The 102,354-nt window shown below is 37.1% G+C and overlaps 5 protein-coding genes across 9 annotated transcripts; all 5 read left to right on the forward strand.

Moving 5' to 3' along the window:
* The first annotated feature begins 5,372 nt into the window (after positions 1 to 5,372).
* Positions 5,373 to 31,900, forward strand: itgb3a (integrin beta 3a). Of its 4 annotated transcripts, XM_058769010.1 has the most exons (17): positions 5,373 to 5,441; positions 6,486 to 6,618; positions 10,434 to 10,496; positions 23,356 to 23,441; positions 23,560 to 23,761; positions 24,172 to 24,424; positions 24,532 to 24,694; positions 24,906 to 25,067; positions 25,259 to 25,354; positions 25,466 to 25,555; positions 25,738 to 25,872; positions 26,501 to 26,930; positions 28,300 to 28,522; positions 29,564 to 29,661; positions 30,349 to 30,468; positions 30,684 to 30,850; positions 31,108 to 31,900. In XM_058769010.1, exons 5-17 carry the CDS (start codon positions 23,662 to 23,664, stop codon positions 31,171 to 31,173), a joined length of 2,103 nt encoding a protein of 700 aa, XP_058624993.1. In that variant the 5' UTR covers positions 5,373 to 5,441; positions 6,486 to 6,618; positions 10,434 to 10,496; positions 23,356 to 23,441; positions 23,560 to 23,661; the 3' UTR covers positions 31,174 to 31,900. The 4 variants fall into 4 exon arrangements, with proteins under 4 accessions (XP_058624993.1, XP_058624995.1, XP_058624994.1 ...); XM_058769012.1 differs by lacking the exon at positions 10,434 to 10,496; XM_058769011.1 differs by lacking the exon at positions 6,486 to 6,618 and having other exon boundaries at positions 5,417 to 5,441.
* Positions 18,552 to 20,364, forward strand: rprml (reprimo-like). The gene has a single exon (XM_058769067.1). It carries the CDS (start codon positions 18,787 to 18,789, stop codon positions 19,183 to 19,185), a length of 399 nt encoding a protein of 132 aa, XP_058625050.1. The 5' UTR covers positions 18,552 to 18,786; the 3' UTR covers positions 19,186 to 20,364.
* A 3,116-nt stretch (positions 31,901 to 35,016) lies between the features above and the next one.
* Positions 35,017 to 43,825, forward strand: mettl2a (methyltransferase 2A, methylcytidine). The gene is made up of 9 exons (XM_058769045.1): positions 35,017 to 35,225; positions 35,716 to 35,804; positions 36,153 to 36,379; positions 36,660 to 36,709; positions 36,797 to 36,857; positions 36,950 to 37,089; positions 40,594 to 40,700; positions 42,990 to 43,055; positions 43,228 to 43,825. The coding sequence occupies exons 1-9, from the start codon at positions 35,068 to 35,070 to the stop codon at positions 43,374 to 43,376; spliced, it is 1,047 nt and encodes a 348-aa protein (XP_058625028.1). The 5' UTR covers positions 35,017 to 35,067; the 3' UTR covers positions 43,377 to 43,825.
* Positions 43,826 to 45,730: 1,905 nt separating this feature from the next.
* tlk2 (tousled-like kinase 2) lies at positions 45,731 to 62,716 on the forward strand. The gene is made up of 20 exons (XM_058769017.1): positions 45,731 to 45,813; positions 48,396 to 48,467; positions 49,935 to 50,001; positions 50,122 to 50,165; positions 50,290 to 50,388; positions 51,937 to 52,044; positions 52,141 to 52,233; positions 52,659 to 52,769; positions 52,938 to 53,074; positions 56,690 to 56,842; positions 56,927 to 56,993; positions 57,094 to 57,191; positions 57,341 to 57,422; positions 57,657 to 57,748; positions 58,237 to 58,326; positions 58,544 to 58,713; positions 58,835 to 58,970; positions 59,111 to 59,222; positions 59,329 to 59,436; positions 61,256 to 62,716. The coding sequence occupies exons 1-20, from the start codon at positions 45,733 to 45,735 to the stop codon at positions 61,427 to 61,429; spliced, it is 2,094 nt and encodes a 697-aa protein (XP_058625000.1). The 5' UTR covers positions 45,731 to 45,732; the 3' UTR covers positions 61,430 to 62,716.
* A 6,900-nt stretch (positions 62,717 to 69,616) lies between these two features.
* On the forward strand, positions 69,617 to 101,806 carry mrc2 (mannose receptor, C type 2). Of its 2 annotated transcripts, none has more exons than XM_058768999.1 (28): positions 69,617 to 70,008; positions 76,205 to 76,639; positions 81,073 to 81,246; positions 81,405 to 81,569; positions 81,748 to 81,861; positions 82,588 to 82,731; positions 83,020 to 83,211; positions 83,480 to 83,634; positions 84,625 to 84,729; positions 87,640 to 87,755; positions 87,871 to 88,019; positions 88,148 to 88,362; positions 89,618 to 89,760; positions 90,004 to 90,091; positions 92,908 to 93,070; positions 93,196 to 93,359; positions 93,833 to 94,001; positions 94,205 to 94,347; positions 94,959 to 95,073; positions 95,340 to 95,497; positions 95,717 to 95,825; positions 95,920 to 96,158; positions 96,233 to 96,398; positions 97,224 to 97,373; positions 97,506 to 97,625; positions 97,720 to 97,899; positions 98,574 to 98,603; positions 98,728 to 101,806. In XM_058768999.1, the coding sequence occupies exons 1-28, from the start codon at positions 69,888 to 69,890 to the stop codon at positions 98,946 to 98,948; spliced, it is 4,443 nt and encodes a 1,480-aa protein (XP_058624982.1). In that variant the 5' UTR covers positions 69,617 to 69,887; the 3' UTR covers positions 98,949 to 101,806. The 2 variants fall into 2 exon arrangements, with proteins under 2 accessions (XP_058624982.1, XP_058624983.1); XM_058769000.1 differs by having other exon boundaries at positions 98,577 to 98,603.
* Positions 101,807 to 102,354: the final 548 nt, after the last annotated feature.

The raw sequence follows: 102,354 nt of genomic DNA on the forward strand, positions 1-102,354 counted from the left end.
GCAAGTACGATGTCAGACACTGTAATATGCTCTGGTCCGCTCCTGCTTACCGTGGTGATGAGATTCATAGCAGACTGTCGTCACTTAATGGCTGGATGTCTAAGTGGTGCCCGCAAAATAACATAGGCTTTATAGACAATTGGAAGAATTTTTGGGGCAGACCTGACCTGTTGAAAAGAGATGGTGTTCATCCCTCCTGGGTGGTGCCGCTCTTCTCTCTAGAAATATGGCACATAGTCTTAGAGTTTGTACTTGACTAACTGGAGCCCAGGTCAGGAAGCAGACAGACTGGCTAAACCGATCGTCTGCTAGCCGCCTCATGTCACCAAAGGCAGTTAACTCTCAGCACATAGAATCTTTTTCATCTAGATATCACGCTATAGAGACTGTGTCTGTTCCCGAACTAGAAAATACAGAAAACATCCAAACCAAAGTAATAGTAACAATTTAATTGATGTTCAACAAATAAAAACGATATAATACAGATAAACACATGATAAAGCTTGGCTTATTGAATATTAGATCCCTTTCTTCAAAAGCACTTTTTGTAAATGATATGTTCACTGACCATAAACTAGATGTGCTTTGTCTGACAGAAACCTGGCTAAAACAAGATGATTACATTACTTTAAACGAGTCTACACCCCAAGATTACTGTTACAAACATGAACCGCGTCCAAAAGGTAAAGGGGAGGTGTTGCTACAATTTATAGAAATATTTTCAGTATCTCTCAGAGGTTGGGTTTCAAGTATAATTGCTCAAGTAATGGTGCTTCATATAACGTTATCCAAAGAAACAAGTGTTAATGATAAATCCCTGTGATGTTTGTACTGGCTACTGTATACAGGCCACCAGGGCACCATACAGACTTTATTAAAGAATTTTCTGATCTTCTATCGGAGTTAGTGCTGACTGCAGATAAAGTCCTAATCGTTGGTGATTTTAATATCCATGTTGATAATGAAAGAGATTTGTTGGGATCAGCATTTATAGACATTCTAAACTCTATTGGTGTTAAACAACACGTGTCAGGACCTACTCATTGTCGAAATCATACTCTAGATTTAATACTGTCACATGGAATTGATGTCAGTGGCGTTGAAATTTTGCAGCAGAGCGATGATATCTCAGATCATTATCTAGTCTCCTGTATATTCCATATAGCTAAAGCTGTAAAGCCAACTTCTTGTTACAAATATGGTAGAACCATCACTTCTACCACAAAAGACTGCTTTATAAATAATCTTCCTGACTTATCTCAGTTCCTCAGCATATCCAATAGCTCAGAACAACTTGATGATGTAACAGGAACTATGGACTCTCTCTTTTCTAGCACTTTAGATGCGGTTGCTCCTTTACGCTTAAGGAAGATTAAGGATAAGAGTCCAACACCGTGGTATAATGAGCACACCGCGCCCTAAAGAGAGCAGCCCGGAAAATGGAGCGCAGCTGGAGGAAAACTAAATTAGAGGTATTTCGTTTAGCTTGGCGGAAAGTACCCTATCCTACAGAAAAGCATTAAAACTGCTAGATCTGATTACTTTTCGTCTCTTCTAGAAGAAAACAAACATAACCCTCGGTATTTATTCAATACAGTAACTAAATTAACGAAAAATCAAGCATCAACAGGTGTTGGCATTTCCCAAGAGCATAGCAGTAATGACTTTATGAACTACTTCACTTCCAAGATCGATACTATCAGAGATAAAATTGTATCCTTGCAGCCGTCAGCTACAGTATCGCATCAGATAGCGCACTATAGATCCCCTGAGGAACAATTTCATTCATTCTCTACTGTGGGAGAGGAAGAATTGTATAAACTTGTTAAATCATCTAAACCAACAACATGTATGTTAGACCCGATTCCATCTAAACTACTAAAAGAGCTGCTTCCAGAAGTCATAGATCCTCTTTTGGCTATTATTAATTCATCATTGTCATTAGGATATGTCCCCAAAACCTTCAAATTGGCTGTTATTAAGCCTCTCATTAAAAAACCACAACTTGACCCCAAAGATCTAGTTAATTACAGACCGATCTCAAATCTCCCTTTTCTGTCAAAGATACTAGAAAAGGTAGTATCCTCACAATTATATTCCTTCCTAGAGAAAAATGATATCTGTGAGGAATTCCAGTCAGGATTTAGATCGTATCATAGTACTGAGACTGCTCTCATTAGAGTTACAAATGACCTGCTTCTATCATCTGATCGTGGTTGTATCTCTTTATTAGTTCTACTGGATCTTAGCGCTGCGTTCGACACTATCGACCACAACATTCTTTTGAATAGACTACAAAACTTTGTTGGCATTAGTGGAAGTGCCTTAGCATGGTTCAAATCGTACTTATCTGACCGCCATCAGTTCGTAGCAGTGAATGAAGAGGTATCATATCGATCACAAGTGCAGTATGGAGTACCTCAAGGCTCAGTACTAGGGCCGTTACTTTTCACGCTTTATATGTTACCCTTGGGAGATATTATCAGGAGACATGGTGTTAGCTTTCACTGTTATGCTGATGATACTCAGCTCTATATTTCTTCGCGGCCCGGTGAAACACACCAAATTGAGAAACTAACGGAATGCATAGTCGATATAAAAACTGGATGACAAATAATTTTTACTGCTAAATTCTGAAAAACAGAGGTGTTAATTATCGGACCTAAAACCCCACATGTAATAACCTAGAACATTATCTAACACTTGACGGCTGCTCTGTCAATTCTTCTTCATCAGTCAGGAACCTAGGTGTGCTGTTCGATAGCAATCTGTCATTTGAAAGCCATGTTTCTAGCATCTGTAAAACTGCATTTTTCATCTCAAAAGCATATCTAAATTGCGACCAATGCTCTCAACGTCAAATGCAGAAATGTTAATTCATGCGTTTATGACCTCAAGGTTAGACTATTGTAATGCTTTATTGGTGGTTGTTCTGCACGCTTGATCAACAAACTACAGTTGGTCCAAAATGCAGCAGCTAGAGTCCTTACTAGAACCAGGAAATATGACCATATTAGCCCGGTTCTGTCAACACTGCACTGGCTCCCTATCAAGCATCGGATAGATTTTAAAATCTTGTTAATTACTTATAAAGCCCTGAATGGTTTAGCTCCTCAGTACTTGAGCGAGCTCTTATCGCATTATAGTCCTCCACGTCCGCTGCGTTCTCAAAACTCTGGCCGTTTGATAATACCTAGAATATCAAAATCGACTGCGGGCGGCAGATCCTTTTCCTATTTAGCACCCAAACTCTGGAACAGTCTACCTAACACTGTTCGGGAGGCAGACACACTCTGTCAGTTTAAATCTAGATTAAAGACCCATCTCTTTAGCCTGGCTTACACATAACGCATTAATACGCTTCTATTATTCAAATCCGTTAAAGGATTGTTAGGCTGCATTAATTAGATCAACCGGAACCGAACACTCCCCATAACACACGATGTACTCGTTACATCGTCAGTTGAATGGCATCTACGCTAATATTTGTTTGTTTCTTTCCTAGTCTGTTTCTCAGTCCGTATCCGATCAGATGGTGGATCAGCACCAAGAGATGATGTCTACAGCCCTGATCGTCAGCGGAGACCAGGACACCCAGATGACCCCCAGAGATATATCCCCAGATATATCAACCAAAAATAACAAAATAACTAAAATATAATAAAATACCTAACTACATAATACTACTATTGTTAGAAATTGCAACAAAATTAAAATAGAAATATAAACTTTTGAACTGCGGGTTTCGTCTGGTCAGAGGAGAACTGGCCCCGACTGAGCCTGGTTTCTCCCAAGGTTTTTTCTCCATTCTGTCACAGAGGGAGTTTTGGTTCCTTGCCGCTGTCGCCTCTGGCTTGCTCAGTTGGGGACACTTAATTTCTAGCGATTATCGCCGATTTGATTGCACAGCTACTATTTAAACTAAACTGAGCTAGACAATGACATCTCTGAATTCAATAATGAAATGCCTTTAACTGAAAATTGAGTGTTTAATCTTATCATTATACATTACTGACACTCTATCCTCCAATTTGATACTGTTAAGTGCTTTGACACAATCTGCATTGTAAAAGCGCTATATAAATAAAGGTGACTTGACTTGACTTAGGACATGCTTATAAAAAACTGTATGGTCACATTGCAACAGGTATTTAAACAAATGAAATCGCCGACAGTAATGAATACTCTCAGCAAAGGTTCTTTTTTAAAAGCATGCTGAACTATATCAAAGTTTTTTTGTGTTTCATTATAAACATATTGATGACCCCAGAATCTAATCAATATCAAAAAAGAAACACATATTTACCCATTTGAAAGTGTTTACAACAAACTGTCATCATCATAACAGAACCATATCTCTAAAATTATTTTTTTTTTTAAAAAAGAGGATGAGAGGGATGATGGAGAGAGCGAGAGCAAGGGAAAATGAGAGGAGGTTTACTGAGCCTCCATCAATCAGAGAAACAATAAAGGGGGTATGGGACAAATCCAGGCTCGCTGCTGCTCGTGTAATTACTGATCCAGTCCTGATATTCAGACACTCTGACGTATACAGCAGGATAGATGCCACAATTACCAGAAATAAAGACTACAACCCCAGACTCAATCCACACGGAGCCCTGCTTAGTGACCAGTGGACTTCCAGCGTCTCCCTGCAAAAACAAAGACTTTATATTTACGCCTCTTCAGTAACAGAGGAGATGCAGTAATGGAGACACAGAAGACTGAGACAACAGTTCTAGTCTCAGTTTTGTAGAGAAAAACTGGATAAACAGTGCCTGATCAAGTGAATGACTAATAGTTTACCACACATGGGGCTTTCTCTCCTTCATGTAAAAATCCAGCACATATCACATATATGGTATTGTATGCTTATGGAATTAAATAATATTTGTTAGAGCAAATACATTTACAGAATTCTAATCACTTACAATGGATATTAGTGCTTTGAAGTACCCAAAATATCCACTAGGTGACACTATGTAATTGTTTTGACAAAATGAAAATCTGTCATTATTTAACCTCACGTCATTTCAATATGACTTTTTTTCTTCCGTGGAAGGCAAGAGGAGAAATGAATTGAATTGGAATTGAAAAAATAAATAAATAAAAAAGTCACGCTTTTAACAGGTACTTACATCACAAGAATTTGGGTAATTACACAAATTACAAATTAAATAAATTATAAATTACACATTAATAACCCGTTTAATCCCACCGGTCACAATAGTGACCGTAAAAAGTTTTTCATTGGTAAAGCTTTAAAAAAATTACTGACTGATGTTTTAGTGCAAATATGGAAAAAATAAAGGGTCTCAATTAAATATGTACAGTTTCACATGTTTAGTGCAAATTGTCACATGACCAGAGCAGTTTACTTCCTGTTTGCACCTTGAGAAGATGATGGATGCATCAAAGCTCCAAAACGAAAGGCTAGTAAAGTATGTTAACATAAAGATATGACAAAGATTTTTGGTGCACAATGTCTTTAAGGTGTCTAGTATTAACATATGAATTCACAAATATTCAGTTTTGTTGAGTGTGGTCACAGAATGAGTAAACATGTTGATGGTCACAATAGTGACCGGTGGGATAACAGTGAACTTAGGTATACAATATAAATCACATTACAGTTGTTAGTGAAAATTGCAATAAAATGTTGCAATGACAAAATATTGCACTAAATTAAAACTTCAAATGTAAGAAATAAGTTACAATATTGATGTTGTAATACTGGTAGCACTAATATAAAAAACAATATATGTTACAAAAAAGTAACAATTTTGAAATATGTTGATGGTTGTATTTTTTGTCTTTTATCTCAGTAGTCTATTCCTATCAATGTTGTATAAGGGTTTTAATAGTAACCCTAGAATGTGATCAAACAGTTTAAAGTAGCTGGGCTAAGATATATAATGATTTTTATGACTGCAGAAATATGTTAATTCAGTACAAACATTATCCCACCGGTCACAATTATGACCAACCATAAAACACAATTTTTCATACATTTTCCAACAAAAAAATAAAATAATAATAATTATTATTGATTTCAAAGGGTTACTAATGACACATCATTTGGATATTTTCATGTCTGGGAAAAAAATTGGGATTAAATGGGTTAACTGCATCACAATGAAGCAAAGTAATAGCAAACTAATTAAAATGCATGCCTGTCATCACTTATGTTTTTGATTCAGGGCTGTTAGGAACTCACCCAATTAGGCATTGTACAGCACACTTCTGTGGTAAAGCAGCTGTAAATGCAGTGTGTTTGTGAGTGCACTGGTGTGTGTATATCCATTGTTAAAAATAATAATAATAATAAAATAAGAAAGCTGTGGTCAAAGCAAAGATGAGTAAGTATGTGGCAGCCCTTGCTCTTTGGTGTTCATGATTTAAAGGAATATTTCACCCATAAATAAAAATATGTTTCAAATTTTCTCAGGTCATCTAAGATGTAAACCAGTTTGTTTCTTCATCAGAACAGATATCACAGGATCCTCTGCAGTGAATGGGTGCCGTCAGAATCCAAACATCTGATCAAAAAATCCACAAGTAATCCACACGACTCCAGTCTATCAGTTAACATCTTGTGAAGTGCAACGCTGGATGTTTGTAAGAAACAAATTTATCAAGATGTTTCTAACTTCAAGCCATTGCCTGAAAGCTAATTTTCAGCAACTTTTCAATTTTTGGGTCAAATATTCCTTTGAATTCACGCATAACAGAAGAAAACCATTCAAATGATTTATGATAGGAGAATCAGTCTCCCAACTGTTTCAAAGTGTAATTGGATTAATGAAGTAGAAATAGTTCAGAATCTGAAAATCTTTTTATTTCCAGGTTTAAATTTGATCTTGAATCCCTGATTGTCAGACTTTTGGACCCATTGTATAGGGGCCAGTCAATGAAAGAGTGAGTGCTTTGTGGCAAGCAGCAGCAAACTTTTGGAGGCATGCGTGAGAGTTTAATGAAAGTGCTGCATATTCCCTTCAGTGTGCTCCCACTCTCCTATTCTCTCACTCATTTCAATGCTTCTCTCCCACAACGATCACACCCACCCCACAGTAACACCTCAAACACTGTAATTAATCAAGATGCATGCCTTAATCAGGAGGAAGAGCGGCTATTTTTAAAAGCCCTGTCACTGTGGGGGCATTGAGAAACAAGATGAGAGAAAGAGAGGGAGGAAAAACAAGACAGATTCATTTATTATGAGTGCATTTGGCTCTAAGATATCAAGTTAAACATTTAGCTCAATGTCTTCCGTCTGAGCTGCTTATGTCTTCGCACTTACTCTATTAAATCTGTTCAATTCTGGATGAGGAAAAAAAAATCAATGACAGGTGGTGATAAGAGGAATTTAGATACATGAGCCTTCCGCTTCTAAAAGAGTCTTTTCTCTCTCTTTGTCTTGCTCTTTATCTCATTTCATGATATCTCCATAGAGACAATCCCAATCACAAACTCAAGTGCCTCAAGTTAAAGCAGCATTTTTTTAAAGCTGGTTTTGCAGTATAGTTGTTTTTAACCTGCAATTGTTACCTTAAAGAGCTATTTTTGATGCCTTGATCCCCTGATTCCTTTTGTAGCCTAATGTTTTGTTACCATTTTGTCAATGCAAAAATAATAGGTCTACAGTATTTAAAGTTTAAATGTTTGATTTCAGTTGAATTTCAATTGTTTCGATGCTATCAGCAGCCACTAACTCATGTTGTAAAACACATTTGGTTCAGCACAAACTATGGTTTTTACTGTATTTTTATTAAATGTAATCTAGGGTGTAATATCTTTCACCCTGCATAGCTTGAACACATTTTTGCCAAAAATGAAACTTTTGACATCCACAGCAAAAGATAGGGTCAGTGTGGTTTATGGTCCCTTCTAAACCAGTGTTATTTTAGTATTATTTATATACAATTACAGTATTTATGTATATTTTGAATTAGCTTTTCTTTTATTTGTGTACTTTTCGTTTTATTTTGAGTTTAGATTTAATATTTTTATGTGCTTTTGTCATTTTTACTATTTTTAAATGAATTTTTTATTTATTTTTTATTTCAGTTTGAGTTTTAGTGATAATATTTAATGCTTTATCTTATTTAAGTTAGCTGCCAAGGCAACATTTCTAATTTTCATTTCTAAGATTTTAAGATCTTAAGATCTAATCTAAAATGATTTTTAATAAAATTATTTTGGTGCATGCATTTTCTTTTTTTGCAGTTTGTCGGTTGACTTTGACCCTGTCTGAACAGACTGTGACTCATTTTTGGATCACAACCCACCAGTTGAGATCTATCGCCTTAAGATACCTCATCCTCCTTGCACAAATGTATCAATGATTTATTGATATTAAGACATTAAGAAGTAATGCATCATTTAGTAAGTGCCAGGCGTCCCAGCAGGATCTTGTGTTAGAGACTGATGGCAACTTTAATCACTATAAGACTACGTTAGTATTTAGTGTCAGTCTGTTTAACTCAACACTAGACAGTTTGACCGTGTATTATGATAGATCAGTGCAAGTCAGTAACAGTGAATGACATGGCATTAAACATTAAATGTTATTTACAGTCTTGTTTATAAAGCTTTAGATTCATGCCAAAATTAACTACTTATATGGATGTTATCTGTAAACTAAATAGCATAATAACTACCATTATTCACTCGCTCGCTGCTGAGATCAGTGCTGAAGTCTAAGCAGATTTATGTATTATAATAGAAGATGACTAGCCATCATCCACTTAATGTCAGTGACTTTTTGACACAGACATCTCTCTTTCTCTCTCACACACACACACACACCCTGCGGCATGTGCCCAACTATATGGCCATTATCTCTTTTGGTTGCTATGGTAACCCTAACCTGAGATTGCAGGCTTTAGGTGGTGATGACACTGTGTGTGTGTGTGTGTGTGTGTGGCGCTTATATGTTGGCTTTGGAATATTGAGTTTATTTGCAGTTACTATTTTGAAAAAGTAATGATGTCACTCGTGTGCCTTCAAACTGAGACAACCCACACGCTTAGCATGCATAAACATAAAAATGACACACACACGATCCACTATCATAATATCAGTTTCGTCCAATACAGACTGCCGTTAGTGCCGTTTTCACACAAACACACGCTTGTTAAAGCAGTCGGTTGTGGCTGACATTGATGTCCATGTTCTCTTCTCTTCTTTGTAAAGTCCAGAACTGAAAATACATGCTTTGTCTTGTGCAGATATGATCAATCTTGGTTGATTTATTGGGAATAACAAGCACTTAATTAATCCATGACTCTATTTCACGTCCTTTCACCTCCGTTTGAGCATCGTGTTCCAAGTTGGGAAGCTACTGTAAATCTGCTGATGTTTTTTTTGGCTGGTTGTCTCACATTTAGTTCTGCTGAACTGATGTTGGCCTCCATATTTTCTCCTTCACTTTTGCTTCCTAAGACATCAGGTCCCAGTGAAGAAGAAAACCAATTTAAATTGCCCCCAGGAACTGGAAGTCCTTATGAATTAGTTCATTTTTGTAAGCTCACTGTCTTCCATTGCCTGCTTAGAGAGACTTTGCTGTGCCTGACAGAGAGTATTCAGAGTACTCGAATGATGGAGTCACTCTCTGTGACTGGTTTTCAGAGGTTCAGTCTTGGATGGACTGAAAGTGACCTTTATGGTCTTGGATATGCCTACAGTTCCCTTCCAGCACATGCTGGAAGCTTCATTATATGTTCTGTTGTTCTGGTGGATCACTGACACAATATGGCTCAAGTGCGTAATATGGCTCAAATGTTAATGAATTCTTGAGGTTAAGCATATCCAGGGTTACTTAGCAGCAATGATGAACTGATGAAGAGCATTTGGCTTGCCTAAATTGCCCCACTATCTTCAAGGAGCCCATTAGTCCTGATTCTTTGAGGGCTCAAATTAGAGAAGTAAAACTCTCTTCTGTAGCCTGTTAGCCATGTTAAATGTCTTTGACTGTTCTATAGCATGAAGATTATATATCACATTATATAGTCTGTGAATGCTTTTTCATTCTTGCATACTTTTTTTCAGTTGAAAGGCCCTGGAATCCTATTAAAGCAATTTTCCAATCCATACAAGAGAGTCTTACAAATCACTTTTAAAACATTGCAGCTCTTTTTACATAAAATTGTTGTAGCAGGAGGATAGCGGCTTTATGCGCAGAAAAATACTCAGCTAGAAAGTAGAGTTTGGTTATTAGATCAAATGCAACTTGCTGGTAAGATGCTTTGATGCTGAAGAAACAGAATGAATTAGATGTCTTGCATACAGAGTCAATTTGGTTTCATTTATGGAGGTTGGAAGGGTTTTCAGAGTGTCTGTAGGGCAAGACACCAAAGCCATCTCCAATCATCCTCTCAATTCATACAAATTAATATACTCTGATTCAAGTCTTCTCTCTTTTTACATTACAGTATACAGTATTGCTGCAAAACAGCATGAATAAAGAGACACTGCAAAGGAGAAGGAAAAAAAAGGTAAATTTTAACTGTACATTTTTTGCTGTTTTATAAACTGTTGTGTTTATATATAAATTTTACTTTATTTTTAGATAGATATATTATTACAAAAAATAACTTATTTTAGTAGAAATGTTCAATAACTTTTTGTAGCCAAGACCTTGAGGTGAAAAGTGCCACTATTGAAAAGTTAGGGGTCAGTATTTATTTTTTGGTTGAAAGAATTTCAAACTTTTTTCAGCAAGGATGCATTCAATTGATCAGATGTGCTCACAGAGATATTTACAACCTTACAAAAGATTTATATTTCATATAAATGCTGTTCTTTTGAACTTTCAGTTCATGAAAGAATCTTGAAAAAACTGTAATACGGTTTCCACACTTTTCAACATATAAAATATATTAATAATACATGTTTCTTGAGCAGCAAATCAGCATATTAGAATGTTTTCTGAAGGATCCTGTGACACTGAAGACTGGAGTAATGATGCTGAAAATTCAGCTTTGCCATAACAGGAATAAATTACATTTTAAAAGTATTACAATCGAAAACAATATTAAAACAATATTTCTGTTTTACAGTATTTTTGATCAGATAAATGCAGCCTTGGTGAGCATAAGACACTTCTTTCAAAACATCAAATAATCTTACTTTATCTTATCGACCCCAAATTTCAAACAGTAGTATTCACTAGAGTAAATAGTGTGACAACTACACCAGTCTCTCCTACTGTATTATAAAGTAATCATTCAACCTTTTTCTGGCTGAGCCACATACCTGTATCAGACAGAACAGCCCCTATCATGAGATCTCAATAATTCTCTGATGAAGGATAGAGGTTGGGAGAAATAATAAGAGAAAAAAAGGTAGACCGATGGGGCCTGATTAGATCAATGCTAAAGAAGCCGCAGATACCACTGGACCCTGTGACTTTGTCACCCCATCCCTTCTGTGTCTCTCTATTTTTTTCTCTCCCCCCTCTCTGGCCTGTTGCTTAGTTACTGCCTAGTGTGCTGGAATTGTGTTTAAGAGAGAGGTAGAGGGGTAAGCCACAGTACACAGGCTTGATCTGCACCATTGTGTGCGCACAGATGTTTGTGTTTCAGTTCTCCTGACAATACTTCCCCAATAATCTCCATTATTCACCTGTGACTCCACTTTCATTCATGCACTTTGTGTTTAGAAAGAAATGGCTAATAGATTGCCGGAGCTCCAGACCCGATCCGGGGGTCAGCACAGGCTAATAACACATAATGCGTGTTTGTATTGAGCTCTGCTGGAGAAACTGATCTTTGACCACATGAAGCGAGTTTGTGCGATGTGTTCTCCTGGAAGAGGGCTGATAGGAGACAAAAAAGAAGCTGGAACAATTAATGCAGAAGGTAGAGGGCTGGTGTTAGTGTGTGTGTGTGTGTGTGTGTGCGCTTGTGCAGAGCAAGTCTGAACTCTGCAGTAAAAGGTCTCCTCACAGAGTGAGTCTGTCTTAATTAAAGTATCATTATCTGCTGATCTCGCTGATACACGCTGCATGGATGGAGAATCTAATTCTACTTGCTCTGAGAGTATGTTTTTTATTATCATCATTATTATTATTGTTATAAATGAAGCCAGTAATGCCAAGTCTTTCACACAAACTCAAATAAAGTCAGAAACAGCACAGCACCATGCTGCGAGACCTCTCTGGGTCCTCTGGTTAGTGCTAGACTGCTAATGTACTCGCTGGGAGAGCTCAACGAAGTGCCATTTAGATAGAGAGGAGGTTTGAACCCCCCGCAGACAACAAACAGTTGTAACGATGCGGCAAAGGAAGGTTAAACCTTTGTTTTCTTCAGAATCAACTGCAATAATTATACTAAAAAACGAATTGAGAACAGTACGTCCTGTTTAACCGTGCATATTTGTGAGCATGTTTGTGCATGTGCGATTCTTCTTTTTGCATTGCTAAACTTCATCACTTTCTGTGTGCAAGCGTATGAGCAGTAGGAAAAGGGAGTGAAGCCTACTTGGTTGCTAGGGGACATCTTTGCTTAAATTTTGTTGCTAGGCTGCCAATTCCCTCAGTTAAGTGGAAACATCTCCCCACTTTTCTGACCGTTCACCCTGCAACCCTCTCTGTCTCTATCCATGCGTCTCATTCCTTTCCTATCCTGGACTGTTTTTCCATCCAAAATAACCAACCATCTGTCACTATGCATAAAGGTTGCCTGTTGCTATGGAGTGTGAAGATCCATCACTATCTAAATATGTGAAATCCAGTACTTCAGTGATATGCTGGACTCATAGCAGTGTTACATTAGTCTGTGTGTCTCAGGATGATGAGTAATTGTGCCTTGTGAACTGCAAGAGAAAGCACAAAGGAAGTTAGTAATGTGTGAAGTCCAGTGAAACCGTGTGGGAGATATGCAGCATGTAGATTTACGCTCTTAAGCTTCTTTCATATTAATCCATGCAATAAAAGATGAAAAGCACAAGACAAGCACACAGAAAACATGGCACTGCAGTCTTATTTATAGCCGCAACTGGGCTAATTGTATTCTAAACAATAATCTAATTTGACCACATCATAATGCTGAAGGGTTTGGGGATTAAAGTCTTTCTGTAAGTGACCTTTGCGCAAATTAATTAAACACTTTTGTCAAACCAGCAAATCATTATTTTTACAGCAGGCTGCCTGACAGGTAGAAAACAGACATTTGCTTGAAAGAAGAATAATCCTATAATCCTGTTATTATATTTCAGTGCCTCAATTAATTAAAATAGGCTTTTTCTCTCTTTTTGGCAAAGAAAGTGAAGAATCAATAGTGTGTGCAGAACGGTTCGACTTTCACAGAAAAGTTTGCTCTGGTTTTATCGACACTTTCTTCGTTTCTTAATTTATCCCCGTCTCTTCTCTCCCACGGTTTTCTCTGTCAGTGTGACATTTGCCAGCCACCACACACGCACACACGCCCGCCGCCCGCGCGCTCTCAACAAACTCGCCTGGCAGCATCTCATGCGCTGTCCTCACTTTTTCAAATTATTGTCACAGTTTCACTGGAGAATACTGTACTCTGTGTAAATCAATGTTTGTTTCATAATTTTTGTGATATTTGGAGCTGCACTGGCCTTGTCTCTCGAGAAACCAGATGTCAGTTTAATCTTCTCAGACCCTAATTATGTTCAAATAGTTTTTTATATTTTATCCTACCATGCTTTATTTCTGCTCTAAATGCAATCACACACACACAAAAATTTGATTTGTGCTTGTCTACACAGTAAAAATCAATCAGTGTTGTCCAGTGCTGTGTTGGACCGCACTTATATTCACTGTATGGTCAAAATAATACTTATTTTGTTTTCTGCAGAAAAAGAAAGTCATACAGATTTTGAATGTCATAAGGGTGGGCAAATAATTTAGTTTTAAGTGAACTATCCCTTTAAGATGTACAGTGGGGCAAAAAAGTATTTAGTCAGCCACCAATTGTGCAAGTTCTCCCACTTAAAAAGATGAGAGAGGCCTGTAATTTTCATCATAGGTATACCTCAACTATGAGAGACAAAATGAGAAAATAAAATCCAGAAAATCATATTGTAGGATTTTTAAAGAATTCATTGGTAAATTCCTCTGTAAAATAAGTATTTAGTCACCTACAAACAAGCAAGATTTCTGGCTCTCACAGACCTGTAACTTCTTCTTTAAGAGGCTCCTCTGTCCTCCACTCGTTACCTGTATTAATGGCATCTGTTTGAACTTGTTATCAGTATAAAAGACACCTGTCCACAACCTCAAACAGTCCAACTCCAAACTCCACCATGGCCAAGACCAAAGAGCTGTCAAAGGACACCAGAAACAAAATTGTAGACCTGCAGTGCCAAACGTGTCCCCCTGCTTAAGCCAGTACATGTCCGGGCCCGTCTGAAGTTTGCTAGAGAGCATTTGGATGATCATATGGTCAGATGAAACCAAAATAGAACTTTTTGGTAAAAACTCAACTTGTCGTGTTTGGAGGAGAAAGAATGCTGAGTTGCATCCAAAGAACACCATACCTACTGTGAAGCATGGGGGTGGAAACATCATGCTTTGGGGCTGTTTTTCTGCAAAGGGACCAGGACGACTGATCCGTGTAAACGAAAGAATGAATGGGGCCATGTATCGTGAGATTTTGAGTGAAAACCTCCTTCCATCAGCAAGGGCATTGAAGATGAAACGTGGCTGGGTCTTTCAGCATGACAATGATCCCAAACACACTGCCCGGGCAACGAAGGAGTGGCTTCGTAAGAAGCATTTCAAGGTCCTGGAGTGGCCTAGCCAGTCTCCAGATCTCAACCACATCAAAAAGTTGAAAGTCCGTGTTGCCCAGCAACAGCCCCAAAACATTACTGCTCTAGAGGAGATCTGCATGGAGGAATGGGCCAAAATACCAGCAACAGTGTGTGAAAACCTTGTGAAGACTTACAGAAAACGTTTGACCTCTGTCATTGCCAACAAAGGGTATATAACAAAGTATTGAGATGAAATTTTGTTATTGACCAAATACTTATTTTCCACCATAATTTGCAAATAAATTCTTTAAAAATCCTACAATGTGATTTTCTGGATTTTGTTTTCTCATTTTGTCTCTCATAGTTGAGGTATACCTATGATGAAAATTACAGGCCTCTCTCATCTTTTTAAGTGGGAGAACTTGCACAATTGCTGGCTGACTAAATACTTTTTTGCCCCACTGTACACTGCAAAGCTAATATACATTTCTGGTTTGATTTGACAGTTAAAAATAGCTTTTGATGTTGTAAAGTTACAACCCGAATTCCGGAAATGTTGGGACGTTTTTTAAATTTGAATAAAATGAAAGCTAAAAGACTTTCAAATCACATGAGCCAATATTTTATTTACAATAGAACATAGAGAACATAACAAATGTTTAAACTGAGAAATTTTACACTTTTATCCACTAAATGTGCTCATTTCAAATTTAATGCCTGCTACAGGTCTCAAAAAAGTTGGCACGAGGGCAACAAAGAGCTGAAAAAGCAAGAAATTTAAAAAAGATTCCGCTGGGAGAACATCTAGCAACTAATTGAGTTAATTGACATCAGGTCTATAACATGATTAGCAATAAAAGGGATGTCTTAGAGAGGCAGAGCCTCTCAGAAGTAAAGATGGGCAGAGGCTCTTCAATCTGTGAAAGAGTGTGTAAAAAGATTGTGGAATACTTTAAAAACAACGTTCCTCAACGTCAAATTGCAAAGACTTTGCAAATCTCATCATCTACAAGTCAAGTCACCTTTATTTATATAGCGCTTTTAACAATACAGATTTTGTCAAAGCACTTAACAGTATCAAATTAGAGGATAGAGTGTCAGTAATGTATAATGATAAGATTAAACACTCAATTTTAAATTTTCAGTTAAAGGCATTTCATTATTGAATTCAGAGATGTCATTGTCTAGCTCAGTTTAGTTTAAATATTATCTGTGCAATCAAATCGGCGATAATCGCTAGAAATTAAGTGTACAGTGCATAACATCATCAAAAGATTCAGAGAAACTGGAAAAATCTCGCATAAGGGACAAGGCCAAAGACCTATGTTGGATGCCCGTGGTCTTCGGGCCCTCAGACGACACTGCATCACTCATCGGCATGATTCTGTCATTGACATTAATAAATGGGCCCAGGAATACGTTCAGAAACCACTGTGGATAAACACAATCCGCCATGCCATCTGCAGATGCCAACTAAAGCTCTATCATGCAAAAAGGAAGCCATATGTGAACATGGTCCAGAAGCGCTGTTCAAGACTCATTTAAAATGGACTGTTTCAAAGCAGAAAAGAGTTCTATGGTCAGACGAGTCCAAATTTGACATTCTTGTTGGAAATCACGGACGCTGTGTCCTCTGGGCTAAAGAGGAGGGAGTCCTTTCAGCATGTCATCAGTGCTCAGTTCAAAAGCCAGTATCTCTGATGGTATGGGGTGCATAAGTGCATACGGTATGGGCAGCTTGCATGTTTTGGAAGGCACTATGAATGCTGAAAGGTATATAAAGGTTTTAGAGCAACATATGCTCCATTCCAGACGACGTGTATTTCAGCAGGACAATGCAAAAGCACATACTGCAGCTATTACAACAGCATGGCTTCATAGTAGAAGAGTCCGGGTGCTGAAGTGGCCTGCTTGCAGTCCAGATCTTTCACCTATAGAGAACATTTGGAGCATCATTAAACGATACTACACCATGGTAAACATGCCCCCGTCCCAACTTTTTTGAGACCTGTAGCAGGCATCAAATTTGAAATGAGCTCATTTTGTGCATAAAATTGTAAAAATTTCTCAGTTTAAACATTTGTTATGTTATTTATGTTCTATTGTGAATAAAATATTGGCTCATGTGATTTGAAATTCTTTTAGTTTTCATTTTATTCAAATTTTAAAAACTTCCCAACATTCTTGAATTCGGGTTGTAATATGAAATAAACATTAAGTAAATATATTCTGCAATATTTCATTATATTTTGATTAAACCAGCTAATATAGACGTTATATGAAGCTATTTTAGGTGACATAGCAAAATATTCTTACAGTGACAGCATACCACTTTTGCATAAATTGAGACCCACCATCTATCACAATGAAAATCATTTTAAACTAAGTGTATGTCTTGTATAAGACATTTAACTCAACAGTATGATATTGACTTGTTATGCTATTATTACCGCTGTATTATTAGCATTATTTTGGTAGCTTTATGAGTACTTTAACCATACTGTATCACATTTACTACATGAATTTCTAAGGCATCTAAATTATCAACACAATCAAAACTGCTGAAAAAACTGTTGTATTTAATCTCCTACATGCCTTCTGTCATCTGATCGAATTTATAATTTTTTAACAAATAAAAGGCCTTGCTGTAGTATACGTGTTTTTGCTGTGAAATTTGTACTGATTTTAAAATCATGTTAAAATATGAGTATCAAAATCTCTCAATTATCATAGTATTGCATTGCATTGCCCCCCACGATAAAAACTACAGAGCTTTATTCTTAAAAGTAAGCATTCAGATATAATCTTAAGACATATTATTTGGAGATATACAGTGTGTGCAGAATTATTAGGCAAGTTGATATTCTGGTCATATTTTTTTTCCAAGAACATTTTACCAATTCCAAACCACATCAATCTTAATAACTACTATTGATTTTGTATTTAATCATTTCTAAGTGATATATAATTGTCCACACACTGTAGAGTGAAATCTGATATGTTCATGCATTTTATGTAAGTAGTCTGCTATACTGTTATAAATATCAGAATTGTATCTATAAATATCATCAAATTGCATAAGTTTGCTTATTTTGGGCCTCTGAATAAACTCATGCTATGTGAGCCATAAAAGCTGGATGCATTATGTAGGCCTATATACTCACCAAGAAACTATGCAGTTTAAAAAAAAATTATTTAACAATTTTTTGTCTAAAGGTTTAAGACACACTTTACAATGTGTCATTTATTAACATTAGTTAATGTATTAACTAACATGAATATACAATGAACAATGCATTTATTAATCTTTGTTAATGTTAATGAAAATACAGTTGTTCATTGCTTATTCAGTGCATTAACTTATGTTAACAAACACAACTTGTGATTTTAATAATGCATTATTGTTCATTTTTAGTTCATGTTTACTAATGTTGTTAACTATGAACCTTATTTTAAAGTGTTACCAAAAAATCTTACTATTATTTCAAATGTATGCCATGCTTCAGTTCCAAAGTTTTTGTGCACTTGGCTTCACTTCAGAAATGCTACAAAAAGCGATGTCCTCTGATAAAAAAACGCTGGTTCTGAATAGGTCAAGATGAGTTTGAAAGTCTTCCAAAAGCACTTCACTCAAAAAAAATTGCATCCCGCTCAAGGCGTGAGCTTCTGGTGATTTGGATTGACATTTTTGACTACTGGATCAAATCCCATTGATGAGAACATCCTCTCGAGCTCTGCTGACAGAGAACGGTCTCCCTGGCGACATGCAGGCTGGTGGCGCGCGCTCTCTCTCCCGGCCCCCACCTCCTTCACATGGACCAGGCGAATAAACGAAACCTGCGCGCAGCTCTCAGCTGAGCTGCATTTGGTTTGGAAGTGCTTTGGGCGCTGATCGTGCTTGTAAAGTCTTCTTATTGACTGAGAACGCAATAGAACCAAGCACCTTTTTATCCAAGTTGCGTGTAAACTGGTGGTATGAACATCACAAAAGATTTTAGGAGATACTTTTATTAGTTTCCCTCCTCATGAAACTTGACTCAACAGGCAGTTGCAGAAAGTGAGTTGATGCCCAAGAGGCTCGACTGTCGTCAGCTCCAGTGCTCCGCGTCTCCGCTCAGGATGAACGGAACGTTTTTTAACCACACGGTGTTTACGCACGGCGTTTTGCTCAACCGCAGTCAAGAACTGGCGGGGACACTAGTTGATTGCTGCACGGGGAACGGGAGCGAGGTGACCGCAAACGACGGCGGCGGGTCTTTAGTTCTCGCTCAGGACGAGCGCAAGATGTTCGTTACGCGCGTGGTGCAGATCGCGGTGCTGTGCGTTCTTTCGCTCACGGTGATGTTCGGGATCTTCTTTCTCGGTTGCAACCTTATGATCAAGTCCGAAAGTATGATCAACTTCCTGGTCAAGGACCGGAGACCATCCAAAGACGTGGAGGCGGTGATGATCGGACTGAGTTAGCCGCGGCCGGGTGTCACCTGTAACCGGCTGCAGGTCCGAGTGACACCTCAGACTGGGAGCCACGGAGATATGCAACTTAACATTTTCACTCCCTTTGTGTTCTGAAAAGAAAAGGCGTTGTGGATGGACTGAAGCAAAGATGGCATATACAGCTGCACGTTTACGAAATGAGAATGTATTTATTCATGTTTACGTAGCTTTTTGTATTTGAGGTCATTTTTGCTTGTGATTTTTTACAGTGAAGTGTTTACACGTTTTTACCTCAGAAAAAAAAATCAAAGTATGTATTTATTGCATTATGTTTGTTAAAGTTATTATACGCTACCTTACAAATTACTAGACGAAATTAACCATGGTTTTATTGTAGTTAAAGTTAGTAACCATGGTTTTTTTGGCGAATTGATTACCATTTGTATAATAATGGTATAATGGGGGGGGGTTTAGTAAAAGACGTAAAGGCGTAGCCTATTTGCTGCAACTGTAGTACTTTTCACACTTTTAATAACAAAGTGATAAACGACAACTTATGCTTTTTCGACGGACCCGCGCACAAAACTGGTCTTAATTGAAAGCGCGTAAGCAACGTGTTGTCATGGTAACTTCCCTTTGCAAGCGAAATGTAGCGACGTTAAAATAAACGCTCTAACTTTAATTATCACTGAAAAACCTGTTGAAACCTATACATGCTTGCATGAAAAAAATTTACATTTACTAAGACCCTGCCAGTCTTTTGTTTTGACTCCCTTTTGGTGAGGTGAGGTGGGGTGGGGGGTCCAAGCCTTATTATTCGAGATACTCTGATTTCCTCAAACCCACCATCATGGTTTGTACTAGACAATCACTTCCAAAAGCATGTTGTTTTGTGAACGGTGACTTTTGCACCTTGAATTGCTGGTGTTTTGAATTTGAAGATGTCAAAATGTATTTTTCTTCAAGGTTAACTTGTGGCCGAGAGCACGTGAGGGGGGGAGATGTTCATCTGGTGGGGCACTTGCACGTTTTCAAAGACTCCTTCCCCAATCACACCGGCTGATGTCTCTCCCTCTGCATGCACGGCGCTCGGTGTGGCAGGCACTTTCTACGTAAAAACCTCAATGCTGCATGGAGTATTTTGTAAACTGTATTGACTTGCAAACTTGAAGTTGTGCAGCATGCTTTGAATAAAATTGTTAAAACATTGCATTGCATTTGTTTATCTTTAAAGGTCAGACGTTCAGTTCAGAACAGAAATAGTTGGCCAATTCTGGCAAATTTTAAAACAGTCAATAAAAAGGTTGCATACATCGGCCTCTATAATATATTATGGTATAACATATCTTGCATATTTGCGTCTACATGCATCATCTTCAGTAAGTTTTTGTTTTTCAGTGATGCACTGTTATCTGTGGAAATCCTTAATTATGAACTGAACACGGTCGGGCATTAAGAGAACTATGATTTAAAAAAAGTAGCATGAAAAATAAGTTTAAATTTAAGAAGTCAGAGGAAAAAAAATAATATTTTTTAGGATTTCATAAAATTTTCCTTTTTCATTCAGTTTTCCTGCACTCTCAGAAATAAAGGTACAAAAGCTGTCACTGGGGCGGTACCTTTTCAAAAGGTACACTTTTGTAGCTATTAAGTTCAAATATGTACACTTTAAGTACTAATGTGTATCTTTAAGGTACCAAAATGGACCTTTTAGGTACAAACATGTACTTTTTGAAGAGGTACCGCCCCAGTGACAGCTTTTGTACCTTTATTTCTGAGAGTGTGAGGTAGAAGCATAGCATAGGCTATGTGTAACTGATGAATCTGTTTGCACTACAAAATACATACAAAATGTAGGTATTTTATACATTAAATTGCAGCAAAAGACCTTCGCTTGAGCGAGTTGTGGAGGATGCAACTTCAACGTCCAGAGAAGGGCTATGTTTAGACAGAGTCAAAAGTAATAATTATGTGGTGCCTAATTTTTCCTTTTGACTCTCTTTAAAGCAAATAATAAGGCTTACTCACTCAGCTTTGATGAGAAAAATGAGAAAAAATATTCTTTGATCATAACTTATTTAAAACAATAATAATCATGCTGCATGCAAAACGCATCTCACATCTAAGACTTGCTTTGCTGTTTCTTAACGCCTTTCACAAGAGATGTAAACAAGTCAAACTATATAGTCACTATATAAATATAATCAAATTTTTGTGTAGTGATCATTTTACACATTTCCATTTTAAAGATTAGTCTTAACTGCTCTCTTATTAATTTGGCTTAATATACACACACAGATACAGGTATCATGAGGCCCACATAACGATTGATACACAACGTTAAACATTGTAAATATAAAGCAGTATCTACAACTGTTTAACAAGGAAAGGTGAAGGATGGAAAACAGGAAGGGGGAAATGTGAGAAAGGCATGTAGCGTTATATTTCTGTAGAGGACATCTGAGTATGGTCTCAGACTTCTGTCTCCTGCTCAGCCCTGAGATGTGATTTTTACTGCCCTCTTATCCTTTCCTCCATTTCCACTTCTTTTAATGGACTGTAAAAATGGAGATAAGTAGAGAGATGAAAAGAGGGAGATTCACAGAGCTAACCTGTTTCATAGAATATTAAATTGTACAAGCAGTGAATCAGCTTTGCAGTGTCAGTGCTGGATGCTTCTATAAAATAATTGGCCAAATAAAAAAATCAGGAGCATGCACACATGAATTAATGCACAAATTGAAAACATCTGTATGATTCTTTCTTTATTTTTTGACTATTTTCCCTCTTACGTATATTTTTGTCATTTTTGAAGTGTGAATTTGATTTTTGCATTGCGGCTTTATTTTTAAACACAGTATACAACTCTTTTACATATTTTATTATACATACTACACTTTTTTTATTTTATTTTTTAAATGCCTCCATTTACTGTTTTATTGGAAATGTTTTGAGCTAAAAATTATGCAAGGACTTGATTTTCAGTCAAATTCTCATCTCATGCAGGAGTAAAATGCAATTGCTGTGAATGCAGTAAGCATATGGAGGTGAATGTTTGAAATGCCTTTCTACAGCATTAATATGACCACTAGATGGTACCAAACACCTGGTTCAACTTTAATATAAATATAAGCTTAATAAATGGTTGAATAAATAAAACAAACAAATGGAATACACATTGAAAAATAAACTATATGGCCTAAATAATAGTAAATTCCCAACATTTAATAGGCTGTTTTGCTAAAAATGATGATTTATTCTGATGATTCTCTGTGAGGCAGTGACTTGTGTGAAAACAGTGGAAGCCGTTGAATAAAAGAACTTATTGAATACCATACTGTGCCTTTATCTGTATGTGCACGTAAAATGTAGGAGCCCCAAGCTGTCATTCGGTGTTCATTTGTTGAGTCTTGACTTTCCTGTGGTTACACATTTCCTTGCGTCTTGATGAAACAGATTGCGTTTGTGAAATGCTGAAACACATTAGGTCATCCGTCCTTACATGTCTAGGAATGGCAGTTTCCACTCCCAGTTTGTACATCAGAGAATCAGAGTGAAAACAGAGCTGCTAAGGCAGGGGGCCTGCAGTAGTTTGGATCTATTAAAATGGGACTGAATTTGATAGAAGTTTGGGTGCCAGTTTTACTTCTAGTTTCCATAGCTGCGGGTAAGTTTGCCTTTTGTTATTGTTTGTTTAGTTAATGACTCAAAAATGAGAAGAATGTGTGTGTGCTGCTGCTGCAAACATTTTTTATTATTATTTCCTGCATTTGACTACTCTGTAGCTTGAGATGCTGTAAAAATAGAAACTTTATATTAGGTGGCCTTAACTATTATGTGCTTACATTTAAATTAATCATTTGATACAATGCACTTATTGTGTACATACATGTTTTTATATTGTACTTATATTTTGAATAATGCCTGCATGTAATTACATCTGTAATTAACTTCTGTAATTACATTTATAATTACACTGTTGACCCATCCCTTACACTTACCCATACCACCAAACCTGTCCCTAACCTTACCCGTATCCCACCTCAACAGCAGCAGGAGTGTTTTGCAATACAATATGATCACAATAAGTACATTGTATTTATTTTTTGATGTAAGTACATAGTAGTTAAAGCCGCCTAATATAAAGTAGGACCGAAATTTGAAGTGTGTATATGAATTTAACGATGGTCTTGTTTTTAGGCTCTAACATTTGCACTTCCAAAGGAGTGAGTACCTGTAAAGAATGTTTGTCGATACATCCGACCTGTGCCTGGTGCGCTCAGGAGGTAAAAAAACAAAATTCCATCCACATACAGTATATGACTAAACACTCCTGCATAGACAAAGAAATGGCTGCTTGAAATGCTTCCCTCGGATTGTTATCAATGTATGTTTATCTGTCAGATCTTTGGAAAGGGAGGCTCGAGTTTGTCCCGTTGTGATCTCAGAGACAGTCTCATTCAGTCTGGTTGTGGCGTGAAGTTTATTGAGTTTCCAGTAAGCAGCATGAGGATATTAGAGGACGTACCCTTGAGCGACAAGGCAGGGGGTTCAGATGATATCACTCAGATCCAACCACAAAAAATCCACCTGACCCTCAGGCCAGGTATGCTATTACAAACCATTATATTTCACAAACTATATTTACCAGTGCAATCCAATTACATATTTCTCATTGCACAGTTTAGCAAAAATTCCTTTTCTTTTCTTTAATATATAATAATATATAATATTTTTTTTACCTCTATTTTTTTTTTTTTTTTGCAGCATGTTATTACTTGTTTAAAATTTTTGAATTTATGAACACATAAGAGTAGGAAAAGTCATGAAGTTTTAAAGCTGAAATTGAAATGTTAAGTGTTGCTTGAGCTAGCAAAAGAGCCTTGGGGTCTCTCTGACAGATCTTGTTCTCAAAAAAAATCCATGTTCATTTCTGCCAAAAGAAATCAAAAAGCTGAGTTTTGTCTTCAAATTTAGAAAGTTCTAACCCTTTCTTCTGCCACATTTCTCTTCAAGACGATTCAAAGAAATTCACAGTCACTGTGAAGCAAGCAGCTGATTACCCAGTGGACCTGTACTACCTGATGGATATGACCAATACAATGAAGGACGACCTGCAGAAGCTTTATACACTGGGCAATGGTCTGGCCAGTGCTTTACGGGGTGTCACCAGTAATCTGCGCATGGGATTTGGAGCTTTTGTAGACAAACCGCTCTCACCTTACATGTACATTTACCCTGAAGAAGTCATCCAGAATCCTTGTTATAAGTAAGCCATTACTAATTCATTTCACACATGACAAAAACACACGGCAAACAGAGTGAGTGACTAAGTTTAGTGATTTCTGTCTCCCTGCTGTGTTCTGACTGCTGTAGGTTTCCTGAACCCTGCCCACCGCAGTTCGGCTATCGTAACGTACTGTCTCTGACGGAGCAGGTAGAGCGCTTCACAGAGGAAGTGAAGAAGCAGAAAGTGTCCAGAAACAGAGATGCCCCTGAGGGTGGATTTGATGCTATCATGCAAGCAGTAGTATGCAAGGTGATACAAAATGCACAGACAAAGAGAAACCCACAAACAATCTGAGTTAAGCTGTTCTGTTAATAGTCAATTGAATTTTGAGCTAAATTTACATTATTTATTGGGGGAAAAAGTCATATGACATTAACCTTAGGATATTCCAGAGGGAACATTTGCCTTTTGGGTTAGTTCTCTTTACCTTTGTGTATGACCTCCTTTCTCTTTCTTCCAGGACAAAATTGGATGGAGGCCTGATGCATCTCATTTGCTGATCTTCACAAGTGATGACCGAAGTCACTTGGCTTTGGATGCCAGGCTGGCTGGAATCGTCCAGCCCCATGATGGAGAGTGCCATATCAACCACAACAATGAATATGACAAGTCCACTATACTGGTCAGCCAAACATATATTGGGCAAATCTCTCTCTCTCTTAAGCAGCACTGTTGTTTTCAACATAGCTAATAATAGGAAATGTTTTTGGAGAAGCAAATTAACATATTGTAATTATTTCTGAAGGATAATGTGACAGATTTACCATCAGATGGCTAATTTGGCAATACATTGATTTTTATGTGTATTTGTAGGACTATCCTTCACTTGGTATGATCACGGACAAATTATCTGAGAATAACATCAACCTCATCTTTGCTGTAACCAGTTCTATGGTGCAACTATATCGCGTGAGTTTCTATATTTTTGTCAAACACATATGTACAATATGTCTCTGTCTGTAACATGCAGACATTCATATATGTTTATGGGGTGCTGTCTTTTTTCCTGTATTCTCACAGAACTACAGTGAACTGATTCCTGGCTCTGCGGTCGGAACGCTCTCTAGAGACTCTGGAAACGTTGTGCAGCTCATTCTGGATGCATATGCGGTAAGCCACTTTGCCAGGAATTAATACAGCCTTTGAGTTGTGAGAACTTGTTGGTTAGGTGGACTGCGTTTGCTTTTTTAATTTGAGATATTTGACCATTTCAGTCCAGTAGGGCTTAAACTCAAATAAAGAGAGAATTCCGAGAGGCTGACCTTTGATCTCTGCGCCATTTGTTTTTGTAGAAGATCAGGTCTAAGGTTGAGCTGGAGCTGCTGGGTGTGCCGGATGAGTTATCTCTGTTCATCAACGCAACATGCCTGGGTGGAGAGGTCATTGCTGGCGTCAAGTCTTGCGCTGGACTCAAAATTGGAGATATGGTCAGCACCTAGTGTATACACTAGAAGAAATTATTTTTGCTTATTGTTCAGTTTACGCAATTAAAACAAGCTACAGCAACACAATTGCTGAACATTTTATCACAATTTTATTGTGTTCAGTCTACTTATATATATATATATATATATATATATATATATATATATATATATATATATATATAAAACTTAAAAACCTCTTGCAGCAATTACAGCAGCACATCTCTCTGGCATAGTGTCAGTATATTTCCTAAGAACATAAACACTGATGTGATCCCATGCCTTCTGCAACTCTTTGAATGTACAATAGATCTGTCCAGTTTATTTTCCAACTCGACCCAAATTTGCTCGATGGGGTTGAGGTCCGGACTTTGAGGGGGCCAGTCCATAATTTTCAATGATCCAGCAGATTCCTTCTGTCGCAGATAGTTTCGGCAATAGTTAGTTTTATGGATATTCTAATGGCCAATTCAACAAAAACAACTGAAACCTCTTAAATATGCCAAGTGTTCTAGTCATTTTAGTCATCACTGTACATTGCATTCCATCTATACATTTTATCAGTTTGTGTATTCTCTGGGAATCGAACCCATGACCTTTTTTATCTTTCTGTTACATTACTCTTCCATAGGTTTCATTTAGCATTGAGGCAAAACTTCACAGCTGCCCCAAAGAGAAGAGCCGGACCTTCATGGTGAAGCCAATGGGCTTTAAAGACACCCTCCAGGTGACTGTGGACTTTGCTTGTGAATGTAACTGTCAGCAGTCCTCCGTGCCCGCCAGCCCATCCTGTCACCATGGGAACGGTACCCTGGAGTGTGGCGTGTGCCTGTGCGACCCGGGCCGACTGGGCTCTCGCTGTGAGTGCGCCGAGGGTGAATATAAACCCACCCAACAAGACAGATGCAGCCCTGACCCAGCAGCGCCAGTTTGTAGTGGGCGCGGAGACTGTGTGTGCAGCCAGTGTGCCTGTCGCTCCAGTAATTTTGGGAAGGTTTGGGGCCCGTACTGTGAATGTGATGACTTCAGCTGCCTCCGTTCCAAAGGACAAATATGTTCAGGTGAGGGTAGACATGCCTTGACTCATCGTATCAGAAAAAACAGTGCTACATTAAATGTTGCGTTGTGTGTTTGTGAGGATTACACACAGCTTTTTGTTCTTGCCTCATAACATGGACAGTGTTTCACCTTATTAGGCAATTGGATCCAGATTTACAGCCAAACAGCAGTCTGACTCAGATGTGATCTTCAGTTTTGCATGTCTGTGCACATTACCTGCTTAGCCTGAAGCTTGAGCTCAGTTGCTCATGTCTTATTCTCTCTTCAGTTAAACAGCAAGTCGAATGCGTAAAATTATATATTAGTTTGAAAAGTGAAATTTCAGTAGAATGTGGAATATGTATTTCTGTTTAACTGCCTTGTGAAAATTGTTTTCTTACACAATATCTTATTATCTTGGAGTTGGTGGGTGGGTGTTTAAGCTACAGCAAGAATCAGAGACAGCAAGTATAGCCCCTGGGTATAAATAACATAAAACATACACACAGTAAAACACACACACACACACACACAAACAAACAAACAAAAACAAAAACACAGTAGAAAAAATGGTTTGAAATCCTCTGGTTATGCTGTATTCTGTGTGTTGAAATGAATGTGTTTGCTTGGGAAATGTTTTAGTTTAATTCTTTGTTGCTTTAGTAACAAACATTAAGTGAGCATTACGTAACACCATGTTGTATTTCATCAGTTGTTTTTCGCAATTCATCAGATGGAAAAATTGTTAAGTATGTATTTTCATTCACTACTGTTGAAACATTTCGGGTCAGTAAGATTTTTTAAAGAAGCATATACTTTAATTAGCATGGATGGACACATTAAATTAACAAGAAGTAACAGTAAAAACATTTATTATGTTACAAAAATTTAAATACTTAAAATAAATGCTGTTTTTGAAACATTATATTCATCAGAGAATAATAAAAACATGTCATATTCTCCACAAAAATATTAAACAGCATAATTGTTTTCAACAAGGATCATGTGATACTGAACACTGTAATTGCTGCTAAAAATTCAGCTTTGCTGAAGATTTTACGAATGTTTACTAGCCTTCATTTTGTGCCAAATCTTTTCCTCCTCTAGCTGGCATCTCTCAAATTTATTTTTCCATGATGCATATTTGCAAAGGTTAACAGTGAACTTAAATTCTGGTCACACAAAGCTATTGTGTGAATGGAGAAGTTGTGGGATATAGAAGTTTTGTATCTGTAGTAATTATAAACAGTTGCATTGCAAGAACTGTGTGGTAGTTCTTCAAAAGTTCATCCTTCTATGAAATTTTTTAAATGCTAATTTTGGCTGAACTTCATGAACCATATTTTCCAATAGGTCATCAACAGCTATACATTTGTTTGATGTCTCCTTCAGGTAATGGCGAGTGCAACTGTGGCACCTGTCACTGTAGCCCTGGATGGTCCGGCGAGAGCTGTGACTGTTCGACCCGCACAGACGCCTGCATGGGGAGCGGAGGAATGCTGTGTAGTGGCCGTGGCCACTGTGTGTGTGGCGTCTGTGAGTGCACACAGCTAGGAGCCTATGGATCAACCTGTGAGAAGTGTCCCACCTGCCCAGACGCCTGCACAATCAAAAAGTGAGTGTGTGTTTTTCTGTGTTGGTGAGAATGAAATATCTATCTGTCTGTCTGTCTGTCTGTCTCTGTCTGTCTGTCTGTCTTATCGGTCGGTCTATCTATCTATCTATCTATCTATCTATCTATCTATCTATCTATCTATCTATCTATCTATCTATCTATCTATCTATCTATCTATCTATCTGTCTGTCTGTCTGTCTGTCTGTCTATCTATCTATCTATCTATCTATCTATCTATCTATCTATCTATCTATCTATCTATCTATCTATCTATCTGTCTGTCTGTCTGTCTGTCTGTCTGTCTGTCTGTCTGTCTGTCTGTCTGTCTGTCTGTCTGTCTGTCTGTCTGTCTGTCTGTCTGTCTGTCTTATCGGTCGGTCTGTCTGTCTCTCTGTCTGTCTTATCGGTCGGTCGGTCGGTCTGTCTGTCTGTCTGTCTCTGTCTGTCTATCTATCTATCTATCTATCTATCTATCTGTCTGTCTGTCTGTCTGTCTGTCTGTCTGTCTGTCTGTCTTATCGGTCTGTCTGTCTGTCTGTCTGTCTTATCGGTCGGTCGGTCGGTCTGTCTGTCTGTCTTATCGGTCTGTCTGTCTGTCTCTGTCTCTGTCTCTGTCTCTGTCTCTGTCTATCTGTCTATCTGTCTGTCTGTCTGTCTTGTCTTGTCTTGTCTGTCTTATCGGTCGGTCGGTCTGTCTGTCTGTCTTGTCTGTCTGTCTCTCTGTCTTGTCTTGTCTTGTCTTGTCTTGTCTTGTCTTGTCTTGTCTTGTCTTGTCTTGTCTTGTCTTGTCTGCCTGTCTGTCTGTCTGTCTGTCTCTCTGTCTTGTCTTGTCTTGTCTTGTCTTGTCTTGTCTTGTCTGTCTGTCTGTCTGTCTCTCTGTCTCTCTGTCTGTCTGTCTCTGTCTGTCTTGTCTTGTCTTGTCTTGTCTTGTCTTGTCTGTCTGTCTGTCTGTCTGTCTGTCTGTACAGCGAGAGAGAATGTATGTTTAGGTGCTTTTTCATTTTTTAAGTGTTTAAAGTGGATTTATGTGTGTTTTTGCAGGGAGTGTGTGGAGTGTAAACATTATAAGAGAGGGGATCTGTATGAGAAGAACTGCAATCACGTCTGCAGAGATGAGATTGTGCTGGTGGATGAGCTGGGTAATCTCTACCTCTGACCAATCCATAATACATATCTCCCATCTGCAGTAGCCTATATAAATCCTTTTTAGGGTATACAGTACCGTTTACATTTTTGGGGTGGTACTTTTTTGATGTTTTTAAAAGATATCTCCTATGCATTTATTTGATCAAAAATACAGTAAAAACTGTAGTGCTATAAACTTATTTCTATTTGAATATGTTATTGAATATTGAATATTGTAATTGAATATTGTAATTTATTCCTGTGGTGGTAAAGCTGAATTTTCAGCATCATTACTCCAGTCTTCAGTGACACATGATCCTTCAGAAGCCCAAGAAACGTTTCTTATTATTATCGATGCTGAAAACAGTTGTGATGAAATGTTTTAAGGATTATTATATGATCTTTTGTAACATTATTAATGTTACTATTACCACATAAAACATAAATCCAACCCCACACTTTTGAATGGAAGTGTATATTTCTAATCTATACAATCTGTACATCTTCTAAATGCAGAATAATACATCTCCAGGCAACAGACACATCTTAAATCTAATCTACAGTGCATATTTGCAGTATAACCATTATTTACCAAAGGTTCATTTATTTATGAATATACACTATGTGACTATAGTTCTTCATGCAGTGTATTGTGTTCAGTTGTTGTTCTAGCTGAGTTAATTATCATCTGTTCTCTCCAGTCTTTCATGAGAAGAACTCGGTGAACTGCAGCTACAAGGATGAGGACGACTGCGTTCAGAACTTCCAGTATTATGAGGATGCCAGTGGAAAATCCTTCCTCTATCTTGTTAAAGAACCAGGTGAGAGGAGAGATGGGGCACAGAGACAACGTGTGACATGTAGCTGTCAAACATGGCTCATGCTGATAAACTCTCTGTGTCTGTGTGAGAGACGGGTAGATACTGGCTGTACTTCTGTTACAGTTAGTAGATACTGAAGAGATCGATTCAAATGGAAACTGAATGTAGAATATGAACTTTTCTTTAAGAATCAATCTTTTGTCATTGCTGATCAGATTGCCCTAAGGGTCCTGATGCCTTGGTGGTCTCTCTTTCGGTCACCGGTGCAATCCTGCTGCTGGGACTGGCTGCCCTCTTGGTGTGGAAGCTTCTGGTCAGCATTCATGACCGTCATGAATTTGCCAAGTTTCAGGAGGAAAAAGCCAGGGCTAAGTGGGAAGCGGTAAGACTTACTTTCAGACTATTTGTGTGGTGCTTAACCAACCACATCCTGTTAAGCATTTTTACTATTAGTCTTACTTCCTCTCAAACTGTTCAGCATGCACAGTCTAACCATTTTAATCTAAGCTTTAATATAAGCAAAATGACTCAGAATTACAGAGGTCCTATGTGATATGATTTTGGTCAACATTCAGTGTTTTTATTACTAATACTTATGAGGTTTGCAGGTCATTAATGAAAATCTCCCTCATCTTTTAGGCTAATAATCCACTCTACAAAGGAGCCACCAGCACCTTCCAAAACGTAGCATATCGTGGCAGTTAAGAATGACACCACCTCTGCTCCACCTCTGCATAATATTTTTTGAAATATTATTAGAGAATAAAAAAAAAAAAACACTACTGTTCAAATATTTGGGGTCAGTATGTGTTTTATATACTTTTATTTTAAATATTTAAATTAAAATTACAAAATGTCCCTTTTTTTTTGGAGGCAGCCTTGGTAAGCATAAGCATAAGAGACTTCTTCTTTCAAAAACATAGAAAATTTTTCTGACCCAAAACGTTTGAACAGCAGTGTATATTTTGGCCAATGAAACCTATTTTTACCTGTTATTTCTCTATTGTTGTAATGTAAATATTGTAATAATAAGAATATTCTTTAATTTTATAAGATGAGAAATGCAGAGCAGGATTAATAGGAGTGACAGTTATAGTTACAGTGTAAACATGTTCAATGAGACTTCAGTTACAATTTTTAATAATTCATTTTTTTTAATAAGTAAATTTTTCCACTTACAGCACTGTTATTTTTACATTTTCATTTTCCTGATGATATAACTATTTAATAACAACAACAACAACAACAGTAAATGTTCTTTTATATGTGTTACACATAAAGTTTTTATTTAATTTTATTCATTATGAAACTTGACAATGCTGTTATGCTGTTATGGGACTGGTGTGACTTTAAAAATGTTCTGTTCTTACTGTACATTCCTTTGCACTGCTGGTATTCACTTGCTGCATTTTAAAGTATTTTTAAACTTGCATTTTTGTGTTATCATTTTATTTAAGGTGATGTGTGTAACTTTTCCCAGTGTTAAAATTCTTTCTTATATCCGCTCATTAATGTACACAGACAAAAATGTAATATCACTCACTGTGGCTATTAAAACATTCCTCAGTTTGGCTAAGCATCCCAAACAAAACCAGAGACGTGACTGTCGGTTTGGATTGTTTTAGGGAAACCCTTCTGAAAACAGTAATTATTATTGATTCAGACTAGTTTTTAAAGTAATTAAAGCTTTAACTTGGTGACCTGTGTACAGTGTGTTGTATTGAAATACTTTTAAATGATCATAAGGGGTGTGGCCAAAAAACAACAACAACAAAAAAAAAAAAACTTATCTTCAACAACATTTTTAAAGGACTGTTTTGCTATTTCCTGTTCTCTATCTGCAACGTGAAAAAAAACAAGTGGAGGGACATACTACTAAATCAATTCCTACAAATCAGATATTACCTTTCCCAATGACAATTTTTGAATAAATCCCATTTCTTTGAGTCATAAAGAAACAGGTATGTGAAATTCTGGAATGCATGCGACTCATCAGATATCTCTTTGTAGAAATAGTGACAGATTCTACTTCCAGTTTGTTTATCTGTCTAACTTTTGCACTTGCCAGAAGATTGAGTGACTGTGAAGATTGTCTGTCGATCCATCTGACCTGTGCCTGGTCCTTTCAGGAGGTAATAAACTCAAACAAACACACCTGTAAGTGACTCACAGGAAATATGCTTGTGTAAGACACAGCTGTGGTTTGACATCAAATATGCTTCAGACGTAAAGGTATTAATAAGCTTATTTGTGTGTGTCTGTCAGATCTTCAGGCCATCTGCCTCTGCCTAGCAAATGCAAATCATGGTTCACAGCTCTGACATATGCTGAAGGCTTCAGGAGGAAGTTAGATTTGTTATCCCATGCCTCTGCTAGGTTAGTGTGAAGGAAGTACTTAAGCTGAGTCATAAATATCTTGTCTTGGGTATGACTTGACCACATAAGGGAATGCAATCGTAGAAATAGATCTAACTTAGATGTTACATATGTTTCTAGCCTATTTTGGTAGTGCTATTACAAAATATCTGCACTCTTTGCATGGATGTAACAGCCGTTATAACAGCCAACAGCCATAAAGCCTAAATAATAATGATGTGTAAATTTTAAACTACTCTTTGATAATTAAAAAGTGTCTCTTTGGAGTTTACAGAGGATCTTCTAGATGGGAGTAACCGTGCATGAGGCAACAATAGCACACACTTTATCTGTGACTCGTACAAACAGGTGGTGAGAAAAAGCATTTCACAACCAAGACACAAATTACATCTTGTGCAACTGAAACCAGCAGCTCCTAATTACAGGGAAGCTGGTTTCTTCGAGAAACCACAACTGTTCCTACACTCAGCTGTTCTTCTGTGAGAGTCTGGTCATAACTGTAAGTCAAAACACCAGTGAATCCTCTGCAGTGAATGGATGCCATCAGAATGAGAGTTCAAAACATCACATAAAAACATAATAATCCACAAGACTCCAGTCCACCAGTTAATGTCTAGTGAAGTGAAAAAGCTGCCCTGCTGAAAAAAAAAAAAAAACAGTATATGCTGGTTAGGTATGTTTTGAAGCACGGCAGCTTGTTTGAGCTGGTTTAAGATGGTCATGTGCTGGTCCTAAGCAACTAGCTCCTGCTCAGGACCAGCTTAAATGCAGTGTGCAGCATCCACTTGGATGATGTGACGGCAGCCACAGTACAACGGCGCCAGTGCGCTCACCACACACCAGCTACAGGTGGAGAGGAGAGAGTGATAGAGCCAATTCAGTGAATGGGGATTATTGGGAGGCCATGATGGAATAAGGGCCAGTGGAGGGAATGTGGCCAGGACACCGGGTTACACCTCTACTCTTTACGAGAAGTGCCATGGGATTTTGTAACACTTTTTGTTGCTTGCAGGCTTAGTTTGACACATTCTTGAATATACACTGCAGCTGCCTCTGAAACTTTTGTTGCCATAGACACGAGACATGCACTTGCTTCTGGAGTTTCGCTGAACTCTTCTGGAACTGTTGTTTCCATGGCAGCAGGAGGTTCTCTGGTGCTGTGGTGCTGTCTTAAAATGTATTAATAGCTCTGTTGGGTGTGTATGTGTATATATATATATTTATACTGTATATATATATATATATATATATATATATATATATATACATGTGTGTGTGTGTGTGTGTGTGTGTGTGTGTGAGATGCCATCTAGGAAACCCCAACACATGGTTGCAGCATTTGATATCTTGATGTTCATTTCCTGTGAATTAATAGCATTTAATTCTGTAAATGGTCATATGGGAAATTCCTGTTGAGCTCTGTCATTTTATTTCTATAAAAGTGTATAGGCCTACCAAACTTTCAGAAATACATTCTGGTCAAACTCGGGCACTTATAAGTTTTCTTAGTTATAGTTTGATTATATGCACAATGGAAAATAAAAAAGATACCCAACATGAAATGTAAACATCACAAAATTATATATGAAATTATATAAATATGAAATTAAATGAATCTGTGAAATGGATGCCAGTTAAAACAATTTTCCCAAGAAAACATGCTTTGTTTGAAAAATGTTGATTAGAGTAAGAAAAATATAGAAACATCTGGAATTTATTAATAAATTAGGCTACTAGAAGCCAGTTGTTAGATGCTAATGGTACCACTGAAACCAGAAATGGCAAAAATATTTTAAGTTTACCCCATAACTCAACTTAATTGTGGTATTGTGAAAAATGTTATTATTATATTAATAATACATAATAATGTTTATCAGTTCATAATATAATATATGAACAAATAAATAATTAGTTCATATATGATTCTGTATTTTAAATGTTATGAGTTTTGTTATTCAGTATATTATATCATACAATATTAAGATTTTTACTTCATTTTCATGAACACGATGGTTATGCTTATGTTTTATGCCATATATTTTGTTATTTTTTTTAGTTCCCCCTGTGCGTCACCGTTAAAGTAAATAAAAGTTAAAAAAAAACCCGTCTCTTCGGAGTGAACATGTCTGAGAATGGTCGATAGGTGGCGATATTTCCTGTCTCCAGCTGAACTGGGCGGAGACACTGACGCTGAACGGCCATGTGCATCCGGTTCGCGTGATCATGGCGGCTCCTGCTGTTGCTGCTGGACCTTCCTCCGCAAAAAACATGCCAGAAACTGCTGATGGACCCACAGAGAGTTCCGCCGAGGCCCAGAAACGACCGCAGTTCGGCACTCGCTTCCTCACAGACCCGCGGCAGGTGTTTCAGCACAACGCCTGGTGTGTTATTAGACTGGCTGTCTGCCTCATTCACTCACTCCTGACACTTTCTGACCATGCTGTCAGCTTGCCACTCACTTTGTCTGGACATTTCTATAGGATTATCAGGGTTTTTAAAGCCTTATAAGGTGTTTCCAAGCTAAATTCACCAAGTAGCTATTAGCCTAAGTAACACCAGAGGAGGAAATGCGTGTGTAGTATAGAAATAACAGGCTGTCTTAAAATTACGAGTTTGATTTTGATTGATATGTTTGTTTGTTTTTTTTTTAATTTAAAAATAATTAAAATTTAAAAATTATATATTGTGGAGTGATTTAATTAAAGTGCTATATATTTACTTGAGTGTCAGAGTGCAGACTATATAGAAGAATGGCATAAAGCATTGATTAGTTGTAGCTTCTGTATGTGATATATAACAGAACTGTGCTGCTGTAGTTAATCAGCATATAATTGTTAAATTATATTTGTGATTGTGTAACCCCTCCGGTAGGGATAATGTGGAGTGGTCAGCAGAACAGGAGGAGGCTGCACAGAAAAAGGTGCAGGAAAACAGTCAACCTCTCCCAGAAGAAAAACAAGGTTCATCCATCAACTGCCTACATTTGCTTTATAGTAAAAATGTAATGATGTGTACGTACATACAATTAAATTAAGCTATAAATAGACAGTTGTTCTTGATGAAACTCTGTATGCAGTGTTAGTTTATTATTATTTATGTACTATTACTATTTTAAATGAGCCTTTATTTGTATACTTTCGCTATTCATTTTAATTTGATGTGCTTTTGACATTCTCTGTTTAGTTTATTTTTGATTCAGTTTTAGTTCAGTAGATCGCCTACTTGCTTACAAAGGCATGCTGTTTAAATTCTTGCAGGTAAAATTTTTGGGGGGTGCTAAATATTCTCTTTGTTTGTATCTCCGTCAGAAGAGTTTGACAACAGGGCCAATGAGTACTGGAACGATTTCTACACCATTCATGAGAACCGCTTCTTCAAGGATCGTCATTGGCTGTTTACAGAGTTTCCTGAGCTGGCCCCTCAACAAAAGCCTTCACAAGACTCTGAGGAGAATCTGTTAAATGGTGAAGATGGTCCCTCGACTCACACTGACACTGAATTTCCTGGAGCCTCTGCATCCTATCGCATCCTGGAGGTGATTTTATTTTATTTTTTTAAATACGGTAGAAACATTTAAAAGGATTGTTCACCCAAAAATGCTGTTATATTATTTACTTGCCCTCATTTTCATTCTGGCATCGACCACAAAAGGAGATATTTTTGAAGAACGTGAAATACACTGAAAGTGAAATGTGATCAGTGGCATGTGTTCACTTTAATTAAACACTTGATGAAAATGAAAGCCTTGTCAGTAGCAATCCCCAGCCTCTGAATATGCTCATTCTCTCATGTGTGTGTGTTTTGGGGGTCTTTAGGTGGGCTGTGGAGTAGGCAATACAGTCTTTCCCATCCTAAAAACAAACAAGTGAGTCCAGATATAAACCAAGCAGACCTGTCCACAGTGTTTGCCACTCACATAGGTGAAATAACTTATTTTACGTTTGCTTTACAGTGACCCAGGACTCTTTGTTTACTGTTGTGATTTTTCCAGCACAGCTGTTGACCTTGTCAAAGTAAGTGACAGCAAGCTTCATTATCTTTGTATTAATTAAGAAATCTGCATTCTGCATGTATAGCTGATCTTTATGCATGTTTTTTTTGACAGTCAAATCCTGAATATTACCCGTCACGCTGCCATGCGTTCGTCCATGATATGAGTGATGCATCTGCAGAGTATCCAATACCAGACCACAATCTGGACGTCATTGTCCTCATATTTGTGCTGTCCGCACTGCATCCTCAGAAGTGAGTGTTAATGACACTGTGGGTGAGCAGTGATGCATAAAATCAAGCACGTAACCTTTAAAAGAGTGCTTCTCAACTAAAAGGACTTTCCCAGTAAGTCATAAATGATTAAATTTAGTTATACTAATATAATCTTAATTAAAATGGTAAAAAATCAAAAACATAAACTGACATATTTTTCAGTGTACTTTTATTACAACGCAAACACCAGAAGCAGTGGTCGACCGAAATATGACACTTTTCAAATATTGTCATCGGTTGATAAGTTTTTCTGTTTGGTCGATGTGTTTGAGGCAGGACTTTTATTATGACTGCACAGTTCTATTTAATAGGGATAGACGTCTGTCAGATAATTAGATAGAATGTTAAACAAGGGAATTAAAAGGTATACAAAAAAGTATTGTAACGATTGCTTTTATATCATTAGTAATACTACAGCAAACATAATGCTTTCTCGTTAACCATCAGCATCCAACAAATACGCATTCATTTAAACAGATCTTTGAATGTCTAATAACCATTTAATTTCACAAACCTTGCAGACTTAGTTAAATCTAGGTGTGAGATCTTGTGAAGTGTGCATTTGTATCCTGCATGACGTCGGTCCGTGCGAACTGAACGCAAAATGAGTGTCACCTTGACATTATTTAATTAAAAAAAATTAAATATTCTCAATGCACACAAACTTCCCAGATTACTGAGATGCCTGTTGGTTACAGTGTTTACTACTTTTTTTATTTATTTATATATATATATATATATATTTAAATATTTCTTTAATTGTGAAAAGTACTGTAATATGATTAGAGAATCAAGTAGTTGTCATCTAAAGTAAAAGTCTATTTATTTTACACATTTATAATTTTAAAATTATTTCAAATTTCTTAAATATTAATTATGATAAATAAAAATGAGATATATCGGCTTTATATCGGCCATCGGCCACCCTGCTCTCTGAAGCCCTAAACACACTGCATGATTTTCGGCTGTCCCAGACGAAAGATTGGCATCGTGAAACAATCGTGTCGATTTCTGTGTTCGTGGCTCCTAATCGGTGCTCTTATGTCGCACAGTGAGAGAGGTTCAAAGACCGTTGTCATGGTCTTGTGATCAAAGATAGACTAAAATACAACATGAAATCAACGTGATATGGCGATAAAACATAAAACTGCTTACCTCGAGCTCTTATCCCTTCCACTTTTTTTCAGCACACACAAAAACTACAACTGCTAAAGTGTGATTTATCACGCTTTTTGTTTACCACTAGCGCATGCTGATGACGTTTTATTCTTCTATAGTAACGTGCATCGTATCGTACGAATCAATAGGTGTCATCATCATACACTCTACACACACGTCGTAGCCAAGTTTGTTAGATCCATGTCGCACAGTGTGACATACAGTGATCTTATAGGATTGCTAAAATCGTGCATTGTGTTTTGGGCTGAAGATATCGGCATCGGCAGTCAAAAAAACAATATCGGATGACGACTAACCAGAAGTGCGTATCAGCTTGAGAAGGAAGATATTTAAATATCATCTTGGACAAAAGGAAGCTTTGGAGTCAAAATAATGAAAATCACTGTTTTAAAGCGATCAAAACTGGTGGTAGGCGTAGGGGTGTGCGATTATTTTTATATATATATCATCTGCAATATTTGTTGTTTTAACGTTGTGCGATTCGACATTATCGATTATTTTGCAAAAACCATTCAAAAGACCCCCCAGAGTACACGCATATATTATGTGAAGTCTAGATTAGTGTCCATATGCATTTAGAGTGCATTGCATGATTCAGTCTATTAAAATGCATTTAGAATGATCACAAATTCAAGACTGGGGGGCAGAAAATGTATATATTTATACCACTTCATATAGCCTAATTTATCATTTTCACATGAAGAATGCTGTTTTTCTCCAAAAATTACCATGATAATAAACAAGAAGTTAATTAAGAGACTAATGTTTTAGAAACCATATTTTCTGTTTTTTGCACGATTTCGAATACAATAATTCCAAACACAGCTACAGCTTTGTTTTGCATCTATAAGCAAATGACGGTGTTTTGTTCCTGAATGAATCAACCGTTTAAATGATTCGATTCAATCGCAATGACTCGCTTATTAACAGTGACTTACTGCCACTTACTTTAATTTCACATTAAAACTATCTTTTATTATTTAAATGATTTTTTTCAACGTTTTATGTTTAATACATCAAAACATTATTTATGCATATATAATTGCAGGTTAAATACATTCATGTCCTGCATTAAACAGGGTGTAAACGCATCTTAAATGACACTTTCCTCTGCATTGCAAAGATGAATTTTGTTGATACTGATTTCATTTGCTTGGTAACAGCCCAAGTCTTATTATTCTATGTTATGATTAAATGTAAGAATTTGACTCAAAAGATAATGTATACTTTTAGAAAAAGCCCATAAAATGTAAAAATCAGTTTAAACTTATTGGAAAAGATGAATTTCTATCAGTGTGAACTGACCACCACAAGGAATATGAAGAATATCAAAAACTTTAGGAGTCAGCTGTCTACAGTAGTCCTTAAGGTACCAGCACAATAACACACTCAACAAAATTTCGTCTAATTATCGTTATCGATAAAATCCCAGAAAATATTGAGATATTATTTTGTCAATATCACACACCCCTAGGCAGACGTTATGTAATCTTGATTGGTCAGTCAAGCATTCCTTTGTTATTCTGTTCAAATATTTTTGCTTAGTGACCATTAAGGCCCATTTACAGACAGTAGCTGTAAATATAACTTTAATGATAAAGATATTAGCCTCCACAAAGCAAATGATAATGTTCTGTTTATTATGAGCACGACCTGAATGAATGAATGAATGAATGAAGCATTTATATAGCGCTTTATTGTGTATTGCTATACACCCAAAGCGCTTTACAATCATATAGGGGGTCTCTCCTCAACCACCAGACCAGCAGTTTTGTCATCTAACACTTTAAATGCTTGAGGTCTTTAAAGTTAGGTGGATTCTGATTGGCTGTCAGTGTTTTTATTGTTAATCAACTGGAAAAGAAAAATGTTCTGAAAGTGATTCCAACGATATTGTTCTTCTGTGTTATCATTATAGCTGTAATTTGGACTTCACTATTATCAAATAATTAGAATAAAATTTTATTTTTTCGTTTGAATTTAATTTAAATTTAATTCAGTTTTTTATTCATTTTAATCTTTATTGTTATTGTTGCAGTTTGAAAAGACTTTCCTACACTGCTGTAATAATTTCATGTCTCTCATATCAATCTTACTTCTTGAAAATTTTTAACTCAAGCAGCTATTTCATGTCTATTTATTCAAAATGTAAGCATATAAATGTAGGGTAATGTATAGTACATTTTCACAAAAATGTACTATACATTACAAGTAATCTGTCTGCATTATCCCTTGTATATTATTATCCGCTCTCTTGATGTTGACTACTAACAATCTATTCACTTCTTAATTTGTCTCTTTCAGGATGCAGAACTGTATTAATAGATTAGCACGACTTCTAAAACCTGGAGGAGTGTTGTTATTGAGAGACTATGGCCGCTATGACATGGCACAGCTTCGTTTCAAAAAAGGTAGATGATACATCCATGTGAAAAGTCTGTCTTTCAAGAAAATCTGTAGGTTATGTCTGGATTGCAGTTGGTTGTCTTGCATTGTGTTTGAAACACTTGAAAATGCACTTAAAAGTGTCTTTTTACATATTTTGCAGACCAAAATGTCAGTATCGCATTTTTAATCTCATAATACAGTGATTTTTATCACGCCAAACTTTGGAGGAGTTCATTTGTAAGATGGACCCAGAGAAACTTTAACAATTGTTATCACAAGTACTTTAGGGATTTTCGCATCCAAAATAAAAGTTTGTGCACACACAAAATTTATATATATATATATATATATATATATACATACACACACACACACACAGGTGCTGGTCATATAATTAGAATATCATCAAAAGTTGATTTATTTCACTAATTCCATTCAAAAAGTGAAACTTGTATATTATATTCATTCATTACACACAGACTGATATATTTCAAATGTTTATTTCTTTTAATTTTGATGATTAGAGCTTACAGCTCATTCAAGTCAAAAATCAGTATCTCAAAATATTAGAATATTTACATTTGAGTTTGAATAAATGACCATCCCTACAGTATAAATTCGGGTATCTCTTGTTCTTTGAAACCACAATAATGGGGAAGACTGCTGACTTGGCAATGATCCAGAAGACGAACATTGACACCTCCACAAAGAGGGTAAGTCACAGAAGGTCATTACTGAAAGGTGTGGCTGTTTACAGAGTGCTGTATCAAAGCATATTAAATGCAAAGTTGACTGGAAGGAAGAATTTGGGTAGGAAAAGGTGCACAAGTAACAGGGATGACCGCAAGCTTGAGAATACAGTCAAGCAAAGCTGATTCAAACACTTGGGAGAGCTTCACAAGGAGAGAACTGAAGCTGGAGTCAGTGCATCAAGAGTCACCACACTCAGACGTCTTCAGGAAAAGGGCTACCAAGCCACTTCTGAACCAGAGACAACGTCAGAAGCATCTTACCTGGGCTGTGGAGAAAAAGAACTGGACTGTTGCTCAGTGGTCCAAAGTCCTCTTTTCAGATGAAAGTAAATTTTACATTTCATTTGGAAATCAAGGTCCCAGAGTCTGAAGGAAGAGTGGAGAGGCACAGAATCCATGTTGCTTGAAGTCCAGTGTGAAGTTTCCACAGTCAGTGATGATTTGGGCTGCCATGTCATCTGCTGGTGTTGGTCCACTGTGTTTTCTGAAGTCCACAGTCAACGCAGCCGTATACCAGGAAATTTTAGAGCACTTCATGCTTCCTTCTGTTGACAAGCTTTATGGAGATGCTGATTTCATTTTCCAGCAGGACTTGGCACCTGCCCACACTGCCAAAGGTACCAAAAGCTGGTTCAATGACCATAGTGTTACTGTGCTTGATTGGCCAGCAAACTCGCCTGACCTGAACCCCATAGAGAATCTGTGGGTATTGTCAAGAGGAAGATGAGAGACACCAGACCCAACAATGCAGATGAGCTGAAGGCCACTATCAGAGCAACCTGGGCTCTCATAACACCTGAGCAGTGCCACAGACTGATCGACTCCATGCCACGCCGCATTGCTGCAGTAATTCAGGCAAAAGGATCCCCAACTAAGTATTGAGTGCTGTACATGCTCATACTTTTCATTTTCATACTTTTCAGTTGGCCAAGATTTCTAAAAATCCTTTCTTTGTATTGGTCTTAAGTAATATTCTAATATTTTGAGATACTGATTTTTGACTTTCATGAGCTGTAAGCTCTAATCAACAAAATTAAAAGAAATAAACATTTGAAATATATCAGTCTGTGTGTAATGAATGAATATAATATACAAGTTTCACTTTTTGAATGGAATTAGTGAAATCAACTTTTTGATGATATTCTAATTATATGACCAGCACCTGTATATACGTACTTATATTTATTTATATTTACATTCTATATAAATGTAAATTTTTGTATGTAAATGCAACATTTTTCTTAAGTATATACATGCATGTGTGTTCATATACACATAATAAATATACACAGTACACACACATATTTCATGTGTGCACAAACTTTTATTTTGGATGTGATTACTCAAGATTAATCATTTGACAGCTCTAAAGTACAGTGGGGAAAAAAAGGTCTAATAATCAAAGTTTTTTCATTAAATTTATTAAAATGTTTGTATTTATTGTATTGTTTGTTTGTTTAATGTTTAATCTCTTATCTGCCATGAAATAGCCTGTGAAGCTGATATGGCAATAATCTTAAATACAACAAAAACCTAATTGCTTGTTCTATTCTAAATCAGGCAGGTGCTTGTCTGAAAATTTCTACGTTAGAGGGGATGGAACACGTGTCTACTTTTTTACACAAGGTAAATGCATGTTTAGACTTGCATTGTACACTTATGTAATAAAAACGCTATTTGATGAGTACACTTTGGTTGAACTATGTGTCATGAAAAAGTAATTACGAAATAATACTAAATTAAAAGGATGCCACATATTTGCAGGGTTTCTTGTCTGAATTTTGTAATTTTCCTCTAGATGAGCTGCATGATCTGTTCTCCAAGGCCGGCCTGGAGAAGGTGCAGAACATGGTGGACCGGCGCCTACAGGTGAACAGAGGAAAGCAGCTGACAATGTACAGAGTCTGGGTACAGTGCAAGTATCGCAAGGTCCTGGCGCCCACTTAGAATCAAGACTGCTTATTTGGAGAGAACATCTGAGCTGAACCATAGGAATATTGGGCTTTGGTTGTTTTAAAGATGATGGACAGGTCACAACAACATGGAGGCTTGCAGTGCTGACACACGTGATTGAACATGCTGAACGCCCTGACCTGTATGAGACGCAATCTTATGCAGCCTACTTGGGAATGTTGACAGAGGACAAGATTTCCCATGATGCACCTGAGGACTTCAAACTTTCTTTATATCACACTGAGTGATGTTTTTAAGGACTTTTTTAAAACTTACAAATAAACTACAGGATGTGTTAAAACAAAGCCTCTCTCTGTTTTCTCCTTTATCAGCTACAAAGCTAATATATGGCTCTTTAATGAATTATTATTGTTAATTTTGGGATCACAAAATAAAACTTAATTTCAGTATATATGGAAATAAATCAAATGTGAACTTCCACATTTTTTTAGTCATCATTCTATTTTATTAAAAGTGACTCGCGCTTGATTGTAGTAAATACATTTTCATTGTACGTTTATTTACATTTTGCGCATGCTTTGATATATGGTACCAGCAGAGGTAATAATCATTTCTGTCCTTCTAAGCAATCACAATAATACAGGACAATTTGTGTCACTGTATGCTTTTTTTCTTTCCAGGTTTTATAGGCTTTATTTCATAATATTTGACTGCAAATGCTGTGCAAAAAACTCATCCACAGTATAGTTGGCAATATTTTATTTAATAAAGCTGCATGTGCACTCCTTTAAACCCTATAATAAAAACACAGATAAATTATTTAATTGACTTTTCCTTTCATTGATAAGTGTTTGTTAGTGGAAATGGGCGTGGTTGAAAGGTAGAAATGTCTTGCACAATCTCACGAGAAAATTTGAGATTTACCGATTATTGTTTACATTGCAAAAAATGAGAACCGAACCGAATCGATTCTGATTTCGCTAATCAGATTTGGAAAAGGATTTTTTTCATCTACATCAACTAATCTTCGTAAAAGGAGATTTTGGGGTGGAACGGAATTTAAAGAGCCGATTTATCATTCCAGGACTTGATCCCGGTTCGGTGCTGACCCAGAGCTGCGAAGACAAACGAGAAACAAAATATCTCAAAACAAGACAGCAGTTAACTAACTTCGAAGCGAATCGCGTTATTTTGGATAGGAAATCGTTAGGTGCGGATCTGCAGCGAGGTACCACATGCCTCACATCTAATAGTAAATAGATATCGCAGAAGGCCAGCGGAGAAAGGCGGGTTCCGGAGATCAAGGCCTCGGAGGTCTCGCAGTCCTCGGACTACGGTAGGACGCGGAGCTGGCGTCCCCTAGCGACACAGCAGGCACCGAGCGCAGGCGAGGGTCGGGGATTCGGCTGAGGCCTAGCGCTGAGATGTCGGGCTGAGACGGGAAGGGCGAGACGGGAGACCAGAGGAGGAGAACGGTCGAAGAAAAGAGATCAAATAAATCGGCAAGAGGGAGAAAAGGCCCCGATAAAACAGGTACAAAGACAAATGTGGCAGTTTAAGGAGGCTAGCAGAAGAATTTGCAGGGCAGTGTAGAAACGACAGACAATAGAAGCAAAACCCAGGGGTAAAGAGATACTGAGACGGTATTTAGATGCAGTTTCTTTTGTTTTGATCCTTTGTGAACCTTTCGTCCTTTAAAATGTTGCTTCGTCCGATTTTCTGTAAGTTATCCGTTATTTCAATCAATCGCATACATCTAATGATGGAGCCAGAATGATAACTTATTAACCAGTCCAGTTCATCATGAAATCCTAAAATAATATGCTGGAACAAGCGATTAACGTTACAGATTCCACTGAATAGGGGGTTTAAATCATGTTGGACGTGCAACGGATGAGATTTAACTAACACAAATCGGTGGTTGCTCTAACGTTGTGTAGTTTGGTGGGTTAGTTTGGAAGTATATAGAATTGTTCAGGTAACACTGTGCATGTATGTTTTTCTTAATTTCTCCTCAGCCACTTTCTCAGATCCTATTAACCATAGTGTGTGATTTTTGCACTGATTGCAGTTGAAACAAGTCTGATTAAAAATCAATGTTTCTTATGCACTGCAGGTCATGTGTTGCATGTGGTTTGACATGAATTGATCTTGCATGATCATGGTGTTTTTCTCGTAGGTTGTCTATAGGATATGGCTTCAGGTGGGAGTGAGTTTATGACTGAATGAGTGGTGGTAGGGAGGCTGAGTCATGAATCCCAGAATGCTCTCGAAAACATGTATTGGGGACACATGACTCACATGTCACACACATTACTGTCCCATCAATCTGTCAGCATCACTATGGCTACATAATGTCATGCACACTCTCTTCCTCTCTCTCGCAGCCATGATGGAGGAATTGCACAGCTTGGATCCTCGCAGGCAGGAGCTTCTGGAGGCCCGTTTCACCGGAGTCGGAGTTGCCAAGGTCTGTCTGGTCTCAAACTGATATATTTCTGCCCCCATTTCTATTTGTTTATGATAATCTGTCATTCCTGCACATACATTCTCGCATTAGACCTCATCCATTGGTATGTCGTCTTCACTCATTCATGTGTTTATCTAGGCCCTGGGCCTGTCTGCTTTCATGCATTAAGTTACATGTTAAGTTCATTTTTTTCCCTCCTGCTTTTGCCCAGTTGTCTGAATCAACCTGTTGTTGCTCTCATTTTCCACGAAAGCTCATGCTTGTCATTACAATTAGTCTAAGAAGGACAGCTTTTTGGACAAAAAAAAAGAAGAGGAGATTTAGCTGCAGGGTTAAGGCAGTGTTCCATATAATGTTGCAACTAAATAAATTTTTCATGGAAAGATTGCAAACGGAATTAAATTGATCACTTATTTAAAAAAAACCCAAAAATAAAGTTTCGGTAGTTACATTTGTTGAATAATTGGGTTGGTAATTGAATTGGGTGTACTTTTCTCAGCCGATAAATGAATGCGAAACGGTTCTTTGGCAACAACTGAAATACCTCTTGGTATTTCAGCCCAAAAAGCACACAATATTTATTCACTGTAAATTGCATCCACACAGCTAACAAGTTTACCTGTTGTAGCTTATCCATATTGTGTGCATGAAATAGACACATGCAATTGTAGAAACTCTAATAAATGTCATTAGCTACATTCCCACGCACCCAAACAATCTGTTAGTAATCGGATTGATGGCTCCGTCAGATTGAAAATCCTTAATGTAAACACCTCAATCAATGTGATTGAGATTGATCTGAATGGAGTTACGATTGAATTGAAATGGGTGGTGTAGACCTGAAATAACCTTTGTTTACGTACTGCTTTTTACTTCTTACTGTACTAATACGCATGTTTATTAACGGCTTATGAACTGGTCAGTGGAGGAGACTGAATATTTGCTTAAAAACTTTTGACATTTCTCAGCTTTCCTTTTAGGCATTTAATCAAGGTGAAAATGATAATTATACTCACAGATGCTCTGGTGACGTTATAGCAGTGGCTTTCTCCGGTTATGAAGGACGTGACTGGGGCACTGTGCAAGCTCTGAAGTTTTGCTCAAAATATAATAATATATAGCATGAATGCTCACGTAAACAAATATGTGTGTAATATTTAGAATTCACAAAAATTGGTGCATCATGTATACATGCCTACCGTTCAGTTTTGGTTCTCGAAAGCTACTTCAACTTAAACCAAACATTTTTTTTTTGGCTCTTATGGCCGAATGCTTTTGGTTGCCAGAATTTCAGTGCATCACTAGTCTGAAAAGCATCTATTGTTTGCAAGCATTATAGAAAACACTGTTTTACATCTACTAAATCAAACATTTAAAAAGATTTCTAAATGCTCTAAAAAATACAGTGTCCAGATGAGAACATTCACATCAAATAGATGTCTCTGCTATTAACGTGTTTGTCTCCATTTTCCTATTGGATAAGTCATTTAAGTGTTGGAAAACTCCAGAAAGACCCTAGATATCTATGAGCATTTGCAGTATGTGTCTTTGAGGAAATGTTTTGGATCACTTCCGAGCACAAGGACAATGATTTGTCAGTTTTTCAGTGTTAGATGATGTTCATTGGCAAGAGAGTCCACTCCAATATGGGATGTTTTTAGGAGGTCCTTTTACTCTGCATCCGTTTGGTTTGATCTGAGAAATTTTAACCACTGAATTGATTGAAAGAACCATCAGTAGGTGAGCAGCACGGGTGCGTTTATCATTGTGTTATTGGATTGTGGAGGGTTTTAGCCTGACATGACCAGCATCGGTCACTCTTTCTCTCTGAATCTCATTGCATGTTTAGCTCAGAGCAGGACGGCTTTATTTATACAAGGCGTTATTTGAGTTACCAAAGGCTTATTAATAACATGCATATCAAACTGAGATAAGGAACTGAATCAAAAACTGTTGTGCGCACACATGCAACCTTTTCTCACAGAACTAGAGCTACATTTGTTGGTGTTTTTTGTTAATTTCTTCACCCAGACCATGAAACCCTTTTCAGTTTTAGATAATTAGGCTAATTCACCTCTAGGTCAACATACAAAGAGGAGAGAGAATTAGAGGCAGAATTAGGAAGGAATTAGTGTTTGAAATCGGAAAGAGAGACTGACAGACATCACATTGATTGGGGAAAGTTGCAATCTGTGAACTTCCCTTTTTTTTTTTTTTTTGTGCTGATTGTAGGTGAAAATCCATTAGCTAAAAGCAGTGGCTAAAATTTAAATAATAAAAGGTTATTTCCAAGGCGTTTTTTTCAACGTTAACAGATTTATTTGGATATCGAAACTTACTTAAAAAGCTATATTAAAAAGAAATGATTTAGAATGACATGCACAAGTGAATAGTTCATGATGTATTGCATGTTTATTGCATATTTTTATCCATTTAGTGCTTCATACACAATCGCCAATAACCGTAATAACAAAATGGCTTTTATGCGCTTCAGTTTTATTTTCACAGAACTGAAGACTGCTAGCACTGATCTATCCTTCATGAAATGTAAATCCTATTATCTGTTGTCTTCCTCTCTGCAGGGTTCTGGACACAACGAGTCGTCTAACCAGAGCTTATGTAGCGTGGGCTCCCTCAGTGACAAAGAGCTGGAGGTTAGTACACATCTGAAGCTCAAACGGTTGTTCAGTCACTAAAGTATCTCTGTTTCTGTCTAGAGTAGGTGATGCAATTGTCAACTGATGTGTTTCACGTTGACAGTCAGGGAGCTCCAGCTCGGTGTTCTAATGTTGTAGTTGGCGCCATGTTTTATTTATTTCATCCAGGGTGTCTGGTTGGAAAGACTTGTTTTTTTGTTTTTCCACTTCTGGATTTAGTGGCTCCTCTCTTTAATATTTGGCATCTGGATGTTGTTAATCAGTGAATTGCACATCTGTAATTGTTTACTTGTGTTGCAGTCAGACAAAGGTTAGGTTTGTAATTTCTGGCCAGATAGTGTCAACGAATGAAATTTCAGGAATAATGACCCTGTCTGCAGTTGGCCAGAGAAACAGACCGTACAGATGGTCAAACAGAACGATGCGCAGCATTTACATTTTTCTGAAAATGTATTTTTAACATGAAGTAATAAACTGATTATTGTTGTCCACTTTAGAGTTGTAACATGTAACATCACTAATCCGGACTAAAGGCTTCTTTACTTCAAGAACAATATATCTATAAAACAATAACTTTAATAAAGTCTACATCGGCAGCTGATAACATTGTGTTCATACTAACCACATGCTGCAGTTATGATGTCTGATGGCTCTAAATTAGATGAATTCTGATTGGCTGTCAGTGTTTTGTATTGCTTATCAGCTGGAAAAAAAAGTCCTAAAATTATTCTTGCACTCTTGTCTTAATCATTATAGCTGTGATGTGGACTTGCCTATTCTAATATAATTAGATTATTAAAGTGAAAGTGACATGTGGCCAAGTATGGTTACCCATACTCGGAATTTGTGCTCATCCAAAGTGCACACACACACGGCAGTGAACACACACGCACACACCGTGAACACACACCTGGAGCAGTGGGCAGCCATTTATGCTGCGGCACCTGGGGAGCAGTTGGAGGTTTGGTGCCTTGCTTAAGGGCATCTCAGTTGTGGTATTGAAGGTGGAAGAGAGCGCTGTACATTCATTCCCCCACCTACAATCCACCTTTGGGTTACGAGTCAAACTCTCTAACCATTAGGCCATGACTTCCCCACTGAAACTGTATAGATATTGTCCTTGGTGTAAATGGCAAATATGATAAGTCCTTTTATTTTTTTAGACCTGATGAAATAAAAAAGAATATGAAGAACAATAAAACATGTTGATCAAAAACAGCATTACCAGACTTCACAAACTAAATCAGGTGCAGTTTATTTAAAACGTGCAGACATGCAGAGTTTGTTGTGTCTCTGCAGTCTTTGGGTGTTGTTGTTGTCCAGTCTTTCAGGTTGTATGAGCTCATAGCTTCTAACATTTCAATGGAAACTTCTGGAATGAATGGATTCTTGCGTTTGCCTGGCAGCTTACAAACTCTTTCTCTCACTTTCTCTTTCTATCCCTCCCTCTCTCTTCCTACTCAGACCCCAGAGAAGAAATCTAATGACCAGAGAACACGTAAAAGGAAAGGAGACCCTTTTGACAACCAGGGTGAGTTTGAATAACCCTGTGTTGTGAATGATGCTGAATGCACTGGTTCTCAGCAGGTGTATGTTGCGTCTAGTTTCTCATAATGACTATGGCTCTGATTTCTTTTATTTTTTACCCTAGCCAAAGGAGGAGGGAGAGGACATAAAATTAGTGATTATTTTGAGGTAGGCGCATGTAGTTCATTCATTCAGTTAGTAGTATCCATTTGATCCCCATTCTGGGTTAAATTTTTGTTTTCATATGCATTTTTTTTCTGATTTAACTTCAAAGTCATTTGTTTGTGTGTAGTTTGCAGGGGGTAGTGGTACTGGTACCAGTCCAGCTCGTGGCATTCCGCCAGTGGCACGATCCTCTCCACAGCACTCTCTCTCAAACCCTCCTGCTGCCGTGAGTCTCTTTCTTACTGCCAAACCTCTCGTTACCTCTTGTTGATGTAGCTATTAAAGGGATAGTTCACCCAAATATGTGAATTGTCATATACTCACCGTCATGTTGTTCCAAACTCGTCAGACCTAGGTTAATCTTCTATACACAAATTAAAATATTTTTAATGAAACCTGAGGTTTCTGTCCCTCCATTGAAAGTCCAAGTAACCAAAACTTAGAAGATCTAGAAATGTCATAAAATCATTAAATTAATTCATACGTATCAAGTAGTGGTCAACCGATAATGGTTTTTTGACAGCCGATGCCGATATCTTGGTAAGCAGGGTGGCCGATATATAGCCATTATAATTTTATTTATTTTAATTAATATTTAAGAAATTTGAAAATGGATTAAAAAATAAATGTGTAAAATAAACATACTTATACTTTAGATGACAATGTATTTTTCACAAATATTTAATAAAAATATAATTAAAAAGGAAGTAAACACTGTAAACGCTGCCGCTCAACACCGTCAAAATAAAAGTCCTGCCTTGAATGCATCGGCCGAACACAAACTTATCGGCCAATGCCGATATTTGAAAAATGCCAAATATAATATAAAATATATTGGTCTTGGTGATATATGGTCGACCACTAGTGTCAAGTGGCTTAATCAAGCTCTTGAAAAGAGATATGACCGCATTATATGAAGAACAGATTTTATTCACATGTAAGCACATCTACATAATGCATGACATAAGTTAATGCAGAAACATGTAGTGAACGTGCGTCATGCGCTAGAACAATTCTCATTGGTTCTCATACATCACACGCATGTATTCACCAGATGTGATGTGATCTGTGTATGCATGTTTAGATAAAAAAAAAATCTAAATTAAATCTGTTCATCATAGAGCAATCATTTCACTTGGATTGAATATCTCATTTCATATGGTTTTGTTTTACAACACCTTTGTGAAGGTTACCTGGACTTTCCATGTAGAAACAAACTTCTCAGGTTTCATGAATATTTAAGTCTCATGGGAGTGAGTAAATGATGACAGAATTTTCATTTTTGGGTGAACTATCTCTTGATCGATGTTATGTCATTTTCGCTATATATACACATACAGTGGAATGTTCAGCTTGTTCGGTGCAACTTGCATTTGGGCAGTAAAAACAGCACTGTGAATGATGTTCCACAGCAATAAAAACTAAAGATAATTAAAAAAAAAAAAAAAAAATTAAACCATAGGTATGATAAGAGGTGAGGGATACATGTAGTGCGCATTGCAAATTGTATACTGCTGTAGCTGATGCTTAGATGACAAGTGATTGCTGTAGCTGTGTATAAGCAGTTCAGTACAAGCATTATAATCATAGGAGTTATAATTATATTTGTGTTCATTTACTGTCGCAGTAGCAGTAAGTATTATTATAATAAAACATGATTATAGAGTAGCAGTGCAGAGGACTGGCAGAAGTGCAAAGTAGCGCTCTTATTAACAGTGACCTTTTTGGTTGCATTTTGCGTTGATGGAAATGTGTTTTTGGTTTTGATTGACAGGTGCAGCAAGGAAGCCCCTCCTCCATTAGCTCAGTAAACGCAGACCACTCCCACTCCTCCTGTTCCCACAAGCCAGTTTCTACACACACTCAGCACCGAGCCACACAGGTAACGCAATACAAAAAACACACTCGCAGTCTTGCACCTTTTGCAGACACTTTCAGATCCTCACTTTGACATCCACTATCATTTGCTCCTCCTCAGTCTGAGTTGACAATGGAGAAGTTAGCAGCGCTGGAGAGCAGTAAGAGCTCGGATCTGGAGAAGAAAGAAGGACGTATTGACGACTTGCTTAGGGTACGACTTTGTTCACATCAATATTGAAATCTTGAGATTTGGAAACCCTTTTTGAGAATAGAGCCTGTGTAATTTGCACTTCTGATCAAAAACTAAACACCATTCTTTTGAACTTGTTATTTAATAAAGCATCCTGAATTTTTTTTTATCACTGTTTCCATAGAAACTATTAAGCAGCGCAGCTGTTTTCAGTATTTATAATAATTAGACCTGTTTCGCGAGCACCAGTTCAACATATTAGAATGATTTCTGAAGGATCATGCGGCACTTAAGACTGGAGACTTGGTGATTAAAAGAGACTTCTTTCATAAACATAAGAAAAATTAATGACCCCTATTATTTGATGCCCAGAGTAGTGACTTTCACTTATCAGATGTTTTACTGCTGAGAATACAGTTTTATGTTGATGTTTTTGTGTACTGCAGGTAAACTGTGACTTGCGCAGACAGATCGATGAGCAGCAGAAGATGCTGGAACGATGTAAAGAACGACTCAATAAATGTGTGACCATGAGTAAGAAACTGCTAATTGAAAAGGTAAATGCATGTTCAGAGTATACGCAGTGGTAAATGTGTGGTGGTGTGTATGCACATTTTATGTTTTTATAATGATGATGGATGTGTAGTTTTTGTCCAGTTTGAACAGTGTATTGCATGTTCATGGTATCGTTTTCCATAGTTGCTGAATTGTGGGTATGTTTTCAGTCCAAGCAGGAGAAGATTGCATGCAGAGAAAAGAGCATGCAGGACCGGCTACGTCTGGGCCATTTCACCACTGTACGGCACGGAGCCTCATTTACCGAGCAGTGGACAGATGGCTACGCCTTTCAGAATCTAGTCAAGTACGTGAGCTGCACATCCACTCTCTCAAACTTCAGAGCCTAGTCAGATGTCGCATACACACACACACACTTAACACGCGCTGACTGAATATGGTCAGTTTCACTCCACACATGTGCTTGTGTCGAGCTAGCCATAAAAGGCTCAATCAAGACTGTGTTCAGATCTGATGATGAATGATTTTGCTGCTTTCAGGATCTTGCTGGGTGCTCACATGCGCTCAGACCTTAAGATTCTTCTAACATGAACTTATGCCGAGTTCACACTGCACGATTTTCAAACTCGTCGGATCGCTGTTGTTTTCACACTGCGTGACTATCTGGGGTAGCATTCAGTCGGTGCTGTGTTCACACTGAACGATGGATCGGCGACAGGGGCTTTCACATTGCACGATTTCACAATAGGAAGAATCGCCGACAACTCTGTCTGATCCGCAAATACCTTTCACAACAAAACACACGCGAGAAGTGATAAGGAAATAACGCGAGAACCTGCGTGTGTCATACCGTTGCTCTTAAGTGAGACTGAAAGTATTAAAAAAATATAGCCTGCAAATTGTCTGTGCGCTGATTTCCAGCTACAAAAACAAAAACAGATTATGCAGGAGGGAGATGCAGGGAACAGGGATTGTGTTCTGCAAAGAGTGGTAAATAATAATTTTGCAGTAACTGTTATGCTGATGTTGCGGCTGGTCAAGCGTTTGTGCTTGTTTCTGTATGATATAATTGTACATTAAAATACTGATATGGTCTATAACTCCTCACCGAACTTCCCTCTGCCCTGTATCTTTGTCTCTCATTGGCTGAAGGTCATCGTGATGTAGTTTTCAGTCAGAAATCATTGCACACAGCGTGATTGTGAATCGCCGACAGCTCCAGATATTTAGCATGCCAAATATTTCACAGGCGTCAGCAACGTGTCGGCGATTCTCTCAGATCGCGTCTTTGATAATTCACACTGCGCGATTGTCACTCGCGTGAACGAGCTCAGATTTGCCTCCGATGTCGGCATTTGTCGGCGATTTATCAAAACCTGTCGGCGAGTGAAAAATCGGGCTAAAATCGTGCAGTGTGAACTCGGCATTAGGGCTGGGCGATATATAAAAAAAAATTGATATCTTGATATTGTCAGTTTTTACAATATTCAATATATCTCGATATGTTTGCATTTGCTTTTAAATAACATGATTTTCTTTTGCCCCATAAAAAAACAACAACAAAAACTATTTAGATGGAACAGCTATTGTTAAAGTAAATACAAAATGTTTAGTGCAAATTTAAGCAGTTAAAAAAAAAATCTAGACCAAGTGATCACTTACTGGTTTTTATTAAATGAACACATGTATATGTAACTGAAATAGTGCAAAACAAGTACAGAAAGTGCATTCTGTCAACTTTTTTTAGTGCATGCAATTCACAATTAACACTGTGAAACTGGGGGAAACTTTTTTTTTTTTTTTTTTTTATACAAGTTTTTAACTTGGAACACAAGTCTGTCAACTGTCTCTGGTTTAAGAGAAGCTCTGTGGCATGAAGCTATGTTCCCACTGGCACTAAAAACCCTCTCAGATGGGAAGCTAGTTGCTGGAACACAGGTATTTCTTAGCTAATTTTGGGGAAATGTTCCTCATGGATGCTCCACCACCATGAGCACAAATCAATAGAATGTGGACTCATACATGGTTTATTTTACCTCATAGTGTACTGATTCATTATAGGCTGTTATAAATTAATACCAAAGACTTATGCACTCTCTTTGTCTATATTATGAAAACTGGTAAAACAAATTAAAAATATTATAACAGTGAAATTCCTAATAGTAATTTCAAATTGAAATAGCCCATGTTTCTCTATTCAAACATCAGCGGTTGAGTAAGTGCATTTATTCAGCGATCACAATCGCAAACAATACAGTTGACAGAACACAGACTGGTTGAGTGGCACTTTCATTTTGATCACTAAACTCCAGCCAGCTTGTTTGTCAGTGTTTTCAGATCATCGGCGGCAGCGCTTCCGCAATGAGGAGCGAGCGCATACACATGGTTGCCAGATTGCTTAAAATAAGCAAAACACTGGATAGAAAATGTATCCTTTTAACAGCGAAGCTCTTATTCGGGGATTTGAACTCTTGATATCTGGCAACCGCACTCATGAAAGCTCGTGTAGTAGAGGCGTGTAGAGCAGTCCGCAATAACATTTTGTCTCTTTTTTTTGAGGACAATACAGAGAGGTTTTTGGTAAAGTTTAAAAAAATAAATAAATAAAAAAACCTCACGTCTCTTGCGCGGTAATGCATAAGGGGATGTAATATTGGATATTCAGCTCATTATTTAGGGAAAGCATGCTTGAATTTGAAATTCGATATTCACGATATTTTACATTGTCATCAAAATTCTTGCGACATTATCGTTAATATTCGATATATCGCCCAGCCCTACTGGACACGACAAAGCGTCCGTTAAAAATCATTTAAACTTTGTGTCAGTACGTCATAAATGGAACGAGTCATCAGTTTGCTGTCGGGGATTTGCCATGTCGTGTCTCTCCAGTGTAGAAATCACTGATTATAATAGGTTATATTGCATTTTGTCGCGCTACTTGCGTCTGGTGTAGACACGATTTTATTGTCAACTAAAAAAAGTGTCCCCATGTTTTTTTCTAGATTTAAAAAAAGAGCAGATTTAAAAATAAATGTTAGGTAAAATTATAAACAATTTGAAATGTTTGTTTTTAAACTTATTCATAGTATGTAGCATTGTTTTTATTTTTTATATATATATATATATATATGTTTGTATGTGTGTGTAAATGTATACCTTTTTTTTATTTTGTGTGTTTGGGTTATCACCAGCTCCATATCTATTGATTTGGTGTTTTTTTTTTTTTTTTTGCACTGATTTTGGTATAAAAATTCAGTCTGGTTTTTCGCATGTGATTTTTAAATAAAAAAAATAAACACAGACTGGCTGAATGAAAATGCCGTTTCACTCTCTGACAGTAGGTGATGCTTTTAGAAAAGTAAAAATACCCCCGGTACACAAATCACTGCACAATGTTACGTTTCTGACACCTGCTTGTCAAAGAGAAGGAAGGCAGTCAAATGCAATTTACATGTTTTCAAAGTCATTCAGACATTTGTATTCTCTGTGGTGTTTATCAAACAACACCAACAGCAGTACAAAGACAAGATAGCTTGTTCCGGATTCTTCCTCTGCTATTTTCTTTCACTTAGCAAAATACTCTGTTTAGGAGGACCACCAAGTCATAGTTTTATGTAACAGCATTGGCAGCTCTGGGCGTGAACAAAAGCATGAATCTTATTAGTTGGCCAGTGTGATGGAAAAGATTGGAACACCTCTCCATTTAAAACCAAAAAAAAAAAAAAACTGTGGCATTTAGGGCATGCAAATGTTTGTGTGAGTCTGCACTGTCCATTCATTCCAATTGAAATGTTTAATTTACCAGGCATTTAACTTTGTGTGAACGGGCCTTTATTGGTATATGAAAATATTTTAAAGTATTTAATAAACAAACATGCACAGAGAATGTGAAGAACTTTTTGAATGACAGTACTTTGAAACAATACGGAAAGATGATAATAAAAATGTCTTTGTATAGGCAACAAGAGAGAGTCAATGGGCAGAGAGAGGACATAGAAAGGCAAAGGAAACTGCTGATGAAGAAGAAACCTCCCAACGCCAGTCAGACTCCTCCTCCCAACCTAGAACCCAACAAACGCAAGAGCAAGAGCAATGGCGCCGAGAACGAGATGTAAGTTCTTCTGTCATGTCAGGCTTTAAGTGGTTTAGGAATTCAACTTAATTGGATTTTGTCCTAATTTGTTTGTCCGCATAGGTTATCTTTAGCAGAATATCACGAGCAAGAAGAAATCTTTAAACTGAGACTTGGACACCTGAAGAAGGTATTCATATAGTTACATTCCTGTGGTTAAATTTGTGTTGTCATGGAAACGGGTCTCAATGTTTTGGTGTTGTGTGTGTGTGTGTGTGTGTGTGGGGCAGGAGGAAGCAGAGATTCAAGTGGAGCTGGAACGGTTGGAGCGTGTGCGTAATCTTCACATCCGAGAGCTCAAAAGAATCCACAATGAAGATAACTCCCAGTATGCACTTTCAAAGTTTATTTCCACACTTTGTGCCTTTTTTGGTTTCAGGACAGTGAAAAACTCTCAAAATCCCTCTAAAAATAAACAGTTTAAAAATGTCTGTGGTAAATTTAAATTATTGTGCGATTTGTCTCTCCGATTGTCAGATTTAAAGATCATCCCACGCTAAATGACCGTTACTTGCTCTTGCATCTGCTGGGTAGAGGAGGCTTCAGTGAAGTCTATAAGGTAACACATCTGTGATTGGAAAGAGTGTATGTTTTCATTTAGGGATGTACAAAGACCTGTAAAATCCTGGGACGTTCAAATGGGACGCATTCTTTGTTTCAAAAACAGCTGGCGGGTGTGAAATAAAATTAAACTAGAAGAAGAAAATGAGATAAATTAGTCATCTTCACTAATCGACTAGTCAACCATTCTGGCATATGGTTAGTTTAATTCTGATCTTTTCTGTTTCTCCAGGCCTTTGATTTGACTGAGCAGAGGTACGTGGCTGTGAAGATTCACCAGCTGAATAAGAACTGGAGAGATGAGAAGAAGGAGAACTATCACAAGTGAGCACAAACACCTTTTCCAGCCTTGTTTCTTAAAGGCTAACGCATGTTTCAATTTAACATTAGGAGCCATTATTATATGAACCAGACACATCAGTTTTCAAAATATTCCTATGAACAGTTTATAAAACGTCTCAATGATGTAATTATGACAGAACACTTGCTCATTTGCTCATATAATAATGTTAATGCAAATTGAAATTTTCTGTTTACCTTTAAATTTCAAGAAAAAATGTTTGTAGTTGCAAAAAATTTTGTAGGCATGCTGTTCAATTGGTCTACGCCTAATGTTTTCACACAGGTTTTTGCTGTTATAAATCCTGATTTGTTCCACACCTTTTATACATTAGGCCTCTGATTTTTGGGTTTGACTATAGATTGAAAGGAACTAGGGAGAAAGTTACATGATTGTCAGTGCAAAGTTTGTTCAGTGCTATTTATTGGACTGTTTGTTGAATGAAGATGGTTGGTCATGAAATGTTTTATAGGCATGCCTGTCGAGAATATAGGATCCATAAAGAGCTGGACCATCCTAGAATAGTCAAACTGTATGACTACTTCTCCCTGGATACTGACTCGTGAGTATACTTGCTCTTATTGAAATGTGAACCATTTACAAATGATTGTCTCTGATTGAAGCCTGTTTCAAGCTTTCAGTCATTTTCACTAATTTTGTGTTGTTAATTGGAAAGTTTTGCAATCGACATTTGTTTGGTGCAGTTTTGTTTTCCATTACTTCACTCCTTAAAAGTGGAGGGACCAAAGAGGTCATGTTTTATGTGGGATTGTTTCTAGATTCTGTACTGTTCTGGAGTACTGTGAGGGGAACGATCTGGATTTCTACCTGAAGCAGCACAAGCTAATGTCAGAGAAAGAGGCCCGATCCATCATAATGCAGGTCGTCAATGCCCTCAAGTACTTGAATGAGATCCGCCCACCAATCATCCATTACGACCTCAAACCAGGTATGACGTGCACAGACCACTCAACTCTTCTGTACCTGGCCAAGCGTGACAATTGACACCATTTTAATGAAGGCGGTGTGCAAGACGAGACTGTTGGACACTGATTCTTGTGTTTGTCTAGGTAACATCCTGCTGGTGAATGGCACAGCATGTGGAGAAATAAAAATCACAGACTTTGGGCTGTCCAAGATCATGGACGACGACAACTACGGGGTGGACGGCATGGAGCTGACATCACAGGGGGCGGGGACATACTGGTGAGTGGTCTGTTACTGTTACAGGATTTGCATGCTACTTGAATTTGATCAAATGAACTGTAAACTCCCTCAACACAAAATTGATGTAGTTTATGGTCTAAAAGTCCAAAATGCAAAACCCTTGCCTTATTGTGCTCCAGGTATCTTCCCCCAGAATGCTTTGTGGTTGGAAAAGAGCCACCTAAGATTTCCAACAAAGTGGACGTTTGGTCAGTTGGGGTCATCTTTTACCAGTGCCTCTATGGGAAGAAGGTAAACATGCGTAAATGTTTTTTTTTAACACTAGCTGTGTTGTCACTGTCCGCTGAGATATTAGTACTTTCTGTTCTCATCTTTTTATTCTTTCTTCACCACACAGCCGTTCGGTCATAATCAATCCCAGCAGGACATCCTCCAGGAGAACACTATTCTCAAAGCCACAGAGGTGCAGTTTCCTCCCAAACCAGGAGTCTCACCCGAGGCTAAGGTACTTCTTCAGACAGTTCACTGTTTTCTTTCATGGTGTGATCCCAGAGCGGAGAGGTTTTGTCCCAGGATTGTTGAAGTATCATGAAACAAGGGTTACTGGGCTCCCATCACTCCTTTTTGCAATCTCTAGAATTTTTTGGATTATTTTTTTCCTCTCTTTTCCACATTTGACTATGAATTGTGAGTTCGTCTTTAAGTTCTTTAAATTAGGGGTGTCCCTGACTAAGGATTTACAAATCATATGTTTGGGGGCGGGGCAAAATACATTACCAAGAGTCAAGTCAGACGTTCGACAGTCATAATTACTGGCGTTAACACACAGGGAAGATGTGTAACGGACACCTCGCAGATACAAAATAATGTTTTATGTTTTGATTTAAAATATAGTTAACATTAAACGTCAGCGAAACCCTAAGAATTCACAACTTTTTTTTTTTTTTTTAACAGTAGTGCTCTCATTATAACGTTATGTAGATGACAGTAGTTATTAATGTTGTGCATTTGTTTTGATTTGCGCGCGCTGAAGGTGACCAGTAGAATGAAGCATATAGAAGTTTTTTTGGGTCAATATCACTGTAGGGTGCCTTTCGGTGGAGTGCTATTTTTCTGTCACATGCACTGCTCATTAAATTTGATTGAGAGTAGAATACAGTCAAATCATAAAAATAAAAAATTTTTGTCCTCTAATATTTTGTAAATGTTTTGTTAAACTCAATTTGAGTGTATTGATCATTTGGTTATAAATTATAATTATAATAAAAAAGAAGAGTTTGTCCATGGTGGTATTGACCCATATCATTTGGGGTCAGTAAAAAAGTTTTAAAGAAATTAATGCTTTTATTCAGCAAGGATGTATTAAATTGATCAAAAGCAGAGACATTTGTTACAAAAATGTATGTTTCAGATAAATGCTGCTATTTTGAACTTTTTCAGCAAATAATTGAAAACAAGAGAAAAAAAGTATCACTGATTCCAAAAATATTAAACAACACAACTGTTTTAACATTTTATAATAAATGTTTCTTGAGCACCAAATCAGCATGTTGGAAGGGTCATGTGACAGTGAAAACTGGAGTAATGATGCTGAAAAAAATCAGCTTTGCCATCAAAGGAATAAATTACATTTTTATAAAATTTTGAAATTGAAATCGGTGACTTAAAATTGCAATACTGTTTCTACTGTATTTTAAACCAATAAATGTAGCCTTAGTGTGCATAAGAGACTTATTTGAAACAAAACAAAAAAAATCTCTGCATGGATACTTTAGTAAAAACCTCCCAGTACTATGTTGTTTCATGTTTAATGCATTTGTTATTACTGTTTTATAATAAGGTTGTCTCAAACTCTACTTGCTTTGACTGACTTTTAAACCATTTTCAGGAAAAGAAAATGTCAGAGCAATAATTAGGGCTACAGCTGATTTTTATCATACCAAAATTGTATTTCTGATAATTATAAAATGCATGTCTTTGTCCCATATTAACCTTTTAGGAAGCAACTTGCTCAACACTAAATGCTGTACTCACTTTAGTGGCACAAGAAAGGTTGTGGGATTCTGTCGTTAATGTGGTTTTGTGTTGCTAGGAGACTTGTCATAATAATGACTATTTGCTTAGTGAGTCAGATTGGCTAATATTTGCTCATGGAACAATGATGTTTATTGTCTGCCTCCTTTAATATAAAACCTAGGTTTTATATTATTGTATGATTTTTAGATTAATCGCACAAACCCGTTTTCACCTAAACTACTTCCACACAAGGCTGTTGATGCTTTTCTACTGGAACATAAACTGAACGAGTTTCTTGTCCACTTCAGGCCTTCATTCGCAGATGCTTGGTGTACCGTAAGGAGGATCGCATCGATGTTCACCAGCTGGCCAGTGATCCCTACCTCCTCCCGCACATACGCAAGTCAGTGGCTGCCACCGGTAACTCCAGCATGGCCGTCGCCTCCACCTCCAGCTCCTCCAACAGCAGCGCCTCGAATTGAGAGCCTCACCCATTCTTGCTAGTTTTGATCGGAGCAGGTGGAGTGGGGCGTTCGCATTTTGCCCCACCCCTCTCTGCAGTGCACTGGAAGGGGTCTCATACCCCTTACCTGCCGAGCAAGGGAGCAGGAGGAAAGGGTAAGAGAGGGATGGAGACAAAACACACACCCCTCCACCCTTCTTCCTCTCCCAGGCATCTGGAGGCTTGATTTGTTTCGTTTTATTTTATTTTTGGATGGGAGTGGACTAAAAAGCGCCCCAATGAGCAAGCCAGAGCGAGAGGGTGCATTATCTGTGAGAAGGACCGAACTGCAACGGCTCAGACCGGTGGCAGAGACTGGTATATGCCCTGCACCCCACAACACACAAACACACACACACACGTGCGCATACATTTATAACGAGGTCAGCTTGATTTTTCTTGCGTGGCAACACCGTGGATGGGACAAGCCCGCTCATACTAATGTGCATTCAAGTGTACAATATTCCTAAAGAATCTGGAGACGCTCCCTGCTGACACGAAGCCCGTCCCGGCCCATCTTCTTCTGTCTTTCCTATCGTTTTTTTGCCTCTGGAACAGATCTATGAACTTTTGGAAGCAATACTGTAAGTGGGTTCATTTCAACAATAGTTAACCCTAGTTTAAATGCCTTTCTGAACTGCTGTCAGATCACATAATAATTGCTGAGGCCAAATCAGCATCAGGACCTCTAGGTTAGCTGATCTTCTATGCTGGGATTCAGATGTTTGTACTGTGTGAGAGATGTAATGGACAGGTCTAGCCCAGACGTTTGTCTCTGGAGGTGTTTGTATGTCCTGCTCATTTTCACCCCTATTCTATGACCAAAGCTGAGCTCTACCAGTAGGTGGTGCTGTTTGACTTGAGTTTTATTTTCTTTCTTTCTGTTTTTGTTCTTTTTGCTTTATGCTGTTATGAAAATGCGTTTTTAGGAAGCATATTCTTTTAGATTTAGCAACACTAACGGATCCCCCCATCCCCCAAGTATGTTCTTGTTTCTCATCGTGTCTTTGGACAGAATCTAACGTTGAAAAATGAGATGAAGTTAGATTTTATTTTTCATTGATTGATTAAGTCTTGTGCCTCACATAGAAACCCACAGACACAAATGCGTTCAAAAATTACACACAGTCATATGTTTAGGTCTGGTGATACGGCTGATTGCCTGATCCTGTTTTACTGTTTGTGGGAAAGAACTCTCTCGAGGGGACGGAGCTAGTTCAGGGGTACAGGGCAGAACTTGGAGCGATCATTAAATACTATTGGTTATTAATACATTGTGTTGTCTGCTTTATTTGTCTTATATATGGCTTGATGTTTACAGATATTGTCTAAAAAGGTTTGAATTGGCCATTTATAAATAAAATAATGTAAAATAGAAATATTTACTACTAACTAATAAAATGGAAAAAAGCCCAAAGTTGAAACTTTAAAATTAAAATCTAATGAAAATATAAAAATAAAAGCTAATTAAAAATATTAATAAATACTATAATTGTATATAAATAATACTGTAAAATTAAATACAGCTGAGAAACCTAACTTTAGAAATGTTTAATGCAAGTAAGCTGAAGTACCAAAAAAAAGAGGCTAAATAGAATTATAAAAATAAAGGCTAAATAGATCTCTCTCTCTCGTCAGTCAGTCAGTCAGTCATGGCCAAAATTGTCGGCACCCTTGGTAAATATAATCAAAGAAGGCTGTGACAATTAATTCTGTATTAATCCTTTTGTTCTTTTATAAAAAGAAAATTCACAAAAATCTAACCTTTCATTGGATAAGAATTTTAAATGGGGGGGGAATATCATTATGAAATGTTTTTCTCTAATACACATTGGCCACAATTAACGGTATCCTTTTATTCAATACTTTTTGAAACCTCCATTTGCCAGTTTAACAGCTCTAAATGTTCTCCTATAATGCCTGATGAGGTTAGAGAACACCTGACAAGAGATCAGAGACCATTCCTTCATCCAGAATCACTCCAGACCCTTTAGATTCCCAGCTCCATGTTGGTGCTTCTTCTCTTCAGTTCACCACTCATTTTCTACAGGGTTCAGGTCAGAGGACTGGAATGGCCAGCAGAAGCTTGGTTTTGTGCTCAGTGACCCATTTTTGTGTTGTTTTTGAGGTTTGTGTTTGGATTATTGTACGGTTGGAAGATCCAAACATGGCCCATTATAAGATTTCTAACAGAGTCAGTCACTTATTGATTTTTTATCTGTTGGTATTTGATAGAATCCATGATGCCATGTGTCTAAACAAGATGTCCAGGACCTCCAGCAGAAATATAGGCCCACAACATCAAAAATACAGCAGTGTATTTCATTGTACACATGGGGTACTTTTTATCCCTGTGTTCACCAAACCCATCTTGAGTGTTTGCTGCTAAAAAGCTCATTTTCATCCAGTCCCATTTGAAGTTCCAGTCGTGTCTGATAACTGAATATGCCGGAGTTTGTTTTTGGATGAGCGAGGAGAATTTTCCTTGAAACCCTTCCAAAAAACATGTGGTGATGTAGGTGCTGTTTGACAATTTTTCTGACCCCGAGACTCAACTATTTTCTGCAATTCTCCAGCTGTGGTCCTTGGAGAGTCTTTAGCCACTCAAACTCTCCTCCTCACCGTGCATTAGGACGATATAGACACACGTCCTCTTCCAGGCAGTTTCATAACATGTTATGTTGATTGGAAATTCTTAATTATTGCCCTGATGGTGGAAATGGGAATTTTCACTGCTCTAGCTCTTTTCTTAAAACCACTTCACTAATTTGTGAAGCTCAGTTATCTTTTGCTGCACATCAGAAATATATTCTTTGGTTTTTCTCATTGTGATGGATGATTAAGGGAATTTGGGCTTTGTTTACCTTCCTATTTATATTTCTGTGAAACAGGAAGCCATGGCTGGATAATTTCATGTTCATAATCACCCTGGAGTGCTCAAAATTGTGAATATGAATGGGAATATACTTGAGAGATATTTTGCTCATAAGAATTTTTTTCTTTTATTTCCCCCCATTTAAAATTCTTATCCAATGAAAGGTTAGATTTTTGTGAATTGTTTGTAAATAAAAGATCAAAAGGATTAACAATACAGATTAATTTTCACAGCCTTCTTTGATCATATTTACCAAGGGTGCTGATATTTTTGGCTATTACTGTGTGTGTGTGTGTGTGTGTGTGCGTGTGTGTACATATGTATATGTGTGTGTGTGTTTTTATTTATTTATTTAATGACAAAAGCATAAAATTAAACTATACAATTCATTTTAATAAAAATTTAATAATAATAGAAATTGTATTCAAAATATTCCTATGTAAATTATACTGAAGTAACATTGCACTGGATCCGATGTTTTCCTTACACTTAATAGCAGGTAGTTTGGCATTGGTAAATTTTTGTTTTTGAGTTAGAATGATCACTTTATCAAAATAAGTCATTATAGTTGTGTGTTTTAGTAAATTTAGTAATTCAGTGTCCTAAATAAATTAAGGTGTCCATTATTAAACATAAATAAAGCATTTTTGGGCTTTGTTTACTTGCATCTGGTCTGTATCAAAGACCTAACAATGCAAAACCAGTGTTTTCATGTCATTTCTTGCATGTGAAGAAACCAGATTTTTCAAGTTGATTATTAGACCTGATAAATTCACAACAGACTTATTGATAACTCCCTTGCTGTTTTTGAAATGCTGTCAAATGTGTGTAGAGCAGTGTTTTTTCCGTTGTTTGTCTCTCGTTCGTTCAGTGGGCGGGATGTACCTGCTTCTGACTTATCCAGGTTGCATCTCACCTCAGGGTATCTGTGTCTGTGTTTTCCTTCCAGCTCCTCAGCAAAGCTGGATTTGCAGTATTTATCAGTTGTACGCCAAGATGTGCAACTGTGCCCACTGCATGACCTTTGCAGAATGACTGCGCTGAAGTCAAATTCAATGTGAAACCTGCTGGAGAAATCTTGGAAAGGCAAGGCATTAGACTTGCAGTCTGTGGATTTCGGTGTTCGAGAAAGTGTGGATTTGTTAGTATGCAGTGCTCGGGAATGGGTTGTGAAATCTCTGAAACCCTATAATTTTCTATTCAATCAGAAACAGATAGTTTGGATGGATGCTGGATGAATCATTGACCTATTCAGTCTGAAGCAGAGCCAAATGCTTTTGGACCGTTTAAAAATGTTCAACAGCTGTTTGACTTCATGGTCAAAATCAATTACAGGGATTATAATTATTTTGAACCCGACTTCGTGAAGTCACTGAATCAGTAGTCACCCACAGTCTGCAAAGACCCTAATAACATGCGTTATATATGCAATTATTGCTTTATTCTTTTTTATTTAATTTTTACACAACTGTGTTACAAAAAAGAACTCTCATTTATATCTTAAGCAGACTTCCAGTCTCGGCAACTCACCATTTGGGGATTGTTTTGAACAAACATGTAGGCAAGCAGCAGCTAGAACCTGTGGTTGATTGCTTTACCAAAGCAGGCCTGTCTTAACTATTCCAACCAAACCAAACCACTCCACCCAATTATTTACTCTGGCCTAGTGATCTCATGCGCGATTACATTACAGAACCTGTCCTGGATTGCCAAGCAGTACAAGGAGTGTCAAAAACATCCACAGCTTGAGTCAAAGTATTCTCCTGTCATATCTCAGGCTGTCTCACAAAGTTTGTCCAACATAATTGTGTTTCTACTGGCAGTAAGTAAAGCTGTCACTGGGCATTATATTACTACCATTAAGTTACATATTAGTACCTAAAGTGTAATTATTAATTACATATTAGTACATTTTAAGAGGGTTCTGTGACAGCTTGGAGCAAAGACTAATGACTGAATGAATGTGGTCATGACTTTAATCCATTAGAGGAGCAAATCTTGAAAAACAATTTTTTTGGTGTGACATCTTTGATAAACTTTATATAACAATAACATTCATTTTGCATTAAAAGTAACATGTTTTTCTTTTCTTTTTTTTTGTGTCCGTTACATTTATTCATTTCGCTGATGCTTTTATCCAAAGTGAGAATATGAGGAAATCAAATATGAGGAACACAAAAAGGGATTCATCATATAAATACGAGAAGTGCTTGCTACAACAGGGAGTGGTCAAGGAAAAGTGAAACCGTAGAGAAGTGATTTGGTTTTTTTTAAAGTAGGATGCAGTCAAACAAGATTTGTTTTCAGCTGTCTCTTTAATATTGTCAGGGATTCAGCATTCTGGATGGGGTTGAGAAGATTATTCCACCAGCAAGGAACATATTACGAAAATGTTTTGGAAAAAGACGTGCTTGTGTGTGTGTGTGTGTACATACTGTTAGGGCCATATATTTGGACACTGACACAATTTTCATAATTTCAGCTCTGTATTCCACCAGAATAGAATTAAAATGAAACAATCAAGATGAAATTGAAATGCAGACTTTAAGCTTTAATTCAAGGGGTTGAACAAAAATATAACACAAAATTCTTAGGAATTACAACCATTTTTATAAAGAGACCCCCAATTAATGTAATCATGAATAAAATATTCATTTTTAATATTTTGTTGAGAATCCTTTGCAGGCACTGACTGCCTTTAGTCTGGAACTCATAGACATCACCAGAGACTGGGTTTCCTCCTTTGTGATGCTTTGCCAGGCCTTTACTGCAGCTGCCTTCAGTTGTTGTTTGTTTGTGGGTCTTTCTGCCTTTAGTTTTGTCTTCAGCAAGTGAAATACATGCTTAATCGGGTTGAAATCAGGAGACTGGTTTGGCCATTGCAAAATATTCCACTTTTTTACCTTCAAAAACTCCTGGGTTGCTTTTGCTGTATGTTTTGGGTCATCGTCTATTTGTGCTATGAAGCGCCACCCAATCAACTTTGCTCCATTTGCTTTGCTTCAGCTCATATTCATTATATAACTTAAACTTGAATATGTTTTGGTCAACAGCTAAAATAATAAAATAAATAATTTCATTAATTAATTAAAAACATTAATAATAATAATTAGTGCTGTCAAACGATTAATCGCGATTAATCGCATCCAAAATAAAAGTTTTTGTTTACATAATATATGTATGTGTACTGTGTATATTTATTATATATATACAGTGGGGCAAAAAAGTATTTAGTCAGCCACCAGTTGTGCAAGTTCTCCTACTTAAAAAGATGAGAGAGGCCTGTAATTTTCATCATAGGTATACCTCAACTATGAGAGACAAAATGAGAAAAAAAAATCCAGAAAATTACTTTGTAGGATTTTTAAAGAATTAATTGGTAAATTCCTCGGTAAAATAAGTATTTGGTCACCTACAAACAAGCAAGATTTCTGGCTCTCACAGACCTGTAACTTCTTCTTTAAGAGGCTCCTCTGTCCTCCACTCGTTACCTGTATTAATGGCATCTGTTTGAACTCGTTATCAGTATAAAAGACACCTGTCCACAACCTCAAACAGTCCAACTCCAAACTTCACCATGGCCAAGACCAAAGAGCTGTCAAAGGACACCAGAAACAAAATTGTAGACCTGCACCAGGCTGGGAAGACTGAATCTGCAATAGGTAAGCAGCTTGGTGTGAAGAAATCAACTGTGGGAGCAATTATTAGAAAATGGAAGACATACAAGACCACTGATAATCTCCTCGATCTGGGGCTCCACGCAAGATCTCACCCGTGGAGTCAAAATGATCACAAGAACTGAGAGCAAAAATCCCAGAACCACACGGGGGACCTAGTGAATGACCTGCAGAGAGCTGGGACCAAAGTAACAAAGGCCTCAAATCCTGCAGTGCCAGGCGTGTCCCCTGCTTAAGCCAGTACATGTCCGGCCCGTCTGAAGTTTGCTAGAGAGCATTTGGATGATCCAGAAGAGGATTGGGAGAATGTCATATGGTCAGATGAAACCAAAATAGAACTTTTTGGTAAAAACTCAAAGAATGCTGAGTTGCATCCAAAGAACACCATACCTACTGTGAAGCATGGGGTGGAAACATCATGCTTTGGGGCTGTTTTTCTGCAAAGGGACCAGGACGACTGATCCGTAAACGAAAGAATGAATGGGGCCATGTATCGTGAGATTTTGAGTGAAAACCTCCTTCCATCAGCAAGGGCATTGAAGATGAAACGTGGCTGGGTCTTTCAGCATGACAATGATCCCAAACACACCGCCTGGCAACGAAGGAGTGGCTTCAGAAGAAGCATTTCAAGGTCCTGGAGTGGCCTAGCCAGTCTCCAGATCTCAACCCCATCGAAAAGTTGAAAGTCCGTGTTGCCCAGCGACAGCCCCAAAACACTGCTCTAGAGGAGATCTGCATGGAGGAATGGGCCAAAATACCAGCAACAGTGTGTGAAAACCTTGTGAAGACTTACAGAAAACATTTGACCTCTGTCATTGCCAACAAAGGGTATATAACAAAGTATTGAGATGAAATTTTGTTATTGACCAAATACTTATTTTCCACCATAATTTGCAAATAAATTCTTTAAAAATCCTACAATGTGATTTTTCTGAATTTTTTTTTCTCATTTTGTCTCTCATAGTTGAGGTATACCTATGATGAAAATTACAGGCCTCTCTCATCTTTTTAAGTGGGAGAACTTGCACAATTGCTGGCTGACTAAATACTTTTTTGCCCCACTGTATAAACACATGCACGTATATATTTCAGAAAATATAAATTTTTATATATTAAATATTTATAATAGAAATGATATAAATATAGACATGCAAATATTTTCAAAATATATACTGTATGAGTGTGTATTTATATATACATAATAAAATAGGCCTATACACAGAGCACACGTATATTATGCAAACAAAAACTTATATGTCGGATGCGATTAATCGCGATTTAGTTTGACCTCCTGAGGTTAAGCACTTCCTTCCACTATCCATTTGTTTGACCATTTGGGTTTTAGGCCCTTGCCTAGATTGTAGGTATTTGTGGAGTGTCATATATGTGTATGAAAACTATTGGTCTGTAATACATTTTTTTGTGTTAGTCTAACCTTATGTGCTAACTTCAGAAAACATGCAGGGTATAATATTTACTTGATTTTGTCAGAGGAGCCTTTTAAGTAGGCTACGCTGTTTCTTTCCCCAAGTATAACAAACCAGTGCTGAAATATACACAAAGAATGAACAACGTCGGGTTCTCTTGCCTCAGAGCAAAGAGTTGCGAACTTCTAGTAAATTCTGAGTCCTGGACACTTATCCCGGGTATCGGGTAGTCATTCAAACTTAGGCTATTTCTCCGCCTTCTTCTGCTTCACTTTCCTGGGACGTGTGCAGTGAAAGTGAGCGGTCTGCCCCTCTCATTCACTCTGAACTCATCACAGTCCACGCACACAGCGACACTGACACTCTCAAAGCCTGTCTGTTCTTCACCGTTCCTGCTTCTCTCTCTGCGGGAAAGCGGGAAATCCTCCGTTTTTCTCTCCGTTTCACCTTTCCGCGGGCATGCATCAGCACGGTGGCGGGCACCGGGAGGGCTGTTGGAGTCGCGCGTGGATAAATGTTTGCAGATGCACTTTATATTTATTTCTACTATTAAGCCTGGAGCGGAGCACCGTGCACTCAGGTAGGAAACATTTACGCTTCATTATCACTTTTTTTCGTATGCCTTTTTCTGACTGCTTTGTTGTCATGATTATAGACGTGTTATGTGATTTAAAAATAATACTAATAATGTGAGGCTTGGTTTTATTTGGGGCGCTGTTGTGTTATGTTGGCTCTGGCTGCACTGATGTGAAGGAATGCCACGAAAGTCCAAACTCTGAGTGGAACCAGATGTGAGAAGAGAACGAGAGACCGGGGGAGGGGAGTGCGAGCGCTGGTGCTGGGGCTATTGATTCGTTCCAGTGACTCGGATCATTTGAATCGATTCACTGAGAGAACTCACTTTGTTGATACTTTCTGCAGGTTACGCCAGTAGGTGGCGACCTTTTGCGTGGTATTTTTGAGTCATTGAATGGTTTACTTGAATGATTCATTATAAACATGATGTTTTTAATGCGTGAAAGCTTTGTTAACTTACCTGGTATAAAAGATGAAACTCTGGTAAAAATGGTGTTTAAACAAAAGCGCAACAAAGCAAAGCCATTTGAAAATTTTCATCATTTTGCCAGCTGTGTCAGCTGCATACTTTCTTTCAACAAACTATAGAAACAGGTTCATTCCTTGGTTCGTTTTCTTAACAAACAAGAGTGTCTTTATCTGAAAGATTCATTCAGGAAACTCATTCACAGACGCAGCACCATCAGCACAGCTTTTATGTTTTATAGTGCAACTTGGTCGAAAGGGACGTTTTTCGTTATAAAGGCACAGTCGTTATGCTTGTTTGCAGAAGCATGTTCTAGGTTTCTCACTGCTCTGTTAACCTGTGTTCTCAAGCGCTTGATTCTCACCCCGTAAGCAGATGTGCCCTAAATATATCCAGTTACACAATAACGAGTCGCAGCTGAGGGCTGTCTACGTCTCGGTGGTCTTGTATAGTTTTTAGTGCTTCTCTCAACTTCACAGTCCAGCAGAGACCGGATAGGTTTTTGCACCTCTGTGTCAGGGACTGTCACAACCTTATTAAAAAGAAAAAAAGTTTTGAAGAACAGAGCAGTGTTGTTGAACAAGCTAAAAATACGTCACCAAAGACCTGACGCAAAATGCTGTAGTTGCAGTGTCACCTCAGGTCTTTTGAGTGTTTTGTTTAATCATAACAACAATCTACTGAATCAGTTTTCAATTTTGTATTAAATCTTTTTTAATTAAATATTTAAATGACTAAAAATTTGATATTTTCATCATCAAAATATTGTATTTCGATATTTAATATGTAATGCTCAATTTAGAATCTGGTTACCCAGTCTGTCATTATCTTTTTATTTTTCTATTAATTTTAATCAGCATGCACATTTTGGTAACATAGAAATTAAATAAAATTACAATTTAGCACCATTCTACTGATCATTCAATGCTTTAATTATATATTTAATATATAAGTGCTTTTTGGAAAATAATTAAGTAATTGTTTTAATATTTGGAATTTATTATTGTTGTAATATCATATTTTTTTGCATGTTTTTAGCTTTTTCTCTAGCTCTAGCTTTTTAAAAAAAATTTTTTTCAATTATTATCATTGATGATGATTTTTCAATTTTTTTGTGTTAAAAACATGCCAGTACAGTAAAAAAAACTGGGAGCAGACCCTTTTCTTATATCTGTTTCTGTCTCAGTTGGGGTTGGATCTCAGGTCACAGCTCTGGCTAGGTTAAGGGCTCAGTAACGGGAGCCGAGAAACAAATACCGGCCGGAATTTCCTGTTTGTTGGTCAATCTCAGTGTTTACAGAATATAAGGATCATCTATACAAAACCCTGACCTCTCTCTGCACCCTTCCTTTTGCTCCCTCACTGCTTCTTTTTTTCCTCCCTGTCTCCCAGCTGGTTTGTTACCTTCCTCCCCCTAACTCCATCTCTCTCTCATATCCCGTACTCATTACCCTCCTACAAAAAGGGGAAGGGAGAAACAAAAATACATCTGTCATAATAATAAACGTTTAGCTTTGGTTGCTTAGAATCAGGGTTCAGGAAAACCACATACCACCACATGACTAAGCTCACACACCCTTTCATGGAGTGGAGTCCCCCCCACCGAGCGCCTGTTTCTTCTGCCTTTTCCATTTTCTGGTATCCTTTGTATTTTTCATGGGGATTTACACCCCAAATTCCAAAGCCGTTGACTAGTTTCTAATATGTTGGCGATAGTAGATTTGAAAAACACAGAAGTGCACTCCTAAAAATAAAAGTTCTAAAAGGGGGTTTTGCAGTGATCCTATAGAACCATTTTGGTTCTTTAAAGAGTCTTTCAGTGAACAGCCTTTGAAGAATCTATATAACTTTTTTTTCTAAGAACCTTTTGTGCTCTGGAAAGGTTCTATGGATATTTAAAGTTCTTCATGGAACCATACGTCAAAAAAAAGAAGTTTTAAATAAGTTTTCTCTGTAAAATAGACAAATTAACTGATAAGTCCTGATAAATCAGTCATTCGTTTTGATTAAATAAGTATGTAAAATAAGTGTCCTCTGCATTCTCACAATTTTGTGTACATTTTATTTGGCACCAGTGCATTGTATTGTTTAAGTGTATATGTTAGCATTAAATCAGCCGCTCTGCACATAGGCTGTTAGAAAACCAATAGTAGTCAAACAACACTAATCAGAACATTGCTAATTGCTAAGATAACAGCAACTGGTTATTGCCTGGCTTGGAATATCATTAACGTAGCAATGGAGCTCTGAGTTGGTGTTAGTGTGGTTAACTGTTTCAGATGGCAAGTTGTGAATCAGGCGTGTTTTAGGCCCACTTTAAACCTTAAGACAACAATTAATTGGAGACATTCCACAGTCTCTGATGCAGATACAAATTTCGCCCACACTAGTTATATCAATGTCATCATCAGCATTATGTAACCAGTGATCGCAAAAACAATTCGTTTAGCTGCGCAGCCTCATCCGTGCCATGGTCTGTTCTCATCTCTACCATCTGGAAGAAGGTGGTTCAGGAGCATTCGTGCCAAAACCACAGGCTGAAAAAAGTTCCTTCCTGTAAGCTGTCGGCCTACTCAATAACTGTCCGGCAAGCTTCTAATGGATGGTATTCTTCCTCTCAGTGCTCTAACAGCACTTCAGACAAATCACCCGTAGCCATTCATTTCTCTTTAATCACACAACCACTGCTGATCTGAAGACACTTTACATTACAATCTGTCTAATATTTCTTATTTATCACAGCATGCTCTTTAATGCATTATTTACTGACATCCTACGGCAGTTGTCATGGGATTTGTTTCTGTTTTATGTTATGCAGTAGTTCTGGAAGTAAGTCGTCATTTAGCAGATGCTTTTATTCAAAGCAATGATTCCCTTGCAGCAACCTTGTTTTAAGTAACTTACGTTGCTGATGATGATAGCTCTTTGGGTTTTCTTTTTTATGAATATGTAGTTGTAAGTGTTTTTTTTGTTTTTTTTTCAGTTAATTAATTAATTTAATTAAAAATGAATTAATTGGGCTTATATATACTGTGTATATATATATATATATAGTTTCAGACAAAATCTGAAAATGTATTCCTGATCTGATCAAATGAAAAACTGACCTATTCATCAGAAGGTGAATCATAAATTATTAGACTGAAACACTGTCATTCATCTTTTTTGTTTTTATTGAAACGCCCGTAATTATTCATTTAAGTAAAGCCTTGATTTATAATGAAGGCATTAAGATGATGCTCATGAATTGCCTGAGCCTGCTTTGCCCTTTATCTGTCAGAAGTGGAGAGAAACTCTTTGATGTTTGTGTGAAGACGCATGTCTGTACCATCCTTCCTCCTGAAATATGTCTCCCCAGGGTCTTACCTCCACCAATTATATGACTCACTCAGATCACATGATGCCCTCAAATTCTTCTGGTGTTCTGCAGGAAGATGGAAAGACTTGTTTTAATCCCGGTTTGTCACGAATTGCGCGTCATTAATAAGTGGAATCAGAACCTCATGGAAAGAATTGTCCTAGTTACATTTGTTCACATTTTCAGTTCTTGCTATTTTACATCTCACTAGTTAAAAACTTGATCTTGGATTTTCCATGTTCTGTTGCCAGATCCAGGTAAAACTGAGCCACTGTGTATTTACCTTTACATAACACCGATTTACTTTATTTGACACTGTTACAGAAGTTCTTTTTGACAGCATGCTTACTTATGGAAATATATGTTTGAGCATTGATGTTCAGAAAGTCTCCCAGGGTCTCATTCAACTTTCTGTCTCTGTTTTGTTTTCAAAGAAGAGAAGGTCCTGTTTGTTTTTGGATTGATCCCATTTCCCTTTTCCCTGCTTGTTTGGAAACACAGCTGTGTTTCTCTCGGGTCTTTCTTCAGTTTTTTTCCCCTGTCTCTTTCTTTCTTTTGCTCTGATTTTCTTTCTGTCTGACGTTGTGGTTGTAACCTTGCATTCCCCCCTGCAGGAATGAGAGGGTGCACGAGAGAGTAAGATAAAGAGAGAGAAAGGCAGAATGCAAGTATAAAAAGAAACCAGACTGGTGTTTGGGAACGCTGCTGGGCTTGGCTCTTCTGCCTTCTGCTCGACTCTCCTCCTAGCCATGTCTTTTCCCTGTCCTTCTCTCTCTAAACAACATATACCTAGCCAAATACCAATATATGTATTTATTCTTACTGTACTGTGAGTATCTGGTAGCAGCTTTATGGTGTATGGTTCATTTTTTCTAAGAAAATAATCAACAGTACAAAAACAAAACAAATATTGCAAAATATGAGATTGAACTCAGTGACACTAGTAAATAAATTTTGACACCAGTAATTAACTTGACAACAAGGTAACGCAGCCTATTATGTTTGCAAACGGTCTACAAATCATCTGAACAGGTTAAACCAATACGTCATCCATTCAGATATCATCAATTTCAGTCATGTTAAAATCAAATTACTATAAATGATTATTCGTGAGTAGTTATTTATTGCTATATCTTATAGTAATAAAACATATGATTTTGATGCGACATTGCTTCGATATATTTACTCAGCAAGGATGCATTAAATTGATCAAAAGTGTGAATGGAGACATTTTTAATGTTAGAAAAAGCAATATAAGTTCTTTTGAACTTTATAATCATCAATGAATCATGAGAAAACTGATCATTGAAAATCCAACACTGATAATGAAAACTGCAGCAAATCAGCTTATTAGAATGATTTCTGAAGGATCATGTGACACTCAAGACTGCAGTAATGATGCTGAAAATTCAACTTTTCATCACATGAATAAATTACATTTGAAAATATATTCAAATAGAAAACAGTTCTTTTAAGTTGTAACAATAATTCACAATATTACTGTTTTACTGTATTTTGGCATTTTGATAATAAATTGCAGCCTTGACGAGCATAAGAGAATTCTTTAAAATAAATAAATATATAATGTGTATATGTATCTAGAGGACATAGATTCAGAAGACCACCACAAGTCACTGATGGGTGCAGTTATGATGAAACCGGGATAAATGTGTGTGCTCACACAAAAGAGGAATATTGCCAATGTCTGCATTCTCCCAGAGCAATTTCTGTTTTGTTTTTGTAAATTACTATCTATTTGCAGTCAGACATATGATGTGTTCCAAAACCAAAGCATGCAGAGATAAAAAAAAAAAAAAACAGATGAAATGTTCCAATTGCAGGACATATTATACCATAGAGAGCAGCCATTATGAAAGCCACACATACAGAATATGATTACATGAAACTGCAGATTTCCCTCAAACAATTGCTTTTCACCTGTAATGAAATCACTGTTTTACAACTGAGGCAAGTCAAAGCACATACAAACATTTTGTGGGATTGTTTGAACAGGATTTGTGCTTTGCTTGTGTTGGATAAGAACTGCTTGTTTTTGTTGAACATATGAGTCGGTGAAAGAGAATCAGAAGGGGTTTGCTGCAGTAATAATGTATTACGAAAATAGCTGTGAGTCAAAAACAGTTTTGGTCACATGACATTGAGAGTTTGACGGAAATTGTCTCTGTAGGATCAGTCATTTGGTTTAATGGTGTGTAAAATCATTACAAACCTTTGTAAATGTCTTGGCTGGAATCAAACATTAATGATCTTTCCATATTTACGATTTCAGGGATATCAGATTTCTCTTGTACAGGATGTCAGTGTCAGATAAATAACTTCTCTCTCTCTCTCTCTCTCTCTCTCTTTCTGCAACAGCACATACGGATGAATCGGACACTTTCGCGTTTTTCCACGAGGGAGCGCAGGGCTGCCTGGGGGTACGAGATCACATGCTCTACCTCTCTTCTTCCTGCACGGGTGACGCCCAGCTGTGGAAATGGGTGACCAGGGGGCGGCTCTTCAACATTGGCTCCTCCCTCTGCCTGGGCATCACCACGGGCAACATGAGCACATTTGGCGAGAAGTCACCACTGGGCGTGTTTCGGTGCGACTACGAGCCTCCACGAGTGCGCTGGACCTGGAGCTGCAGCAAGTTCTTGGAGATACTTGAAAATTACTTACCCTCCCCTAAATTACTCCTCAACACCGGCAATGTCTCGACTGCCAGCTCCCCGCCTGCAAGATCCCCCTCCCAAAAGTCTCTGTGGCGAGTCTATGACAATCAAGATCTTTGCGCCAAGTCATACCGAGGTCAGCACATTAAAAGTTGTTGTTTCTTACACAATATCAGTAATTTGCATGTCCACACTAAAGGAAATTGCATCCAGTCAGCATTTATTTGATGATTAATATACATTACTTTTCAAAAGTTTGGGGTTGGTAAGATTTTTTTAATGTTTTTGAAAAAGAAGTCTTGTATGCTGCTCACCAAAGCTGCATTATTTTATCATAATACAGCAAAAACAGTGTTTGTTGAAAACAGTTGTGCTGCTTAATATTTCTGTGGAAACCGTGATGCATTTATTTTAGGATTCCATGATGGCAAGAAAGTTCAAAAGAGCGGCATTTATTTAAAATAGAAATATTTTGTAACATTATTATGTCTTTAATGTCTCTTGTGATCAATTTAATGAGTCTTTGCTGAATAAAGAGTAAGCAACATCGATCTCAACTAAAAAACAAGTAGAAGCATATTAGAGATGCAAAGTCGGCAACACCAAAGCTCCAAAGGTATCAAAGAAATTTATTTTTAAAAATTTGCATAGTGTGTTATGTTTCGAGCACGCAGGCTCTTCATCAGCCTCTTTGCTGAATAAAAGCATTGATTTTTTTAAAAAAGAAAAAAGAAAACAAAAGAACAACAAACTTTTGAAGGGTAGAGTACAGCTATGTGGACCAATAAGATCCAATAAGAAAATGTCTTGTTTTTGTTTTCAGTGTTATTGAAAATAGTGGAAAGAAAAAATGAGTAAAGGGTCAAGAAAAGATTGTTTTAAAAAAAAAAGAAAAGAAACAAAGGGCGAGGAAGGTAGTCCGGACAGAGTAAAGGATGCTTAAACTAGGCCACATGTCTTTTGGACCTCAGTGATATTTAGTTTTTCGCGAGTGGATGTTTTTTGCCAAGGGCAACTAAATTTGTCCTGATTGGCTACTCACCAAAAAAAGAAGCCAATTAAAAAGTCTGGCCAGTGTTTGTATACAGTGCTGAGGCCCAGTCGTCTCTCAGTCTCAGTCCCATCAGACAAGCTGTCTACTCATAGTGACTAATTTAGTTCTGAAATCACAGCCATTCATTGCTCCAAAGTAGTTCATTTGCGGTTTAGTAAGATCACAATGACTGAGGATTTTTTGTAATGCTCCGGAAGTTCTTTCAGATGGACTAGGTTTCATTTATTTTAGGTCATAACATCACTGATGTACATTGTGGTTTTATAGAAGACTAAGATTTTTTCAAATTTCATGACGTTTGGTTATGTTAACAATTCTTTAATGTTTGCATTCGTCTGCACATGTTGATGGAGCAATGTACAAAAATACTCTTGAGAGTGTTTCCTGCACTGTTATTTAGCAGGTGTGCTTTGATGGGTTAAGGCTAGAGGGGATACGTATGGCGCTACTGGGCATGCGCACATCAATACAGCGTAATTTTTGTCACACTGTACAACAATAATTTCTATTTTTTCATTCTTGTAAGGGGTAGGTGTAGACGTTAATAAAACACAATCTAATAGGTAGAAAATTAATTTCGGTCGGAGCTGTATCCCTTCTAGCCATAACCGCTTTGATGCTACTGAATGCTAGATGCAAGTGATGTTTCGGCTCGGTGGTGAGATTGCATTACATGTGATGGGATACTGGGTGCCACAAAATAATACAAAAAGACAATAATACCAAGACAATAAATTGACATATCTGTCTATAACATTGTCTTCGCTGGTTGCACGCAAAAACAAGCATACAGCAAGACCACTGTAGTCCGATTCATTAACCAATGACTCTTATGAGACAATTCTTTTGAATGAATCCTTCTCCACCTCATGAGTTATCGGTTATGTGTACTTAAAACTTGAGTCTTAAAGGGTTAGTTTACCCAAAAATGAAAATTTTGTCATTAATTACTCACCCTCATGTCGTTCCAAACCTGTAAGACCTTCATTCATCTTTGGAACACAAATTAAGATATTTTTGATGAAATCTGAGAGATGAAAATCTCTGACCCTCCATAGACTGCAAGGGAACCAAGGTCTTCCGAGTTTGGAACGGCATGAGGGTGAGTAATTAATGACAAAATTTTCATTTTTGGGTGAACTATCCTATTAAATCAGTATTTAAACTAACTGGTTGTTTATATGACTGAATAGTGAATAGTTATACACATTCAGATACACATTTAGCACAGAATGATACTTTAAAAATACTATTATATTAAATCTATATACAAATTCAGAACAGTATTTAGATGCTTTAAAATATTTTCTTCATCACTGAATGTAACGAATATTGTTATATTTTAAATATTTTACATTCAGAAGAGAATTTAGTTAGAATAAAATTACATTTTAATTAAAAAGATTATTATATTAAATGAAGAGAACAATATTTAAAAAATATTGTATTAAAATATTTTACTGAAAATTATTTTTATAGCATTTTTGTTTAGTATACATAATTATTGGGGCCTTAAAACGAACTAGCAGAAATTTTCAATGGATTCGTTAAGGAACCAGAATCATTAAGTGGAATGGCAATTTACTTGAAACCAAAACTGTTTCAGAAGCAGACGCTCCACAGAAAATATTCCTCCCCTCTCTTTCCTCTCACCTCTGTGTTTCGTGGTCTCAGTGAGCATCGCTTCTGGAGAGTTCCTGACAGAAAGTTGCCACTGATGTGTGCCAACACAGAGCTGTTTTTATGCTTTTGTGTGTGTGTGTTTGTGTGTGTGTGTGTGCGTGTGTGTGTTTGCGTATACAAGAATGAAACTGCGTAAGTTCTGAAGTTCAGCCGAGAGTGAAGTTTTTGGATGTGTGTATGTGTCCTACTTTTCCACAGCTCTGAACTACAGCAGCAGCAGAACTGTAACACAGCTACACACCCTCTCTTCAGTCTGACATGTGCTCTCTGTATTTCCTATATAGTTATCTCTCTTTTTGTCTTTGTATACCCCCCCCCCCCACGTTTTCTTTCTTTGTAGACTGAGAGCTAATCTGTACAGTCAGACAGAATGCCCAGGGGTTTCTATAGTAACAGCTGCATTCCAACCGAGGGGCAATTGAGAGGAAGAAAGTGAGAAAATGCAAAGAGGGAAGGAGAGAGGAGGGGTAACAGAGTTCAGGAAGAGAGGCAGAAGTTTCACAAAGACATGAACTGACTATCAATTATCATATATTCCACTGCATCTATCTATCTATCTATCTATCTATCTATCTATCTATCTATCTATCTATCTATCTATCTATCTATCTATCTATCTATCTATCTATCTATCTATCTATCTATCTATCTGTCTGTCTGTCTGTCTGTCTGTCTGTCTGTCTGTCTGTCTGTCTGTCTGTCTGTCTGTCTATCTGTCATCTGTCTGTCTGTCTGTCTGTCTGTCTGTCTGTCTGTCTGTCTGTCTGTCTGTCCGTCCGTCCGTCTTTGTGCCTGTCTATTGGTTGTTTGTTTGTTCTATTTATTGTTCTGTCTTTATATCTATTTTTCTGTCTGTCTATCTACTGTTGTTCATTCTGCTTATCCATTGTTCTATCTGTCTGTTTGTCTGTCTTTTCTGTCCTTCTGTCTATCCATCTGTAAAATGAAAATCAATGTTTCTGTCTAATGACTATATCCATGTTTTTTCTTGGGTAGCATGACAATGCACAACTGAAGTGGTTTTAGAAGCTATTTTAACACAGTTATGTCCGGCCGCACAGTCTGACCAAATGAAAAGAAGTTTTCACCCATACAGTAACTGCCAGGTTTACATTGTTACCTCTGAGATAACTGCTTTATGGTGGAATGTACTGTCGATACTAAAACTCGCATAAAAGAAGTTGACAGCAATAAAATGTATCTGTTAATCGGTTATGTCCTTAGGGTTAGGGTTAAAATGCTCCCTCTCCTACATTTACATTTGTGACCCTGGACCACAAAACCAGTCTTAAGTCGCTGGGGTATATTTGTAGCAATAGCCAAAAATGCATTGTATGGGTCAAAATTGTCGATTTTTCTTTTATGCCAAAAATCATTAGGATATTAAGTAAATATTATGTTATATTATGTTCCACAAAGATATTTTGTAAATTTATTTACGTAAATGTATCAAAACTTCATTTTGATTAGTAATATGCATTGCTAAGAACTTCATTTGGACAACTTTAAAGGCGATTTTCTCAATATTTAGATTTTTTTGCACCCTCAGATTCCAGATTTTCAAATAGTTGTATCTCGGCCAAATATTGTCAGATCCTAACAAACCATACATCAATGGAAAGCTTATGTATTCAGATGATGTATAAATCTCAATTTCTGAAAATTGACACTTAAGACTGATTTTGTCGTCCAGGGTCACATTTATTAATTTGGCTGATGTTTGTATCCATGTGAAAACTATGTATTTATCATTATCTGCCTTCCCTGATAATCATGAATTCCTTCTAGAAGTTAGTGATCTTATATGTTTCTCTGTCTCTTCTTCTCCATAGAAATCTACACCATCCAAGGAAACTCTCACGGCAGCCCATGCTACTTCCCCTTCCTGTACGATGGCCAGTGGTTCCACAGTTGCACCAGTGTGGGCAGGGAGGATGGCTTTCACTGGTGTGCCACTACTCATGATTACGGAAAGGACCAGCGCTGGGGCTTCTGCCCAGTGAAGAGTGAGTGAATCCATCTGATGCTGCTCACGTCACTCATAGAGCTGACCTGTTAAATTCAGAACGTTCTTTCACTGTCTGGAAGCTGGAATGTGAGACTACTGTACATCATAGAGCACATCTTCCAGCTCACTAAAATGCATCTCTCTCTCTTTCCAAAGGTACTGACTGTGAGACGTTTTGGGACATAAACCCTTTGATGGATAACTGTTACCAGTTTAACTTTCAGGCCACGCTGTCCTGGAGTGAAGCACGGACCAGCTGCCAACAGCAGGGAGCGGATCTGCTCAGCATCACTAAAGTAGAGGAACAAATCTTTATCAACGGTGAGAGATGGAGGCATATAAACATGGTTATATTCATTACTTTAAAAATGATTTGTTTTGCAAAGGGATTAAAATGAAAGGATTCTGGTAATTGCAGAACAAACAAGGCAGAAATTGCTGCTCTCATTTTTGTTTAAAGCTCAGTGGAATGTGTTTATGAAGTGTGTGTGTACTGTAGGTTTGCTAACTGGGTACAGCGCCACTCTGTGGATGGGCCTCAATGATTTAGATCTCAATGGAGGCTGGCAGTGGGCTGACTCCGCCCCTCTCAAATATCTAAACTGGGAAACAGGTAAGGCCACACCCCTTACAGCCACACCCTCATGTATCCGCCCTCACTTGGACATTGGATCAGTATATATTAGAAAAATTTGAAAAAGACTCGAAAACTTTAGCAATTTTATAACCTTTAGCTAACTTTACGCTTCAGCTATTAAAAGCTGAATAATTAATTCTGGACAATTGGAGCATTCGATATTTTAGTATAATGACAGCTGTTTAAGTTTAATCTTCATAACTCTGGTAGTTTTATGTGTCTTTTAGCTCTTCATAATTTCTTCTCACATACGGCAATTAAATTATTTAAACTGAATCAATGTCCTGCCTTTTTTTATCATTAATTCATGTCCATTTATTTATTTATTTTACACTACTGTTCAAAATTTTTGGGTTAGTAAGATTCTTTTTACTTTTAATCAGAAAACATAAATTAAATTGCTTAAAAGTCCCATTCATTTATAATGTTACAAAAGTCATGATTTCAAAAAATATTAATCAGCACAGCTGTTATCAACAGTGATGAAAGTAAAAAATCTTGAGCATGAAGTCAGTATATTAGAATAATTTCTGAAGGATCAAACGATAAACCAGTAATGACTAGCTGACTGTATATTTTTTCTTACATATAAAACAGTATTTTACATTAAGACTTTTTCTACATTTGTGTTCTTAGAGCTCATTTGCATTAGGAAGGATGTATTTTTATCTGATTTATCTCACGGATGTGTGTGTGTTGTAGAAATGCCAAGCTATGACGATGAGGAAAACTGTGGAGTGATCAGTACCGATGCTCAGGGTCGCTGGCACAACCGGGACTGTTCAGTGGCTCTGCCTTACATTTGCAAGAAACGACCCAACGCCACACTCGACCCCTTCACCACAGGTATGTGTGCAGTGTGTGTGTGTGTGCGAACATTTTTGGCTTGTGGTTCACATATAAATGTACAGAGCAATGTTACCGCTGCTTACACTTATACTTTAAATGATTAAATATGACTTGATTTATTTCAGAGGTAAACCTTGTCTGGCCCAGCCATGCAATTTGAGTATCTTTCCCCAAAATGGCATGTTTTTCAGCAAGCCGAGAAGTGTTTAGCTTTTAGATTCTGCTGATGTACCTGAAAGTCTAGTTTGGTCTTGAGGATCTCACCTGTGTCTGTGTTTGAAACAGACTCCTGGGCAGATGACGGGCGGTACCAGTGTGATGTAGGCTGGCAAAACTTCCAGGCGGGCTGCTATAGGTTGAACTCAGACAACCTGGACTGGAGCTCCGCCCACAAAATGTGTCAAAAGATGGAGGCTAACCTCGTTAGCATCCACACCCTCCCAGAGCTTGAATTCATCACTAAGCATATGAAGAAAGGTATACACACATGTAAATAAATGCCTATTCATAAATGTACAGAAACACGTTTGCTTTATCAGCATCTTTGTCTTTCCAGTAAAAACAGAAACTCCTTTTTCTTTTTCTTGAGCATAAACCTCATTCAATTTTATAAATAACACAATTTGCCAGTGGGGTAAAAGTAAACTTAATTCAAGATATAGTCTCTGGCAACAAGTCTTAATGTTTTATATCATTTGGCAAAATGTCTGCGATGTTTCAGACTCTCTATTTTCCTGTCTTTTAGATATAGAGGAGTTATGGATTGGCCTACATGATACAGCTATGCAGATGAATTTTGAATGGACGGATCGCACTCCAGTCATCTTCACTTACTGGCATCCATTTGAACCCAACAATTTTCGAAATGTAAATGAGGATTGTGTCACCATCTGGGGGCCTGTGAGTATATATAAATATAATTATATATATAGTTCAAAAGTTTGGGATCAGTAAGCTTTTTTCTTTTTAATAGCACACATTTGATTTGCGATATCATTCATTTACATTTATGCATTTAGCAGACACTTTTATTCAAAGGAAAGAACACAAGATGAACAAAAGCAATTTGTTAAGGAGCCAAAAAATACAGTTTTTTTGACAGCTAGTTTGGGAAACAAGCTATAGAAGAGGAGAAATGCAAAATAAATTTTTTCATAAATGTATATATTTATTCACATTAAATTGATTGAAAATGATAGTAAAACATTTATAATTTTACCAAAGATTTCTATTTGAAATAAATTCTGTTCTTTTAAACTTTCTATTCATCAAAGAATCCTGAAATTAATGTATCATGCCTTCAGCAAACATTTTAAGCAGCACAACTGTTTTCAACATTGATAATAATAAGACACGTTTCTTAAGCAGCAAATCAGCATATTAGAATGATTTCTGAAGGATAATACGTCACTGAAGACTTTAGTAATGGCTGCTGAAAATTCAACTTTGCCATCACAGGAATAAATTACATTCAGAAATTGATTAAAATAGAAAACGGTTGTTTTAAACTGTAATAATATTTGACATAAACGCAGACTTAAGATATGCATAGGTGATTTTAGAATATTCAAATCCCAAATTTTAAACGATAGAATGATCCTGTCAAGAAAATAGCGCAAAAAATACATTTTAAAAAACAAATCATGACAAAAGTATAATTTTAGGGTGAAATAGCCAGAACTGGTTTTGAGAGGTTTTGTGAGGATTGAGTTAAAGGTACAGTGAGTTAATGCCGAGTGTGTTTTGTAGCAAACCTTATCCCTTTTCAACTCTCAGAATGAATCTGCTTTTCTTTATACTTGTAATTAAGACAGTGATCCTAAAAGTCTAAATTTATGGCAGCTTCATAATGATAACCCCTCATTACACAGTATGTGTGTGTGTTTGTAGGAGGGCCGCTGGAACGATAGCCCATGTAATTACTCGCTGCCCTCGATCTGTAAGAAACCAGCACAGAAGGCTGACGACCGGCTAGAGGACCACGGCTGCAAACGGGTAAATCACTCTGGTTTTTCACTCTGTTGCCTTTCTCCTTATGCTTCTCATTCATCTTTGTCATTCTTCCTTTTTCATTAGTTTTAATCCTCTAATTACCCTTTCTTGTTTTGTTCTCTGCAGCTCCTGCAGTTTTCTGTTTGTTACTTCTGTTTAGCTGGATTTCTCCCCCCTACATACTTTCTGTTGCTCTCTTTCTCTCGGCATAAAGACTCTATTCACAGTCGCTGCTGTGTCATGCTGTTAAAACTCCAGATGTGGTCAGTAGACCCAGACCTGCCACAAGCATACAGTAAACAGAGAAGTCTGACTCACGCACACTAGTCTTCATAACTCGTAACTGTTTGCTCACCGAGGACGAAAAGTTTGAGGTCATGGACCAAGTTACTCTAGCAAGCACACAGAAACAAAATATGCATACATTGGCTACATTTCATTCTCATTGCCTTAAGTCTGTCATCCCTCCACCCAATTCATCCAGATCTACAGCAGCTCTACATGAAACCGTCTTTGTTTTAAATGAGTGTTGCTGTTAACTTGCTGTGACCCTGGTAATATGCATCTGTGAAATAAGAGCTGTGACCCTGGATGCCATCGCCTAGGTCAGAGTTCAGAGGTTACTAGCGGATACCCTAAAGCTTAAAGACAGTTTGTTTGACTAAGTTACTTTTTTCCCCAAAAAGAAAACTCGCCTCACCTATGCAAAACCAGGGTGCTTTGGGTTTCCAGGTTGTAAAGGTGTTCTGATTTCTGATTTGATGAGTTCTAATGTTTTAGCTTGTTGCTTGGGTGGTTGCTATGTGGTGTTTTGCTTCAGAGATAAGATTAATTTAGGTCTATGCTGTTTTTTCCCCCTGTGTATTATAGACCACCAGGCAAAAATAAATAAATAAAATAAAATAAAAAATTAAGTCCTATATAACTCAAAGAAGGAATAGCACACGTTTCTTCCATAAGCAACACAATTTGATAAGTTATGTGTCCAAATTGAATATTTAGGGTTGGGGGTTGTTTTAATCAAATGAGAGAGAGTAAAAATAGTGAAAGAATAAACAGTAAAAGTAATACATGCCTCATCAACTTCATACAAGTTCTTTTCAAATACTTTATATAAATTATTTAAATTTTTCTTCTTCACAATTTTCTGTCAGTTAATTTAGCCCCATTTGAACTTCATTTTGTAGTTTGTTTCAGCAGTTTTTGACTTACACTGTAAAAAAAAAAAGAAAAAGTTGAGCCAACTTAAAATTTTAAGGCAACCAGCTTCAGCAGATTTTTGAGTTTGCTCAACTTTTTCTCAAATGTTTGTTGTATAAACTTAAAACGACAAGTTGAGAAAACTCAAAAATCTGCTGAAGCTGGTTGCCTTCAAATTTTAAGTTGGCTCAACTTTTTTTTTTTTTACAGTGTAGAATGTTCAGTACTTAAGTGGCATCAAACTCATTAACATAATATTTGCATACTGAATTGTGATTGTATTTATTTATTTTTTGTTAAACTGATTTATTTACACCACCATTCAAAGTTTGGGGTCAGTAAGATTTTTAATACTTTTAAGTTAATATTTCTATTCTGCAAGTATGCATTCATTTCATCAATAGACACAGTATATATATAAATAAATACAGTGTAAATTTATGAAAGATTTATTTAAAATAAATGCTGTTCTTTCTTCATCAAAGAATTCTGAACAAAATCACACTTTCAACAAAGCTATTAATTAGCACAATACTAGAAAAATCAGCGTATTAGCATGATTTCTGAAAGATCACATGACACTGAAGACTGGAGTAATGATGCTGAAAATTCAGCTTTACTATCACAGGAATAAACTACATTTTAAAATATATTCAAATAGAAATCAGTTATTTTAAATTGTAATACTATTTCAAAATATTACTGTTTTTACTGTAGTTTTGATCAAATAAATAGACTTCAAAAACATGAAAAAACAACAAACTTTCAAACGGTGATGTAGATAAAATAAGCTTAATTGTCAAGAAAATATTACAAAAAATAATAATGACAAAAGTATAATTTTATGAAATAGCCAGACATGTTCTTAAGAGGTTTTGTGGGATTCACGCATGAGTCAGTGTTAAGTGTTAATGCCGAGTGGATTTTTTTCAGCAGACTTTATCCCTGTAGAACTGTCAGAATCATGTTAAAAACCTTTGAACGATACTTGCATATTATTATTAATCTCGCCCCTCTTTTTTCTGGTCTTTGGATTTGCAAATTACAATAATTTTGTAAAGCATTAACACTATTCTTTTGCTGTGTTGTAGCCCTTTCTGCAAATTAAAATCTAGTTTTAACAATCTAATCTTTAATCTTTTTTGGAACAGACTGCTAAATTTGGAGTCATAGTGAGTTTATCATTGTCAGACAATGAGAGAACACATCTGACTCTCTGTAATGTCTTAAACAGTAGAGCAGACAGCCGGCAGACAGGTCAAGTTACTGCCTCTTGCCTAGTGCTGACGTGGAATTTAGATACATTCCTTAAAATGTGGGTGTCCGTGTGTGAATGCATGCATGTGTGTGCATGTTTTGTGCCTGTAAATTTAATTGTTTTGCCATTGGTCTAATTTATATAGGTTATGCATATAGGGAAATTCACCTACTTACAGAACCAGTTTTTAGACCAGCTTGAATTCCTAGCTAGTCCAGATTGGTTTATGCTGGTGTTCATGCATTTAATAAGAAAATGTAAGTAAATAAGTAAATAAATAAAATTTCAAATGAATTTCCAGATGCTTTACAGTTGTCACTGTACATTTAACATTTAGAAAAAATTAACTAGTCTAAAAATATATTCTGAACTGTTCAGAAACCTTTACCAATGCATTATTTTTCATGCATTATAACACAGCACACTTTCTCTCTCCCTCTGGTGAATCTCCTCAGGGTTGGAGATGGCACAGTCCTTCCTGCTTCAAGGTTGGAGAAGAATCTCTAACCTTTAATGATGCAAAAGGAATGTGCGCTAGCAACAATGCCACACTCGTCATTATTAATAACAGGTACTGGACACAAGCCTAGCAACATGGACTGGATTTGTATTCAGCATGTAATGCTCTTTCCCGAAATCGATGAATTATGAAGTAACTTATGAGGTGCATATGTGCGTGTTTCCAGGTTTGAGCAGGCCTTTGTGAGCAGCCTGGTGTTTGGACGATCTGCCGATCAGTTCTGGCTCGGCTTGTATAATGAGAACAGCACCGGCACGTTTCGCTGGATAACGGGAGAGGAGCTCACATTCACCAACTGGAACAGAGACCAGCCAGGTACAGAAACACACACGAGCGTGTGTGCACCTGAATAATTTGTTTCTGTTTATCATTCCTTTTATCATTTGGTGCTAATCCAGAAAAATGCTGAGGATGAACCTGCCTTTTGTCTTGTGGTGTTGCAGCACAGATAAAGGGAGGTTGTGTGGTGATGGTGGCGGGGCAGGCCATGGGTCTGTGGGAGGTGAAGGACTGCGCCAGTGTCCGCTCCAAATACATTTGCAAACAGAACCAGGACTCTTTCATCCCCGGCCCCCCTGTTCCTCAGCCCACGCCCTCTCTAACAGGAGCATGCCCATCGGGATGGAAAAGCACCAATAAGTTCCGCTACTGCTACAAGGTGTGTTTGTCATTGTGCGCCATTCAAAATTGAAATGCTTTCTAAATTACAATTTGAGTTGAATTTGCAGAACAATAACCTTAAATGTAATAAATATCATTGCAAAATGTAAATCATATTATTAACCAGCTCTATGTATAAAGTTGAATATATATATTATATCCAGATTTATACGCATACATAGAGTAACACCCAGCTCTTTAAAATTAAGTTAGGTATATATTATTTATATTATATCCAACTTTATTCACAGTATACTCACATAGAGCGATAAATACTATTCTATATAGCAAATTTTAAGTTCTTGATTGCTTGTATCATTGCAAAATGTAAACTATATTATCACCCAGCTCCAATCTGCTAAATGGGACTATAAGACATGAAGATATTATAAAAATTAACAACATGACTTTCTGTATTAACAATTCTAACATTTATGATTAAACATGGTGGAAATTTCACCTATAGATTCATATATTATATTTTTATTCAGTTAACATTTATTTTTTAAAACTGGTAAAAGATAATTTGATAATCATTTTCGCAGATGGCTCTAGTTTAACAGTTCTGCTCAAAAGTTTGCATACCCCTTGCAGAATCTATGAAAATGTTAATAATTTGAACAAAATAAGATGGCATTTTATTTTTTATTTAGTACTGTCATGAATAAGCTACTTCACGTAACAGATGTTTACATAAAGTCCAAAAAACAAAATAATTGCTGAATGTTGTATGATGGTTGTTCATGAGAAAAAGGCCCTGCACATTCATTGGTTTTCCAGCATCTTTTGCATATTTGACTCCTTTCCAGCTGTGGTTGGAAATTTTGAGATCCATCTTTTCACACCGAGGACAATTGAGCGATTCGTACACAACTATTACAAAAGCTGCAAACATTCACTGATGTTCAAGAAGGCAAATGATGCTTTAAAATCTATTTTTTCTTTGATGACTGTATACATTTTTTTTTGACAGTAATAAAATCGATTTTACATGTCAGGGGGTAAAAAAGTCATAATTAATGATTGCAATTTCATCATAAAATTAATAATTACAAAAAAAATGTCATTTACAATTCAGTAAATTCTTCTTCTTGCCATATCATTTCAAATCCAGTTCAGCATCTTGTGAGTACACGTGTCCATTCAATTCAAGAAGTGAGCAAATTATTACATTTTGGCCAGTGCTTGTGTGGCATCTGTGTATTTGTCTGTATTGGGATGTGTGTGGTCCGCTCATCGCTGTGCTTTTGTAGGTCTTTCATGCAGGTGCACTGGAGAAGAGACTGACTTGGATTCAAGCTCACAAGTTCTGCCAGAAACATGGAGCTCATCTCGCCAGCTTCAGCACGCCAGAGGAAGAGACCTATGTCTTCCAGATCCTCCATGAGGCCTTCGGGTAAGAGTCTAAAATCCAGCCCTAAAGCAACACTGTGTGTGTTTGCAATGTTTGAAGGTGTGATTTGTGTGAGAATGAATAAAATTTCCTTTATTTATCAGTTTTTACAATAGGTAATACCCCTAGTCAGAATAGGTTAGAGGTTATGTTTGTTCGGTTTTATGTTTCAAATGCATCATGGATATCCTGTTAAAAGTATAGTAGTGTCTAACCGCTCTGCCTTCTGATTGGCTGTGTGGGCAGGGAGGCGGAGGATCATGAGCAGCACTGGCTGTGGATTGGAATTTCCCGCAGGAATAGTGACAGTTGGACATGGAGTGACGGATCAGCTGTGAGTTCTTAAAATACTGTTCATTTTTATTGTTTTTCATTGTACTAGACCAGTGTGCACAGTATGTGTATATACTTACTGTTCTAATAACACTGATGGATATTTTAATAATCATTAATGATAATTAATCATATCCAGTGGTGGAAATGGCCAGAATTCACTGGGGGGACTCTAGCTTGGAAAGGGGGCGGGGGTTAATAATGGTAATTTTAGATGACTTTTCAGATGTATTTAATTATAAAACACTTTATAATCTATAATAACATTTATTAACAACGTATTTAATATTTTCTCTAAACTTTCTTGTATATTTAGACAAGCACCTGCAATTCTGGCCAAATTAAAGATACGTTGTGTGTGAATTTGCACAAAATACTTTGCAAAAACGTTTGCAGTTAGTTTTTAATATTACATTCTTGAGAACTCTATGCTTACATTTCTTTTCAGGAGCACTAGTTCTCCTACTTAAAAAAAATTATAATAAATAAAAAATAGGAACAGACCTTCTGATCAATGACAGGAGGGTCATTCCTGGGATTCGGTAACATTTCAACTTGGAATATAAATGATTATATACATAAACTACATGTGATTCAACTTCTAAATACCCTGCATCATTAGGCACATATCAAACCTCCAAAAAATATTCATCATATTCAAAATATCATTTTCCCACCTCAGGCATTATAGACCTTTTATCAATTTGAGTTTTTTTCCAGCTTTTTTTTTTCTCAACCCCGTAACGGACAAAATGGGATTGGTTTAAAAAGGATTTTACACAGAAATCGTTATAAAAAAAACATCTACCTACTGCTCTTGTGTCCCTGATAACAATTTAATGATAACAAATGTAACATTTATCATAATTTTCACAATTTTATAGGACTGAAGCTAAAAATACACAAATTGTGTGTTTACAGTCTCTTTATTTTTGTAAAAAATATTTTTAATTTAAAATTTTGACTAAAACCACAATTTTATTGTTTTAGCCCTTAACATGTCAGATGGTAATCAGCAAGAAATAATTTTGTTCTTAATTGTCTTCCCTATATTTTTCTAAAAAATATTAATGTGACAAGGGGTGATGGGGTTGAAGACTGTAACACATTTGAAGGGATACATTGCCTTAAATTAAAATTTTTGGTTTTGTTTCTTTCTCATATTGTCCCCTTGTTTCTGGGTCAACATATCTGCATGGCCAACATTGTCTTTCTGCTGCAAATGTGGGCACAATTTCTGATGTATGATGCTTGTCAACGTTTAAGACAAATTCTATTTAAAACAAAAATATGAGTTGTCATGATTTTGGAGTATATATATTTACTGAAACCACGACTATTTTATATTTATATTATATTAAAATTATTAATAAATGAAGCAAATAACTCAACCCTGTCACACGTTTACAACCCTGTAACAATGAGAAATACATATATTTGTGACATTGTATATACTTATGAATTAAAATAAAATGTTGTAAAAGTAATAATTTTCCATCTTAATTTTATATGATGGGGTTGAGTTGTTAAGCTTGACAGTACCCTCCCTGAACAAAAATTATGATACTACTAACCATTTTCTGCACCACTATTAAAGAGACCTGAATAAAGTCACATATGAGTGGAGAATATATTATTTGAATATACTATTTACACTGTATATATTATTTACATCGTCTCTTCACTTTGTTTGTTACAATGAATGACAACAACTGCAGTCTGCCTTCACAGTCTGTGCTGTGAGGAGCAGCACGCGCAGCGATAGAGAAGCATTTCTATTGGCTGCAGTCTGCAGGTATTAAATGGCAAAAGACTGCATTGCGCAGCGAACCATAAACACAGCGCTACGTTTATATGCAGAACTGGGATCGCTTTCGTAGTTTTTGAATGGATAAAATATAGAAATCACTTTAATTTCCAAATAAACCTAACCAGTTGGAAATGAAACGCCGCCCCCCTCGAAATTCACTCCCCGGACTCCGTCCCCCTGCGTCCCCCCGCGTCCCCCCGCCCATTTCCAGCCCTGATTATATCCAGTATGATTTAAGAGGAACACATTTCTGAATGTTATCCATGGGGCTGTGGGCATATATAAGGCAAAAAAAGTTGGAAAACACTGTACTAGACATCTATGAGTAGAGTAGACTCCAAGGCCCCCATAATAATATTTTTGAAGACCCAAAACATATTTTAATCTATGGGAAGTCCTACTATAGTTAATATAGTTATAGTTACAGTATATATAAAAAAAAAAAAAAAACTATAATAATTGTAATTAAAATAATTACATTTCAGCATTCCAAAACTTGTTGGAGCTAAATATTCTTAAAAAATGTAATTAATTTATTAAAAATATTCAATATATTAAAAATCAAATATTTTAGAGCTTAGCATAACTGGTAAAATGTATATTCATTATAAAAATGCCTATTGAGTTTATTTTTATGACTTTTCCAGGTCTAGAACTATTAAAGTCAGGTTTTCCAAGACCATGAGAATCCTGGTTCTTCAAAGATAAAAACAGAGGTTTTTGAAGGGGTGAATCAAGATAAGAAAGATCATGACGACGTTTTTTAATGATAAAGTTTTTGAGGTTTTAATTTTAAATCATTTTAAGTAATCTTGAGGGCGCTTTGTAAGTATGCTGATGCCCCCTAGTGGTCCCTGGCCCCCTGGTAGAGAACCACTGCCATAAAAAACGTCACTACTAGCGCAAATATCACAGTAACATGGTATTGTTTTCTTTAACATTGTACCTAGATAGTAGCTTTTTTGTTAACGATTCTAACATGTAAAGTCTATTTTTTTCTCTTTCAGGTGTCCTATCAGAACTTTGGCAGGGGGAATTATGGGTCTGCTGAGTGTGGAGCAGCTAACATGGCTGACACCAACTGGCTGGTATCACACTGCGAGTCTGAGCTAGACTGGATCTGCAAAATCCCGAAAGGGAAGGTGGTAGAGGAACCTGAGAGCCATGAAGGTCTGTGGCAGTGCACTCTTAAGACTGTAATATTATCAAAAGAAAAAGCTTAACAAGTTTGTTTGTGGGCCGAGTATGATTTTGAATCTAAGTAATGTGACATTATTATACATTTGTGTGTGTAGACACCGGTTTAGAGTGGGTCGATTTTGAGGAAGCCCAGTATAAAATGTTTGAACATCACTCCACGTGGGACCAGGCTCAGAGGATCTGCTCCTGGTTCGACGCCTCCCTGGTCTCCATGCACTCTCCTAAAGAGAATCAGTTTTTGGTTAGCACTTTACGCAAGGTAAGCACACAACCAAACACTGTCCTCTAAGAGGTATGCTTATGACATTAAACTAACAGCGGTTAAAGGATCAGTTCACCCAAAAAGGTAAGGTACAAAGGTACAAAAGCTGTGGCGGTACCTTTTTAAAAGGCACACTTTTGTACCTTATTTACCCCTAAACTGTGCATATTAGTACCTAAAAGGTACATATTAATACCTCAAGGAAAAATATGTAAGGTACAAATTAGTACATTTTGAAAGGGTACAGGTACAGATTTTGTACCTTTTTCTCTGAGAGTTTATAAATATCATAAAAGCATCATTTTGTGTGTCACAGAAGAGAGAAAATAACATGAAGTTGGAAATGAAAAAGTAAACTCTCAATTTCATTTTGGGATGAATATTTTGCATAAAGATATTTATTTAAGGCTTAATGCTATATGAAATGTGTTTGCAATACTGACCAAGAATTGTGTGCTTACTGTGTCCAGATGTCCCGCAAAGATAATGACCTGTGGTGGATTGGCTTACACAGTTTTAAGAACGATGGGAGATTAAGGTGGTCTGATCATTCGGTGCTCAATTATGTGTCCTGGGGACTAGGACAGCCTCGACCAATCAGCAAAGAGCCCAAATGTGTCCAAATCTCCGCCTCAAAAGGTTTGGTCCTTTTTACACATATATAAAAACAGAAAATATGTCATCTTCACCTTGAATTTGACATGCTCCGGTTTTGACTGAACATTTTAAATAAACATAAGAAAGGAGTGCACAGATTTAATGTTCAGACTTTTTGAAGTTATTTTGTGGAATATGTGATTCAACAGCAGTGAGTTCAGTCAATTACTTTAATGTTCTCTCAGGTGACTGGTCAGATCAGAGGTGTCACGTCGATCTTCCATATGTGTGTAAGAGGGTGAATGTGACGGGTACCATCCCTCCCACACCCGCTCCTCCTCTCATACCTGCCGGCTGCCCCCAGGGCTGGAGTCCTTTTCTACACAAGGTGAAAATTAATTCCCACAGTCTGCTTTTATACATTACTACACTTGAAAGTCTGCACTGTAATTATTATTATTATTTTTTTTGTCGTTAGTTCAGTTTGCATTCAAATTTAGTTTTGCTCATTATTTGAACCATTTTGTATCATCTCTTTTTTTATATACTATATATAAACTTTATACTTTTTTTAAGAAATGAAAGATTACATTGGCTTAAATGCAATTGTTTGTCTTTCAAAACCTACCTAAGATAATTGTGAAACAGTCACACATTTCATTTTACTTTTGTAATGTGAAATATTTCTATGTGAAATGGGATATTCATTGAGAAATATTAGGTGGAACATGTTTCTGCCAGGAATTGATTAGGTCATGAAAATGTATCTATATTTGACAGATTTTTTGGAGGGGTTGTAAAAATCAGATTGCTTGGTAATGGCAGCCAAAAAGGAAAATTCTTCTTCTTGTGATGAAGCAAGATATTACATTTTGATTACATTTTTTTTTTTCATTTGGAATGTAAGAAAATAAAGATCTAACAAAAATGATCATATTGAAAATTACTTTCTTACAGAAATATTCATTTTCATTCTGTTTTTTCCTCTCATTCTAACAGTGTTATAAGGTGTTTGGAGAAGAGCTGTCGAGTCGTAGCACTTGGGAATCTGCCTCCAAGACGTGTCTGACACATAGAGGCACGCTAGTGACAGTGCCAAACCACAGAGTTCAGGGTAAATCAAACCCATATACACAGACATATACACACACACACACACAGAAGGGAAGCTAGGTTACATTAAATTGATAGTTCACGCACAAAAAAAAAAAAAAAAATGTGACAGTATAAGAATCATAGACAACTTTTATGAATATTGGGACTGACATGCTCCAATGTCTCTGGCATTTACAGCCCTCAATTCGTTTTTTGTTTCATTAATTTGTGTGAATGGAAACAAACTAAGCTCTGCATTTGATCTATTTCTTTCTCTCTCTTCAGCATTCCTTGTGACTCTGCTGCCCAACAGCAGTTTCCATGTGTGGGTGGGGCTCACTTCAGAATCACAGGCTCAGTTCAGGTGGTTTGAACCTGGGTTCCTTAGCTATACTAACTGGGCCCCTGGAGAACCAGTGGACAACAGACAAATGAAAAGCCCGGTATCTATCTATCTATCTGTCTGTCCGTCCGTCCATATCTATCTATCTGTCTTGTCTATCTGTCTGTTTATCTATCTATCTGTCTGTCTGTCTATCTATCTATCTATCTATCTATCTGTCTCTCTCTCTCTCTCTCTCTCTGTTTGTCCGTCTACATTATCTATAATTTCTAAATCCAGCCATCCACCCATCAATCTGAGTATATGTGTATCCCATTAGGGTAACTGCATAGTGCTTCTCCATGGTAGTCCTCCCCGGATGATGGGCATGTGGGCATCTCGCAGGTGTGATGCAGAGAAACATGGCTTCATCTGTATGAAGGATAAAGGTACAGGAATATCTTAAATTCACGTGCTCACACAAATATGCATTGTACTATATACCCTGAACTAATAAAATATCCTGTGCGCATGTGTTTCCAGACCCTGCCTTGCCCCCTGGTGTGGACCCCCTTCCCCCATTATTAGATGTCCCATTAGAATTTGATGGCGTGCAGTACCGGATCTTGCAGAAGCCTCTGGACTGGTACACAACTGTGCAGGTGTGTGAATCCGTTAACGGAACGCTGGCAGCGGTGCGGGATCCTCGGCAGCACGCCTACCTCACCCTCCTCGTCAGCACACTCCGCAAACCCACCTGGATCGGGCTACACAATGACGGGGTGAGACATCATGTGCGACTTGTCTCTTCCTCTGACATCTCAAGAGCTTCAGCAAAAGCTTCTTGTATTTCCAGGCTCGGAGCTACACGTGGTTGGGTGAAGAGGAGCTCACATTCACTGACTGGCGGGATGGAGAGCCTAATCAAATGTATGGATGTGGTCACATGACCATTGAAGGCCAGTGGAATGTGGCTGCTTGTAATACTAAATTAAATGCTGCCATCTGTGAAATTAACACGGGTAAGAAAGTGTTAAAGTATGCTTCTGAATACTTGGATACTACTAGTACTATTTATTTGCATTGAATTTCCAAATGAAGTTCAGTATGCATCCAAGGTTGACTCATTATTTGATTGGGACACAGATTTTCTATACTATTTGAAAAAGTGCTGGGCAACAATTAATTGCGATTAATCACATCCAAAATAAAAGTTTTTGTTTGTATAATATATGTGTGTGTACTGTGTATATTTATTATGTATATGTAGCGACACACACATACAGTGTATATTTTGAAAATGTTTACATGTAATTACATGCATATATTTATATTAATATAATTTATATTATATATTTAGTATATAAACAACATATGCACGTTTGTGTATTTATATATACATAATAAATATACACAGTACACACACATATATTATGTAAACAAAAACTTTTATTTTGGATGCGATTAATAACAGGCAATATTTAGCGTATACCAGATTTATTTTAAAATTATTTATATACTATTATAGCATTATTAAACATTATTATAACATTTCTAATTTTTATGTTTTTTTTAAGTTAAAATTTTTCATGTAATATTCATAGTTATATTTCAACTTAACTTACCAAAAATGAATTTTAATAGTTTTAGTTTACAACAACAGCAATGGTGTATATTATACACTACTGCTGTTATTGTAAACTAAAACATACAGTGCAGTATGCTAGTTTTCCATTTTAGATATAACCTGTGTGTATTTGGATCCGTCTGTGGGTGTTTGTTTGTTTTTTGCACAAATTTTGCAGGTGTGTTCTAACAGCCTTTTGCTTGTTGTGTTTTTGTGTCAGAGAGAACGATAGAACACAGGTGGATGTATCCGGGTTTTTGCCCACATCCTGTAGGTAATTGGTCCTGGGTTCCTTTCAGAAATCACTGCTACTCGTTCATCCTCCACGAGCTACAATTTAAACACGAGGCCATACGTATGTGTAACAAAGGTAATGTTTACACATGGGAAAAAAACAACAAAATCAGCACAGGAACATATTAAACACAATAATGTATTGTAATATGTAATAATGTATATATTACATACAATAACGTAAGTAATCTTGTTTTTCCTTTCTCAGTGGGAGCTAAGCTGTTGTCAATATTCGATGAAAACGAGAACAGTTTTGTATGGGAGCACATGCAGAGTTTTCAACAACAGGCCCACGGCGCTTGGCTTGGAATGATCTTTAACTCCAAAGGCAAGAGGCTTAATAAACAACACTTGTTTCCTTTATTGACCTGCAGTTTGGATCTCCTTTATCTAGACCTGTGTGTATGTGTTCGATTCCACAGAAGGCAGTCTGGAGTGGTCAGACAGTCAAGTAGTGGACTACAGTAACTGGGAGCAGCAGGACGCTAATCTGAGCATGCTGTCCGCCAACAGCTGCTTCTGGGTTCAGAGCAACACGGGCCTCTGGAGGCCTGGGTCCTGCAAAAACCGCACACATGGAGTCGTCTGTAAACGACCACGAGGTATGGAGCGTCACATACATACAGAAACATATCATATATATTTCCATATGCAACTGGGGTAAAACTACACAAACTAATTAATTTGATTAATTAATCAGTTTATATTTGCAAACATTCATTTTGCCATTAATTGTAATAATCCAGTGAGATTTTTGTTTGTACAAGCAGTCTGTGCTCCACACAGAGATCTGATCTGATCATCATCCAGTCTATCTGGAATGACATGAAGAAACAACAAACTGAGACAGACTAAATCCAGAAGAACTGTGGCAATGTCTCCAAAATGCTTCAAGAAACCTTAAAACCATTTTTTAGCTGGTGAAAATACTAGTGTTCTAATAATTTTGGCCACCACTAAAAGTGAATAGTAACAGTCCTACAGTCAAAAGGAATGAGTAAATAAAGTAAGTAAATAAATAATATTAAAATGACAGTTTTTCATAGAAGTCTCAAAGGCACTGCAATAAAAAGCACAGTATTGCTCCAAGGGTCAATAAGCAGGTGAAAAATGGCCATGGTCATGATGAGAAATGTACAAAAAGCCTTGACTAAGTTGACCTCAGGGAAAAAAGAATGAGATTGCATGACAGAAATCCTAATATAATTATAATATACAGTATAATAATTCACATTTTGAGCCCAATTTTCCTCTTTTTTTTTCTTTTCTTTTTCAGTAGGAGCCACAGCAGAGCCTGTAGTTCATTGTAAGTTCTATAAATCATTTTTTAACCTCAAATTTACCTAAAATATGTTGACGAAGTTGAAAAACATATTGAAGTTGTTTCGAATGTTTTGTTTGAATTTTTTTTTTTTTTGTCTTTCTTCCAGCCGAGGTCGACCATCTCCATGTATTGATTCAGGTCCTGGTTGCAGCCCTCGTTCTGATTGCTCTGGTGGTGGGAGGGATTTATCTGTATCGTAGGCGGCGCTTCGGCTCCATGGGCACCTATGAGAGCGCTCGGTACAGCCGCACTAACTCCGCCCCCTCCGAAGAAGCTGAAAAAAACATTCTCGTTTCAGACATGGAGTTAAACGAACAGGGCGAATAATGCTGGATATGTTTACACTGATTCGAAACACCTAGGAAAACAAATCTGCTACGGCAGCAACTGACTGAGAGAATTTACTTTTAAGGAAAAAAAAAAAAATGAGTTGCGGTTTTGTGTTTGTGTTTTTATTTTTTTTTCAGAGACACTGAGAGAGCTGTGTAGAGCGCAGCAGATGATCAACCGAAATCCACAGAGACAGAACTCTTTCACATCCATCTAAAGCATGTCAACCAATCACATTCCACCATCTCAGAGGAGCTGTTTGGATTGGCTAGTGTGGAAGATTATTTTTTTGTTTGTCTTTATCCGGTTATGGAAATCCAGTTTATATGCATATTTCTTCATGTCCTTTATGACATAGTTATTTTTTAGTGCCAAAAGGGAACAAAGTCCCCCCCAAAAAAATCACATTGAACTTCCAGACTATGAGAGCGCACAATCACACGAACTACAAGGTAACACCACAACAGTATTTTTTTGCAGACTGTGACTTTTGAAGTTATTTGTTGTGACTTTTTTGTTGCTGTTTTTTAAAATTTGTGCAGCTGAATTTGATGTTCTATGGGTCAGAATTCAGGTCCCCCATGGATCAATCTGAAAATGATAATCATAATAATTACACATCAGATCAAACGATGGTATGTTTGAAGTTCAGTGGTGCGGAATCAAAAAAAGGAGCTGCGGACAGAAATAGACAGATGAAAGTGCATGAGAATGAGCCTGTCACAAGCACCGCAGTATCTCTCTCTCTAATCACATGCTGGACACAGAGCTGCCCAACAGGAAGTCTGACCTCACTGTAACGGTTTGCTTGATCTCAGCCGGTACGATGGGCTCATGTAAAAGCTGAATCCAAACAGTACAGGGAATGAAACGTAAACTTTGTTCTTTTATCTCTACTTTGTCTCAGTCTTTTCAGCTCTTAACTTTTCCCCATTTTCTTGCCTTCCTTTTTTTCCTTCGGCTCTTGGCAAGGCCTCGAGGTGAAACAGTGCTGTGGCCAGCTGTGGAATGTCGAGTCAGCGAGTGGAGCAGATCTGGAACCAATCAGGACACAGAAGCGACGAGGGCAAGGCAGGAGAGAGAGAGAAAAGTGAAAGTTGAATGGGTTTTACAAAAAGGGTTAAGGGAGGAGAAGGAGACAGTAAGAGGTGGGACTTGCAAGAGAAAGGGACGTTAGGTGAGCAGGAGTTACGGGAAGCGCTGGCGACCGAAAGGGGAGTTATGTTACTGCTCTCTGCTGGATATTTGCACAAATAGCTTATCTAAGAGCGTTTTTAGTGCTGTGAATAGGTTGGCCAAAGAAATCAAGTCTAAATGTTGTTACAAATGGGTCCAGTTTCTATAGATCGCTGCCGTTACGTTCTTTATACATTTATTTCTCAAGGTTTTAAGGAATAATATGCGTTTTGTATATTGCCTTAAAGGAAAACTGAAAATTTGTTTAAAATTGACCTCCTCCTCAGGCCATCCAACAGATTTGGAGAAATTTAGCATTAAATGACTTGTTCACCAACGGATCCTCTGCAGTGAATGGGTGCCGTCAGAATGAGAGTCCAAACAGCTGATAAAAACATCACAATAATCCACACAACTCCTGTCCATCAATTAACATCATGTGAACAGAAAAAGCTGTGTGCTTGTAAGAAACAAGGAATTTTTTAAAGCAATATTATGGATAGAGTACTCATATTTGAAGTTAAAAACATCTTAATGATGAATTTGTTTCTTACAAACACAGTTTTTGGCTTCGCAAGAGGTAACTTGATGGACTGGAGTGGTGTGAATTACTATTATTGAGATGTTTTCATCAGCTGTTTGGACTCTCATTCTGACGGCACCCATTCACTGCAGAGGATCTGCTGATGAGCTAAACTGCTCAGTTAAAAGATAAATTTCTCCAAATCTGTTCTGATGAAGAAACAAACTCATTTTCAGCAAATTTTCATTTTTGGGTGAAAAGTAAGTAGTGCTTGCCAGTGCAAAACTCATCACAGTGATTACAGGGATTGTCGGCGGTTGCTAGGATGTTGCTATGTGGTTGCTAAGGTTTTTTAGTGCATTTCTATGCCGTTGCTTATGCTCAAAAGAGCTCAACTCCAAGTTCCTATGATAGTCTGATAGTTTTTAAGTGTAATATCTAGGCTTAAGAGTTTGTTCAGATCCCTAACCCTAAGTATGAGGGATAATATTAGTAATTCTTGTTTTAGCAAACACCACTAATAATCCGTAACCAGTGCTTCCATATATCCATACTAACTTTACTTGCAAGCCTTTGTTTTTAGAGAGCTAGGTGGCACCAGTTCAGCACTTATAGATTCTTCACTTTAAACTTTCTTGCTCACTGTTAAAACATCATTTTTGCTTAGCATTTCAGTTATGACAATAGATTTGTATGAAATGGCCTTTAATATCGTTTTAAGGAATGACACGACCATGCGGTTAATCTGAGCAGAAGTAAAGCGTAATATGCAGTATAACATCAGGCGGTTGTTTCTCAACTCTGAAATGAAATGTTTGACCTTATAGATTATATAAAGCATCAGATTATGTGATTTCACCACATACATAGCCTATGATATCACACTCAGCCATCAGGACATTTCACATGGTCATGCCGTAATGCAATAATCATTCTTAAGATTTGTGAAACGGTTTGTATGAGCGGTTCAGATTGAATTAGCCCTCAACAAATAGAGAATGGGAAACACTTTTTATGACTGAATGATTGAAAGAATGAATCATCTTCAGTCCCTGTGAAGACAATGACAAATGTTCATTTTTATGTTTGTTTGTTTTGAATATTTTGTTTTATGAAGTTGCTTTAAAAAATAATAAAGAATATGTTTGCTATGTGACTGCTAGAAAAAAAAACAAAAAAAAAAACAGTTTGTTTTGACAGTATCCAAAGACGCATTTCAGTGATTCTGAAAATCCTTAGAATGATCTTTTGAAACTTTACACATGAATGCTTGTGGAATGTGAATCTCCAAATCCATTTGAGCATTGCACTAAACAGAATGTGTCGCTAGGGGGCAGAGTTTGCTTTTAAATATTCTCATCAATAATGAAGGACGGGATGAAAATGCATCAGTGAGTTATCGTTTTTTGAAAAGAAATGAATACTTTTATTCAGGAAGGACGTATTCGATTTATCAAAACTGATAGTGATAGTGATAGTGATAGTTTCAATTCAAATACATGCTGCTCTTTTGAACTTTAAATTCAACAAGGAATCTTGGGGGGGAAAACAGAACAACTATGTCTCACATTGCCAATAATAATAAATGTTTCCTGAGCATCAAACATCAAAAAGAATGATTTCATTAAAAGAAGGATCATGTGACACTGAAGACTGGAGTAATGGTGCTGAAAATTCAGCTTTGCATCACAGGAATACATTACA

Source organism: Onychostoma macrolepis, chromosome 03, assembly GCF_012432095.1.
Source record: "Onychostoma macrolepis isolate SWU-2019 chromosome 03, ASM1243209v1, whole genome shotgun sequence".
Lineage (NCBI taxonomy): Eukaryota > Metazoa > Chordata > Actinopteri > Cypriniformes > Cyprinidae > Onychostoma > Onychostoma macrolepis.

Excerpts from the sequence above, each read along its gene's own strand:
- mrc2 (XM_058768999.1), top strand. The coding sequence starts at position 69,888 with ATGCATCAGCACGGTGGCGGGCACCGGGAGGGCTGTTGGAGTCGCGCG. Across the intron at positions 88,020-88,147 it reads CTGGAACAGAGACCAGCCAG|CACAGATAAAGGGAGGTTGT; the intron begins GTACAGAAACAC and ends GTGGTGTTGCAG. Across the intron at positions 94,002-94,204 it reads CCAAATCTCCGCCTCAAAAG|GTGACTGGTCAGATCAGAGG; the intron begins GTTTGGTCCTTT and ends ATGTTCTCTCAG.
- mettl2a (XM_058769045.1), top strand. The coding sequence starts at position 35,068 with ATGGCGGCTCCTGCTGTTGCTGCTGGACCTTCCTCCGCAAAAAACATG. Across the intron at positions 35,226-35,715 it reads GTGTTTCAGCACAACGCCTG|GGATAATGTGGAGTGGTCAG; the intron begins GTGTGTTATTAG and ends CCCCTCCGGTAG. Across the intron at positions 36,380-36,659 it reads CATCCTATCGCATCCTGGAG|GTGGGCTGTGGAGTAGGCAA; the intron begins GTGATTTTATTT and ends GGGGGTCTTTAG.
- tlk2 (XM_058769017.1), top strand. The coding sequence starts at position 45,733 with ATGATGGAGGAATTGCACAGCTTGGATCCTCGCAGGCAGGAGCTTCTG. Across the intron at positions 50,002-50,121 it reads AGACCCTTTTGACAACCAGG|CCAAAGGAGGAGGGAGAGGA; the intron begins GTGAGTTTGAAT and ends TTTTTACCCTAG. Across the intron at positions 59,437-61,255 it reads GAGTCTCACCCGAGGCTAAG|GCCTTCATTCGCAGATGCTT; the intron begins GTACTTCTTCAG and ends TGTCCACTTCAG.
- rprml (XM_058769067.1), top strand. The coding sequence starts at position 18,787 with ATGCCCAAGAGGCTCGACTGTCGTCAGCTCCAGTGCTCCGCGTCTCCG.
- itgb3a (XM_058769009.1), top strand. The coding sequence starts at position 22,762 with ATGGGACTGAATTTGATAGAAGTTTGGGTGCCAGTTTTACTTCTAGTT. Across the intron at positions 24,425-24,531 it reads ATCCAGAATCCTTGTTATAA|GTTTCCTGAACCCTGCCCAC; the intron begins GTAAGCCATTAC and ends TGACTGCTGTAG. Across the intron at positions 30,469-30,683 it reads CTATCTTGTTAAAGAACCAG|ATTGCCCTAAGGGTCCTGAT; the intron begins GTGAGAGGAGAG and ends ATTGCTGATCAG.